Source organism: Plasmodium coatneyi, chromosome 11 (assembly GCF_001680005.1).
Source record: "Plasmodium coatneyi strain Hackeri chromosome 11, complete sequence".
In the NCBI taxonomy this organism is placed as follows: Eukaryota; Apicomplexa; class Aconoidasida; order Haemosporida; family Plasmodiidae; genus Plasmodium; species Plasmodium coatneyi.
This window is the reverse complement of record NC_033566.1, coordinates 433413-537807: the sequence shown is the minus strand read 5'-3', so window position 1 is coordinate 537807 and position 104395 is coordinate 433413. Positions and strand designations below refer to the sequence as shown.

Genomic DNA, 104395 nt, shown 5'->3' with positions numbered 1-104395 from the left:
TTTCCTTTCTTTCATTCATTCATTCTTTCTTTTTTTCCTTTTATCTTTCTTTCTTTTCTCTCTTTTCTTTCTTTCTTTTTTTTTTTTTAATTTTTTTCTCTGCGTGCTCTCATGAATTGAACTCTTTTTTTGTGAATCTTTGGATTTTCAATTTTACTGCTTTCAGCTTTCACCTTTAAGGGGGTGTGCGTACTTTCTATACTTACAGGGTGTTGAGAGGGAGCTACGACCGTTTTTATTGTGTATATGATCATTTTGGCTTTGGTGTTCAAGGAGTGTGTGAAATGGAAGAAAAGGCCATGGATAAGGAGTTATATTTAGACAATTTACTACAGAATATTTGAAAACGCAAAGCGGTGTTATACTTCACACGTTATAATACAATCACACTTAAGGAAAGATAGGCATCCTCAGGAGGAAAACGCATACTTGAATATCCCTGTTCTTCTTAAATTGATTAAATCTTTTTTTGTAAACGTGTTACCAAGAGGTTTATTTTTACTTTTTCATTTTTTTTAGAGCATATCTATTTAATGTAATATTCATACTATTACATGAATGTACAGAGCTCCAATGCATGATTAAATAAAAAAGATATTAGTAAATTTTCGTTTAATTGTTGATCCTTGAGAAATTTATTAGATTACGTGTTTCCTTTTTTTTGGTAAGTTCATATGCATACATACTATTAAATTTTCCATAGGAACTATGTTTTGTGATATACAACAATTGAACATAATATTCGTTTAATTCATCACCACCACCCTTCTTTTTTTTCAAGTGGACTCTTTTTCTTCTTTTGAATATTTGTCATATTCATGTGAATGTTGAAGTGTCCAAAAAAAATAATCCTCCGCAACGAACATATCAAAAATAAATGTTGCCATTCGGAAAATAATAATTTTTAATCCATATAGTAAGAAGTTATGAAAAAGTAGCATAAAGGAAAAAAAAAATAATACACAATAAAATGATCAACATTACTATATATTTTAATAGTTAAAAAAAAAAAAAAAAAAAAACACACATATTCCGTAATAAGGGAAGTGAACTACTAGAAGAATGAGGAAGACACATCGGTAGAAAAACCCAGTAAAAAAAAAAAAAAGGGAACACTAACAAAAAAAAAAAGTACACATAGAGGATGTCCAAAGGGTAAGGGAGAGTTTAAAAAGGGGTGTTTCATCAAGTGACGAGTGGAGCAAGAACAATAGGATGCAAGATGGAAAAGATCCTGAACTGAGGAAGATTACTTTCTCGGGCCACTTTCCCCCCTTAGCCATTTGTGGCTGTCTTGGTTCATATGGTCATTTTTCCTTATTGCTTGCTCCTTTTCTTGGCTTCTTTGCCTCTTTTTTTTTTTTTTTTTTTTTCATGTAGATACTTCTAGGAGATCACTTTAAATTAAATGCTTCCCCCTTTAAACAAAATAAGCGCCATATTTTTAAGTTAAAAAAAAAAAAAAGGAATGAAAAAAGTAATGAACAGCTCAGGCTCCCCGTGTGTCCTTTACGTCAACTGTTCGCAATTTCCAAGTCATTTTAAAAGATAAAAATGAGGGAGCACTCTTCCAGTGGATTGATTTTCCTATTTGAAAAACGTACGTGTAGTGCCTTTTGCTTTTGCGCTGCTAACCTGATTGTCGTATTTTTATTTACTAATTTTTTTCACGCAATTTTCTGTTAACCATTTGGGTGCTAAAAAAAAAAAAAAAAAAAAGTACCTACTTTGTAATTCAAAATTTAAAAGTTCTTTTTTTCTTTTTTTTCTCCTTTCTATGTCCTTTTTGGATTCATACTTGTTAAATTCATCGTTCTGTTTATTGCATAACGGCGCCAGGATGGACGAACGATGAATTGTTCCCATTTACACGCACCTCATCTGCCTTCTCCTATAGCGTATGCTGCTATGTGGTCTGTACGTGCAAATCGCCCCTTTGGGTTTTTTCCGTGGTGTAGTGGCAAACATGGCCCTTCACGTAACACATTGTTAATTCTTGTATGTGCCGTTCTTTTTTTTGCCTCGAGGGCACATGTGCACACGAGGGTTATACATGTGTATGCGCATATATGTGTATCTTTCCACTTGTTCCTTTGTTCTTACTAGTACATATAAATACATACATAAATTTTTTTTTTTCTCCTTTGTTTTGTCCCCACTTTTTTTTCACTTTCACATTTTTGTCAAGTTAAATTTGTTTGATATCTTCCGCATGTTACGCACAACCGGAAATAACCCCCAATTTGTTAACAACCTTCCGATGTGTGGCTTGTCATGTGCACCTCAGTTGGTGTCTTCGGAACAAACCCATCGAACGCCCACCGTGAAAGCGTGGCCCTCTTTAAACATATCGCACAAATGGCGCAGAAAAAAAAAAAAAAAAAAAAAAAAACAGAAAAAAATTCCCCTAAGTTCATTCACGCTTGTGTGTGTATACACGTGCATGACTACTACATTTGTGTTTGTGCATACATGCTTCGTTCTGCCGTTGCTTCATCATGCAGCCTCTCTTTACCCTTAAACAATCTCCGTCACACACAGTCATAAGTAATGCACCCTTCTTTTTTTCAACACTGTTTATATGTTGTTATAAGCATGATGAAAGATGCGGCATGGAGGAAAAAAAAAAAAAACGTACAAACTGAGGGGCCGTACAAAGATTAAAAAAAAAAAAAAAAAAAAAAAAAAAAAACTACCAATCGAACGGAAATGGTCTAAGTGTGTACTAAAACGGAGATAAAACCTCTTAAATCGAGCGATTGACTTTTTGACGAGCGGAATATGAGCGAAAAAATGAGAACCAGTTTTTACATTACCACATTCACAACCAGGTGGAGGAAAATATTGGGACGTCTGGGGTCCAAGTCGTTTCAACAGTCGAAGAGCTGACGGAAAAATTAAAAAGTAAAAAGGAATGTATTGCCGAAATTGCAAATGATATGGCTCTACATATTTTGTCTGCTAAGCCCGTGAGTGTATCCATCTCTGATTTGCCTGAACAGGTTGTGCAGCGCGAGGTGGCTATCGTTAGGGAGTCCCTGCGGGAGGTGAAGAAACCCGAGAACATACTGAACAACATGGTTAACGGGAAATTCTTTAAAATAATTTTTTAATTTGAGGTGCGTGAACGGTGTATAAGGGGGTAGACACTTCGGTAACATTTCACAATATTTCTGTGGTGTTACACGGTTTTTTTTGTTTTTTCTCTTCTTTCTGCGGGGCCACAGCGCTCCTTTTCTGACGTACCACAAAAGGAGCCAACCAAACGAAAGTCTATTCAACATTCACTTGGTGAAAATTATTTCCCGCTATAGCCATGTAATTAATTATAAATTTCACTACTGATGAGGATAAATACGTTTCAGTCAAAATAAAAAAAATAGCACACAGTATGGCACTACGAGCAAATTGGGAACAAGCTGTGCTACTCTCTAATTTGTGGTATCTTTTTGTTCCATTGAAGTTTGCTCAATTTGCTTGGTGACAGTTATATTTTTGTAAAAACATTTAGTTCTTTTCAGATATATAAATTGTCGTGAAAAAAAAAAAAAAAAAAGTGTTGCACCACCTCCTGACAGGTTTCGCGTGTATCTATTTGGTATGTATACACATGCGTGCGGGGTGATTAAAAAAAAAAAAAAAAAAAAAAAAAATCTTGAATGGGGCACGTGAAGAGGAAGTGAACAATCAAGGGGGGGAAAAAAAACATTACCTCCATGCGTGGACACTCACCTGTATTTATGTAGACTTATGTAAAAATGACTTAGCCGAGTTGCATGCCATTTTGATGAGGCTCATTCTGCATCCCTTCCCCTAATCTGCATAAAGAAAAAAAAAAAAAAAAAATTTACAATACTGCGAAGAAAAGATAAAAGCAAAAATATAGGGACTGCACGTGCATGATAGAGGAGCGTCCAGCTTCTCTTTCCATGTCGTCTATCACAATTTTACTCATTTAAGAAAAAAAAAAACACACACACACGCACAGACCGTGTGAAACTCCTACGTGACATTTCTTTTTATTTGGCATCCGTCGATATGTCCGTGAGTTCAAACAGTGTGAAGGTTCTACGCGTCATATTGATCTTTTCCCACATTTGAGAGAGCGAAAATGAAGAGCACAAAGAGGATGAAGACGGAGGCTCTGACGCTAATGGTGAGCAGGGAAAATGGTAGCAAAGAAGAGAAAACAGCATAGAAGCAGAGTGAGAGCGATGTAACGCATCATGGCAACGAAGGAATAGCTGTTCAACGCGGTGCTCGCCCTTCTAGCCTCAGAACATGCGCGTATGCCCCTCTTTTTCCCCGCGCCTTCGCAGCATTTAGACGGAAAAAGAAAATACATAGGCACAGGCAACAACATTTACAGAAAAGTTGTTATCAACCCAACGTCAGAAGATGACTTGCAAAAATTCTGTAGAAATTATTTTAGAATATATAATTTCTCTGTGAGGACTTTTTTTTCCAAATTTATAACACTCGAATTTAATATGCATATGTGCATGCGCACTTTCGTCTGATTCTTTCCTTCCTTTTTTTTGAACAAAATGTTGCGAGATTAAATATGCTTCTATGTAGTGGTAATTTTTTTTTTTCATCCCCATTTGCAGCTATATAACTTTATCCGAAGACTGATATCGCTAGACGCGGTCATCGTATACTCGCTCTTCCTAACGGTTTATGTATTTTCCGAAATTAGCCAAGGGATAACGAAAAAGTTTATTTTTATGGATACGGCCATTTCTATGTTTCTAAACATTGCCATTTTGGTGGTGACGGAAACTCTTTACGAGCTGAAGCATCTGAAGGATATAAAGGATGCGAATTCGCAGTGCTACCTGAGGATAGTGCCGAAGATGTCTCACTTTGAAAAGGTACCCAAGGGTGTGTGTGGTCAAAGCGGTCACGCAAGGGGAGGAGGAGCAAAGCGAAGCATGAATAGATCAACTGGGAAAACTGCGAACCACGCTACAATTCTAACGACACTTCTTGTCCACGTATGATCTAACAACATGTGACACAAAATGCCCCCTATTCAGGTCACAACCAAAGACATAAAGGTGGGAGACATTATTAGAGTATTCCAAGGCGACGAATTTCCAGCAGATGCCGTCATCCTATACGTTAAAAACAATTTAAATGCTATGGTGGATTCTTTTAAAATTGATGGATTGTTTAGGAAGAGCATTAAGTACCCAGTGGATAAGTACAAAAGTACGAGCGTGTACATTCAGCTGCATTGGTTTCTGCTCCCATGTGTGATTTTACATATACATTTGTAACGGTTAGCGCCTTTTAAATTGTTAAAAAAAAATTTTTAATAGTTAAAAAGGTTTTGTAAATTACCCCTTCCCCCCAACTTAGTCGACAGGGATTATCTAAAAATGCTGTCAGAAATTAACGGGTTCATTAGATGCGAACTGCCTAACAAGAACATATTCTGTTTTCAGGGGAACTTCAAGTTGGACAAACACCCGAGGTCGTTGATGCTAAGCTATGAGAACTTCGCTCTGCAATGTAAAGAAGGAAAATTCGAAAAGGCGAATATAACCACAAATGAGCAGATAGGGAAAGGGAAAAAAAAAAATGACATTAACTGCTCATTTGTCCCATTTAAAAGGAAACTTACTGTAACAACATCAATGTAGATACTCACCGCTCTTTTTTTTCTCTCCCTCAAGCATCCATCCTGAAAGGGGCAGAATACATCGACGCAGTGGTCGTATACACCGGAGCTGACACAAAAAAAAATTTAAATATTCCCCAAAAAACAGAAGAAAGCAGAACATTCTGTATAAAAATGAACAACGTAGTGTACTACTTAATTTTCATGTATTTCTTTTTTGTCCTCCTGAGTATTATAATAAAGCTGACGTTATATCGCACACGTGAGTTTCACCAGAAGACGAATGATACCTTCTTAACCGTTTTGGAGGACTTCATTGGGCTATACATTTTGGTGCTTCCGATAATGATTTACTCGGAGAAGAGCCTTATATATATCATCCAGAGTTTGAAAATAGGTGCGTCTAAAATGGGTGAAAATAGACCTAGTAGGTGGTCCTATTGACAGGGATAAGCTTCCCCATGTACTGCGCAAAACTGTGTCACCCTGCCGATAAGAAGGCAAACCCAAATTAGAATAAAACCGTTTGTTGGCATCCCCTGTTCACAGAAAACGACCTGCGAATGAAGGAAGGCCCGAACGGTGAGAAGCCAAAGGTTTTTAATAAAAACAAGAATGATGCACTAGGGGCTGTGGACCTGCTGGCAACAGCTCGAAATGGTATTCTTGTGAAGAAGAAGGAACTGTTTGTGTCATGCGCCGTGAACAACGTTGTGTATGCCAAAGGTGACTTTGTCTATTCGGGCGGGGAGTTCCGCTTGCCCACGTTGAACATCCTGGACGGCGAAAGGTGCGCATGGGGGAGAGGGAAAGTGAAAAAAAAGGATAACATGAAAAAGAGCGCGTTTTAACAATTCTACAAAAACGTGGCCATTTCGTTCCGATTCCACACACACACATTATGTGCCCTCCTTTTCTGGCGCGATTCTTTAGAAGGAACGTGGCAGAGCTTTTAAACCTGGACGAAAGAATTTTCAAGGACCCCGAGAACGTGCTCTTGCCGTCGAGGGACTTGGGGCTTTTCCTGAAAATATTCCAGAACCGCATCGCTCCCATTTACAACCCGTTCGTGGATGACTTGTCGATGGTGTTGAGGGAGAAATATAGGAGTTACTTGAAGGAGGAAATTTTGAACAAGAGCGTGAAGCTCACGCCGTTCGTAAAGTCTAAACTAAATGGGGGCTACAACCGTAGGGCAGGAATGAGCCGTACAACGCGCAAGGAGGAAAATGTGTATATGTATAGGCATGCTTATATATGTGCATCCGTGCAGAGGAAGGTTCTTCCCCCTAGCATGGTTGTCCCTCATTCGTGGGACTCTGCTAAGAAAAAAGAGAAAACATGGAAACCCCGTTTTTTCCCCCCCTGAGATCAGAATTTTACGAGAACTTCAAGAACAACTACAACTGCAAAGAGGTCATAGAAGACGCGCAGAGAGGGGAGGACCAGGCGGACAAAATAGAAGAGTTCATTCTTGGAATATGCGGATGTAACCGAGTCATTATCTACAACGAAAAGTGTCTAGACATGGGAATGAAGGAATATAAGAGTGAAAGTTACAATGACGCATATGTGAAGTATGAGAAGGAAAACACCCATGAAATGGAAAATGAGAAAAATGATAAACATGCAGAAAAAGCTGATGAAGAAAATTTCCACACGATTGAATATGAAGATATATGCTTGTATAACATTGTGAAGAATATAGGGTATCAAGTATACTGCTATAAGAACAGATTATTTTTTTATAATTTAAAAAACGAATGCCACGAATACCATTTGATCTGTTTTCATGATTTCTTGAAGAGCAATAAATTCTCCATGTGTATTTTAAAAGACATAAAGGAGTTAGACAAAGGTATCCTCTACGTGCGTGGCTACGACTTCAACATTCTTCCCTACTTATCGCTAGCCAAAAATGACATAAATAAAATAAAAAAAATTATAAAAATGTACACCATGAATTATTTGAAGGTTATTCTGATCTGCAAGAAGGAGATTAAAAATGAGGACATTGGAAAATATCTCCTTCTGAAGAGCATCCGGAATAGCAACAACAGCAGGTTGTCCTTCAGATTCTACGATTTAATGAAAATGTTTTTATTTAACGATTTAGAAGTAGTTGGGATGATTGGATTGAAGAACGACTTGAAGGAAGGGGTGGAGGAAACTTTTCTCGACTTGGCCAAATTTGACATCCGCTCGTGGATATTTACCAATGAGTATTCCAAGGACACTTACTTGACAGCACTAGAATGTAATTTGATTGCCTCCAATTCGAACTTATTTGTAATTAACTTTTTTAATCCACAGGAGAATGAAGCGGGGGAATGCACACAAAATGTGGACAACACGGACAGTGCGAACAGCACCAACAATGTGCAGAAGGAGGAACGTGATGACAGCATGGATACCATGGCCAATGCTCTGTTCAACAATTTTACCCTCTCCCTGGATAAACTCAACTCTACGTCTTACGCCATCGCAATAAACGACGCTAGTATAAAAAATATAATGAGCAATGCGCACGCCATGGTAAGTCCCTCTGCACGTGACACAGGTGCCCCCTGTGCATCTCGTTCATGATAGTGTGGGTGACCTAAAATGGGGAAATCTCCTACACGTGTTCATTCACGAGGAATGTTCTATACTGATTCGCCTCTCCCCCACCAATTATAACACTGCAGAAAATGTTCCTTTGCATAGCCATGCGAGCTACGGTCGTTTTGTTTTGCAAGATGGATAATGAGACCAAGGGAAAAATTATAAAAAAAGTGCTCTCCCTAACTACCCCCAGATTGACCATCCTAGGGGTGGGGTCGAATCTAAATGACGCCTATCTACTGAAGAACACCACAATCAGTGTGTGTCTAAATTTGAACGAGCGGGTCAATGTGCTCTATAGCATATCGGATTACGTTCTGCAGGAGTTTAGGTACATTATCGACCTGCTTATTCTGGGACGGCTGAACAAAATTTCGCTCAGGTAATAACGGAAAGTGTTCTCTTCACTAACAAAAAGGAGGGGACTGTGAGGGGTTTATCTAAGGGCGCATTTTAGTGGGTTAAAGTGATGGTGCTACCATTGTTTTTCGTTTCACACCCCTTCGTGATACTGCATACCTCCCTTCCCCCCTGCAGCCGGTCCTTCCTCTGGATAATATACCTAAAAATCACCATCGTCTCGCTGTACTTTTTCCACAACTTCGATAATTTCTTCTCCGGGTCGTCCACCTCGTCCATCTTGTATACCCAGACGACTTTTGCCGTTTTTCATTATTTGCTCATTATAGCATTTTCAGCGTACGAAATAGATTTGCCCTACAAGTTTATCAGGAGCGTCCCCTACATCTATCAGTTTGTAGGGTTGCACCGTGCATGTAGCGTGCACGCAGAGAACATGCTGCGCGTATGCGACGTTGTTTTGCTGTGTGATAAATATGAACTACTCCATATGCACACCAAAACAGTGCCAATTAATGACACCCTCCGTCGCCCCCCTCCTGTTTAACAGGCCAGAAGGAAGTACATCCTAAACAACACGATAATAATTTTAACCATCCTGGAAGCCATGCTGATTTCGCTGATCTCGTACTACATCATGAAGGTGCACGTGTTCCCCCTGATATCACATCGAACATTCACCTTCCACATATTCATCCTGAATTTTTTTATAACGTCAGAGAAGATTTTGCTGCTCTCCAGAACATGGCACTTGTACTTCTTCATCCTGGCAGTTCTTATCATCTGCTTCCTATTTATATACGTAAATGTGTACACCTTATTTGACTGTTTGAAAATAGGGAAGTGTGAATTGAGTCTGTTCCACACGGAGGACTGCTACTTTTGGCTGTCTCTTCTTCCCATTTTGTATATAAACTTTTTCATAGACAAGGCGGCCAAGTTTATCATCAACAGGTGCGTTCGTTTACACACGGTTGGAAACATTCGCTATGAATGAGTTAGCTTCCCTGTGGGTTCATCCATGGGAGTGTTCGCCCCTTTCTTTTTTCGATCCGTCATATTCCTTCCGATGTATCTACCCACTTTTGCAGAATTTACCCTGACATAGCAGACTACTTCCGGGAGAACGTACTGAAGAGAGACCAGAAAAAGTCCACAAAGGAGAACACAACAGAGGATAACATAAGTGGTAATGTAAAGGACAGGGCGCATGGTCCACTCAACCCGGAAGGGAATGCAAATTTGAAAAAATTCATCCCGACGCCGAAGCAATATAGCATAAGAGATAACAACACGTACTACAGCAGAACGAAGAAGACCAAATTCATCTACGAGACGTTTAGAAAAGTTATAGGCATAAACATAAAGTACCGAAATCAGCAGTTAAACTTGGAATATAACACATACGAAAAGAGAAACAAGCTAAAATTGAGGACGATAGGAATTGTCTTATTTGCCATTTTTTTTATAATATTTTTTGTACAAGCGGTTGTTTCGAAATGTACGAAGAGTGTAAGATTTTCGCTAACCGCTTTGACGTATTTTTTAATCCTGTACTACTTCTTCGTGACGATTTGGATGGTTTATATAAGGCTACGGAACAGGTCCAACTCGACGCTCTTCTTTTTTATTGGAAAATTGGTACTCATATTTGGATTCATCTTGGAGCTGTATGAGAATGTAAGTAACGACATCATCAATATGTTGGTAGTGTACTCCTTTACCGTTTCGTACATTTTTTTTCTTTCGTTCAAAATATTAGAAGGGATAATAATATGCACCCTCGTGTTGGTATTAACCTGTTGGGTGTACTACGAGAAGAACAGAGCGTTAGGTTCTATGTGTGCGAAATTTTGCGAAAATCCGTATCTGAGTTTACACCACTTGGAGGAGGTTAATATTTCATGTCTGTGCAAACAACAAATAGTGACCTTCATCATTTGCATACTAAGCTTCACCTTCATTTGCCTTTCCATGAAATATTACGAAATTTACTACCTAAAAAAGAAGTTTCTATTTAGATATAAACAGAAGGTTAATTTAACCAAGCAGATTGAAATATTGCATACAATGCTACCTAGCTTTTTGGTAGAATACCTACTCATAAGCGACCCCAAGGCCGATGGGATAATGGTTGGCAAGAATATATCTGGAGAGGATAGAGGAATAATATCCGTAATTTTCTGCGACATTGATGATTTTCAAAGTATGGTTTCGACATTGCAGCCACATGCCCTTGTAGAAACGTTAGACAATTTATACCTATATTTTGACAAGTGCATAAAGTATTTTAACTGCATTAAGATTGAGACGGTGTTTGAATCTTACCTGGCTGCCTCAGGATTGAGTGAAAAGCAGAATGACTGCGTGCACAAAATTAAGTATGACACGAGGTGCGCCATCAAGCTTGCCATCGCGCAGCTCAGCGCTAAATATTACATTTCGTATAAGGTGCTGGATGGGGGGAAGAATAACGTGGGAAGTGACCACATCCAGCATAGCAGTAGTTATACGCTGCCAGTGCAAAGCGGGGAAGATACCCAATATGATAGGTATACTCAGAAAAATATTAGCTTACGTATTGGCATACACACGGGAAAAGCTATCAGTGGCGTCATCGGGTCGGTCAAACCGCAGTATTCACTCTTTGGAGACACAGTCAACACGGCGTCTAGAATGAAGTCCACTGCACTTACAGATCATATTCACGTGTCCTACGATACGTATAAATATCTAGAGGATGACACGTCCCTGGTGTGGAAGGAGCGCAAGATGTTTATTAAGGGAAAGGGGGAAATGAGAACCTACTTGTTGGTCGACATTTTGGACCATGTGAAGAAAATCGAGGAGAATTCGGACGTGGGATTTTCAAGCTCCACGCTGTTTGGGAAGGCGGACGAGGGGATGGAAGAGGAACACATAGATAGTGGCGTCGTGGAAGATGCCTATGTGGGGAAACGGCGGGCGATGCAAACCTCCCACAGGGAAGATGATCTCCCCATGCAGGATGCAACGGAAAAGTTGCACCCGAAAAAAAAGAAGCAGAAGGAACGGCGGATTAGAGGAAATGCACACCAAATTGATGCCCGAAGTACACTAATTGAAGAGATACTGGATGTGTACGAAAGGGGAAGCGATTCTTCTAGGAAAGACAACTGGTACTATTACAACAAAGCAGACAACGCAAGTGACAGTATGAAAAGTAATGACTTCCCTACGTATTCAAGAGCGTTTAACTATAGGAAATCCAAGTATCTTAGTTTGGATAAGCTAAAATTAGCAGACAGCGTGCGAAGAAACAATTTAAACGACTTCGAATCGCCAGTAGGTTTAAGAAAGGAAATTGCTGGGGGGACAAAAGAGTCGGATGAATTTTTTACATCCCCTTATGTAGAAGAGGAGCACCAGATGGAGGGTATCAAAAAGGTGAGAAGGAGTGAAGCCGTTGTGAAAAAACATTCCTCCGAGTTTATGCACCAATTTGATACACCAGATGGGGTTATAAAGAACTACATAAAGGAGAGGAGGAACTACCAGCGTAAATTTTACGCGCCCCATTTTTATCTTGGAGACATACTTAAACAATCTAATGAGTTAAAAAAGGGGGAGAAGAAGAAAAAGGCAAAGAGGGAAGAACAAGCAGGTAAACGGAAGGGAACACACGAAGAGGGTGTGTCCTACAATTTTGTCAATGGAAGCTTCTCATCCAACTGGGAATACTCCACAGAATCGGAGTTCTACTTGTATGATGAGAAATTAAGGCAGAGCAAAGGGTACATAAATTTTGACGATCTGTTTACCAAAATATACAGGAAAAAGAGGAACATCCTCCAAGGGGATATTCAGCACATTCCCAGGCAGGGATTCCTCTTCCCAAAAAATAATGCAATAAAAGGGGGAAAAAGAAAAAAAAAAAAATTGCGAGGAAAGGGGGAACTCTCATACGATGTTGCACAAAATGGCGGATCAAAAAGTGGGACGCGCAGACAATTTTTTCGTCACTGGAAGCACCAAGCAGAAAGGAAGGACGAAGACACGGCTACCAAAATTTGCAATGACACTTTTTGTGAAGACGCGCGGAATGGTTTCCCTCATTCGAGCGACAGCAGGGGGGAGGAGGAGGATCAGGGAAGGGGTTTTACTCATGATGCCCCCCTGCCTAGACGAGCCAGCAGCTGTTTGCTAACAAAGCGGGATGATCACTTTCCTGATGCAAAAAAATGGAAGAGCGTAAGAAATGTCAAAAGGGAAAACTTGGAACGAACGGCCCGAATGAGCGGTGGCGAACAGGTCGAACAGGAGAAAGACAGAACGGGCTGCGAAAAGAAGCACAGGAGAAGTGTTGCGTCCAGTGGTGGGGACGTTACGCAAAATAGACAGGCCCATAAAAGAAGGAGGCATAGATTCTTACGGGAGGAGGTTCTTCTGGGCGCCGCCATGGGGAGCAACATACCCTCACTCGAAAAGGAAGAACGCACAAAAAGGAAAAAAAAAAAAAAAAAATCGAGAAAAAATGCAACGCGGGTGAAGCAGCGTCAGGATCAAGAGAACCGCCCAACGAAGTTCGATGAAAACGATTTGCTGAAAAAGAAAGAGGTAAATTTTGACAGGGTGGAGCAGGCAGGCCGTGTAGAATCTTCCGCTGTTGAGATCGGATCTCGGGTAAGAGACGACAATGCGCATAGGGAGGCCCCCCCAGGAAGGTCACACGATTCCACTGTGGAGCGTGGAAAAGTTGAAAAATCAAAACTGCAGAAGAAAAAAATGGTGCAAAAAAAAATAAGCTTTTACAGCTTGAAGGATGAGAGGAGTTTGAGCTCGGGGGGCCTCGGGGGTGAGAGCTCCTGCGCTTTGAAGTCGAACGAGACGAACAGCGGTCCGAACGGGGGACCACCACACAGTTCCGCAAAGAAGGAGTACTTTTTCACCTATAGCCCCGCGGTTAAGAAGAAGAAGGGTGTGTTAACAAAGGTGAATCATGCGTTTAGAAAGTACTTCAAAAGCATGGACATGAGTGAGCGAGGGAGTCCGTCTGGGCATGCGCGCACAGGGGAGTTGACTAGAGGAGACCAGTCATTACCCAGTGGGGGTCCACATAGGAGTGAAGAACGGATGAAGACAAGCATAACTACAAGCAACAAGAATGTCAACTTCGCCCACAAGTTTGACAACTATAATAAAAATAAGCTTCTAAAAAAATTGACATCTACCCTTGAAGTGGGGAAAAAAAAAGTGAGCATTTTTAACAGGTTTTATTACAAATTTAATGATGAAGAGTTGGAAGAAGAATACACACGAGGGTACTACCGAGAAATAATTAACATTGACTTGACTAAAAAACTAATAATAATATTTATCATATCGGAAATGATCATAAGTTTATGTAACGTGATAGAATTATCCTACTATGATCACAAGCTGAAAGTAAACGATTTTATTGTAATAATTTGGCTAATAAGATGTATTTACCTATTTATAATAACATTCATATGGTTGTTACTGAAAATTAAGTTGAAGGAATATAAGAAGAATTCTAGCAAGATGATGTGGACGGTTTTTATTTTAAACATTTTCCTCTCCTCATGGTGTATTATCATTATGGACCTGTCGTGTATCCATTATAGTAACCTTGTTGGAAATTTGAGCACGAGATCTTTATTCTTTATGAAAGACGCAACTGAACTGATCATTTGCATGCAGTTGATATTTATTAAGAATATGTTATTTAAACATAAGTTTTTTTTTTTTGTGTTTTTTTTCGTTTTTCTGATTTATTCTTTTTCGAAATTGTTTGAAATACATTTGTGTGAAATAAGAATATGCTCCAGCATCCTCCTAATTCTTTTCATCAACATTTTATATTTTTGGTACACTGAATATTTAGACAGGACCCAATTTTTAGTTAAGAGGAAAAGGAACCGGATGGAGAAAACGTCACATGACTTTTTAACTAGGATATTGCCGAGACAAGTTTTGGAAGAATACCAAAATGATAATTTACAGTTAACCTACAGTCATGAAAAAATCGCTTTTCTATTTGCCGACATTGTAGGGTTCACGAGGTGGAGCAAAACTGTTCCTCCGAAGGATGTGTTAAAATTATTACAAAAATTAATATCCAAGATAGACAAGGATACTATAAAATTGGGACTGTACAAACTTTTCACCATTGGGGATGCCTACGTTGCCACTAGCCAACCCAACTCTTCCATCACAGATGAGCGTGAAGCTGTCGATGGGATATTGAACATTTTTAAGCTAGCTAAACTGATTCTACATAATATTAACACTATTAAAATTCAGTTTAACAAGCACGATTTTAACATGAGGATCGGTTTGCACTACGGATCCTGCGTGGGGGGCATCATCGGGTCGGTCAGAATTAGGTACGACATGTGGGGCCTGGATGTTCTCATAGCTAACAAGATAGAATCGAATGGAATTCCTGGCGAAATTATCTGCTCCGAGCAGTTCAAGAGCTTCTTCCTGGAGCATGAGCCGCAAGCGTAAGTTGCGATTGACCAAGAGGGGGGCACATCCAGCATCACCACTGCGGGATTACCCCAAATTGTTTTATCACGCCAGTTTGCGTAAGGCATTTAAAGAACCTTTTTTTTGCGAACTGATGGGGACTTCCCACGCGGAAACATCCCCCCAACACACACACATATACTCTTCCTTCCAAATTTCAGGAAACTCAACTTTTGGTACTACAAAACAATCTACATAAGCGACAAAGATGTGAAGCTGTACGTCATAGAGGACAAGAACTATGAGGAGGACTATGACCCTAAGACGACCGACTATGAGACGTTGTTAAAACTGCGCGAGAAAAAGGCAAAAGGTGGGCCACCCAACTGCATGGATAAATGAACACGTGGTGATTAGTGCATTGGAGAGGGAAGGTGGAAAATTAACTGCATTTTTTGGGGGGGGGCAACCCGGGACATAACAGTACTACATATACGCACATCTGGGGAAGCATTTCTTTTTTTTCATTATGTTCCCGTTTAAGTCTGCTTTCCCACGTTTGATTATTTGGTAAAGAACTTTCATCTCCTTTTTTTTCGTTCCGTTCATTTGTTTAAGCTGATGGGGGCAATGTTCCACTTTTGCACTGCTGCAATGGGAGTAGGCCCCAATTAGTCGAATCGCTTATTAAGCGTTAGACAGTTTACTTATTTTTTTCTTTTCTTTTTTGGTGCACATCACAAAATGGATCCTCAAAATGTAAGTCCGGCTTTGGAAAAAAGGGTTAGGGTAATCCTTTCTCTTTTTTATACACCCATGAAATAGGCAGAAAATAGCAAAGCAACGCTAATATAATTTGCTTATCTACGCTTGGGGGTGAGGGGATTAAAGGATCCCAAGGGTACAAAGCAATAAGGCAAAAAAGGTGGATGATAAGAATTCACACCGGAAAAATGACTGTCCACAAATTGGGGTATGAGAGATGCTCCACTATTCTGATTTCTTCCTTCCCGTTGCCTGTACGTGCAGTGCGTGAGCGCGTGGATACACACGGAAAACACATATACATTTTTGTATGCATTTAAACATCTTCTACATTAGGGGATAATTAATAATATTCAAAATTTCTTCATAAGTACAACTAGTTATATACAAAAATAACAAAAAAAAAAAAAAAAGGCAAAAGCGGAAAAATAGAAAACGTTAACATTACACTGTAAAAAATTTAATTATATTTTAAAAAGCACAAAGAATAATTTTAAAATATTCCGGGAAAAATGAAATAATTCGGTAAGCAGCAAACGGAAAAACACGGCTTCGCGGTGTTCCCATTAATCCGCATAAAAGCTTAGGAAGCGCCACTCACATGCAAAAGTGCTCGTCCGCATATATGTACAGGTAAAGGAACACATTACACACACTAGGGAAAAGCACAGTCCCTATTGAAAAAGTGAATCAAATGAAAAGGTGAAAAATGAAAATGAAAAAATACAACTTTCGCGAGCGCCGAAAATGGTCCATATTTTTGGTCCCCACTTTTAGCATGACAAGTGGGGCATCTTTTCATTTTCCACATTTTAATAACAAAAAAAAAAAAGCATACTACTATATGTTCGAGCATACACACAAACATAAGCACACACCTTGGCATGTGCAGACGCACAGGTGCACAAGGCACACATATTTTATTCGTACAGAGTTCATGTTTCTCATTCTTGTTGGCTAATTTTTGTGTACGAATGGGGAACTGCAATAAATCTATGCAGACCCGTATGACTAAGCGCATTCTTCGGGGGACTTGCACAGTTTGGTACATATCTCAACGGAGTCCAAAATTGGGGACACCTCCATATCATCACAGTTACGTAATTTTTACACCGTGGTAAAAAGTTAACAGGTTCACAAAAAAATTTGTTTCCGTGATTTATCTGTTGGTTTGAATTTATGCTGTGCGGGTTTTTCCTTCTTATCAAAGGGGTAAATGTGACCACGTCGATGTTGCTATGTCAATGCTGCTGGAGCTCTTCTCGGCATGACCTCACAGCGTCCGAAGCATTAAACTGTATACATATGTATAACGCCTGGTGGGTACACGTTACGCTCCATTTATCCCCGTTGGACTAGTGTTATGGACTATCCAAAATTTCTTCCTCGGCTCTCTTCACGTGGGTGGTTCATTCGTCTGCACAGTCGATGGAAACACCGCATTACGTTAATCATTTCTTTTTTTCTTTCGTTGTTTTTCTTTTTTCTTTAAAATTATCATTTTTTTTGTTAATTTTTTTTGAGTGTCTTCCACCGTTTACACATTTATCGGTTTTATTCATCATGTGAATGCTGCTAAAGCTGCAATACCTTTGGCTGAAACCGTTCTTACCGTTACCCATATCTTTTAACTGCTTGGCCCTTTCGCGTTTGTTTTTGTAATTGGTTAGGGAGAGATTAAAATTGCTGCACATGCTGTCGTACTTCCTTAAATTTTCTGATGTGTTGGTTCTTTTATTTCTTTTGTTTTTTCTTTTGCTTCTGCTTTGGGTGTCTGGAGTTATGTGCGTGTTGTGGTTACTCGGGCTGTTCTGCTCCTGAAGCAGAATGAGCAGTTCGCTATTCAGTTGGCCGCTCAGATTGCTTACAGGCTCGAAGTTGTTCAGCGTGGTTATCTCGTTCGTTACTAAATTGTTCTCATCAAAGAGGGATTTATTAGCTTCAAATTCGAGGCAAAAGTTTCCTTCACTATTGTCCACGTTGCCGATGTCATTCAGGACAGTGAGGTTCTTATCTTCGCATAAGGTTGGGTCCGTTTCAATCACACTTGAATTATCATGAGACCATTTGTGTTCCACGCCGACGGGGGTGTTGCTATCATGTTTGCCATGTGGCGGTGCATCCTCATCATTTTCACCATTTGTGGTGTACCCCTTTGCACCTGTTTGGATACCCTTATCATCTACATCCTCCACGTTGCTCCTTGCCCCGCCATCATCGTCAACAGGATTGTTCACCTCCTCCTCACAAGAGTCTGTAGAAAGTCCATTTTTGGCCAACTCTAACATGTGCAAATGGTTCTTTTCCACATGGTCCACATGGTCCACATGGTCCACATGCTCGACGTGATGCAGGTGATATATGGATTCGGCAAAAGTGGAGATATCTGTAATGGGATTCATACCAAATGCGTCAAAACTACTGTTGAGGAAAAATAAATCTTTGGATAACATATTGGGCTTATTATAATAACTCAAAAGAGGGTCACTGGTAATTTCATTAAAACTGGGATTCAGTTCGGAAATACTTTCCTTCTGCATGGCATCAAAATTCTGCACATTAGAGGATAAGTTTTCATTGACATGAATTTTGTTAATATCATTTAGTACATCCAAAACCATGTCATTAAATAACATATGCGAATTGGGTACACCGTTTTTCTTTTCCAAGCTTTTCATATTTCTTATAAAGAAATCATTTACGCAGTTGCTGTTTTCAAAATTTTCCATTTCAATCAGGAAGTCGTCTTTTTCTTTTATTTTCTTGTCCCTGTTGTATGGCGTCAAATTAAAATTTTCCTCTTCATCACTGTCTGAGATGCATATGACTTCCTGTTGGCCTGCAGCGATTTTGCAAAACAGGGGGAAAAAAAAAAAAAAAAAAGTGTAACAATAGCTATTGCAGCGTAGCTGTAAAAATTTACATATAACAAAACACGCATGTACATTTAAGGGGAAAGATAGAAGAGGTCTGGCGAAAGGGCACACATGCACATACATATTCACGGATAGGCAACACCTTGCAACGGGGCCTCATACACAATCATTCAAATATACTATTATTGTGCAAAAAAAAAAAAAAAAAAAAAAAATTTATACACGTAAGTGGGGCGAAGAAAAGTGGGCAAAGCTTTCGACTGCTTCATTTTCCTGGCGTCTTTTTTTTTCTTTTTTTCAATGTGCAGAATGGGGTGAAAATTTGTATTTATAACGGACGAAATTCGCAGCTGGTTGGGTTAATTATTATTTTTTCCTTTTTTGTTGCAAGCCTTTTTCGCGCTGGAACATTCGTTTGGCCTTTGTCCTTCTTCCACTCGTCAACGCTTTCCACATCACGCCCGTGTGAATATGCACTTTTCGCCGCGCCTTTTTCTGGTTCCCCTCGACTTGTTCATTTCCTCCACCTTACAACACACAGGCACGTGTGTAAGCAGCACCCACGGACGTAAGCACATATGCGTGTGTATATGTATGCAGGTAAAGTACACTGTAGCACATTAAATGTACATGTATACACGTATGCACACGGGCAGACTCTTACAAATGCAGCCAAGCCTTCACCCACATGCAGGTACACATGCAAACGATCTTCCTCATTTTTCATGAAAATCTCATATAACATTTTGTCTCTTTATTGATAATGCTCTAATAAATTTTAAAACTCTAAAAAGAAATTGCATTAAAAGAGATGCATTTTGTGGTCAACATGGGGGGTGGGGAGAGAAAAAAAGAAAAAATAAAAAAAATAAAAAAAAAGAATGAGCATTGCAAATAGCGATAAAAGTTTTTTCCTCATATATTTGTATGCATAAGTGCGTTTAATTAATCTACGTTTGCAAAACTGATACGACAACTATGTATACTCTAACGATACGGACTATTATTTTTTTTTTCTTTTTTAAGGGGTAATACCTTGTACAAAATTGCGATTCTTCTGCAGGTTAACATTTTGCGGAGCATTGTTAGCGTCGTTATCCTCAGGATCTGAATCGACTATGATGATTTCGTTTTTGCTGAATGTGTTGTTATCCTTAGCCGGTTGATATTCTTTAATGTTCTCTGCAGAAAGAGGGGGACGAAGGTGAAAACATTTATGGAAGGTGTGCGGGGTTCACGATTTTGCTACTCATGAATTTCTCCAAGTCGAGTTAACCATAGACATGCTAAACAAATGGATGGATTAAGCACGGTCCCCCCTTCCGGTGGGATTGCTACTTACCCATGCTGGTCTCCGTCTTGATATCCACCCTGCTCTTCTGCAGAGTAGCCGCGTCTACGTCGTCAATCTGCTTGACGACCTTCCCCTCGACGTTGTTTTGGTTAAAAATGATTTCTCCACTTTTGCTCAACTCGACTTCTTTAATATCTTTTGGCACCTGCGTCAATATATACGTAATAAACATGTCTACAATTAAATCCTTGGGCCGCAGGAATAAAGAACAAATGGGACACTTCCACCTATTGTTAAAAGCTTTGGTTTTTTTCGTCACATCAATGAAGGACTTCAAATCGAAACATTGTATGTGGCAACACTTGATGCCTCTACAAGGTATCTCAATTCTGTCTAAGGCGAAAGGACAGTTGAGGCTAATTCTTCTATTGACTTCCATGCACATAACTTCATCATCGTCATGCTTGGTGGATAAAATGGTGATTATTCTTTCTTTGGAGTCTTTAAAGTTTAACTCACTTTTGGATATAACATGTTGTATAATGTTTTGCTCCGTTTCTATTTTGCACAATAAAAAAGCTACAACAAATAATTTCGGCGTTTCGTAATTTGTCATATTGATATCAATGTTGTTAAGTCCTGTCTTTAACGTGTGCGTAATTTTTAAAGGACTATCCCTCCTTTTGTGTTCCCATGAGGGTTCAAATACCTTTTCGATAATATTTCCATTTACTTTTAAAACGAATGTTTTGGGCCATTCTTGTTTTATGGAAATATTCGTACTTAAATTTTTTTTATCCAAATGGATGCAGAAAATGATCACTTCTTTATTTTCATTTTTCCAACTTTTTATGTCGGACGCATTGATTACTAGCTTTTCCGAGTTAACTGTGAGGCTTTTAAGCCAGAGGACTTTTTTCATAGGGTAGAAGGGGTCCATATCTTTCAATCGACATGCTACACACAGGATTTTGTAACTCTCCGTGTCTTTATTACTGGCTGGGGATTGCACATAGCAACTTACGTGCTGTAATTTGTTGCACTCTATGCATTTTACTATCCCGTTTTTGCTGCTTATGTTTTTGGACATGCCTCCGCATGCGCACGAGGAGAAGTCACTGTCCTCTTGGTATATTTTGACCGCTACCAGGGGGTGGGAAATTAAAAAAGGAAGGGAATAAGGTTACATCCTTTGTGAAAGTATATTTATGTAGCGCGTATGTTTAACCCGAACGGTTGGTGCAAAGAAAAAAAAGCAATTGGTGCACCATTGCGCGAGAATCTCCGTATCGCGTTACAGGAATGTGCACGAAAGATATGTTCACCCGTTTGCTGTGGATAGACTTACCCTTTCCCTTGCGCACTACGGGGGAGGTGCCGCTCTTCTTTTCTGCGAGAATTTCATTGTTCGCAAAATTGAGGTTGTGACTATTGTTACAGAAGGAACTGCTATTTCCACTGTTACTCCCTAGGAAAAAATTATTACTACTGCTCAGGTATTTATTACTACCGCTATTACTGCTATGCGTACTGTTGTGTACGCTGCTATGCGCGTTATTGATATTACTGTTGTTGAAAGCGTTGTTTATTCTCTTCCCGTTAATTATCTCAAATATGGACGGCTTGATTGCTAAGATAAACTGGTAAATTTGTTCCTCCCTCTCCACGTCGGTGATGTATTCCAAAATTCGTTCCACGATGGCGACTTTTTTTCCATGTTGTGGAAGCAGGAACTTTCTACATAGCTGATTGAGGTCATACACTCTTAGTTTATTTAAGCTGCAAAAGGGGGGGGGTTAATCATGGAGGTGGAGAGGCTGTTATGCTGCTTCGCCGTACAACGTTACTATGCCGCGTTATCGTGCACTGTTACTGTGCCACGTTATCCAAGGCGTCCTTACCAATCAGCCATGTTCGTTTTGTAAACATTGTAAGACATGGTTCCGGTGGGTTTTGTTTCTAAGGGAGTTTCCTAGACCGCATATGACGCGCATGTGCATGTGAATATACCTATATACATGTGCGTATATATGTACTCTTCCTACTACCCCCTCTGAGGCCCTTATATATGTAGGCATATGTCCATATGTAGGCGCACACATGCAAGGTGATATGAGCCGTGGCTATCTTTCTTACACAAAAAAAAAAAATTAATTAAAGAAGTAAAAATAATCAAAGAGGCGGATGTAGGTATGACATATGTAGAAGGGGGGGAGAAGGAAATCTACACACATGCACACTGAGGTATTCGGTTTATCCTTGTGGAAAGTACACAATGGTGAGTATAAGTACTGCTATAAAAGTGATAGTAAAAATGCAGGTACTTTACATACACATGTGAATGAAACATTTTTCTTTCTTTTCTCGTATGTAAAAACGCTGCTTAAAAAAAAATTTATGATTAAAAAAAAAAAAAAAAAAAAAAAAAAAAATACATACATTCATACATACATACATGTATTCATACAATAATTGGTAGGAATATGTATGCTATAAAAAAAAAGACAAAATTTTTATTTTTAAAAGTTTTAAAAGGAAAGTGAATGGAAACAATATAAACATCTCATGAGTGAGATAAAATTGGGATAACTGTTAATAACTTAAAAAGGACTTTTCATTTTTCCTTTCACGTGGGAAAATTGTTTAAAAATGGGGGAAACCTGGCAGTGGCAGACGCAAAAAAAAAAAAAAAAAGAAAAAAAAAAGTGGAAGCGGAAACATAAGGATGTTTATTCATTTGCTTACAAATATGTTCGTAGGATCATATTTATATGTACACCCTGGTGCGAACATCTTACACGTGTATCTTCGTGTGAACATAATAGTATGTACACGCTCATATGTACATTCTGGTACATGCGCATTTTCGCGTACTTCCTTATGCGTACTGCTCAGGGTTATATGTATACACTGCGCATAATAGCATTTGCTTAAGTTTCCACGTGGGGAATTATAAAACTCTAGCGCGAAGGGACATAAACAAATTCGAAAAGAACTTTCGGTATTGCATGTAAAAATGGAAAAAAAGAAAAAGAAAAGGAAAACGAAAAAGGGAAACGATAAAGGAAACGAAAAATGGAAACGATAAAGGAAACGAAAAAAGAAAAAGAAAAGGGGAACGAAAAAGAAAACGAAAAGGAAAGCGAAAATCAGTTCACACTGATGGATGGCAAAAGAACATGGAGAAGGCATCATCAGTAATGCTAGGAAAAGTTCTCGGGGAAACAAAGAACGAACATAATATGTTCAATATGTACGTGTTTATAATATATGTATATGTAAATGCGCATTGTATACGAGTGTGAGCGTTTGTGCACGTATTTATACAAGTAAGCGTTATTTTATCATGTTCAAAAAATATGACAAGCCTCGATTTTGCTAGCCTCACCTTTGTTCTTTCATCCCCAGTAAATATATGTATATATGTTCGCTTTCAGAATTACTCTTTAAAAAAAAAAATAAGAGCAAAATAATTACACAATTTCTTTAAACATACGCAAATATGCTTAAAAAGAACATTTTTGCCTATGAATAATGTACATAATCACGTTCAAGATGATATGTTTTTTTTTCTTTTTCTTTCATTTGGGGGGGCTGTGGTGCAGGGAGCTGGCTTGCTCTTATTTTCTAAACCATTCGAGATTGCGAATCGATTCAAAAAAAATTGGCATTTTGAAAATATAGTTAGAACAAAAATGCTGAATTGAGCGAAAAAAAAAAAAAAAAAATTGCTAAATTGTGCAAGATATGCTTGTATATGTAACGATTGCTTATAACTTTATAGCGTTAATTTTTGAGAAAAGTCCCCATCATTTTTTGGTCATTCAAAAAAGGAAAAAAAATTCAAAATATAGCAGTTTTTTTTTTTTTTATTTCAACCGTACAACGTATTTTATACCATGCATAGTGTACACTTACATGTAGCTGCTTCAGTTTAGTACACTGTAACGAACAACTTCCAATATGAAAAGAAAAAACGCAACAAATGAAACGCTTTCAAGGGATAAACAAAAACGTATAATGTGCCAATGCGTACACCTGAGGCATCGGGTGAGGAATAAGTTGGACTACATACATGGCGGACATTTCACACAGTGCCAGATATTTTATTTTTGCGAAAAAATGGCACAAAAATTATGAGCACAAAGTGAAGCAAAAATGTGAGATCAAATAAAACTTGGGTTTCACGAAAAATGGTCAATCTGCTTTGAGAATTTTTATTATCACTTTCGCATAATTATGTAAACTTTGTCTAATTGTTTTTTTTTTTATTATTTTCAAACGGAGGGAAAGGAACCTTTAACCATATGTGCATATCCATTCTTGAGCATTATCAAAACGTTACTGCTGCACGATTGTATGGCCGCGCATATCGTTTTTTTTTTTTTCTGCCATTTTGGCATGACGGCGTTGCTGTTTCTATATGTGCCTTTACGCGCATATGAGAAAGGAACGGTAATAAAGTAGACTGCACTGTTTTTTTTTTCGTATTTCACCAAATCGGGCTTTATTTCTGTGCTTTCTGCATAACTCAGGGGAAATATATTTTTTTCCCTCTTTAACAGAAATGTACAATTGTGTGTACTGGTGAGAGGGTTACGCATTGTCACTGCAAGTGCGCCTGATATGTTCAGTTAAAACGTGGCATTATCACAACTTTCCGTTCAAACGTGATAGGCCATATGTAAGCAGTTATAAGCACTTCTATCATATTAGTATGCAGCATCGCGTTGGCCGCTCGGGGTTGTATCTCTATGTGGAGGTCATAATGCACATGTGGTCACTTGCATACATTGCTGTTGATTCTCTTGTATATGCTTGCGTACACAACCCCCCACGTATGTCTATGCAGAAGCTGACGAGGAAAAAAAAAAATGAACAAATTGTTATGTTCAGCCGTTATTACTATTTTCTTTTGCGCTAGGCTTATATTTTTGAAACATAAAAGGAGGGGGGGCGTGTACCCACATAAAACCGTATGTTTCCTAAAAGGCATGTTATGAAGTGTGAACTTCGAACCATTTTGCGAAATTGAAGAGGACATATAGGGAGAAAAAAATAAATGTTCATCATTTGTGCTTAAAAGGCGGAGGAACTTACTTAAATCAGGAATACCAGGGCAGAGTGGGATTTAAAAAAAAAATTCCCTACATGTACATATGAGTTTTTTTTTTTTTTTTAAGTATTGAAGTAGTACATATGAGCGCTTTGAATTTTTGCCTTCACCATAAGGCTGATAAAAAATTACAAAGTGTTGAATGATCACGCAATATGAGAAGTGGTTACCAAATGGACAAATTTTGTTCATGCTTAAAATACATGAAAGGAAAGCGTAAAAAAAGTGTATTCTTTAAGTAGCAAGGGAAATTTTTCTTACACACGGAAATTTAGTCTAATGGATAATTTGCGGTGAAGGCGCGGAATTGTAGGCCTTCGGAGGTGTACTATAAGTGTTTTCACCGTCTTCTTTTGGTTGAACTGAGGCGTAAGATTATTTTTGTGAGTACCAGTTGGCCGTTCCTCCGTTTGTTCACAGGTACCATTTGGTGCGAAGTTCGCTCCTTACTACTAGTTAGAAGTGCCATGAAGCTGGTGTAACTTCTGTCCGCGTTCACCAGGCACGCCACTCTTCAACCCTTCAATTGGAATTGCCTTTTCGCGCAAGTTCCTTAAATTTACGGTATGGTATATATGGAGGAAGCATTTTTAAGAGTAACAGGTACTTGCACAGAGCTGATATAAAAAAGGGGCGGCATAAAAAGAAAATTTCTTTTTTTTTTTTTTTAAATGTGTAAATATGCACATAGTGGGGATGAAGAGGGGCTTACACATTTACGTGACTGCATATGGTTAACATAGTTGAAGAGATCATGAAGAGATTTCTGTGTAATACGATATACTGATCACACGAACAAAGGTTTGCGCGTCCCGATTTGCTATCACCTCCGAGAGCGTTCGATGGTATGTCTACGCATTCCGCGACTTGTTGCCTGTTCACCCCGCGTACGTCCAAATGTGTATAACCCGTGCGCTCGTTTTTTGAAACCACATGTTTTTTTAAGCTTTTGCGCGTGATTGGGTTTGTGCGTTTGTTGGTTCTCTTGTTCATTTGTTGATTTGCAAATGCAGGCACACCGCTACGCGCCGTCGCCAGTACATGGCATGGTACGCCCTCAAAAGCGCACACTTTTGTTTCCACTTGGTTCATCGAAAATACGCAAGGAGATGGTTACTCCACGAAGCTGATGCAAGGAGAATGCACAAATTGAAAAATATATTGATCCCACAATTGCGAACATGTGGCATGTGATATGTGACATGTACATGCAATAAAAAAAAAAAAAAAAAAATGACAAATGTGTGCCAAACGGAAGAGAAATTGTGGGCCACACGAAATGGGAAAAAATTACGCGAACTGCAACCAAACGAAGTGAGCACAGTGCGCCTTGTGAAAAAAGAACGAAGTGACCAATCTGATGAATGACCAATCTGACCGAGTGACCAATCTGACCAAGTGACCAACCTGACGAATGGCCAAACCGAACAGTTGACCAGCTTTACCAAATTGAGCGAACTGACCGAGCACAATTTGCCGCGTGAAGCGAAAAACAGAAAGGCAAAATTGGTGTACGGCAAACACAGAAAAAGGGGACCCCCCTGGCGACGCCTGACAATTTAAAAAAAAAATCGCTTAGCAGTAGGTAAATATATACGTACGCATGTACATATATAAATATATATCAGTATATGTGCGTATGCCCCTCTGCTGCGTGTATGCTGCTGCTATAGGAAGGAACTCACACGGGATAGAGAACCGCGTGCGTGTATGTCGTTACAGGCGTTTGAGACCCCCCAATTAGCTATTTAAGCGAATAAAAAAAAAAAAAAAAAAAAAAAAAAAAATAGTGGCTTCATTGCGCACGTAGGAGGGATCCTTTTACGTAGGTTTGTGCATACCTTGGTGAAGGCCCCCTCCTTTTTTGCACGTCAGCTGAGTGGATATATAAAATATCGCATGGATCATTTTATGTAGAAACTCAAGGTGAAAGAAGGAAACAAATTTGTTCGCGCAAACAATTTGTTTAACATAATAAATTTCCTCCCCCCCTCCCCCTAAAAAAAAAAAAAAAAAGCAGGTTAATTGTTTTTTTTTTTTTTTTTTATAAACACCCACCATTGTTTAATAAATGAAATTAATGAAAGTATTGGGGTATTTAAATGTCATCACAAATTGCTTTAATGGCTTATTATGCAAAGCGGAAAAAAGGAAATATAATGTGTTTACGAACAGCTTCATTTACTCTATAAGCACGACGAACTTGTATTCATTTACGGCCATGATGAGTAAGTCCCCGGAGTGGGCACAGGAAAAGTGCCCGGAACATAAGAGTTACAACATTATTGAGAAGAGGTTTAGTGACAAGTTCAAAATGACATACACGGTGTATGAGCACAAGAAGGCGAAAACGCAAGTCATAGCATTGGGATCGAACGACCCGTTGGATGTAGAACAGACGTTTGCCTTCTACGTGAAAACGTTAACCCATTCGGGGAAGGGAATTCCCCACATTTTGGAGCACACCGTTTTGTCTGGTTCGAAAAACTTCAATTATAAGGATTCCATGGGTCTGCTGGAAAAAGGGACGCTAAATACGCACCTGAATGCATACACATTTAATGACCGAACTGTGTATATGGCTGGATCGATGAACAATCGAGATTTTTTCAATATCATGGCTGTTTACATGGATAGCGTGTTCCAACCGAATGTACTGGAAAATAAATTTATTTTCCAAACGGAAGGATGGACATACGAAGTGGAGAAGCTGAAGGAGGAAGAGAAAAATGCAGATGTTCCAAAAATTAAGGATTACAAAGTTTCGTACAATGGTATTGTTTATAGCGAGATGAAAGGATCGTTTAGTAGCCCCCTACAACATTTATACTACGTTATAATGAAAAATACCTTTCCAGATAATGTGCACTCCAATATCAGTGGTGGAGACCCGAAGGAGATCCCTACCTTGACCTACGAAGAGTTTAAAGAATTCTACTACAAGAATTATAACCCTAAGAAGATTAAGGTCATCTTTTTCAGCAAGAATAACCCCACCGAGTTGTTAAATTTTGTCGACGATTATCTAAATCAGTTAGATTATACCAAGTATAGAGACGACGCTGTGGAAAATGTAAAATATCAGGAGTACAGAAAAGGGCCCTTCTACGTGAGGAAGAAATTTGCTGACCATTCTGAGGAGAAGGAAAATTTGGTTTCCGTTTCGTGGTTGTTAAATCCGAAGAAAAACGACCTTCTAGATGTAGATCTCAGTTTGGAATCCCCGCAAGATTATTTCGCCCTGCTGATCATAAACAATTTACTTACTCATACAACTGAGAGTGTTCTGTACAAGGCGTTAATCGATTGTGGTTTGGGAAACACCGTCATAGATACCGGCCTGGACGACAGCCTCGTGCAGTTCATTTTTAGCATCGGCCTCAAAGGAATAAAAGAAAAGAATGAAAAGAATATAAGTCTGGACAAAGTACATTACGAGGTGGAAAAGGTCGTTTTGAATGCGTTGCAAAAAGTGGTAGATGAAGGGTTTAACAAATCTGCCGTTGAAGCTTCGATAAATAACATAGAGTTTGTGTTGAAGGAGGCAAACTTGAAAACGTCCAAAAGTATAGACTACATTTTTGAGATGGCGTCTCGGCTAAATTATAATAGGGACCCACTTCTCATTTTCGAATTTGAAAAGCACTTGAATGTGGTTAAGGATAAGATAAAGAATGAGCCAAAATATTTGGAAAAATTTATCGAGAAGCATTTCATTAATAATTACCACAGAACAGTTATTCTCATGGAGGGTGATGAGAATTATGGAAAGGAGCAGGAAGATTTAGAAAAAGAATCCTTAAAGAAAAAAATTGAAAGCTTAACCGAAAAAGAAAGGGATGATATTATCGTCGATTTTGAAAATTTAACAAAGTACAAAAATACAGTAGAATCTCCTGAACATTTGGATAATTTCCCCATAATAAGCATCTCCGATTTGAATAAAGAAACATTGGAAATTCCTGCGAATGCTTACTTTACCACCATCTCTGAGGAAAACAATATGGGTAAGTATAACCAAGTTAAGGCGAACCAAGATGTGTTGAAGAAAAACATGGACCACTTGATTAACAAGTATGTTTTGAAAGGTTCCCAAGGGGAGGCAATCACTAACGGTGATATAAAAAAGGGTGATCAGTCCAACGGGGAAATACCTATGCTGATTTACGAAATGCCAACGAGTGGAATTCTCTACCTGCAGTTCATCTTTAGTCTTGACCACCTAACGTTGGAGGAGTTAAGCTACCTGAACTTGTTCAAAATGCTCATTCTGGAGAATAAGACAACCAAGAGATCATCCGAAGAGTTTGTCATTTTGAGGGAAAAAAATATAGGAAATATTATGGCAAATGTTGCCTTGTATTCCCTCAGCGATCATCTAAAAGTTACCAGCAAGTATAATGCCCATGGGTTGTTCAACTTTGAAATGCATGTGCTAAGTCATAAGTGCAATGAAGCGCTGGAGATAGCTTTAGAAGCAATTAAAGATTCTGACTTTTCTAACAAGAAAAAGATAATAGAAATTTTGAAGCGAAAAATCAATGGAATGAAAACTGTATTTAGCTCGAAAGGATATTCCTTGTTGTTAAAATATGTCAAGTCCCAAATGAACGCCAAGTACTACGCACATGATTTGGTCTTTGGGTATGGAAACTACCTTAAACTGCAAGAACAGTTGAAGTTGGCTGAAACGGATTTTCCCAAATTTGAGCAAATTTTAAATAGGATAAGAGATAAAATATTCACGAAGAAGAACTTACTTGTCAGCGTAACGTCAGACTCCGCCGCGTTGGATGAACTTTTCGTCAAATCGAAAGATTCATTTAAGAATCTACTACATTACCTGGAAGAGAATGACGCCAAGAACAGTGCATTGGAAACCATCGGATGGAATGAAGAAATAAAACAAAGCAAAGTTATAGAAAAGGAACAAAAGAAAAAAGAATTCTTTGTCATCCCAACATATGTGAATGCTGTTTCTATGGCTGGAATGTTGTTTAATGAAAAGGAATTTTTAGACCCCTCCTTTATCGTTATCGTAGCTGCCCTGAAAAATTCCTACCTATGGGAAACAGTTAGAGGTTTAAATGGTGCCTACGGAGTTTTTGCAGATATTGAGTATGACGGTGCGGTTGTATTCTTATCGGCTAGGGATCCCAATTTGGAAAAAACTCTTCAAACGTTTAAAGAATCTGCACAGGGGTTAAGAAAAATGGCAGATACCATGACGAAAAATGATCTACGCAGATACATTATCAACGCTATTGGAAATATTGACAAACCGAGAAGGGGAGTTGAACTTAGCAAATTGTCTCTTCTTAGAATTATCTCAAATGAGACGAAACAGGATCGAATTGATTTTAGAAAAAGAATCATGGAAACGAGTAAGGAAGACTTTTACAAATTTGCCGATTTGCTAGAGAAGAAAATTAACGAATTTGAAAAAAATATTGTCATCATTACGAGCAAGGAAAAGGCCAATGGATACTCCACCAACGTCGACCAGGAGTTCAAGCAAATTCACATCGAGTAAGTTGTTTCTGCGGAGCGAATTGGTCAGAACAACAGGGGAGTGACAACCCATGGTGGTAACCCGTGGTGGTTATCCCCGTGTAACTTGTATTTACCTACATTTTTTAGCGTCTGCACTGCGCCGACTTAGGCACTTCCTCCATGTCTTCCTCCATTTCGGCCCCTTTCCCTGGCGAACAGGGGTGCGTCACCTTCACTACCTTATGTAGTATAAACTTTTAAAAAAACATGCTTTCGATTAAACCAAACATTCGTTCCACAACTGGACAGTAAAAGGGAACCATTCGAAAAGTCATATTCTTAGGGGGTCTCCAATTTGGCGTTCCCCAAACTCCATCCCACGCCATTTCGAAGTAGATGTGTGTGACGGGGTTTTAAAACGAATTATTCTTTTGGGGAAGTATAACCGTTCGTTTTTGTTACAGTGTTCTGTCAGGGATGCGTGTATTCCTTCTACAAATTCGCCACGTGTTCACAACCCCACTTTGAGTATGTTTAAATTTCAGTGGAATGCACGCACGGATTAGGTTCTTTCATAAGAAACGTCAGAGAGGGAATAACATGGCGAGGCGCCCCTGCTTTATGAACCCCCCCCTCTGTTCCAGTGTTGCTGGAGCGTTACCCCAATTGTAGGTGCTATACAAACCCTACGCAGCACAGCACACTTGTGCATATTACGGAACATGCCCATTTCAGCAGCCTCGTGCACGAGAAAAAGTGCCCGTACAACTGCTTGAAAGAACATCCTAATAAATGTCAATTCGCATGGGCTCTGTGTGGGGAGAAAAAAAATGGGAAAAAGTATCACATTCAGAGACTTAACACGTCAACAAAGGAAAGCTTCTTTTCTGAAGTTTTCATTTTAAAAGAAAAGAACTTCTTGTGGGGTGCAGCACATTGCATACAAAACGTACAACACATAGACAGTTTCTGCGCAAAAATTGGAGTCCAATCAATCATTGCGGGTACACATCGTTTGGGTGAAAGTAAACTACCAGCTCTATTACTGTTGTTGGAGTTTTAAAAAGGGTGCCATTCCCCTCCCCCAGAATTATATCACAGAATAATGCGCAAAATGCATGCATTTTGAAAAAAATAAGGCCGGGATGGGGGATCGTGCTCCTACAAATTAAAAGCCTTTCCGATTGACGTAAGGGAAACTTTTCTTTGGCATGGTTTGCAAAGAATTTCCAACGGGTTTAGCTTACGGTGGGAATGTAAACAGTTACACGGCAGATTTTTGTGTGGGAAATTTTACGGAAGTTAAATAAAAGAAGAAATGTTGGCAGGCACATAAATAGCTTCCCAAATAACGTCTCAGTAACGTCGCACAAACGTCGCTACAACGGCGTATAAAACTTCACGAAATTTTTTTTTGAGAAATACTTATATAAATTGTCAAGTTTAAAAGTCATCATAAAAAAAAAAAAGTCTGCAAAAATGCAGTAGGGGGGTACAACAAAACACACATAGTTCCTTTGATAAGGAACGTTTGCTTTAATTATATGGTGAGGGTGTGTACATCATAGGGAATATGTGTAACCCTCGCTGCGTGTGCACATATAAAGGTGTGTGTTTGTGTGTGTATGCGTGCAGAAAATGCATACCTACTGTGTAGGTGAAGGTGAATGTTTCCCTGTGCTAAACGGACGCATGCTGGATACTCGCATGGCGTAGCACTGGTTGGCATTAATTCGCACGACTGTGGAGTGATTATTTTTAATGCAATGGCATTCTACGTATGAGTGCGTATACGTGGATACACAAATACATACCATGAATGCAGGGGCGCGTGCATGCGTAAAATCGGTTCGTTGAAACGAACACGCAAAAAATTTTACGTCTTTAAAATATACGCCCACAAATGTGTGCCCAGTAAAGGCGGACCAAACAAACGCATAAATACAAATCAGCTCCACAACCCCTCCTCTCTTAAGGAGACTTAAAAAGATTAAGTCTTTCCCATGTTGTTGTAATTTTTGTTATACGACCTCTGCATGTATGGCGCCTGCTCATTATTCTTGAAAAAGTTGTAGGGGAAGTGACCATACTGCGAGTTTAAAAAGGATGGGTGCATTTCATTGGCTGGAACTCGGGTGTTGAATCTACTGTTCGGGATTGTGCCCTGGATGGGATACATATCTCCGTTTCCGAAGTTGGGTGAGTCATTTCCATGGCACCCCATGGGTGGGGGAGGTGGAGGTGGTGACCCGTAGGACTGCAAGGGGGGTAAACATTTATTACGTGTATAGAAGTATGTACGTATTTGTAAAGCACACGAGTGGGTCATATAAATGTAAACATCCCGCACGCCGAAAAGAATGAAAAAAAAAGAAAGAAGACACGCCTCTCTTTGCGTATGCATTTTTAAATTACATTGTTTCCCATTCGATCGATATTTAGGTACTGTGGGGCCAAATACCTGCAATGTTTGGGGAAAAAGTAAAATATAATATATATGTGTTGCAAAATGGGGATTGAACTAAGGAGCCTACAATGTTTATGTATGTTCGCCCGGTAGCGATTCCATTTTTTTTTTTTTTTTTTTGCCGAAATGGTAACCCCATTTTGTGGCAACGAAATACTTACTGTTCCTCCCCTTTTTTTATGGAGACTTTCAAATATTTGTTTCCCGCGTTGAACCCATTCATACCGGCCACGGCATTGATGGCACTCTGCTGATTCTCGAAATTTATGAAGCCGTACCCTCTGCTCTTTCCATTCGTTTCTCTTTTTATGGTTGCACCGATGATATTTCCGTAGTGCGAAAAGTGCTGCAAAGGGGGTGGGGTGATAAACACAACAGTGATGTGGCAAGCAGTAAAAAGGAACGAACATTAAAGGGGTGCACATTGCGTAGGAGAAGCTACACATGAGCATTATTTTAGAGACACATCGGCTGACGCATGAATAATTTGTCATGTCGCGCAAGAAGTATATTCACTTTTCTAATACGTTTTCTCCTTTTTTTTTTTTTTTTTTTTTTTCGTTTTTTTGTTAATTCTCTATTTAGCCATTCGCGCAAGTCTTACCCTTTTCAATTCCTTATCACTCCAGTCATTTGGTAAATAAAAAACGAAAATGGTGCAGCCCGGTTTTATCTTCTTCTTGTTGTTTTCGTTGGAGCTGGACTTTAACAGGACCTAAAGGAGGGGGGGTCAAGGAAGATGAGAAGTTTATTTCGTCCTTTTTCTGCGTTGCTGCGTTACTGCTTGGCTGCTTTGCCGCCTCTTCCCTTTTACAGGGTGTGCTCTCCCCGAGTTGGGAAAATTCCTCACCTTGAGTCGTTTCCCTGTGTAGACTTCAACCTTGTTCATATTTGATATGGCCATCGTGGCGCTGTGGGGGTCCGTGTAAACAACAAAGCCGTATCCTTTACTCGTTTTGTCATTCTTCTTGGCTACCGTGGCGCTTTCCAAATTTCCGAAAATTTTAAATTTCTTCAAAATGGGAAAAAAAATAAATAAATAAATAAATGAGTATTAACACAGTTATACGTGTGTACAATGCCACACAGCCATAAGCGCATGGACGTTTGTGCTGTTCAAGGGCCATTCTTTATGACAACAATTTCTCCCCCTTACATCAAATAAATCTTCATCAGTCCAATGGGGAGGCAGGTAAAAAACGAAGAGTGTCGTTTTTTTATTTTCACTACTTGGCTGAAAAGGAGCAAAAAAAAAAAAAAAAACACACAATTTAAATGACTGTTCTTTTGGAGGAATTTATTTGCACGCTTTTTAGGGGGGATGTTCTCCTGTCCATGCGTACATATGTATGTCCATTTTTTTTTTCCCTTACTTGAGTTTTCTGTGGGGTTTCAACGTTCGTAGAATTCATGTCCATGCACTCTTCCACCACTTTTCTGTTAGTGACTTTCAGAACCTTTCCGCTTACTTCCTTCCCATTCATGACTTCTATAGCCTTTTGACACGCCTCTTCGTCGTGAAATTGGATGTAGGCGTACATGTTTATGTCCTTGTCTATTATGACATTGTTTATAGTTCCGAAAATCATAAAGTTCTAAGGGGAAGGTTTGGGGAAAACGCACATGTACTAATAATCCTGCGCGTACGGTGACACATATAACAGTGTACCTAATGAGTCCACAACTTATGAGCGCGGCAGCCCACTTGGTTTATTCCATTTCTGCCTCTTACGTTTTGTATGTCATTTTCGGTCCATTCATTCGGAAAATTATAGACAAATATGCTGTTAGATGGAAAGTTGTTATTCCAGTTCATTTGGTTTTCCTGCAGGAGGTGAAGGTAAAGGGGAAAAAGGCAATACAAATGTGAGCAGCTATAAGGGTCTAACGATTTTGTGTGGACATCTCCTCGGTTGGGTAGACCGTCTATGCACATATTTAGCTATGCAACATGTGCTGCATTTTTTTCGTTTGATTTATGCCACAATTGGATAGGACGCAGCACGAAGTGCGCGCTCCGCCGTTGCAGCCGTCGCTATGATTGTCGTTCCTACCATTGTCGTGGTTCTCTCTCAGCTCTTAACAAATCTAACATGTAATATACTATAATTTATTTTTAAAAGTACAAAAAATTGAAGAATAAGAAGGTACCACCAAAAAAAAAAAAAAACTTTCGAAGCTTTAAATTATCAGTAAATATATATTGGGGGACACCCTTGAAGGAGAGATTATTTACGGGCAGGCAACATACATAACGGTTAATGTTTTTTTTTTTAACTAAACTCGTTTTGCGCTACTACACTTTTTTTCTGTGTACTTCAAGGCTATGTAAATTAATACATACATATATGTAGATGCATACTATGCGCGGTCAATGTTCGGCGAACAAACATTATTGTGTTGGTAATACGTGTATAACATACGCACATACATACATATGTATAGGTTAATATAAACCTTCCTTTTTCTTCTTTGGTAATGCGTTCATTAGCGCTAATCACGTTGCCATTTATTGTGGGGCTTTTTTTTTTTTGAAGCTACACTGGAATTCCTTTTGCAGTTCCTTTGCAACTCTTTTGTTTCCTTTTCTTTTAATTATGCGGTACGCAGCTTTGTAAACACAGCTTGACTTAAACGGAGGCAGGAGAAAACGTTCCCGCGGCGGCTACAGCATGGAAGATCGGTAAATCGGAGAACAAGCAAATTTAAAAAAACGACAAATGGGAAAAGTGACAAATAGGGAGGAATGAATTATTTATCTATTAAAAATATGTTATTAGTTGTACATCATTAATTCGTGCGTCATCAGTTCGTATGTCACATAAATCGTATTCAACAAATGTTGTATTCCATAAAGTTGTACGTGGTAAAATCATATATTCGAAATACGGGGCAAGCATTAATCAGTAGATTAAAAAAAAAAAAAAAAAAAAAAAATTGAGCAAAATGTATGTTAACGATACAAGTGCTGGAGTGCACAAATGGGAAGGTCGTATCATATGTGTTGTTATAACAGGATAAAGTTGAGTGCATCCATTAAATTTTTTTTCTTCTTTGAATTTGCACATATTTTTGCAACAATCTTATAAAACCTACTGCACCGTTTTTTTACCCCGGGTGCAACAAACTGTTTATCCGTTCTATATTTTTATGACGCTATTATTTCTCCTATATGTGGCAAGTTTGTTCTTCGGAAAAGGGGAAATAATACTTATTCATTATTTTGCGATTTCACAATTTCTATCTTTTAAACGGTAGGTCGTATTATTTATGCATGTGCACCAAAGTGCCAGCATGAACCCCTCCCACGTTGGAAAAATGCAAAAGGGAAGGGCGAACACACTCCGAACGGAAGTGATAATGTGCTAAGCACGAAGAAATATATAGGGGGAACATAAGGATTTCCTGTCGTTACGTGTTCATTGTTAGGGTTAACGCAAGGGTGTTAGCTTCCACGCGATAGGTGGGAATAGATATTCACAAATGTACCACTGCGTGTTGGTACACGTACGTGGTTAGTTTCAGCAGTATGGCGTATGCGCGATGACAAACACTTGAAAAGGTGGAAGGAAAAAATAAAAAAGAACATCACATCAAACAAGGAGAAATTGGGGGAGGGGGCACCGCAAAGCGAACACTTCGGATGTGGTGTTCTATGGACTATATATGTGTGCACCTTTTGGCGTGTACATATGCAAACCCCATGGCATGGGTAAATTCATAACATGTGAAGGAAGCATTGTGCACATGCTGCTGCAAAGGGGCTGTATAAAAATGCTTCTTGGGAACCTCTTGCACGTGCTTAGGTCATCCCCCACAAAGTAACAAAAAAAAAAAAAAAAAATTCACCTCAATGTGATCAGAGTGACAGATTAATTAGTAAGGGATATACATCTGTTGATGTGCCCCAATTTGAGGTACTCCATTAGGGATAGGCAAACTGGTTAAGCTTGTTCCAGGTGCCAACACACTGGGAGAGGAAAGCAAATTTAAGTCCAGGAAAATACTGTAAAAAGGTGAAGCTTACGAGGTTTTTCCCCGTGGAAGCTGTCGCCACAGAATGGTGCCAAAAGGTTATCACTGCTGCTCTCATCGACCAATAGAAAAGTGCTTCGCATTGTAGTTGTGAATGCAGGTTGACTGCGGTCCGTTAACACACCATTCGTACCAAATTTTGTGGCTATCCGTCAAGCGCCAGATACTTACAGACAACGTCTGGCCTTGTTCTAAAAATAAAATTTTATTTATGGGGATATATAAAGGGTACCAGCTGTGTAAATTCTTCGTATGTGTATTAGGTTCGATGGACAAGTAGACATCCTCATAAAGCTGGCTTTTAAAATAGCATAAAAATCCATGCAAGTAAGAGTTCATATTAATGGTAAAGTTTAAACGTTTGTAACGATTATTGTGTGAGTTATCCTTTTGGATTTTTTCGTTGGGGACTTGGAAAGTGAAACATTCAGCCGGTTCACCATCCGAAATTTTGCAGTAGGAGTACATATTTACAATGTAGAATATTTCATTATATCCTGTGAAATTATTTTGTCCTATTTTGTGGTAAATTTGTGCGCAAGAAATGGGCTCCATGTAGGATACACAATTTTGCGGAATGCTCACCCCATCGTCTTGGAGATACTTTTGTATTCCATCTAAGCATTCTGGAAATAATTCGTTATCTCCAAAGGAGCCTAACAATTCACTTACAATTAAATCTGCCTTTTTCTCTATTTGGAGGTACCTCATGTCGCTATGTATTACGTTAACTTGTTTCCACTTCGGGTTGGTAGTTGCCCTATTTTGCAACACCAAAATGGCACTATCATTTTTTTCTATTGCGTAAATTTGATACATGCTGATTTTATTCTTTTCTAAGGCTTGCAGGGTACAGTCCACTAGTGGTCCTCTTCCTGCGCCCACCACAAAGATGATGATATCTCTGTCTCTTCCCTTCACATTGTTATTTCCCCCTTTTTGTAATTCCACGGACAGGTACTTGCTAATGGCTAGTTCATACTGCTCATACTTGGTTCTGTCCTTTTCGAAAATTTCATACGTTTGGGAGGGTAAATTATCCTTCAATGGTTGCAAAGGTATCTGCAAATAGTCCCAGTAAGCACTATCAAACAGCGTTTCGTTATCGAAATTTTCGATGGACATGAAAAGCCTTTTTAAGTAATAAATGCAGCACTTGAGGAAGTGCACATCGGATTGGAGGGTACCACTACTGTGCACTTCCTCCTTCTTCACACCATTCAGCAAGGGGTACTCATTTTTGCCTCTTCCTGTTAATACTATTTCGATATTTTTTCTAAAAAAGTACACTAACAGGTCTTTTAACTTTTTGGGTAGATAAGGATAACCTGTCTTCGAATCAATGGCAAATACATTCAGCGGTATGAGGATTAATTTCACTGGTTCCGATTTCCACACATCTAAATTCATACCTTTAATGTCGACATTTTGAGGGTTTACTAATTCTATACCTACGCTCAAATTGGAAAAATTGTCGTTGCAGTAGGGGGTAAAATTTGCCCACAAATTCCAGCCATTCAAGGTTTGGTAGGAGGATGCCCCCCCACCACCACGGGGGCTATCCTCAAGTGCCTCCCTTTCCACCCTTATTGCTAGCGGCACTTTGACAATGATAGACACCCCATTGTAGTTGTGAATATTGGCATTGATGCATCTAGCGTAATTATCGCACTTCCTGTAAGACGGAGGGTTCACAATTAGGTGGGATATGGATATGTAACTGGCCCACTGCATTTCTTTGTTCAGCGCGTCGAGAGAGTATGCACTTAGATGCTCGCTCTCATTATCTGGGTCGATCCATTCAGAAGTGACCCCGTAGATGTTTTGCTTCCAAATGTCGTTATCCTCAAATTTGTGACCAAAAAGGGGGTCTACCTTATATGTGTTCAGGCTTCCGCATGGTGAAGCAGCGTAGTTAGAATGGCTAAGCAATTTTCCATGTGCCTGGTTTCCTCTGAACAGTTTTGTTACGAGGAAATCTGGACTCAACTCGTCTATCTCGTGGCAGTCCCCACCGCTGTAGTCGTACTCTATCCCAATTTTTAAAACCCCGTACTTGTTCTTCAGCGGCATTTTGTTCACCCGGCCACTCCGTAAAGTCCTTAAGTAAATTCCGTCCCCTTCAGCAGCGGTTGGGTCATACACGCGGTAGATTTATTGTTCGAACTTCTCTACGTGTATCATACTACTGTTTGGGGAAAAGGAAAACGCTCGCATGCGGTCCCTTTCCACATGTACATTTTATCGAAAAACAACTACAACCTAATTCATTTATTTTTAACTGCATAGATATGTGCCCTCGTGGAAATTTATTCTTTCGCAAATTGGGAATATGATAACCGCGTTGAGAAAGGGGTGGTTATGTCAACACGATATGTGAAGTGGGGTCCGCCTTGAATGCCCCATTCCGGATCCGATTAGCATTAAACGGACATTTAAAGCAACAATGGGGGGAACAAAAAGTCGCGCAATTGCTCTGAAAAAGGACACAAAACATATATAGATATGGATATTTTTTTTTTTTTTTTTTTTTTTACTTAACCCTCCGAATGCCTTGACGACGCATGATTGGAGTGCCCACAATTTGGGGGTCAATCGGACGTTGTTATGTTCTGACCCAGTTGCAGGTGAGTATAAGTATCTACTTAAATTGGCCACGTAGTAAATATGTTAAACCTACTTTCAGGGGGCATACTTGGTGTTCTTTAGGCATCCTTACCCGGGTTCCCAATAAAGTAATCCCGCACCACCAAATAGCCTCCACAAAGAGGTAAGAAGTGTTTATGGAAATTTAGGGCCTCCCCCCTGAGTAGTCACAAATGTTGGTCCACCTCATTTGTCATACTTCGAATTAATACCAGATGTAATGGAATTTTTTTTTCTTCTTTTAAGAAAATGACAAATTGTATGGGTAGCATTACATTGTATGTAAGACTACCAAATGTAAATTGGGGAGAATAATCCTTTTTCTGTGGGCACACATGATGGATTGAGTTCAGTTGACAGAAAACCGAAGGGTTAGAAATGTGAAGTCCAAATTTGGACTCCTACAAAAAGCACACAATAGGGGGTCACGTGAGATTATTATGTATCGCCTCTAACGCGATAGCTTTTTTTTTTTTTTTTTTTTCCTGTTTGTGGGTTCGCGGTGTGGCATAAATTTTAGAATGGCTCTGTCACCTTGTTGTGCGTCATTTGGCGAGATTATGACGTAAAATGTTGCGTTCCTTAGTTTAACTGCCGTGGTGTTTGCCCTGGGAATATTCGCGCTTTTCCAGGGACACCTCGAGATGGACACCTTGCAACCCCTCCCTCCGCTGCACATACGTCAGCAAATTCAGAAGGCCCATTTTACTTGTGTCTCTTTACCTATTTTTCCCCTCCTCGCTACTGAACATCATTTCCAAATATAGGAAAGAACTGTTTTTTACTTTCTGGGAAAATTGGCACCTTTGTTTAATTCGTGAAGGGGGTGATTTTTTCATGGAGTACGTTGTCTACGCTCATTAAGCGTGCGAGCTGTGTTTAAGATGCATTAAGAGCGCCCCCTGGAGTGGTTCGACTGGTACGAAACAGCGTGACACATACGCATATAAAAGTGAGAAATCTACTTTGACTTTTCGTAGGAACTACATACGCACCAATGATAAACGCGATTGTACTTTCCCTTCATGAGGGCACAATGTACCCACTTAACGTACTGGCGACACATTCCGCGGTTAATCTGTTGCACAGCCGTTTTAATTTTAATTTTAATTTTTTTTCCTTCCCCCCCTGGCGAGTGTGAATGAACCGTTTGGTTCACCACGCATAGCCCCACAGTGTAAGAGTAATTTTCGGACAACGCAAAAGGGGAAGTGGTTAAAGGCGGACGAAAAAAAAACGCAGAAAAAAGGAAAATGAAGGCAAAAAAAAAAAATGCAAAAAAAAGGAAAATAAAAGGAAAAATAAAGTCTAAGTATGTCAAAAATGTCAAAACAATTTACGTAAACAAATGGAACGAATAAAACTGTGACAATTAAAGCAATGTCACACGTGCAGCATAAAAATGCGGCCAACAGACTGCTGCGGAAAAACCGAATGCATTTTTGCGCTCCGCATGTGAACGTACAATATACAGTAAATAATATGTTACATAATATGTAGTATAAAATATGTAGTATATAATATGTAACATGTAAAATGTGATGTATATTATTTGTAAATGTCGAGGGAATTATGCGGTCCATGGTCAATCCTTGCGCGTTCAGGTGACCTTCAAATGGATACTGCGCTAGTTGCCTATACTTGTATTTATCCACTTTGCGGTAGTGCAGTTTCCTGGCCTGCCGCCTCCGCCAACCTAGTTGAGCGAGATTTGTGTTACTTGTTAGCATGTACAATGATGTTACAAAAGTGAGTGGTGGCGCTACGTCTGGAAAGCGCGCACATACTTATGCGCATAAATATATTCCTCATATACAATGCATGTAATCGGCACGGGCGTATTGCAATTGGCAATGGTGCGAATGACGCAGTGCTGATATTATATTTTTTTTTTTTTTTTTGCATATTCGTAAAAATTAAATGCGCATACTAATATATGATACATTAAGGAGATCACGCGAAAACGCTTTAATGAGGGCGAGAAAGGAATTGCCATAGGGGAAGAGAAAAAAAAAAAGAAAAAAAAGGAAAAGCAGCATATACATAAAACACTACAGTACAATAACTATCGTACCAGATAGGGAAAAGAATAATTACCTAATTAAGAAGAAATGACAGCACGCAGGTATGCACTTGCGAAAGTATAACGTCCTCAGAAAAGAGAGAGAAAAAAAAAACATATATTTGCAAAGTGTACTACTGCGTGCATGTTTATGCATACAGGAAGATCGCTCGAGGCGTACAACTGGGGAGAATGCACTCCGTTTGTGCTGATTAATGCAACTACGTAGCGAACCAAGTGCACATGCCATTCTGACTCTTGCGCTGGTTAGAAGCATACACGTGCATGTGGCAACCCTTGTGGGCTCTTTCCGTTTGTAAATATCCCCATTTTGCGCATGAAGACCCGCACTGCTTTTGTCTTTCCCCCCTTTTACTGATGCTCTGTCCGCGCGAAACTTGAAAGAGCGCATTTGTTTGTAAAGCAAACGGAATTGTAAAGGACGATAATTACTTGACTTTTTTCCCCCCCATTTACACCACCCTTTGAAGACAAAATGCAGCCGTATGATTATAGCAGAGGGGGAAACAACTACAACAGCAACAATAACAACAACAACAGCGGTGGTGGCAATGCAGGGAATTATAGTAACAACCCGGGCAACGTAAACAAGCCCATGAATAGCCCCTTCTTTTACAATAATACAAGCGGTAGTAACCCAGACATGGTAAACAGGGGTAGTGGAAATATGAAGGGAAATGAAGGGGCCTACCCCCCAAATTACTACCACCCACAGCAAGCAATGCAACCGGGAATGTACGGAATGAATAAGGGCAATGTGGGTGGCCCTCCTTTAAGTAATAATATATACGGAGATGGAAGCAACCCCAATTCGTATTTAACAAATCAAGGTCAGTACAGAGGGGTAGCAAGTCAATTCGTCCCAGTAATGAATAATAACAACGCATTAAAACCAGGAGGAAATGTCCTAGGGTATGACAACACAGGAGGTGGACATGTAAATAGTGTGCAACCCACAATGAACGATTCATATCAGGAATTTTTACAATTTAATGCCTTTTCCCATTTTGTTAAAAGTTCGGTAAGTTACATGCCAGCTAATACGACCTTAAAACAGAAGGCGTATGTACCGCTAGGGTTTGTAATACAGCCTTTAGCACCCATTCCGGAGGGGTACCCAGAGTTAGCGTCCGTCAATTTTGGGAACTCAACAATTGTAAGATGTAAAAAATGTAGGACGTATATTAACCCCTTTGTGAGATTCGAAGGAGGAGGGAAGAAATGGAACTGCAACATGTGTTACCATGTGAATGATACTCCTCAGTTTTATTTCACTCCTTTGGATGAGAAAGGAAAAAGGAAGGACCTTTTCCAGAGGCCAGAGTTATGCACCGGCAGTGTGGAATTCATCGCGCCAAGTGATTACATGATAAGACCTCCACAGCCGCCCGTTTATTTGTTCCTCATCGATGTGACAGTAACGTCCGTCAATTCGGGTCTGCTCGATGTGGTATGCAGCACAATTAAGAAGTTGCTACCGAAAAACAACACCTCAGGTGGTAATGATAATAGTGGGGGCGATATGAATGGCAAGAAACCTTTCGACACGAGAACACTAATAGGAATTATGACGTTCGATTCGACGGTCCATTTTTACAACCTGAACTCGAATTTGAAGCAAACGCAAATGATGGTGGTGCCAGATATACAGGACATCTTCATCCCCTTACCGGAAGATATTTTGGTAAATGTGCATGAGTGTCAAAATGTGATAGATACCTTGTTAGACAATTTACCAACTATGTGGAGGAATAACAAAATGACCGACTGTTGTGCAGGCAATGCGTTAAAAGCAGCAATTATGGTGTTAAAAAAGGTCGGGGGAAAACTTGTATTTGTGCTATCCTCTGCACCAAATATTGGGGACTTAACAGTTAGTGTTAGCAGGGAGACGAAGGAAAAGAGCAGTAGTTACAAAAACCTTTACGGATCGGGTAGTTCTAGCAATAACGCGGTGGATGCAAAAGTGAAGGAAATAGAAATGTTAACTCCTTTTAATAATTTGTATACAGAGTTAGCACAGAGCATTACTCAATACCAGATAGCCGTTGATTTGTTTGCCTGTCCTTTGTACAGCCTGGACTTAGCAACCATCTACCCGTTAGTGAAGAATTCTGGAGGGTCGTTTTATTACTACCCCCAGTTTAACGTGCATCAGTATAGCGACAAACTGAGGGAGGAACTGTTATTCGCGTTGACCACGGAAACTGCATGGGAATCGGTAATGCGAATAAGGATAAGTAGAGGATGGAAAATTACCAACTGGTATGGAAACTTCCAGTTTAGGGGGGTGGACTTATTAGCTCTACCCAATTGTCACTCCAGTCAGAATTTCAGTATCATAGTCGATTTGGAAGAAAACGTAGTACAAGATTCTGTCGTGTATGTGCAATCTGCCTTGTTATACACAAATTCGAACGGCGAAAGGAGAATAAGGTTACATACCTATGCCCTGCCGGTCACGCAAAATATTAAGACGATTACGGATTCTATTAACCCCCAAGTTGTTGTGTCTTTACTCGCTCATCAAGCTATTGACATTTGTAAAAAAGGAAAAATTGCAGATGGAAGGAACTTAATACAGACTCTTTGTTCACAAGTTTTATCTTCCCAATTGCTCCTTTCCGAAACGGCTAGGTTGTTATCCATTTACGTTTTAGGCATGCTGAAGTCCGTTGCGTTTAGGGACAGTGGGGATGTGCCACCCGATCTGAGAATCTATCACTGGTCTAGGGTGCAAAATATCCCCGTCGATTGTGTGGAGGCCTATTTTTACCCCAGAATGTTCGCTTTGCACAATTTGGAAAAGCACCACGGGAATTATGATGACAATAATGCCATGATGTTTCCCGACACCATGAGTTTGACTTGCGAGAATATGACTCAGGACGGTTGCTACATTGTTGAGGATGGGGAGAATATCATTATGTGGATTGGCCGGTAAGTTAGGTGTTTGTGCGGACCATTACATGTGGCTCTGTCTGCGTATTTTTACCCACACCATCATACCACCATCACCACGTTTATGGTGCTTTGCTGTGTGTACTCTCTAACATCTCATTTTGCTCCCGCTCTTCCCCCCCCTCGCAGAAGCATTAACCCGCAGTGGGTCTACGAAGTCTTCGGAGTCCAGTCACTGGAGCAGTTAAATTCGGAATACGCAGAAAATCATTTAGGTAATTGGGGAGGTCACACTTTTGATGCGCCTGCACAATTTGTTGATGTCATTTATTTAATTCGCTCAATTTTTTCCATTTTTTCCATTTTACTCCCTATAGGAACCAGCGGAAGCCCCAGTGGTGTACAAATCCTGAACATAATTAACGCCTTGAGGAAGATAAGAACTCCTTCCTACATGAGGCTGTTAGTTGTAAAGCAAGGAGACCCCCTGGAATATAAGTAAGCATCATGAGGGAGGACAGCGCCTGCACGTAGATTGTATCCACATATAGATGACGTAACTGTCCATTTGGCATTTCTCTGTTAACTCTTGAAGATGCCTGCTCATAACATTTTTGTTGTATGTTTTGTTTTCACCCCCCCCTTGCGCAGATTTTTCGCGTGTCTAATTGAGGACAGATCCCAACACATGATGATGTCTTTAAAGGAATTCTTAGCAAAAATTTGTAAGTAGCCTAAAGAAGTGGCAATTCTTTCGAATAAAAAATTATGAGCACATGCATGTAGGAAGTGCATGTGGGTTCGTTTTCCGCAAGCCACGCTAGTTATATCCCCCGTGTGCGAAAGTGGCTTCATCGTTTGTTGTGCGTTTGTATGGGCGTGCCCAATTGGTGGAGTGCTATGTAGTTTATTATTTTTTTTTTCCTCATACATATCGTTTTCCACCTCCATCCGTGTGTGTTCCTTCCTTGTGACCCCATCCCATATCATTATGTACACACCCCGTATAGCACATTCATTTTATTCTTTTTCTTTTTTTCTTCCTTTTGCAGGCCCGAAATACCCGCAGTTTGTTCCTTCTTTGAATAATCCCCACGCAGCAACCCTGGGTCGTTAATTTTTTTTTTTTTTGCCCCATTTCTTCCCTTTTCACATGTGTTTCCTTTTTTTTTTTTTTTTTTTTTTTACATTTTTGGGGAATTTATTTTAAATATGATTGTGGAGGTTGTGTGATATATATGTATTTTTAGCGTTTAATACAACCCCTGGCCTCCCCATTGCACACGCATTAAGCGTGGTTCTGCTGGTGGTTACATCACCCCGCCCCTTAAGTGGAAGATGAGTAAATGGGAATTACGTGCACACTGTATACATGTATCTATGTGTATAGGCACCGTTACGCGCGTGCAGAAGAACGCGCAAGTCTGTATGTGTATAGAACGAGTTGAACGGAATTGCATATGCCAGTTGTTTATTTCCATTGAGCATATATATGGGATTTCTTTTCTCATTTTAATTCGTCCTATTAATACAGACATATTAGTTCTATGTTGCTCATTTCAAGGAGTTTTTTTTTATATGCACACTTTTACGCGTTTTTTGCATCCGCTTTTGTACGATATAATTTATGCTTCATTAATTTTACGTCATTTTGCGTTTTTTTTACTTTCTCCTTTTTTTAACTTTGGAACGATGTAATTTAAGGAAATATAGTTGAAAATTGCACCAACGCGTTTGCTTTTAAGATTTTGCAAAGGAGCAAGTGGGAGGTGCTCAGTTCGATGTGAGCGACTGCGCGGTTTGAAATTTTTCCTACTGTGCAACGCTGAAACCGCATTGGGGAAACTTTTAGGACAGAAAAAAAAGGGGGACATGCAGGAAGCTCCCTTCCTACATTGCGTGAATGCGACTTCTCCCTTTCTGTTGTTCGTCTCAGTCCGTTTTTTTTTTTTTTTTCGAGGGGGAAAAGAGCATGACAGCATACGTCGATCACGTAACTGTGACGTAACTGCCATTTGGCTGTCACTTTTTCGCAGTCGCATTGTCAGCCATGCTCCTGAATAACTTCACAACGGAGAAAGCATTCATGGGGAGATATGTGCGTGCTATTTGCGAACACCTGGCATAATCAACCTTATACGCATTTGGAATACCATTCGGTGAAACAGGCGTACCATTTTTCACTTTCAGCAGGGAAAGGAAAAAAAAGAAAGAAGGAATAAAAGAAAAAAAAAAAAAAAAAAAAAATTAATATTAGAAGAAAAGAAGAAAAAAGAAAAAAAAGGGTTTAGGATTCTGGGGTTATGGTTCCGGGTTTCGGGGTATACGAACAACAATGTGGCCTGGTGCTTAGTTATTCAGGGGGGATGATGTGCAGCCGAAGGCTGCACCTAAGGCAAGAAAAGGAAAAAAGGAAAAAAAAAGAAGGTTAAAAAAGAAAAGAGAAAATTTAAAATAAAGGGAAGATTAAAAGAGAAAAAAAAAGGAGTTTTAAAAAAAATAAAATAAAATAGAGGTCAATGAATCAGTGAGGGTGACTGTAGGATTTCGCATTTTGGGTGTATGTAGAATTTCACGTTTAGGTTGTGTGTGTAGGATTTCGCAATTTAAGGTGTAGGATGTCGCAATTTACGGGTGTTTCTTTAGGATTTTGCACTTTAGTATGTTTGTGTGGGATTTCTCATTTTAGGGAGTGTGTGTAGGATTTCGCAATTTAAGGTGTAGGATGTCGCAATTTACGGGTGTTTCTTTAGGATTTTGCACTTTAGTATGTTTGTGTGGGATTTCTCATTTTAGGGAGTGTGTGTAGGATTTCGTATTTTAGGATATGTGTGTAGGATTTCGTATTTTAGGATATGTGTGTAGGATTTCGCATTTTAGGGTGTATGTAGGATTTCGCATTTTGGGTGTATGTAGAATTTCAGGTTTAGGTTGTGTGTGTAGGATTTCAGGGTTTAGGCTTTAGGGTTCAAGGTTTAGGGTTTAGGGTTCAAGGTTTAGGGTTTAGGGTTCAAGGTTTAGGGTTTAGGGTTCAGGATTTAGGGTTTAGGGTTCAGGATTTAGGGTTTAGGGTTCAGGATTTAGGGTTTAGGGTTCAGGATTTAGGGTTTAGGGTTTAGGTTTTAGGGTTTAGTGTTTAGTGTTCAGGGTTTAGGGTTCAGGGTTTAGGGTTTAGGATTCAGGGTTTAGGGTTTAGGATTCAGGGTTTAGGGTTTAGGATTCAGGGTTTAGGGTTTAGGATTCAGGGTTTAGGGTTTAGGGTTCAGGGTTCAGGGTTTAGGGTTTCAGGGGTATGTTTGTTTAGGATTTCGAACTTTAGGAGTGTGTGTAGCGTTTCGTATTTCAGGGGTCCATGTGTAGCATTTAGCATTTTAGGGGTGTGTGTGTAGGATTTCGCATTTTAGGGTGTGTGTATGTAGGTTTTCGCATTTTAGGGGTGTTTGTGTAGGATTTCCCATTTTAGGGGTGTGTTGGTTTAGAATTTCGCATTTTAGGGTGATATGTAGGATTTTGCATTTTAGGGTGTTTGTGTAGTATTTCGTATTTAGGTTGTGTATGTTTTCACCCTTAAAGTTAAGGTTTCAGGGTATAAGAACAACAATGTGGCCTGGTGTTTAGGGTTCGGGGTTTAGGCGTGTAAAGACAACAGTGTGGCCTGCTATTTAGCTGTTTCAGGGTGTACGAACAACACTATGGCCTGGAATTTAGCTGTTCTAGTGTGTAGGGTGAATAGTGTAGTCTGGTGTTTAGATTTTTTTGGGTATATGAACAAAAATGTATCCTGGTATTTAGCTGTTTTAGGGTGTGGGAACTACAGTATGGCCTGGTATTTGTCTGTTTCAGGGCATAAGAACAAGAGTGTGGCATGGGTTTTAGCTGTTTTGGTGTGTAAGGCCAGCAATGTGGCCTCGTATTTAGCTGTTTTAGGTATAAGAAGAACTGCAGAGGTAAGGAAAAAGGGGACAGAAATCATGAAATATAGCTTATCATCGTATATGATGTATCGATGAATGAATACCCTTCCGCCTACGGAAGGAACAATAAATAAATTACCACCGTGCACAGTTTATATATACTGTGTAAGGGAAAGAAGCGAAAATGACATTTTTCCTCTTAATTCTTTCACCTTTTTTTTTTCATTTCTCTCTTTCCCTTTTTTTTTTCACCCCCATCAACAACCCCCCTTTGAACAGTCCCCTCCCTCACCTCTAATATAAAAAAAAAAAGAAGAAGAGAAGTTTAGGAATTGAACACATGTGAGGTGTAAAGTGTAGTATGAAATGAAATTAGAGAGGGAGGGAGCTCACATAAAATAATATGCACATCTTCTACATGTGTATGACTCCCTTACAGTGTATTCCCATCGAATTTTAAAGGGAAGGAACAGAAAAAAGGGGGGAAGAGAATAAAATGGAATTGTTATTACTAAACAGTTTTGAATGAAAAGCGGAAAGATGTACCACCATAAGAATTACTATTATGAAGGTGCATCCATTTCTGTTCATATATATAATTTAGTACAGTTCCCTTGCATTCCCTTCCTTCTACGTGTGTCATATGTATAGTTAATTTTTATCCAATAAAATTGAACTATTCCAATAAGTATAAGTAAATATGTACACATTCCTGAAGGGAGAAGGGTACACCGGGGAAGAGGAACACAAGGATTCTGGAAGGAACTTGATTATTCTGCTTCTTCCTCAATTTTTTCTTCTTCCTCCTTTCTTTTTTTAATAGAATGTATTTGTTTTTACTTTTAGCCCTAATTATATATGTATGTGATAATTTAATATATGTGCATATAAGGTATTGTAACTCCTTAAGGGAAATGCAACAATGTACGTTAAAGACGTTAGAATTTAATATAAATAATCATTTAAAGGGGAAGAGTGAATAAATTCTTACACTTTAACCTTTAAATGAATATAATGAATAGTTTTTAACATAGATGTGTGCTATATATAGAGAACCTAATGTAGCATGATCCTACTTTGTGGAAGAATATACCATTAGGAAAATGTCAGGAGGAAAAGTAAGTGGAAGAAAACACACAAGAAAGGAATAGTATCCACTCTGCTTACAGTTAATAACAGACGCGCAATGTGTACATCAATTTTTAAGGTCGCCCCTCTAAGGAAAACAAATAGAGGGGGACTCACATGGGAACACATATATTTACATATTCCACTTCCCTCTGTTCCATTTTGTTCTTGTAGGATCCATGTTTAACACAATTGCCCTCACAGAAAATATACGATGAATTAGATAAGGGACAGACGTGCCCCACAGGAGCACAGGGGCAATGTTCCAATGAGCAAACCATAGAACAGGTGAAGGGACCATTAGAAGTGTACACAAGTGCTGAAAGTTATGCCGAAGACATTGCAAACGCCTGGTATTACGCGTGTAAGAAGGAGGGGGGCAAACCACCGGACGATAAACCCTGTTATTTTTTTTACTATTGGCTAGGCAGTAAAATAACAGGAATATTAAATAGCGAATACAACTTTGGGAGAACCATGGCTGCAATTTACAAGAAATTGGGGCAAGAAGGAGGCCAATGTAATAATATCTGTAAGGACTTATACGATGATATTAGCCAAAGTGTTTTCATTCTGAGGAAGGAAATATTCGACTATTATTATAATTATAATGTTCTACAGGGGAAAAAAGAAAGTAATGAATTTTTATGCAGTAATGAATGTGCGACGTATTTAGAGGGAGTTAACAAAGCATATTCAAATATAAGCAGCAGTTGTGGGGGAGATGGTAAGAGTGATCCATATTGTAACGAATTTACGCAGGGATATAAGAACTATTTTAAAGACAGGGAACTAATATTACCATGTAACAGAACGACTGGAGCAGAACCTGCAGTAGAATCAGAGGACGAAGGTACCATTTCAGGAGACGAGGAAGAAGAGGACCTCCCAGAGGACTTCCTAGAGGACAACGAGGTAAGAGCAGAAAAGAGGAGGTACTTTCCTCTGAAGAAGGAAAGGAAGGGGTCTAAGGAAGGAAAGGAAGGAGGTTTCCTTCCTTCCCTTTCTTCCTACCAACCTTTCTTTCATCCTTAGACCCCTTCCTTTCCCTTCTCCTCCTTAGACCCTTTCCTTCCATCGCTAACAATCATCCTGTGTTCAAAATAGAATAATTTAATACACAAATATATGTGTAAATATCATATTTTTATCCATCACGTAATGAAGTATTGTGTAAGTGCATGTAAATACATGGGAAAATACATGAAAAATACATATATATACTCCGCTAATTTCATTTTTAGGAGGAAGGTTTGAAGGATTTACCTTCAAGGAAAAAGTATAAAGAATTGGATAAGAAGGCCAACAGCGATAATAATGGGAATTGCAGTAGTAAGGTGAAGGAAGAATTAGGAAAGAATAATATTAATGGCAATGTTAAAAATAGAATTATGGGGGCATTTTGCCATATATATACAATGGAAAGCGGTAGACGTAAAAGAGAAGGGTGGTGGGATTATTTTTATTACTGGGTGGGTAGAATGTTATCCAAAAATAGGGATGACACATATTTCCAGGCAGCTATGAAAGGATGTAAAGGCGGAATGGACGATAGTCAGAGTAAACATGACTGTGACTTCCTTCGCGCTCCAGAGGAAAGAAAAGTCTTTGAAGCCTCAAAAATTACGTTCGATTATTATAAGGACAAGGATACCATAATGGACGAGGTGAGGCCTCAGGGGGGACAGTGCCCCAAAGAGTATAACACATATTTGGAGAAAGTGCAGCTTGCTTATAAAATTATGCGTGCTAAATGTAGAGGGGGGAATAGTTATGAATGGTGTAAACATTTTAAGGATCAGTATCCGGAATATACAAAGAAGAAAACTTTGAAGTTAAAGTGTAAACTGGAACCTAGGGTTAAGCATAAACGCAGGGAGGAGCCTTCATCTCTAGCAAAACAACCTTCTTTAATTAGTTCAGATCCTCCGGGAAGTAGCACCATCCCTGCCATATCTGGTACATTGGGCACCACAATAGGAGCTGCATTGGTCTCCTTCTTTTTATATAAGGTACAACTATAATTACCATTACAGTTATAATTACCATTACAATTGTCACAATTATAATTAAAAGTAGTATATATATATATTATATTATCGATGAATATTATTTTACATACATGGTAGAGTTAAAATATAGGGTGTAGCATGCGTATATGCCATACGCACTCCACCATTTCCTTTTTCTTCCTTTCCATATGCAGTATACCTCCCTATTCCGCGGAATAGGTAACACTTCCAGTAGAAGCAACAGAAAGAAGAGATCCACCACACATAACTCCGATGTCTTCACAGAAGACGATTCTTCTACAGAATTTTCATCAGAATTAAATTCCACACTTGCTTCCACATACGAATCAACAGAATATTCCACAGAATATGACAACACACAATCTACCAGAACAGGACGGGCAGCAAATAATAATAATAGAAAAAACGGGCAACATAGGAATAATATAAGGTATCAACGTATGTAGTGACACATAGAACAAATATTCCCCCCTCCCCCCCTTCGGAAGGAAGTGAAGGAACAATAACTATAAATGATCACCGCACACACAGTTCACACACAGAATTCATAGAGTGTGTACAGGAATGGAAGGATATATATTTTTCCTTTTCTATTTTGCCCTATTTTGCTTTATTTTTTTTGTTGTTTTTCTTCCTTCCTTCTCATTCTTCTCTTTTCTTTTCTTCCTCCGTTTTTCTCCCTTTCTTCCTTAGACCTTCCTTCGTTTCCTCCATAGACCCTTCTTTCCTTATTCCTTCTTTCCTTCTTTTCCTTCTTTTGTTTTTTCTTTCTTTTCTTCCTTCCTTTCTTCTTTCCTCTTATTTTTTTCTTTTTTTTTTTTTTTTTCGTTTTGTGTGTTAAGTTGTTTACATGTTCATTGTGTAATTAATATAAGTGGAAGGGAAAAATTTTTTTTTCACTTTATTTTGATTTGATTGGAATAAATTTTTTTTATTGAAGAATTAAAAAAAATGCTTATTCTTTTTGTTACGAAAATTTTTTGACTTCATAAATTTTTTTTTTTTGTTTTTTTAAAATACATGAATATTTTTTTAAAAAAGGTCAGCACCTTTTTCCGCATCCGCGCCCCTTTTTGGGAGCATTGCTTTCCTTATGTGCTTATTCAAACATACAAATGGAAGGAAGAAAAAAAAAGAAATATCAAGAAAAGAAGGAAGGAAAAAAAGGAACGAAGGACTGTCTAAGGAATGGAAGGAAGAACATTTCTCTTCTATCCCCTTCCTTTTTCCCATCCAGATGTCACACAACGACCGTGTTACATGTTTTGATAACCTACATTTGGACGACCCGGCGGCGTCCTAATTGTTCCTGCTCCTGTTCTTCCTCTTCCTCTGTTAGACGGTCTTGTGTTGTATGGAGCAGTAGAGGGTATTGTGCTGGAATCAAGTATGGAACTCGTGTCCGAACTTCCTGTGAAGTCCACTGTGGAAGAATCTTCAATTAATATGCCGTCTGTTAATGTATCAATGTCACGCCCGACAGATCTTCTTCCTCTGTTACTTCTGTTGCTCCTTCCTACTCCATTTACAGAAAAATGGTTACCAAACCAAGAAGACCATGGTTTATACTAAAGGGAAGGAAGGTTGTTAGGAGTGGTAGGTGGGTTGTTAGGTGGTTGGTGGTAGGTTGTTAGATGGTTGGTGGTAGGTTGTTATGGGTGGTATAAGGAAGGTTGTTACGGTGGTAGGTGGGTTGTTGGATGGTAAGTGTGTTCTTAGGTGGAAGGAAGGTTGTTAGGGGTGGTTGGTGGAAGGAAGGGGATCCAAGGAGGATGAACGAAGGAGGTGGTCTAAGGAGGAGGAAGAAAGGATGTGTCTAAGGAGGAGGAGGAAGGGAAGGTTGTCTAAGGAGCAGGAAGAAAAGGGGTTTATGAAACGGGGGACGAGGAGGAAGAAAGGGTCTAAGAAAAAAATGAATAAGGAAAGAAGGAATAAGAAGGAAAGAAGGAATAAGAAGGAAAGAAGGAATAAGAAGGAAAGAAGGAATAAGAAGGAAAGAAGGAATAAGAAGGAAAGAAGGAATGAAAGGAAAGACAAGCAAAGAAGGAAAGAACGAAAGGGTCTACGGAGAAGGAGGTATAAGGAGGAAAGTAAAGGAAGGTGGTCTAAGGAAGGCAAGGAAGGAAGGGTCTAAGGAGGGAGGGTCTAAGGGAGGAGAGCGAATGGTCTAAGGAGTGTATATTTGTTATAGTGTTAATAATTTAGTTCATTTATTTTATTGCTACCTTTACTTACTTTGTATAATAGGAAAGGGGTACCTATGGTTGCTAAGGTGCCAAGGATAGAAGAAAGGGCCGTTGTTGTGGTGGCCTTGGGGAGGTAGTCCTTTAATTCGTCTTTCGCAACGGAACATTCCATATTTTCGCCTTTTGAATCTTGCAGTTGGGAGTCTGTTTTACAGTACAATTCTAACAATTCCATCATACTACAATATGCCCCGTATTTTGCTTTGAATTGTTTACAATATTCATCATCCGGATCCCTGTGGCTATCTGTTCTTGCGCAATCTTCTTTTACAGTCTTACATGCTGCAGTAATTCCCTTTTGATAATCTGACCACTGGTCTTTACAGTCGATCTTATCTTTCATTAAATACTGTTCTACAGTATCATAATTATGATAATGGTCGAATATTAATTTTCTATTATTGAAAGTTTCTTCGTTGGGATTGTCACATGGAAATTTACACCCTTGTCCTAACTTACTGTTTTCACGTATTTGACGACAAATAACACTTATGGCAGCTGGGAAATTATCAATTCCCCATGTACTACTAGATATTTTATCTCCTAACCAGTAGTATAGAAAATGGCGTGCTGTACATTCGAGTGATTTTTTCTCTCCATTTTTTCTGTATTCTCTGTATATATAGCCTAAAGCTTTTCTACTATCAGCCAGATGCCTTCTAAGATTCCCATTGCCCAATCCATACTTTTTTATTTCATTGTCGCAACCATTTGTATCTGAACAGTCTAATTCGTTGCTCCCTCCCCCGTTTTTGAATTTACCATAGTACTCGGTCCATGAAGGGAATGTCTCCTTATTTGACGGCTGCAAATATATAGATGTCAAAAGGAAGGGAGAGGAAGGGAGAGGAAGGGAGAGTGTGGGATATATGTCTGTAAGTGTATGTATGTGTAAGTGTGTACATTTTTGTATATATGTATTTTCCTCCTTTTTTGGGGATTTTTTCTATTTTATTATATTATATATACAGGGGAATATATATATATGCTTTCCCCTTTTATGTGCTCTTTTGTAGTGTAAAAAAAAAGAGGAAAGGAAGTTAGGGAAGGAAAAGGAGGAAGAAAGGAGAAAGAAGCTCCTCCTACCTTCCTTACATTTACTGCTGCCATGGTTCATATGTATGTGCTTCTATATGTGTATATAATAATTCTATATTGAACGTTGCTATATATAATCGGAAAAGAGATGGGAAGTATAAAGATTGTGCCTGTTCGATAGGGATTATGATTATGAATTTGAAATATGAATATGCTTATGAATATGATTATGCTTATGAATATGATTATGCTTATGAATATGATTATGAATGTGAATATGGATGAATATAATACGAATGTGAATATGGATGAGTAGATGTGAATGTTGATTAATACGATATTTTTGCAATTTTTGCACTTTTTATTCTGTGTGTGCAAAACCATACTATACACATATTACACTTCTAATTTTTTCGAATAATAATAATAGTAGTAGTGCTAGTAGTGATAGCACATTACATACATTCACATGTGTACGTATATGTATCAGAATCATTAAATATATATATATATATATATACGTATATATATGACATATGTATATGTATGTATGTATATATATATATATATATGTAAAATGCACATACACATATAAGCAACTATATATGTTGGAATAACAAAATAAGGGCAAAGAAAAGAAGAAAAAAAGAAAAAAGAAGAATATCGTAAATTTACTATGTAGAAGTATAACATGCATTAAAATGTAAGGGAACGAGGAGTGAAGGTTAGTTCAAAGAGTGCATAATGTGCATATATTCATTCATACAAATGAGTTGTTTATGGTGTATTTGTCAAAAGAGAGAGAGGGAAAAAAGTTCAAAGAAATTATTATTACTGATTGTTCTTAAAAAAAAAAAAAGAAGTCCATCGTACACGTTGGAACACATTAACATGTGCAAAAAATATATAATGTGCACCCCAAAAAAGGGGGTAGCTCAAACAAATAGTATATAGTATAGTACACATTCCCCATATGAATGAGTTATTTTTATCATACTTATAGGAAAAAGGAAAAGAGAAGAAGAAAATTACTAATACTAAACACTTGTAAAGGAGAAAGGAGAGTATATTAAGGAATATGCTGCTACAAGAGGAATGTGTGCGTACACACCAACAGAAACCGAATTTTCACTCTCTCTCTTTTGAACAGAAAAAATATGTGAGCAGAAAAGATGTGAGCATATATATTTGTACTGCACTCCTCTTATTTATTCTGTAAATGTGCACCCTTCCCTGAGCACCTAGACGAATGTGCACTTATTCCGGAAAAGGAAGAAAGGGTATAGGGAAGAGTGTGCTCCTTTTTTTTTGTTTGAATTATGCAATACGTGCATGTATTAACAATTTTTCAATGAACTCCTCTTTAAACATAACAATAAAGCATAAAAGTATGTAGTACATGTATGATAAATGTTTCGTCAAATAGAAAAAAGGTGTGCTTATATACACATAATAGGAGAGAAGTGTACATAATAATGGAAAGCTCCAAATGAACACATGCACACAATGCACAAAGTGTACACAAAGAAATATAATACATAGATACACAGATTGAACATATGGAGGAGCATTTTGGAATTCCTTCCTCCTTCCCGTCCTTGCTTTCCATTCATTATTATTTCTCTATTTTCTGTTCCTTCATTCATATTTCTGTTTTATTTATATATACAGAAAATTGATATATGTGCATTTAATATATGATCGGTCCTTAAAATATAAGCAGTGTGTATTATAAAGAGAGTAGATATTTGATATATGCTTATAATAAGGGGGAAGAGTAAAATTTGTATATTTGCTCCCTAAATGTATTAACAGTTTACAGAAACAAAATATATACAGAGACATAGATGAACAATGCCAGGAGGGGTAAGAAAGAATATTGGGAAGGGGGGCAAATATTGTGGGGGATTCTTCCATTTTATATGCAACATAGATAATTGCACAATGTGCGCGTATAATATTTCAGATACAACGATGTGATGTAATTTGATGGGGTGTAATGCAGAATAATAATAATAATGAGGAGGAGGAAGAGTGTGTGAGAGGAAATATAATAAATGAAAGTATATATATGTCCATATATATAAATATATATATGTAGATATGTATATATATGTATATGTACATTCCACTATCCACCAACTGCAGTTGCTGGTTCCATTTCCGGGGAGTGTACTTTCAAGAACCGAATTCTATGATAAATTCACCAGGGTTCCTAGGGACGTATGTAATTCTGATGTTCCCTGGCCTAATGATTGGGAAAATAAATTGAAGAGTGAATTAAGTGATTACATCGGACTCCGTGAATCCTGGGACATGATTGTAAGAGCCTACTGTTACGCATATAAAAGAAAGAAAGAAAATGAGTCCAATGGCGATGTGCAATTTAAGGATGCACCCTGTTATTTCTTTTATTATTGGATAGAGAAACTAGTCCCTAAGGAAACACACACCTCTGAATTGCCGGATTTCTTGGGGAAATTTTACAAAACGCTAGATAGTACTGCGGGTGAAAATTGGTGTAAGGTTACATACGAAGATCCTGACATAAACACATTCGCTCTGAGGAAAGGAGTACATGATTTTACCTATGATTATGATAAAATACAGAACAATGTAAAACAAAATGGGTCTACACGTGGTTCCGAATATATCGGGTACCTGAATGGAATTGATTCAGCATGTAGAATTGTGAGTGCAGGTTGCCCCAAGGAAGGCAACAGTGATCCATATTGTGCGGATTTCAATAAGGAATATAGAGTGTACTGTGAACAGAAAGTACAGGAACTTAGAGCACAACTGAATAATCCAAACCAGGCCGGATCCTCGGGCAGCTTCTCGGATGCCGACGTGGTAAGTAGAGTGAGTGCAAACCAATGGTATAGTGTTAGTTTTCTTAGTGATGAATGTGGGGAAAATACTGCAAATTATGTTCTCTTTCGCATGAATGAATCAATGTGTACATGTAATATTTTTATTCATGATCGTACCATGACAATGTGGGAATATACTTAATTTTACAATTATATTCATAGGACTGCAGTTTGGATAAATTGCCCTCCAGAAGAATATACGGAAAATTCGAGGAAGAAGAAGGGGAGGATGTCGTGGATGGTGAAATTGTGTGTAAGGTGGACACGGTGGAAACAAATTTAACGCCTGTATTAAGCAACTATGGAGAAATGAAGAAATATACTAAAAAAATTGCAAAAGCTTGGTGTAAGGCAATTAGTGGGGCAACAGAGGCGAAAGGGGAAAAGAAAGTGGATAATGTTGTATATTATTCTTTATATTATTGGCTGGGAGGTAAAGTATGGGAAAGTGGAAGGAATGATAAGCCGCTCCCAGATGTTATGAGTGAAATTTACCTTGCACTTGAGACGGCGTCTCATGGTATTACTCGTGTGCCTACCTGCACCGAGAATATTGACCAAAACCTATTCAACAAAATGAAAAAAGTATTCGAATATTACTATGACTATGGAACTATAAAGGACTGCATACAGAAATCTCAGACGTCCGAATCCAACTGTATTCAAGAGTATTCCAGTTATCTACAGGAAGCTGTTACTGCATATAACGGAATGGAGCAGTACTGTGATGGGAAGGATAATGTTCTCAGGAGGATATGTTGTAAATATTTTAATGAAATTTCCAATAGCAGTGGTGGAACCAATATCCCAAAGCCATCAGAATTAAAATCTGAATTAGACCGTATACAGGAAACTGCAATGCTTGAGGCAGAAGCGGCATCCTCGACCACTACCCCTACCGCTCCTATAATCTCTTCTATACTTGGATTATTAGGAATCCCAACACTGGGATTCTACCTATATAAAGTAATTACCACTTTACACACACAATTTAAAATATAAATAATAACAGCAGTTTATTAATATTTTTCCTCCCCACCTCTTTTCTTTTTTTTTTAAAACAATGAATATAAGAAGTTGTTTCATATATATGTAATTCATATTCCTGAACCCTCCCTTTTTCTTCTTTTTCTTTCTTCACTTCTCTTTCTTTTCTTTCTTTCAGTACAATCTTCTACCTCCTGGGATAAAAAACTTCTTTGGAGGAGGAAGGAGCAGCAACAACTTCGGCAACAGAAAGATAAGATCCGTCAGACGCAACTTCGATACGCTTACGGAATACACAACAGAGAACGCTTCAACAATAGGTCCAACGGAGTATTCAACTGAGCATTCAACAGTAGAATCAATAGATAACTCTACCATCTATAATGGTCCATCCAGAAAAGAAAGAACAAATAATACAACCGACCGTCGGAAGAATATAAGTTACCAGAATATGTAACATTAAATACAGTGTGTCCCCCTTGGGGGAGAGGAATATAAATAATCATAGGGTTCATAAAGTGTGATGGTAGGATGGCATTTCCTCCTTTCCTTTTTTTTTTTTTCTTTTCTCTCAACGATTGTGTTAAACTCTGCACCCCATGGTCTTTGTGCTTTGTGTCGCCTTGCGTTCTGTTGTGTGCCAAGCTATGCCATTTCTTCCTTTTTTGTTTTTCTTCTTCTTTTTTTTTTTTTTTTTTTGTCTTATTAGTAAACAGTAGAACGATATATATAACGCATAATAGTCCGTATGAAAAAGAAGCAAAAAAATTAAAAATAAAAGTAAAAAGAAGAGAATGTGGAAAAAAGAAAAAGAATGAAGACACAGGAAAAGAAAAAGCTAAAATGTATTAAAAGTAAGCCCGTTATAAAATGAAGCATTCCGGATGGGTTCATCACAGTTGGAAGGAAAATAAATTCCTTTTAATTTCTTCAACACGCTGCATTAATAACCTTGTTGGTGTCCCCTTCCATATATATTTATTTTTTTTTCTTGCGAGCATGTAATTCGCGCATCCTATCCATCATCAGTGACGTTCCGCTAAAAAAAGGAGGTAGTTCAAAAAAAAAGAAAAATGCAAAATGCAAAAAGTGCACGCTTAAAAAAAAGCGGTACAACATAGCAAATTTTTTTTTTCCCATTTTATATTTTGCTTCATGTGTATAAAAAATTTCCCGCCCATGCGTGATTTTTTTTCTTTTTTTTTGTGAATTCATGTTCAAAATAAAAATATACTCAACTTTTCTTTGTGTGATGTGAAAAATGACGAATAGTCATAACAGTGAATGTTAGCGGAGCTCATTCCTCCTTATGATGAAAAATTGCAATCATTTTTTTTTTTTTTTCCCATTAATGAAAAGAGGGGGATGCTATAAGAGGCATTTTCCCTGTCGAAGTGAGTGCAGAAGTCCATACGTTTGGTGAAAGCAAATTGGGGAAAGTAACCAACGCGCTACATGTTTTTACGGGTTTGTGCGGCGGTTTATGACGAGGCTTTTACACAAGGGGACGTGCCCCATAAGCAGACACATAATCGCACAATGGTATATCGATGAAAATACAATTTTGTGTCAAAAAGAGAAAAAAAGAAAATGAGGATATCTCCCTGAGGAGTAGCGGCAGCTATTTAAATTAACTGTCATACGTTCAATAATAGCTCCCCAAATTTGTGGACTAACCAAACAGCGAGGGAACCTCCCCGTGGAGCTCCATCAACCCCTCATTCGGCATTAACAGGTTGAAGATGAAGTCGAATAGCCAATGCCCACCCCAAAACAACGACAACTACCGAAACAACACACCAGATAATGACAAAGGTGTAAGCAATGAAAGTACCCCTCGCTATGCTCTAACCAGTAATAATGCAAACATGCTCCCTAGGAGTATGGATGAAAGTCGTCACAACCCATCGAATGGCGCACCGATGAGTCAGAGCAGCAGAGGGGGAACTACAAATAATGTTATGAAAATTTTGTCGAAATCCTCCCCCCTTAATTATTCCTTAAATAATCACACGTTTTATAACCAGCACAATATGCTCCATAGTAACAATAGCATGAGCAAAAGTACGTATGGAAGTGCGAACAGCCAGTCAATGGTGAATAATGTGAAGATGGTAAGTGCTATGCGGAAGGCAGATGACAATTTATCTCACAACATGAATGACACCCTGAACAAACCTTTCCGCCCCATGAATTATAGCAATTTACCCAGTAATATCAGAGGACGAGCGGGTGAAAACGTGGGGAACTTATCCCAAATGCCTTATCGCAATGTTATGCAAAATAATAATAATGAGGCAGTTGTAAAAAATGGACTCATGTCACCCGAATTGAGCAATACTGCTAATGGGGACACCCCCCGCAGTATCAACAATGTTAATAATTTAAGTAGAATAAACGCGGCGGATTTTATTTCCCGCGTGAATGCGCCTGGCCAGATGAATAGCATAAAGGGGAGGAACAGTGGCGTGATGAACGCTGCTGCTTCTAGCAGTGGTAAGGCATTTTCAAATTTGAGCTCTATGCATGGCAGTATGAACATGGCCCCATTCAGCGCTGCCCAAGGTTATCCTCTAGTTAGCGGTAACAACGGTGGTAGGAACAATATGCACATTGTGAGCGGCATGGGCGAGATGACCTCCTTAGCCAATCTGAACAGAGCCAATTACAACATGGGCAATTTAAAAAGTTCCATGGGGTATATAAACAGAGGTAGCGCAAGTGGCGGCAAAATTATGAGCTCAAATGTGAGCTCAAATTTAAGCTCCAATTTGAGCGGTTACCCAGGAGCGTTGAGCAGCCACAATAAGGATAACATGGAAATTATGCAAGCCAGTGGAAACAGCCCCAGCAACGCAAAAACCATTGAGGCCCCCCAAAAGAGGAGCTACAGAAAGAGCAATAGCAAAGTTAACCCAAACGAGCGAAATGAAGCAGAAGTTAAAGACAACAACGGTGTCGTTAGTAACGTACCAGTCATGCATAATCACCTTATAAGTGACATGCGTTCCAGTCCAGCCTTGAAGGACCAGTACGGGTCCCTCGTACAAAATGGAAAAAATAATCCAAGTCGGGAACCGTACAGTGTACACAACCAGGGTAGCAATTTTTACGGTAACGCAAATGCAGGGGGAACGGCTCAGGGAATACACAACGTGAACGGCGGCATGCAGCGTGGCCCTCCCGGATACTACCCCAGCAGCAAGGCACAGATGAGCCCCAATGTCGGCGCCAATGAGCAGAATGCGAATCTCCTAAGCGGCAAGAATTTCTTGCAAGCCGTAGGAAGTATCCCAGGAGTACAAAACAAGAATGATTGGACCTCCCAGTATAACGCCAATAACGTCCAAGGGGATAAAGCAGAAAATGGAAGAACTAACAACGTCCAAGGTGACCCGAATGAGGACACAAATTCCTTGATGAATAATAATGCTATATCACCGGAGAAAACGAAAAAGAGAAAGAGAAAGGAGAAAGGGATGGAACAGGACACCCCCCCCAAGGTTACTAAGAGGAAAAGTAAAAATGCGCAAAATAACCCTGAGCAGACTATGATAACGAACAACGATGCGAATTGTTTACAGGACGTGGCGAGTAGCCTCTTGGATAATCCCATACCAAATTGTGCGAACGGTGCAGAAATGATTAACGATCCATCGAATAACAAAATGTCGAAGAGAAAGCCAAAAACTGACGAACCAAAAAGAGGGAGAAAAAAAAAGATGGAATCAACAAATGCAGGAAGTAGTTACCCATCGGGGGAACAAAACAACGGGGCGAGTCAAACAGGTGAATATCTCACAGAAGATCGAAACGGATTCTACATCAGTTCTAGTGTGGCACAAGAAAATATGAAAAGCGGTGTGATGAACACGTATGGAAATGCTAACTATTTGAATAACCCCACTAGCGCGTCTCCTCAGAGTAACTATTATAACAGTTTTAATAAAGACAAACTAGCGGAAGTACCTAACGTACGTAGCAACTGGGGTGAAAGGGAAAACATAAGAATGATGAACGGCAACCAGGTAGACGGCGCAGTTAACCCGTACATTGTAAAAGGCGTTAGTTACAACCCTAACGTATCAAATGGTAACACCAGCATGAACGAGTTCATGAATGAACAGTTTAGGGAGAATAATAATGCGCAGATCCTACGCGATGCACACTTGGGTAATAGTGCCCAGGGAGTTACACACAGTTACATGGGAGTCGAAGCGAACAAACAGATGAATGAGAATTTAACCCACATGGTAGCGCAAAAGGGAAACAACGAAATGTATAAGAAGGAGCAATTATTACGGAAGGATCAAGTGAGTGTTGACGCCAAATTTGTTTGGCTGTTTTTAAATAAAGAATTCAGTGAAAATAAAAATAAGTATGCTCGCTTTTTGCCTCTCTTTAATAGTTACTACCCGAGTAAGCTGAACGAGTTGATTCGCCAATTAGAGGAGTACTCCTTGCTAAGCTATGCACATGTTATGAATGGTGCGCTCGCGCTGCAGAGGATCTACTTGGGAGGCCTTACCCCCAGCGTGGTGGCAACTGGAGACCATGCCACCAGCAACATGAACGCCTCGAATGCTGCTAATACCGCTAATGCAGCTAATGCAGCTAATGCGGCAGCTTGCCCAAGCAGTGGCTACAGCGACGGTCACATCGACAATAAGCTACTGAACAATATAAATAGCAATTTTAATGAGCTCATAAAAAACTTTAGCATTGAAAGTGGACCCGCTCCGAACGCCCCTGTTGGAGGGGGAGAAAATACGGGGAAGGGAAGGAGAGGCAGAAAGAGTGATAACACTGCTGGGAAGACCAAGAAGGAGGGCGCCCCGAGGGGCAGACGCCCGAAGAAGGGTACTACCACGGAGAATATCAGCGGCGCGCAAATTGACAGTAGCGTCAATGTGGAGGGAAGAGTGGTCTGTGAAAACGACAACGATAAGGTGGCCAATGCGCCGACTGAACCAGGAACAAGCAACAAAAACGCCTCCACTAATGATGGCACACCCCAACTGTTGATAAACGAACAAGGACAAATGGTACCTGTAGACAGTGCACAAGCGGGGCAAGCAACGAACAGCTACATCCTCAATCTGAATGGATCGATGATTAGTGAAAAGGCCAATGATGTGATGAACCTCATAAACAGTAAAAATGAATACGGCTCTATTTATAAAGGAAGCGAAAATTCAATTGGGAAAGGAGTGACCAACTTATGTGACACAATGAGCTATCACCAGGGGAATTTTCCAAAGGATGAAAATGATCTGAACAAAGTTGGTAACACGTTAATAAATGATGTGAACAGTTCAGGTAAAAATGGAAAAGTGAGAAAGTATAGGAAAAAAAAGGATAACAACAATTTGGCGTCAGAAAATAAAGGGGACATAGCAACATCTGCCTTGGACAGCACCTGCATGGAAAGTGAAAAAAAAAAGAGAAAAAAAAAGAATGACCCCCCGAGTATTAGTGAACATACCATAAGTGCCCCAAATGGGGTTAGCATTTCTTCCCAGAATGGTCACGTGAATACGTTAAGCGACCTTCCTGTTGAGGTGAAAGGAAGGGAAAACATGATTGAGACGTATCCAAATGGTGTGGAAGCTGCATGTGCAGGTGATAATGAAGACCCTTCGGCGACGTATCTGCTAAATTGCGTCGTCGATGATTACAATAAGGAGATGAGCAAGAGGAAGAGAAAGGGGAGCAGTAAGGAGCCGAATGAATCAAAGAGAAAGGCTACAACGAAGGACGTGGTGAAGAAGGAGAAGACAGATGGTAGGGGTAAAAACAGGACGAAAAAAATACAGGAGGTGCAAAAAGAGGAAGAAGGGCAGATTGAGGAGTACCTAAATAGGGAAATGTACGCCTTAGAATATGAACGTTTTGCCAATGCGAACAACCAGAATAGGAGCGAGAATTTCAATCTCCCCACGCGAAGAAGAAAACAATTAAGGAAACGTTTCCTTCAACAAGAAAATAGGCTCTACCACCATATGAGGGGTGCCCACCTTGTGAACAAAAACTTAAGTAAACATATAAGATTAAGTATGATCAATGCTATTAAGAAGAAATATAAACGTTTCAACTTTTGCGTAAATAAAGTCTTCAGAAAAAGAAACATAAACGATATTATCGCCTTAAACGAAAATTTAAATAATAACAGAGACCTTTTGGTCTTATTCAAAAGGGGGGATGTACGTAACTTAAAAAAGTTGAACTTCTCCTTCTTCATGAATAAATTGGAGATGCAAAAAATAGACATGATTATAATGAAGAGGATACAAATGTGCGCACAGAATATGAAGAACAGTTTAGGATTTACGTGCGTTATAAATAACGTGGAAAAAATTGTAGAGTTGTTGAAGAAAGCATTTAAAGATCGGCTACAGTTGATGTGGCCGATGATCGAATTTTCCAGCAAGTATAGGCTGGACCAGTACTTCCATCTGTTGACAAAAAATAGGATGAATTCGCAGTCCAGGTTTAAGCACACTCGGCTGTTCGTGCATCAGGTGTGTTCTTTATCATCTTTTCTACAGGGTATTCTACGTTGATCTGTGAATATTTGTGTATTCCATTCTGGTGCACACCCTTTTTTGTGCCAAGCTCATCATTTTTTTTTCTCTTCCTCTTCATTCAGAACATAGCCCCCCTGATAGCCTACTTCAACCAGAGGACCATTGACGACAAAATTGTAAGTGCGCGAAATGATCCGTAGATATGTGCAGGACTCTGTATTAGTGTGTAGAGATGACCTACCATGTAATTTATTTTTACTTTTATTTCCCCGCAGGTGGAATACTTGAGGAGCCAAATAAGGCCGAAAAAGAGGAGGAGGAAAAATAAGAACAAGGATCCCTTCTCGGAGGATAAATCATTCGACGTAATTTTTGGAGTGACCATCGCAGCATTTACCCTTGGCGTTTTGTACCTTTACAGAGGGGCGCAAACAGGGTGCATCCCCCCATATGATATAGCTGCATTTGTATAGCGAGTGGTCATTTAATTGCCCCAACAATGCCACTTACAATATTCGCCCTTCTTTTTTCCCCTATTTTAGTTACTCAAAACGATGAACACCATCACGTCGAATAATTTCACGACGGAGAGCCTGCTCAACTTGGAGACGGCGCGAACCAAGGCTAGCGAGTTTGCCTTTGTAAGTTGAACTGGGCCCCGCGTGCCGGTGCTGTGGTGGGAAACGAACTGGGTTAATTTTGTGCCACCCCCTTCTAACACGTACCACGGGGAAGTGGATGTCCATTTGGGAGGCGCCCGAGGGACTTGCACACACATGCACGTACGCACGTATGAACGAACGTATACACGTGGTGATGTTTCCCTGTTGACGCCACTTTTTCTCATACCCCCCTCTCGTGCCCACTTCTTAGGTCGGTTATAACCAAAAGAGGCTCCTGACACAGGTCACCCCCTATGACTACAAGAACATTCTCAATTCTGAGTTCTGTAACAAACTGTTTACCATGAAATGGAGGTAAGGGAGATATACATGTGTGTGTGTCTTCTGTGAGAGGTGCCTTCTCTGTCGCTCCTCCAAAGGAAGTTATTTATTCGCTATGTTCATGCACATTGTTAGAAGTGGCCTCCACGTATTTGCGATTATTAACAAGCGCACACATGAAGGGGGGTTTTCACTTTTATGTACTGCATGTGAGCTGCCGCTTATGTGAAAATGCCCACACACCCACATGCTCTGTTCCTTTCTCTTTTTTTTTTTCCTCAAGGGAACAACAAGCATTGTTTATCAACCACCTGCATTTCGACATGGTCCCTGATAATGAAGAGACAAAGAATCACTTCGAAAAAGTGTACATGAGGTATATGGGCTACAATGAAAAGAAGTTAGCAGATAAAATGGAAGATAAGGCAAAGCCAAGGAAACCCAAGTCTAAAAATGATATTGTAGAGGGAGTTAAGGCTGAGGGCAAACCAAAAACCACAAGGAAAAGAAAGACGAACAAGAATAATGAAGATGCTGAGAAGGAACCGAAAATTGTTAAACCGAGGAGGAAATATGAACGGGTGAAACCTAGGAAGAGTAAAAATCAGAGTGGGAATGCAGAGGCCGACCAGGGGGTACAGGGTGCTGAAGTAGCGCAGAATGTGGGAGACGATCATAATGCCTCAACTGGCGTCAACCCCCCGAATGACTTCACGGTCAAGGAAGGCACATCCAATAGGAAGGGACGCAAACCAAGAGAACAAAAAGCGAAAAGTAAAAGCAAAAATGCACAAAATAATGACCTGACCCTTTTGAAGGGCGATCCCAATGCGGTCATTCAGGCAAGCATAGACTTCATGGATCCCAACATGTTTACCTAAAATGGGTGCACTGTCCAGGAAGAGCAGATCAAATTGATTCTCACACATATGTGGGATAATGTTTTCGTTTTTTTTTTCTTTTTTTTTGTGAGGAAAACTGTAATTTGATGTATTTCGCCGTCAGCACGTGCGGTTAGGACGTGCTAGGTGGGCATTTGTTTTGATTAACCTTTGTTTTACTTTTTACAACCGTTTGGGTATATTTCACGGAGGTGCTGCAAGGGAAACGTTTGCACATGCCTCCTAAGAAGGCCAGTGTGAGTTGGCGCGTAGGCATGTCCATTTATGTCCACATAGGTACTAATGCGTCAACCGTTTGGACTCCCCTAATTTTTTTTTGTGGTCTTTTTTTTTTTTTTTCTTGCACAAACTTGGCTCGATGGTTCACGTCATTGAGCGCATTTTTCAACCTCAAATTGGTAGGCAAATGTCGTATCCTTTTGGGAGCCTTTTTTCGCACTCTCACATTTTGGCTGATAAACCCGTAAAATAACTCCAAGGAAGGTGATTCATTTGGGAGGTCAATTAAATGGAGAACCTCCTTCCTGCGAACGTTGCTCACGCAAATGTATATACACATGTGGTATCTTCAGATAAGTGCATTGCGTGCCAGACGCGAGTTTTTTTTTCTTTTGCAAACTACTTTTACTCGTGGCCGATTGTCCCCTTGGTAAATTTCCCACTATGGTAAAATTTTCCGTTCCTCCCATTTTTTAAGTTCATCTCACCGGATTCTCTTCTGTTGCGCGATGTTGTTAAAAGGTTGTTTCTCCAAAGGGTTGCTTCAATTGTTAAGGAGCGTCAAAACTTTCCTTTATTGTGCCTACATCGAATTTTATTTTTCTATTTTTTTTTTTTTTTTCTTTTTCTTTTCTCAATTGCTTCCCTTTTCTGTCTAATTTGCGAAGGACACCATGATGCTGAATTATTTGTTCTACAGCTCCACCCCCAAGTATGAAAACAAAATTGAAAGGAAAAAAAAAGATGACATGAGTTCTCTGCAAAGTTGTATTGAAAATGCCTCGATTACGCTCATCCTAGTTGGGTCTATAGTGGTGGCCATAAGTGTCTTGATGGTAAGGCTGGCGTAAAATGGGTGGGTCACCACCACAAATGCCTCCCCATGGACCTCTGTCCAAGGGGCATTCCCCCGATATGCTCACATGCCCCATTTGGAAAAACCGCTTCAACCGTTACCCCTTTCCTTAGAGCACATTCTTCGCAGACAACTTAAGGAGTTCAAGTGTGTACAAATTATTTTGTCTTACATCTGGTTCGTTTCTGTTTCGTGTAGTTTAAGCGGGTGCGGTGATTCAACGTCTTACCCATCTCAATGTGTTACCCTTGTGAACACGCACACAAGCTTGGCTATTCTGCACGTTTTCACCATTTCCGCCTTAACGGATCGCAGGACTTTGGCTCGTTATTATAATAGCGCAAGTGTTAACCTTTTTATTTTCCTCAACCATTTTTCAAAGTAATTTGATTCTGTGCGGGGTGTCTGTTATGTATGTCTCTGCAGTTGGCATCTTGGGAGGAAGTTCCCTCGTCATTATTTGCTATTTTTTTTTTTTTTTTCTTTTTTTTGTAGATTCCACGCATTTGTTCTTAAATGACCAAAAAGGGAGTGCAGGTGAACCAATTTGTGCATTCGATCTTCTTTCAGCTTTGGCACCGCATGGTAAAAGAAACAAGTTAGTGTTTGTGTTTTTTTTTTTTTTAGCGCATAAGTGGAATCCCCTTAGCACTGGCCTATTTTTAAGTAACAGACAAGAACGCCATCACAGCGTCTCCGTTCCAGCCTGTGCAGCTGGGCGAGTCTACATGTGCACCATACGCATGTATATTTATTTTCTTATTCCATCGTTTGTATGTTCCCCTCGCGAAATAATACTCATGCCCGTTCCCGACCTGAAGCCAACGTCCTAACCTTCAGCTGCGTGTCCGTCCTGTCCTTTTGCGGTTAAGCTGTGCAGACAAATGAGCGTATAATTCATGAGAGAGAGGAATATACACGTGCCAAACCATCTCTATATTCGCATAGAGACAAACGCGTGCACATCCATTATATGAATCTGCTTCTCACGTGTGTAGGAATATTCTCTTACGTAGTCAGCACGTTTAGTGGGACTAATGGGCGCATGTTGGCTTCCACCATTTTCAGCTTTTCCCTGAATTTGTACGTTAGGGGGGGAAGGAACATAAGATGGCAAATCTGTCCATCCCGTCACTCCTAACATTTTCGTGCAGCCCTCCTTTTTACGTGCTCCATTTTTTTTTTTGCAGAGTGTTCCTGGCCTTCCAGTTTCTATATATACTGTTCCGGATCCACAAAATTAAGGGCATAAAGTTTAGCAAATATCTGCCCTTTTTTTTGCCCGGATTTTCTTGCGTAATGAATAGGAGGAAATACGTGCAGGCCGGCACGGCTAGGCGCATGTGGGGTTCTCTACTTATGGAAGTGCCCTTTTAATGCTTATCCAAATGCATACCCAGAAAAAAAGGCCCCCACTTGCGCTGCAGTTTTACCTACCATTTAACCACCGCTGTACCCGTGCACCGCCACACCCTCCCCCCAACTTTGCAGATGCTAGAATCCATCGCAATGAATGTGAAGCATAAAATGAAACAGAGTCTGCTGGATAAAAAGTCTAAAAGGGGAATGCACAAAAAAAAACTTGAGGACCACGTGATGCACCAGGATGGTAATTTTGCTTGGGGCAACTGTGCAAAGAATGCGCAATATCGCTAAAAAAATGCAGCGCCTTGTTTGTTCTACTTTGTTCTAGTTTTTTTTTTTTTTTTTTTTTTTCACTTTGCGCAGAAAATATATTCTTGATTAACTAAAATGGAGAGGAAACAAAAGACGCCTCATAGGATCCAACGTGTGTAGACCTACTCCCCCACACGTTTCCCTTTACAAGGACCCGTTTCGTGACAACTGAGGGGGAAACACGTGTAAGTATGCACGAACACGCTGAATGTAGTGGCGATCACCACCATCGTTATTACAATTACTGTTCTGGATAAATTGAACTTTTTTTTTAAGGACAAATAAACCTTTTACAATGCTACGTGGGAATCCCTCACCGTGGCATCAGTAACCACTTTGTATTTAAATGTGGGATCATAACCTCGATCAGTCCATTCAGTTGTTTAACATGATGGCCCTCAGCTCCTCCTCGAATTCTTCTATGTCGCATGTTATTTCTAGGCTTTTGAAAATTCCATTGATTTTTTGAACGAGTGATTCTTTGGATGCTGCGTAGAGCATTTTCTCCTTCGCCTTGGCAGAATCGGGGGACCAAAAAATGAAGTAAATTCTGTTCCGCAATACGCCCTCAGGGGTGTGGATAGGCATATCTGTAAGGGGAAGATAAAAAAGGTATAACAGGGAAGTAACGTTACCAGATGGTTCCCCTAATTAGTAATGTAGTGTAAGCTTAGCGCGTGGATGTGCTCTTGACGGAGCTTCCATCTGCTACCTTATGCAGACTCACCCGCGATAATGTATCTACATTCCGTCGCTTTCAAATTATTTCTAATGTCCATTATAATATCCTCAAAGGACGTCAAGTCCGAATCCTGCTGCAACGCATCTACAATGATTTCTTCATAATTTTCAATTCGAAAAAGGATGTACTTGTGTAGGTGCTTCACTTTCAACTTGTTAAATTCGTAGATACACTCGTCCGACACCCTGACGCCTGAAACCATTTTCCCTCTCCTTAGGTTGCTCGTTCTTTTGTGTTGTTCCCTATTTTAGGATTCTTTCCCTACCTCGCTGTCTTATTTGCGCATGCAGGTGCGATATACCTGTTGGACCGTTTTGGTATGCCTCCCCAGGTTTATCATGTGACTGAGTGATTTAAATTTTCCTTCTATCGAGCAGACGCAGCAATGTGTGTCACCACGTGTGCGACGCGGTGTGGAAGTTTTATGATCATAGCTAACATTGCTATTTTTCCCCTTTTTCTTTTTTCTCTTGAAAAGGTGAAACACAATTGGGAGATGCGAGGCACGAATGTAGACAGTTTTTTTTTTTTTTTTTTTTTTTTTTTTTTTTTTTTTTTCCTTTCCCCAGTGCTGGTACACTCTGTAGCAGGAAATTTTGCTTTTACCAAAAAGACGTTATTGCACATGCGCGCGGGTTCAAAAATGGGACACGTGAAAGAAAATTTAAAAAAAAAAAAAAGAAAAGATAAACGTGTATTTGTGGACATATACTTGGTACATGCCTATATAAATTCCCAGTTCAGATAACATGGGGATGCACGAAATGGTGGTATGCCAAAAATGGGAAGACGTGGAAGATTGGGAGAGTCCCCCTGGAAAGGCCAATTATTGGGATGCTCCGGTCAAATTGCTCACAGGGTGAAGTCTATGCATAGTTCATTATTTAGCTGGCAACCTTCCTGCAACTTCATTTTCTCTTCGAACTTTTCGGAAAAATTGCCTAAACGGGGAAGGGGTCATTTTGTCTCGCTATTACGTGGTGTTGGTACTAAAAAGGGCTCCCCTTTTTTATACACAAAATTTGGGGGGAGATAAATTCCTTCCATTAAAAATGTGCACATTCTCCCAGACTGATCATGAATCCAAGTATTGCATCATGTAATAAACATTAGAGGCACCAATACACATGGTGTGTCACACGCAGAATGCACTTTCCAATCAGCGTCCACACGGTGGGCACGTGCACTGGTAACTTACTCGGCCAGATATAAGAGCATGTCGTGTTTGAAGGAATGACACCCATTATCTGCGTGGTCACGAAGGAAGGGGAAGCATGTAACTTAATGCGCGCACAATAATGGGTGGAAATGAATGCCCAGATTAAGTCGTCCTTGTGGGGGTGAAGACAGTGTTCCATTTTTTTTCAAATGCTCACCTTCCAGCATTCTCCTATTAGTTCGGAGCAGAAATAGCCGGCGTCATCTGTGGCGATAGGGATATGGTTGAAAGAAAAAGAAATGTATAAACATAAGCATAAGCACAAACATAAATCCATCTAAATGTACAAAATGGTCGGTGGTGAAGGGTTAGACCAATTCGTACAGATAGGAAAAAAATATATACGTTTGGACGACGTCGCTATATGCACAAATAGGACGTACCACTTTTGGGGGCCAGAAAATTAATTATCTTGAGGTTATATTTTTTCCCTATGGTGTTTTTTAGAAAGTGTAGCAACTTTTTAAGATTCTGTTCAGAGTTGTCCCAGGTTAGGCGTCTCAGAGCAATCCTACGAAAATAGAAATTCGTAAGTTAGTGCATGTGTGTTTGTATGTGCATGCATGGGTACAGGTAAATGTACGCATCTTATATTTTTCCCTTTAGAAGTAACCGCTTTGTGCACATTCGTTAATAAGGATGAATAAACCAACCTGGTGTAGGCCTCGTTCCACCGGTTCTGTCTAAAAAGCTCCCATGGCGTTAGGATGATTCCCTGGGAAGGACGCACAGATTGAGTGAAGCCGCAAGGGCAGTATGTTTTGCCTAAATCGTGGTTGTATATCGGGTACCCTCTCACGCTGGTGTAGTTACATAAGTAGATCTACCAAATACATGTGAACGTTGTTACCATGTTGGATAAGGCCTCCAGGAGAAATATCCCATTTTTGTCATTCCTGAGAATCATGCCTATGTGATCATACTCGCCCCTCGTTATGATTCTCTGCAGCTTCGCAGAAACCACTTTTGACCTGTTGGAAAAAAAAAGGAAGGAAGGATGGAAGAAAGAATTTCATACACACCAGCTGAGTCTATGGTTTAATTAGAATTTTTCCTCCTTCCCCCCAGATGATCACCTGAATAGGACTATGTCGCCCGTGTCCGCAATCGACTCGAATACATCAACCGATATTCTGTCGATTTTCCAAAAGTTACTTTCCGAAAAAATAAAATTCGGCTGACTTATAATTTTATTGCTCGTAATGGAGCTGTTTAGCAAATTGTACCACTCGTGTATTTCCGCGTCTTCACCCTGCGGGGAGAATGGCGTTACCAACGTTGCAGATGAGAAAAGGGGCGGATATATATGTACATCTCCACAAAGTGGGGTCCCTTTTTTTGTACTTAAGCCTACCCTTAAATAAAATCTGAGGCCTGTGTTCCTGGGGGTTAGAATTAGGAGCGACTCCTTCTTGCTGTCGTTCTTGTACATCCTCGATTCGATGCAGTCTGTTGGCACAAAAAAAAAAGAAAAAAAGAAAAGTGAGGTGTAAAATCGGTTAGATCGATATTCAAACGTATATTTATGTGAGCCTGACATTGTTTTTTCAGGAGGATCATCCCCTCGCACGCACTCCTTCTCTAGCGTTACACAGAATGCAGTCTTCGCCACTTCGTTTCCGCTTTATCCCATGTTCGTACTGTATAGTTTTGGAAAAAAAAAAATAAACAGGAATATGGTTAAGGCAGCATGTGTGCGGGAGTTTTTCCTCATTTGTGGTGAACGGTGCAACCACATATTGATCCTTTTTGTGAGTAACTTTTCTACTATCTCCTCTGCATGCAGTCTTTCCTTTATTCATTTCTTCACATTTTACGCCCTTATTTAAGGCACAAAGTGAGCGATACGTGGATACGTTTAGGAGCGCGCACGGAGAAAATACTTCTCTTTTACGTTAATGTCCATGTGGATGAGCTCCAGATCGAGGACGCCTGACGGTCTCAAGCTTTCTTTGCTTTTGAAGTAATATAACTTTTTGTTTTTCAGAAGAAACCACCTTTTGGAGTATCCGCACCAGGAACTTGAACACCTTTTTTCTAGGTAGCCCTCTTTGTGGTACTGCGGGGGGGAGGGTAAAGTGGGCGGTCATAGGTGGGTTGTCACTTATGCGCAATGTACGCAAGTAGGAATACCCATCGGTACGTTGGTGTGTGCCCGCTTCCCTTACCGGTGAGAAATTGTGGCAGGTCGAGCAGAAGACAAAGTCATCGGAAAACTCAAGATATTCCTGCGTTTGGGAGAAATTTTTAATTTTATCTGAAACTCAGGAAAAGTCATAACAGATAGGAAAAGAAAATACCCCTCCATGAATAATTAGGGAACACGCACAACTAAATCACCTGCTTATTTTCATCATTTTGCATGACGTGGTTGCATCCATCTTTCGTTGTTGTTTCCATGAATTGCTCAGTGTTCCAAGTGGTGGGCAAAAATGCGGCGGAGGGAGGGGCGTAATATTCATGAGAAATCAGCCAACTTGGGAATTCCTAATTCGCAATTTGTCATTACAAAAATGATAACGTGATAGGGTGAAACCCTCCTTTACATTTCTGTATTTTTACAAAAAGACAGAAAATTGGGGAAAAAAAAAAATAAATAAAAAAGACGTTATTCTTCGGTCCCCCTTCGCGTCCGCTTAAAGAGCCACGCACTGATTCACTCGAAATTGTTGACGCAAATTTTCCGTTTTTAAAAATGTGGGCACTTCCAACTGAGTCAATTTAGAAAAGGTATACAACTCGGGTGAACTCCATGTTGTGCACGATCACGGTTTATCAAATTGTTGTGTAGTAGTTAGGGGGAATTTTTCGAGGGGAAAAAAAATTCTCCGCCGCTGGGAAAAATTAAGCGCAGGAACGTCTGCAATTAGGGGGAAAATAAAATTGCGCCCATTCCATTGCACGTTGTACGTTGTAAAGTCAGCGAAGATACGTATGCGTATATGTGTACACATAACAACGCGGAGTGGTCAGTACCCTGTGTTGGCAATTCCCCCCACTCCCCCATGTGTGTGCAAACGCTTTGCGTGAATTGTGCGCGCTGCAAGTTAACCGAAAAATGTTGCAAAATGTTATGAACTGTCGTTAAATGTGTTTTAAAAAGGAAGAGGAAACACGATAAGACGAAAAAGGTGACAAAAAAAAAAAAAAAAAAAAAAAAAAGACTGGAAAAAAAAGGAGAAAGAAAAAAAGAGGATTACAAAAGATATTTTTTTAATTATCCTCCTCATTATATTTTTCCAGCCAGTTCATTTGAATATTTTCCAGAGCGCCTTCATTACACCTGCCGCTTAACTTCTTTTTGTTTTTCTTCACAACGGTTTCCATTATCATGTTTTCTAACTCCTCAAATCGCAACGTTAATGGGTCTACATTTTTGTATTCTTCCAAAAGTAAGTCCGCTATGTCGTCTGCATCCTCCCAATCTAGCGTTACGTCATTCTTGTCATAAGTGAAGTGCCTCTTGCAAATAAACTTTAACGAGTTACGGGAAAAGGTAACTGAGCTGACACTAGCGTTAGTCAGGGTTGGACACTTAGACCAATAGAGGTTTACGAGACTGTTGTATTTTGTTACGGCCAGGCAGGAAAGCTTTTTCATACCGGCAGATGCCATTTTTGCTTTCGACATGGGTAATCACGTGCAAATACGTTCGGTTTGTATGAAGGAGGCAATTTTGTAAAGGTGCTTATTAGGCAGGGAAAACACAACCCAACTGTCGTAAAAGCAGTGCAAATTGAAATAACGGGATACCAAAAATTAATTCGAGGGCGTGCTGCTACGTCATGTCATTGACGATGTGTGCATTTTTTTTTATTTTCCTTTACCCTTGCAATGGGTTTTTCGAGTTTTCCCAGTTCGCAACTTCCTCTGCGTGCCCCTTTTAACTTTAACTTCCGTTCGCCGTTTGTCCAGTTTGTCTCTCTAATTACATTTCCGCAGATCGGACCATGATGTGGTTCACAAAGTGTATGCCCACTTGGAGGTTGCCCTCGCACGGTTAGCCACACATTTACGCCAGGTGCACGAGTAGCCTATATACGCCCTTGCTGGACCGCACACAATGAATATATTTCTCCTCAGTGTTCACAATTTTGCGAAGCTACACAGAGGGGAAGGGTTAAAAGGGCGCATGGACAAGGTATTCTATTTTGCCCTCAATTTTTTTTCATTTCGGGTGGACTTTCTCCCAAATGAAGATTAATTCTTCCAACGGGATGGGCAAACACGAGGGGAGATAAGCATACTCTGTGTGATTGTTCAGAGGGGAAAAAACGCAGGAAAATATTAGCTGTGCTGTTTGCTAATACTTCGTTTGTTGCTGCGTGCATGGGAGTGTACACACGCATTACGTGCGTATGCATTGTAATGCCGCTCTACATTTATGTTGCCTCGAAATGTTGGAGATGCTAAATTAATTGTTTGTAAAGTACGTGTTACCGTTTCGTCCCCGCATGAAATAAAATGAGGGAAAAAATAGCCTAGTCGTTGTGTGGCTGCGTCATTAAAATGACGCTTCCTCCCACGTTTGCCTTTAAAATGAAACGCACTTATATGAGGAGGCGCCCCGAACATTATATAATTTGTTGCTTTATTTATTTTTTTTTTATTATTTTCCGGATCACATACGCATAAGGAGAAAGCGCAAAATATGTACTGAAGAAATTTTGGGAAAAGGTGTAAGGAAAAAAAAAATAATTGCAGGTGTATATTTCGAAAAATTTGAACAGTAAGATTCATTTTAAAAAAGTAGCATTTCGTTATGCGATGCGTACCTTAGGAATATAAAACGAATAAGTTAAGAAAATTGGTGAACAGATGTTAGCAAATAATTAGGTAGATGGGTAAGCGCGCATGTGCTAACTTTATTGTACATATGAACAAATGCTTTGCGCAAATTTGCGTACATTTTTAGTAACACAAGGAGTAACCTCCAACTCGTGTGAAAGATTACCTCGCTTTTGCGATCGCATAAAGATGTTTTCCTTTTTTGCTTTTTTTTAATTGGACCACTCCTCATCGCGCTTAAGAAGAAATTAAAAATACTGGGGAAGGCCATTTTTTTTGTGTAAAAATATTGTTCCTACGTTGTAACTTTGTATAAGCGGCCGGCCACCTACAAGCACTTAGCCATTTCTCCTGCTTTTTTTAAAATGTTCAAGTTAAATTACAAGTTATGTAACGGCTTAAGAAATGTATATCACTTCACAGGTACACAGAAATCTAGTCTTATAAGACCTCAGTTCGTGGGAATCATTCCCTTCAGAAGTAAAGAATTCGCGACGGGGAAAAAAAATGCAGCCAGTAGCAAAGCGAACGAAAGTAAGGGCCATGGACACGACCATGAAGGGCACACCAAGGGATTGTACCACCATGTGGAACACCATCATGGAAATCCTCGAGACCATCTAGATCAAGACGGAGTAAGGAAACCAGAATATGATTTTGACAGCTTCCACTGGGACGATTACTGGTTACACACACCAAAGCAAAATATAGTAATTGTGAATGGGCAAAAAATGATTAAAGGAGAAGAAACGAAGCCGATGGAGTACTTATTTAATGTAAGCCAAAAGAACATTCCTTTTTGGTCCAGAACAAGGTTAAATGTGTGGGGAAATTACAATATGGTTTTAAAAGTTGAATTTTTGTTTTTCTGGATCCCAACGCTTATCATTTTTAGCATCGCCATTCCGTGTTTCACCATGTTGTACATGTTGGATGAGATCGTTCACACAACCATGACTGTGAAGGTTATAGGGCGACAGTGGTAAGAACAGAGAGCACATGAAACACGAAATGTGTAAAAAGGGGGAGTGTCTTACGTGAGCAAGCACTCTATCGTGCGATATTTTGTGCTAAGACCATGTGTTGTTATTACTGCGCATGTGATTTATTCACGCTGATAAGGTGCGTGATGATGAATCGGATTGTGTTGTTTTGTTTTGTTCCGTTTTGTTCTGTTCTTTTTACTTTGCCTGTGTGTGCATGCCCACCGTTTATTTCCCCTCTTCGTACGATCGGTGACCATTTCGAGCGATGTGCTTCCCCGCCATCAGACACGGACGAACACACATGTGTGCATACCAAACGAAGCATGTCGCATTTGTTTTCATCCGTGTGTGGGAGGGCATATGAGCGTACGCGTAAACGTACGTACACACCCATAGCTGCACGTGTGAATTCCCATGCACATTTATTCCCTCAAATGGTCCATTTCTACAACATTTCCTTTCATTTTTTTTCTTTTAAGGTATTGGATATATGAAGTGGAATCACCCCCGGAAATCGACGATGATGAATAAGTCAACACCATTTTTTTACTTTTTTTTTTTTTTTTTTTTATAAATTGCAAAATAGTTGTCATTACGCGTATAGAAATGGATTAAGTGTAAAAGTTTACATTTTACGTTCCACTGAACTAGTTTAAATGATTTAAATTTTTGACAGTGGTTGTACTTTGCCCACGCGTGTGGACTGTACACATACGTACACGCGGCAAATTGCATGTTTTTTACATTTTCTATTTGCCAGTTTATACGTTACGTATAGTGTAGTACGCACGTTCTTTATATGTTAAATGTACACTACATTTTACCCCATTACGTTGTGTTCATTTTTTTTTTTTTTGTCTGAACAGCCATTTTTCGTTACAGTACCATTTCCAGTTGCACAACAGTAGTGTAGAATTTCCCCAGGGGAACTTCATTTTTTACTAAAAAAATGGAAACAAAATATGTAAAAAAGTTAATTTTTCAGTGGGTAGCCGTTTCTACCAATTTTGCTTGTCCATTGGGGCGTTTTAACACTTGGACGTTTTCACTTTTTGATAATTTCGTTCTGCGCGAAACAAATTGACTCGTCCATTCCTAACGCTAAATGTAGCAATAAACTGAATCGTTTACATAAAAAAAGGAGTCGTGGCAGGGATTTTTTTTTTTTTTTTTTTTTTTATTGTCTTATGTGTGTAAAAATTGTGCTTTGGCTAGTATAATTCTGAAAAAAAAAAAAAAAAAAATTGAAAGATGTTTTTTTCAAAAATTGCATGTACATATTCAGGTAAAATTGGATAACAAATATGCACAACTAAATATGGGCGCGCTAATTACAGCCATTTTTATGAGGATAATTTGAAAAAAAAAAAAAAAAAAAAAAAAAAGACCTTTTGTTCATACGTCATTGGGATGTAAATGCACACCAAAAAAAAAAAAAATAAAATAAAAAACAAAATAAATAAATAAATAAATAAATAAATAAATAAACAAACAAACAAAACAGTTTAGCAATTATTTTACTTTAATCTGACATTTTTTTTTTTTTTTTTTTGCATTTCTTTGTGAATTGTTCTTCCCAACTGTGTTTTTTTACCCTATTCGTTTGTTTACCCTGTTCGTTTGTTTGCCTTTTCCGTTTGTTTTTCCTTTTTCTGTTTTCGCCTTGATGCGTATGCATGTATTTATTCTTTATTTTTCGTATAGCGTTTATCTTGTTTCCCGGTAAACTATCCTGTTTTAACCGGTGTTATATTTTCTCCTTACATTCACATGGGTGTGTACACACATGTACACATGTTTATGTTTGTATACAGGCGTGTATGTGAGAACATACGTAGGTACACTAAGCAAGGTATAGAAGGCTAACTTGCTAGTAACCGCATTTACGCACAAGTTTTACGCACGAATTTGTTTTTTTTTCGTTTTTTCCCCTGTATGTCCCTTCAGTCATGCTAAAACATAAGGATTAATCTGTTGCATGGGCAATAGTATTTTTAATTCCAGCGCGTTGCTCTTATTTTAAGGATGGTTCCTATTAATTGCAACTACTTCTCTTTACGTTGAAATTTAAACGCAAAACTGTAATAAACATCAGCACTTTTTTCGTCGCCATTTAAGTAACCTTCCGAGAGCACAGCTCCAAGACAAACCTGAGCTGCTGAAATATATGCACAACCATCGTAGAATCATTTAAACACACACATTCGCACATTCGCGCATTCGATTGTGTCCAGCCCCAGTATAGATACACACAAATAAACAATTTCTATTAACACGTTATATTATCGGAAATGGCGAGAACACAAGGTAAGAGGAAGAAAAAGCAAGTTGCTTTTTTTTTTTAAAGAAAACTACACTTGGATATGCATCCCCCCCTCGATGAGGGGAATTCCCTTCTGTACATTATCGTAAAATGTGTGTTCCATTTTTGTTCTTCCTGCCGTCTTTTATGCACACCCATTTGTGCAAAATTTATCAGTACAGTTTTCTCGTAATAAATATGATTGTGAAAAGATGTACACACATTGGATTGATAAACTCCTTCATTGTACATGTTAATTCTTTTCCTTTTTTTAGTGAGAAGGGGGAGTGACCCCGGGGTGAGTACCGCCGTAAATTCCATAGTGCAGCACCAGAACTTTAAACGTATGTTAATGTTTGGTTTGAGATCGCTATCCGACTTTTGTAACCCCACCTCAAAAACGTACAAAGAAAATGCATTTGACGCGTTGGATAGAGGTGCCGTGGAGTCTATAAAGAACGCAGTAATTAATTACAAGGACGATGATGATATTCTGTTTTGCTCAAGTAGAGTACTCTTTGCTATGTCGGATTATTGTTGCTCAGAGAAAGACACAGACGCATTACAAAAGTTAATTACAGATGGTGGTGTGAACGCCGTAGTAGAAATTATCAAAACGGTACCCTCAGATCAGGATACATTAAAAAATTGTATGCTCTTTATTCAGAACATGAATGATTCAAATGTTCAAATAGAGGGGGGAGATCTGGGTGTTGCTTTACTAAATGTATTTACGTCCAACTCATATAATGTGAAATTGGGGAATGCAATCGTGTCAGCATTGTCTGTTGCGGCTAAGTCAGCCTCGGGTGCAAAGATCTTAAATGCAGAGGGAGCACACCATAAATTAATAGACCACTGTCTATCATTGCAAGCGGTAAATGATGATACGGCTGAAATTGTGGAGGGCGCATTTGACGCTATTAAAAATTTGTCCTCAAACGGTTATGTAGTTCCTACTATAATTGAAAAATCCGTTGTCATTTTGGACAAATTTAAGTCGTACCCAAGAATTGTTTCCAAAGGAAGTGATGCTATGAAATGTGCTGTCGGTCCAGAACAACTAACCAACTGTTTGAACATTTTAAAAACATCAGCGCAGGGATCAAAGGAGCAGGACTCAGCATTGGAGTTACTGAGTTCTCTTTCGTATATCTCTTCCATAACAGATAAGGTAGTAGAATCTGGAGGAATTCCAGTACTTGTAGAATTAATCAATAGTGGATTACAACAGTATGAAAGTAATCCTGAGAAAATATCTAGATTAGTAGCTGGGGCGTCTAGAATGTTGGGAAGGATTTCAAATAATCCCCCTCATGCTGTTATAGTGTATGAGTATGGAGGCATTGCAACGCTTTGCACCGCGTTGTCCTACTTTCCCAATGACGCCGATTGCGCAAGTGCCGTGTGTAATGCGCTAATTCCATTCGTGTCTCGATCTAACTATGTGAGTGAAATAAATAACTACTCATTGTTCGCGTCTTTGTTTCCAATATTGTACGCGTCTTTGGAGTCCATTGAGTTGGCCAAAGCGAGTATGTCGTGCATAGCCTCCGCTTCGATGATTAACGAGTTTCACGAACAAATGGTAAACAATCAGGCAATTGAAATTTTGTCCACTTGTATCCAGTACCATTTGAACGAGACGAAGTACCTCTTAAATTGTTTTACGGCGTATTTTAGATTATCTGAATATATAACTACAGTGGAACCTATTCATCAGTACGGAGGGGTGACAGGAATTGCCAATGCGTTATCCGCTGTGAGTAATGATAGTACCATATCGGAAATTGGTCTAAAATTGATAAACAAAATGCTGACCGCTTCGGACGCCTTGAACTATTTGAGTAATCAGCAGGTAGTAGATGCGGTGTTGACGGTTATGCTGGAAAATGAAACGAAAGAAGTGATCATTCAGGAGGGAACCAAAATTATGGAGAAGTTAGCCACTGAAAGCGACTGTCAAAGGCATATATCCAATTTGGAGTCGATAATAAATTTGGCTCAATCTAACCCGGAAGCTGCGTATAAAACGTTGGCCGCAATTTCGGGATTGTCTCGAATTCAGTCGTTGAAAAGTATACTAGAATCCAAGGGAGCTGACAGTTCTATATATAACGGCATGAAGGTATGGATTGAATCCCCCCGGTTTAATGAACAACCCAAGTTAATCAAAGCAGCGTTGAAGACGATCAAGATATTGAGGCTGAATGCGGCAAATACAATTCACGAGGTGATCGCGTCTATTGTTGATGTGATGTGTATTTCTCAAGTGAAGAGACTTGCGGAGATTGAAGAACCAGACGACAACATTTTGATTACGGCCTCGGAGTGTATAAACTATTTAACCGAAATTAATAAGATAAATAGTAAAGAAATTGTGGAGGCCAGTTTAGATAGTATATTCAAATTGATGAAGAAGTATTCAGAGTCTCGTTTAACTCAGACAAATCTACTTGGAGCGATAAATAACATACTCCTCAGTAGCAATGTAATTGGGGCGGATGTGTTGGTTAACAAGGGTTATGTGAAGCAGATTGTTAACTATATCCATAAGGTGCCCATGTACGTGGATGTACAGATAATTGGATTTAGCGTGTTGGGAAATATATTAAAAATTAGCCCTGAATCGATCGACGCGATAAAGAAGGCCAACACGTTGGTTCCACTTCAGAATTCTCTGCGGACTCATGCGAAGAATACTAAGCTGAAGACGACGTGTGCCCCTTTGCTGGCCATGTTAATGCCGTTAGACTCGCTGACGAAGGAAATTGAGGATCTTCTAAAACTGTGCAATGAGGCCATGAGCGAAAATGACCTCATCAAATTGCACGAGTATTTGATTTCCCTGAACGAGTTACTACTAACCGCGGAAGCGAGTAAGATATCTTCTCGTTGTAATGTCGGGGAGCACCTTAACAATATGGTTCAGTGGTTGAAGAAAAATCCGACTATTCATAAATCGACGGTAAATAAGGACTACAGTATTGTAGGACAAAGTTTGTATGACGCAACGATATCGGAAATTGCACATGCCTGCACTAATATTTCGCAGACAAGAATTGGATTAGTGCATCTGACGAAGAACGATATGACTTCCGCGCTGATAGAAGCGTACAACCTTTTGCAGTTACCAGGAAATGATTACACGGAGGAGGCCGTTTCGAATATATTAGAGTCTCTGAGTTTACTGCTCAAGCATGATATTACCAATGCAGATATAGGATTTAACAAAGGCTTGGTTAAGAAGTTGTGTGCGGGCATTAACTATTTCTCCGAATCGGACACCGTGATTAAGAGCACGTTTGGATGTTTGGCTTGCATGTGCACGAGTGAAAAGCGCGTCAGCCAGTTGATTAAGCACCCGGAATATGACAAGCTCATAGCGCTGATCGTAGACCTGATAGGCAACTCGGAGAAATTGAAGAACTCGAGGGGAAATGCTATAAAGGCCTTGTACGAGCTGCTGAAAACGGAGGATGAACAGATAATAACAAATATAGCTAGCATGACCCCAATTGTGGACAACCTGTTTAAGATCATGGGAGAGTACCAAGCAGATTTGCCCATCGTTCAGGACAGCGCGAAATGTCTAGCCATCATAGCAGATCATATAAATATTCAAGAGAAGATGAAGATAGATCAATATACAGCGATAAAGATTTTGCTAGAAACTTTGGGCAAAAATAAGAATGACGAATTAACGGCTGAGGGTATACTCACGGTTCTGATCAAGCTATGCGATAGTAATGACAAGATGAAGCTGAGAGAATTGGGTGCAGTGGATGTCATTTCGGACGTTACGATGATACACAGTGAGAATGAGAATATCTCCAGGTTGGGAGGAGTTTTATTTTCCTACATGGGAGCAGATGAACAGGTAAAGAAATTGATGAAAATGATCTTGAATGTTAAATCTAGTGACAACGATTCAGTGCAGAAGATAGACAACCTGAGTAGCAAGTTGGAGATGTTTTTGAGGGCCCCTCTGGAGAACCCCTTAGAAGCGTTAGAATATACGGAGGCAACACTGCAGCAGCTGAATGGATATTTGACTTCCCAGTTGGACAATGCGTCTCTGCAGGCGAATATCGCATTGGTGACAAAAAGGTTAGTAGATCGTGTGAAGTATGATCATGAGGATCAGCTGGGCGCTTGGGCGGTTGCCTCATCGGGGGTGTTAAATCAGTACACGGACATGATTGCGAACAAGGTTGGATTGGCTAATAGTAAATTTGTGTCTCCTGTGTATAGTGTATTGGCAGGATGTGTATTAAATCCGTACACGAAGCAGCTGGTGTTGGATAAGTTGGCCCCCATACTGGACAACACGTATGAAATTTTGGAGGAGTATAAGAACAAACCGTATGCCGTGCAGGGCATATTTGAACTGCTCGAACAGGTGGCGAAGGATGAAGAGGGTGCGAAACTGTTGTACATGAAATGGAATGGTTCCATGGGAAACTTAGTAGATCAGACGCTGGCCATCATGAATTTAAACAGAGCGAACGATTGTGTATTCATACCGGGTATCAAATTATTGGGTGCTATCGCCGAAACGTCTAGCGCTTCTGGGTATGTAAACGACATGGACAATGCGCGTATTATAGAGTCTTGTGGGATGTTGCTAAACTTGGGTTCTAGCAAAGACAGGACAGTGGAATTTATCAATTTTGTAGACACCATGGTTGCGGCGAGTTTGTTAGACGAGAAGGCAGCCTCGGAAACGTTTAAGAAAATTAGTTCTCTACTATCGGAGGAGAATCTGTCCAATTATACGGATCAAGATCGCGTAGAAATTATCAAGGCGTATGCAAACTTGTTGAGGGACTCTGCATCTACTGGGTTATTTACGCATATTAGGCAGACGGACAAGACGGACGCCTTGAATAACTTGGCTAGGCTGATGGAGTATGAGTCATCTGAAGAAGTGAACGTAGCCATTTTGGAAGCACTGAGTGAGATAGCCACGTGTGACTCGTCCACCTCGCTGAAGATAGTAACCTCTGCTTTACCATCCATTGTCCAGAGCAATCATGAGAATTTAATAAATGACAACGCGACGGCGGAGAGCTTTATCCAAACGTTGGAAAAATTGGTCGTGAAGGAAGGTATAGGGCGACAAATCGCGAACAATGATGAAATGTACAAACTGTTGGAGGAATTGGAGGTGAGTCTAGATGGGAAGAAGAAGGAATTGGGAGAAGAATACGTGGATAACGTAAAAATGAGAATATCGAACGTACGTACTGCTATAAATGATGATATGCCGAAGGAAAAAACGTGCAAAGATATATACGACATGTTGACGGAGTTGAAGCTGAAGTCGATGGATATTAACGTTCTGCATGAGGCGTCGTTGGAGGATGATATGAATTATGTCCTGGAGAGATTGAAGGTGTACAATAAGGACAACCTTTTACCGACAACCGAAGCTGGAACGGACAACTCGTACGGCTACATGGCAATAGAAATATTCTGTGAGAATAGCGATAATGTGAAAGAGCTGGTGAAGAAAGGCTTCCATACGAGTGCCTTCCATTCGTTGATCAAGCAGGCAAATGAGAACGTAAAGCATTATTCGTGTCGTGCTTTATGCGCTCTTACAAAGAATCCAATAGGCTTGGAGCATGTAATTAAGGAGATAAAGGATTATCCAAATCTGATTAGCAAATCGGTTGGCGATCTTTGTATGGAGAAAACCCTCGACAAGGAGGATAAGGAAGACTTCCTCATCAATCGTGTTTTGCTAATAGATAGGACAGCGCATAACAGAAATGTGTACGATCGAACGAATGCGGTTAACCATTTGATAGAAATATGGAACCAGTACGATCATGGGGATTACTCCGTTTCGTTGCTTCGCCATGTATTCCGAGCTATGAGGAAAATCGTGTCCGATGCACATGTGGAAATGTTACTAAAAGCAGATGTGTTGGTACGGCTGACGGGCATTATTGACAATCCCGAAACGGACAAGATTATATACCCAGATGTGCTCTTCCTGATAGGAAGTTTATCCGTGGTGAAGGAGATAAAAACGCAGATCGGAGAAATCAAGGGAATAGAGGCTTGTGTGAATTTGTTGCTGAGATCGTTGAATGTGGAGAAAATGGAGCCGACCATTACCAACTGCTGTTTGGCACTGGCGAATATGTGCATAGACCATAAAGCGAATTCGAAAATATTTTGTGCACTGAAGGGTCCAGAGTTGAATGTAAGAATATTGAGAGAGTATCGCTCCAATTTTGACGTAACGAATGGTGCCTCCGTTTTGCTGTGCAATATTTTGTTCCGAAATGAGGATATGAAGAGGACGTACGGGACGAATGGCGCTCCGGCTGAGTTGGTTCAATGTTTAAGAAGCTATGATGGAAGTGACAACAAGAACGCAGTGAGGTGTATCGAAAGTTTATTCAAGGCTATATCTAACTTATCCCTATATACGGCGAATGTGAGATATTTCCTGGACGCACAGATTGAGATATCGTACCAATCCTGGTTGAACAAGCTGAATGAGTCTTTCCCAGATGCTGAGTTGGAAACGGGTTTGCGTACCTTATCCAATTTGGTTATGGAAAATGAAGAGAGGAACATGAAGAATTTTGGCGTCACATTAATTCCCGTGTTAAATGTTTTGAAGCAGAATAGGGAAAACACCAAGGTCATATTTTTTCTATTAGACATTTTGTGCTCCCTCTGTAGGCACCCTGAGAATGCCAAAATGTTTTCCGAAAATGACGGTATTGCCACTACCATAAATGTAATCCAACTGTACGATTATGATATTAGTCTGTTAACCTTGGCCATTCACCTGTTGAGCAATCAGTGCAAGATTGAGTCTAGTTTACCCCTGTTGGTGAAGTCTGACACGTTTGGTATTTTAATTAGTTGTATTGAAGCCGAGACTGAAGAATTTGAGATAACCGAATTGGTGGTATCCTCGCTGAGGTGTATAAGACGTTTAATCCAGTCGGAGGAATTGGCCTACGAATTTTGCAACTGTGGTGGTGTGCCTTCCATAGCGAATTTGATATGCAATTCCGTGAAGAAGTCTATCGTTATGCTGGAAGCGTTACGTGTGTTGCTTTGCATTCTTTACTACACGCAAAATGTGGAAGGTGTTACGAATGAATACCCAGAGGAGGAAGAAGAATTGTATAACGCTAAGTTGGGTGGTTGGTATAACATTAGTATGGATAAAGAAATGATCGATACGATTATCCAATCTGTGTTAACCTGTGCAAATGACAACAATCATCAGAAGCAGCTCCGCTTGCAGAAGGTTTCCCTAGGACTGTTGGCCTACTTTGCATACCATAGGTTGGGAATAATATCCATGACTGCATCAGGATTTGATAATTTAACGAGGGAAAATTTAAATAACTTTGGTGGGGACGCTGTAATCATGCAGTTGTTATCCATATGTATTGACAACATTGCGATGTATTCAGCTGAGGTGTATGACATGACTGTGTCTAGGGATATTATAAAAGCGTTCAAGGCGTCCGTCGGGAAGATGAGTAACAAGAAGGAAGACAAGGCAATCGTGCAGAAGGTTGAACTGACCTTAGAAGCGATGAACTCTGCGGAGGATCCTCTCGATGCATTTAAGGATACGTTATTAATATTCGATTTTAGTTTATCCGAATTTGATAAAGATCCATACGTCAACGGGGTTCATGATCTCTCGGCAAACATAAAGGACTCATTACGTAAAGGAGGGGTGAACAAAATATATCACAACAGCGATATTAGGAAGCCATTTAAGTGGAAGGCCAGTCAGGATCTCGCTACCTTAGAATGGACCGTTGGGGAAGACACGGAACACATATTTAAAATTTCTGTGGTGCGTATTAAGAACATATCTAAGGGGTTAACGCACCCGTTGCTGAAGGGGGCTAACAAGAGGGAGCCCCGAAAAGTCAATGCGAAGGTAACGTTATGCATTTATGGTCCCCCCACGGAGGACTTCCCCGAGGGGTTGGAGTTGCCCATTAAGACCAAGACGCAGAAGGAGCGGGACGCCTTCGTGGACCTCCTCGTCCTGTGGCGTGACGCAGCCAGCTACAACTATTAAGCGCATCCCCCGACTAGTACTACTTTAACTACAATTGCTCCATTTTTTGTTGTCCGCCTCGGTGGCGCGATTATCCCTCCCTGCGGAGACTGTTACGCGTTTCATTTATTTGTTTCTTTACCTATTTATTTGTCTATTTGTTTGTTTATTTTTGAGTCCCCTTCCTGCCTGGCTAACGGGGGTGACGGAATGGTTCACACCCCCCACGGTAGCAATGGGACGACTCCGCCGAAGAACAAAAAAAAAGAAAAACGACGTATAAAAAAATATGTGGGAACCTTTTTAAAAAGAAGTAACTAAACGGACAACTCCCCGTGCGATGCACCCTTTTTAACAAATCAGATATGCATGAATGTGTGGACCATTTGAAAAGTGATGACGTGCTCCAATTCTTTCTCTCAATGATGGATTGTCCTGGCCCATTTTGCCCGTCTTGCCCAATATCATTTTAACAATTCGAATGAGACAGTTTTTGCAGCTAGGTGGTTGCAGGAGAAATAAGCTCGCATCGCAGTGTAAGCCAGCTGGAGTGTAACAGATGACTTACAATTGGAGCGTTCCCTCTTTTTCAAAATTGCCCTTACGGCATGCGAGCGCTGAATTTATGCAGAAGTAATCTGGCCACCCATTTGTGAAAGGTTAAAAAAAAAAAAAAAAAAAAAAAAAAAGGAATCATACTTGGTTTGGGCTTAAAATCGTGTAATTGGGAATGGAGTTGACATTTCTTATTCCGCTGTGCGCAAGTGTTGAGGTTATTAAAAGAGGTGATTTTGCAGTACATATAAGTTTTATGTGTGGCCAAAGGTGCATGTGCGAGAGTATACGCACAGTGTATGCGTGATGTAGTAACTACCTATTCAATGCATCTAGTGTTGAAAAAGGGGGAGAGGTGCAGCAGTGGACATAATGAAGAACGCCGCGTAAATGCCACGTGAAGGGATAGCAGGACGAATCGGAGGGGCGGTTAATCCTTGTTATCCATTTCGTCGTCCATTTTAGGCGCCAAGAAGAATTTAACAAAGCCAACTTTCAGAGTGTCTGCATCCGGGGAGGTGTCCTTAATTTCGTACTTAAATTCGATGGGTCTGTTGTCACTTAAGCCGAGGGTAACTACATCACACAGGATGGTTGACTTAGAAAACAAATTTAAGTATTTAATAGCAAAGGACTGTTTAATTTTTTTTCTAGATTTTATGGTAACACCGACGTCATCTTCACTTGTTGATTCCCTTGGTTTTAACGCAACTTCTGCGTCACCGACTAAACCTTTTGTCGTAAATTTGATAATATTAGAGTCTATTTCGATAAATACCGTGTCGGAGAATTCAGATAGATTCCTAAAAATGTTGGTCAATTCTTTGCTACTCAATTCTACTTCTGCATCGAATCCTTCCTCACAGTCTGGGATGTTAAGAGAGTCCAATTCGATGGACATTAATTTGAGGGAAAAGTTGGTAACTTTGTCTTCTTTATTATTTTCGAAAACGAAGTTCAAATTATCTTCATCATCTTTGCTGGATATTACTACAGATTCATTGGCGCCACATAATTTGAAGACTTTATTTAGTGAAGCGATATTTACCCCCAACACTCTTTCACGATCACATCTGTAGTGAGAGAAACCCGAGTCAAGTAAGTGCAAACTGACTAACGATACATGGTTCCCATCCAGTGCTTGTAACTTTAACCCGCTTTCGTCTGCGTCCACATTTGCGTCATTTACCAAATCTTTGATGCACTCAAATAGCTTCTTCAAAATGGATGCATTGTTTAGCTTGGCCTCTAACATTTTGTCGACCTGCTGCAGGAGGGGGGGTAGGCATGTAAATACACATTAGTGTGAACACGTGTGTGTGGCCAACCGGAGGGTGTCCTGAACTATTTTCCGTTAATGAGCATGCCTGGGTATGCACATCTTAGTGGATGGGACAGCTCTCCTCACGCAGGTTCATACACATACGTGTGGCGCCGTGCGCTTCGTATGTATCGTACCTGTTATGAAATATGTAGGGGCAAAAAGCACGGATGGATGTCCGTTATGCAGTGGCTTCTACTCGAGCCCTGTTATATGAGCGCTTCGATTCCCCCGTCAATTTTCCTTTTTTTTTTCCGGCAGTCGGGTGTGTACTTCCTTTCCGCACTCAAGGAAAACCGGGTTCCTTATTAACTCCTTAGGGCACACCTCAATTTGCTTCCTTCCCAATATATGTTCACAAGTACATACGTACAAATGAGCATACGAAGATATGAACATATGTATATGTATTTATGTGCGAATGCTAATTCCCCTTTAAATGTTACGTGCGCTCTTATAAAGATGCCGAATTACACTTGTATACCCTATGTCACAAAAAAAAAAGAACATATGTATGCTAAGAGGCATATAAAATGACAACGCGGGGCTTCTTACGAAGTGGAAAGTGTAAAGAGATTAGGCAAAAGAGAAAAAAAAAATTAGCGAAAAATGAACTCCGTGAGTGTTTATATTTATAGCTATGCGTGGTGCATTTTTGTGTGACTGGCGATATTCTTATCTCCTTTTTTTTTTTTTTTTTTTTCGAGGGAGAAAATTGTCATATGGATTGCTTCCTTTTTCACTATGGCACGCGCGCGATACACGTGGAAGAAGTAGCAGTTTGCACACTTCCTCGGATGCATCAAACATACATGTAGGCAGGGAAGAGGAAACTATTTCTATTTTGTTCGTGAGGAGGAAAATATTTTGCATCTTTTGCTGGTTCGTTTTAAAAGTGTAAAACAGGGCGAGCCCAGGGGAAAAAAGTGAAATTACGTGGTGAGGGAAAAGGAGAGAAAAAAAAAATTAAATAACTAATTTTGGGAGAGAAACGTTTTATGGTCTTCACGAAATGTGCTTCCCTCCGTTTCGGTTTGCTATTTTATTTTTATGTGTAAGCGTCCCGCAAAAATGAGCTTCCTCTTGCGTGTACTGAAAACCACAAATTGACTACGCGGAAAATAGTTCGTTCTTGAGAGAAAAGCCCTCACAAGGAGGCATACCACGTAGGACATACTGCGTCCGCCTTTCTGGCTTTCTCTACCACAGGTTTTTATTTAGCCAAGCGGGCAGACCTTACTCCGCAATTAAAACGGTTTGCAAGCCAGCATAAACGATCTGCACACGCTCTCTTATCAGCTTTGTTATGCACATTTTGTGTGCTTTTTCCCTGTGCGCGCCCTTTGGGGGGGCCACGAACAGGGGAAAAATGAAGCAAATGGTATGGTGCTTCCCTTTTGTCTTACGCACCATATAGCTAACGTTTAACGAGTAGTTTTTTTTTTTTTTTTTTCTTTCGCCGTTCATATGAAGCGCCATCTCAAGTGGCTGACAAAATAAGTTCCTATTTTGCACTTCACATTTGTGCCTATTGTTATGTGTTTGGCTAAGGGGAAGAAATATGGCTACAGAGAGACCAGCCCTTTGGAGGAGAGCCATGTCGCAAGAGGGAAGCCGACTTGGCAAAGACAAAAACTTACACTCAAAACGAAGAGTATATATGAACAAAACGAATTTTTGCTTCGCTCCATGAGTGTGCACAACCTCTCCCATGGGCAATACAATTCTTTATTTAATTTTTTTTTTTTTTTTTTTTTTCTTCCCCACTAAAGCCTTTTCCAATTTTTCAACCGCTTTATCACCCTACTCCCATCAGCCAATCGTGGAAGTGAATTACATCTCATTAAGAAGGGGGAGCCTACCAAAAATGGGTAGCGAGCAAATCTATGTGAGCGCTTCGCAAGGTTAAATTCCGTAATATAGAGGTTCGTTAATTATATTCGCGTGTTCTAGTGATCATGTACCCCCCTTTGCATTCTTTTTTTTTCCTTTTTATTTTCTCCTTTCCTTCATTTGTATGTATGAGCAAATGCATGAAGGGAACATATTCCAAACAAGGCGCGGAAAAAGGTGGTGACCTTTTGGAAAAAATATTCAAGAATTCTAAAAGACGAAAAAAATTATGAACATAAAATCTTGTAACAAAATGAATGAATAAGCATTTTTTTTAATTCTTCAATAAGGAAAAAATTTTACCAAACAAATCAAAATGAAGTAAACAAATTATTGGAATCATATTAATTATACATGAGCGTAAACTCTTTCATGCAACACCAAAAAAAAAGAAACAAAAGAAAAGGAACAAAGGGAAGGAAGAATGCCATTGTAACCTTTGTACTATATATGAGCTCGGCGTTATTTATGCTTCCCTTCAGGATGGGGGTAAGGGGTGGACATTACATTCCAATGTGTTACATTCAGTGCTGCATGGAATGGTAATGTAAGTTATTTCTTTGGCTACGTTGTTCCGCCCTATTAGTATTTCTTCGTCCTGTGTGTGCGGGTGGTCGTGATGGTGGTGTTCGTCGAAGTCCATTATATACAGTAGATGCATCTGTAGACAAGTCCCTTATTGTAGAAGTGTCCGCTCCTGAATCGAATGCTGTTGAGTCCGCTATTGTTGAGGTTTCCGCAGAAGAAGCTTCTGTTAGATTGTCAAAGTCGCGTCGAGTGGATCTTCTTTTTTTTGTTCCTTTAATTTTGTTACCAAACCAAGAAGGTAGCAGTTTGTACTTAAAAAAAAAAGGAAGGAATGGGGAAAGGAATATGTATTACATATATACCTATATACATATATATATACGTACATATATATATGCATATGGCGTATGTATATAAGTATATATACATATTTCAAGTACATAGTAGTAATAATTATTACTTTATATAAAAAGAATGCAGCAATTGTTGGTAATCCTATTGCGGCGACCAATGCAGAAGGAACTGCAATGGCGTCTGCCCCAGATGGGGAGGTGGATGCACTAGTGGGCTGTAGTGAACTCGCTTCGGATTCAGGATTATTTTCTTGTTTGCATTCCTTTGTACTTCCCAAAATACATCCTACATTTAATTCATTATCACTCCCATAAATTTCAAACCACTGCTTAAATTGAGCACACCATTTATCCCCATTATTTCCCGTACACTTCGAACGTACAGTACTATAAGCACACTTTACTTTCTCCAGATATTCTTCATACTTCGGAGGGCACGGTTTCTCCTTTTCCAATTCCCCTGCTATAGTACTTCTATCCATTTGATAATCAAATAGTATTTTCATATGGGTGAAAATTTCCAAGTTGATGTTAGGGTATATATTATTGCAATCACCCTTAATTCCTAATTTTTCCAATTCTCCGTAGGTATCCTTCATGACATTCGGAAAATTTTCACGCCCCAGCAGCGCGCTCCATAATATATTCCCTGTCCAATAATATAAATAATTACAGCGTTCACCAGGAGGCAGCTTGTCCTGTCCTATTTTTGGTGCATAGCACCATCCTTGTACTATCTGTTCGGCATATTGTTTAGTTTGGGGATATGCTCCTAATGCACTTTCCAATGCTGTATAACCAGTATTACACTCCTCCTCAGGTTCACCGATCTGGCAATATATTGTCGCTGCAGGTAGTTTATCTTTGCATATGACCTGTGGATCAAATTAAAGGAAAATGCATACTACCCATATTTCCATTTCACGGTAGGTACAATGTCACATGAATAGTATGTGTATGTGTACATGCATCCACTTTTGAACAAAAAAACAGGTGCTAATATATGGTTGCCCCTTCCCTTTTCCCCTTCCCTTTTCCCCTTCCCTTTTCCTCTTCCCTTTTCCCCTTCCCTTTTCCCCTTCCCTTTTCCCCTTCCCTTCCCCCCCTTACTTCTTCCCTTGCTTCCTTAGACACATTCCTTAGACCCCCTCATTCCTCCTCCTTACACATCCCTTAACCCTAAAACCGGAACCCTACCTTCACTTGCTCCCCCTCCTTCTTACCCCCTTCCTTTTTTGCCGCCCTTCCGGTTTCACCCTTTCCTTCTCCCCCTAACAATCTCCTTCAGAATCTTTCCACCCCCCTAAAATGAAAAATTCCTTCACGTCCTTCCTCCTTAGATCTCCTTTCCTTCTAAAACCAAAAATTCTTTCTTCCTTCCTTTCTCCTCTCCTTTCCCTAAAATGAAAAATTCCTGTTCCTTCCTTTCTCACCCTAAAGTGAAAATTTTAAGATTAGGCTATTTTGCACTTAGAAAAAAATATTCTACATTCACTCTTTCCCTTCCTCCTCCTTAGACCCTTCCTTAGAACCCTTCCTTCCTTAGACCACTTCTTTCCTTCCTTTCCTTCCTTAGACCCCCTTCCCTTCTTTATACCTTCCTTCCTTACACCTTTCTTCTTCTTTTTTTCTTCCTTAAAACTTCCTTCTTTACAACTTACTTCCTTCTTAGTTCTCCTTTCCTTCCTCCTCCTTCGCCCCCTTCCTTTCTTAGATTCTTCCTTCATTATATCGTCCTTCCCCTTCCTTCCTTAGACCCTCCTTTCCTCTTTCCCTTATTCCTTCCATCCTTCTTTCTTTAACTCATCGTTTTCTTAACTTCTCCTTCCTTCTTAAATTTTCCCTTACTCCTCTCCCTTTCCTTCCCTCTTCTCTTTTTTTTTTTTTATACCGGAAGTTGAGGTAACGCTGGTGGTGCCTGCGGAGTACATGTTAATGGTTGTGGTTTGGCATATTCCCCTTCCACATCTTCGTGCCCCTCACTTTGGTTGTCGTTAAATTTGTTACAATATGAGTCAGCAGTATCATCTGTACAAGTTGTACTTATTTGTCCATATGCTGCTTCAGCATCCTGGTAGGACTGTAGGTACTCCTTATTGGTGCAATACTCATTCCACCTTTGCCTCTTCCTTATATCACTATAGTTATAATGGTAGTCGAATAGTGTTTTAGCATTTTCGAAACGGTCCTCGCTAATTTCATGGTACAAATTAGTACACGTACAACTATATCCGCCCCCCTCCAGGTTCCCATAAATTGTACGCACAATCTCCGGAAATCGGTGATCCCCGCTGCTTAATTTTTCCTTCACCTTACTACCTATCCAATACCATAAGAAATGGCAAAGATTATAGTATGGTTCGTGGTCCTCCTCCTCATTCTCTTTACATGCGGAGCACCAGTTTCCCGCAATTTTACCAGCCAATTTGCCATCTTCAATTCCGTATTGTCGTAATGCTCCCTCCACTATTTCCTGCACTCCACTATGGTCCCATTTTTTATCAGTTACCAGACAGGACCCTGGCTCCCCTCTGAGGGTAGCATATATTTGTTCTGAGGGCAACTGATTTGTACCTCCCCCCTAAAAGCGTAATTAACGGAAGGTGCAAATAATATATAGATATGCCCATATGCTCTTACATTCTACATTTATATTATGTTACGTATAAATTGTTGTATGCGTACACATACATGCCCTCATGAATTCTAAACATGTATAGGGAATAAAAATTTCTTTCCTCTTCTTTTTCTTTTTCCCCCTCATTCTCATTTTACTCTTGCTACCATCTTGAGCGTATCTTCCTTTTTATATTATATATTTATGTTAACAAATTGTTCATTGGTTTATTCATATAAAGGATAAGGACGGAAATGTTATTCATCCCCCTTTTCCTTCGATAGGCTGGCATGGAACTTCCCTCCCCTTCTTTCCATAGACTAAAGAAAAAAAAAAAAGAAAAAAATGCTCCCTATCAACCATTCATTACTGTTTCATTCTTATTTCAGAAGGGAGCTAAAGTTGTTATTAAAAATTATTAACGTATATATTGTACATCCGATATACACAGTGCTTTTTCCTTTTTTGTATGTGTACATTCATCCATATCAAAGGAATAGTTTGTACATATAAAATAAGCGGATACATATACAATGTAGAACAGTGCATTATTTATACATGAATAAAAAAACACACTTATTCTTATATTATTATCCTTTATAGTACACTCCTTTTCCTTCATAAATATTCCATAATAGAAGTTCGATTCTTTTTCTCCTCCCCTTTCTCGTTCACAACATTATAAATAACTTATACAGTATCAAAACATCATATCATTTCAGATAATTCCTCCTCCTTCACCCTTTATATAGATTATATTTTTATATATATAAATGAATTCTCCCTTTCCCTTTTTCTTCTGATGAATACAGTATAAATAGATTTTTCTCATATAAAAAGTGTACAGCCTTTACGTTTTCAGGTTCTAGGGTTCAAGGTTTCAGGCCTCACGGTCCAGGGTTTAGGGTTCAGGGTTTAGAGTTTAGGGTTTTAAGTTTTGGGCTCAGGTTTAAGCTTTAGGTTTTTAACTTTTGAGTTCAGGGTTTAGAGGTTAGGGTTTTAAGTTTTGGATTCATGGTTAACGGTTTAGTGTTCAGTGTTATATGGTTTAGGTTTTAGGATTTATGGTTCAGGATTTAGGGCTTAGGGTTTAGGTTTTAGGGTTTAGGATTTAGGTTTCAATTATCAGGCATGAGGATTGGGGGTTTCAGTTTTTAGGATGGAGGATTTAGGGCTTAGGATTTAGGCTTCAGGGTTCCGTGTTCAAGGTTTAACCTTTATGGTTTAGAGTTTTTGTATGGATGTTTAAGTTTTAGGTTTTAGGTTTAAGGGTTTAAGGTTCAGGGCTTATCGTTGAGCGTATAGGTCTTAGGGCTTACGCTTCATGGTATAGGGTTTAGGTCCGTGGTATGGGGTTTAAGGTTCATGATATAGGATTTACGGTTCATGGTATGGGTTTCACGGATCATCGTAGAGGGCTTAATGTTTATGGTATACGGCTTATGATTTGGGGTTTAGAGTTCTGCGGTTCAGGATTTAGGGTTTATGTTATAGGGTTAAGTCCTTAGGGTTGCATGTTCAGAGTTTAGGATTTATTGTTTACAGTTTGTCTTTTACTGTTTAAGTTTTAGGTTTTAGGGTTTAGGTTTCAGTTTTGAGAGTTTAGGCTTGATGGGTTAGGTTTTAGGGTTTAGATTTCAGTTTTGAGTGTTTAGGCTTGATGGGTTAGGTTTTAGGGTTTGGGGGAATACGGTTTATGCTTCATGTTTTAGGGTTCAGGGTTTAAGGTTCAGGTTTTAGGATTCGGGGTTTAGGGTTTAGGGTTCAGGTTTTAGGGTTCAGGATTTAGGATTTAGGGTTTAGATTTCAGGGTTCAGGGTTTAGGATTTAAGGTTTAGATTTCAGGGTTCAGGGTTTATGCTTGAGAGTTTCAGGGTTTATGCTTTATGCTTTATCATTTAGATTTCAAGGTATAGGGTTTAGGATTCAAGATTTATGTTTCATATTTTGGGGGTTTGGCATTCAGGGTTTAGTATTTAGGGTTCAGGGTTTAGGATTTAGGGTTTCTGTTGTTTAGGATTTAGGGTTTCTTTTGTTTAGGATTTAGGGTTCAGTGTTTAGGGTTTAAGTTTGAGGTTTTAGAATTTAGGGTTAAGGGTTCAGGCTTTAGGGTTCAGGTTTTAGGATTCAGATTTTAGGGTTCAGATTTTAGGGTTCAGATTTTAGGGTTCAGGGTTCAGTTTTCAGTTTTTAGGGTTATGGGTTTAGCGTTCAGGGGTTTAAGGTTCTTCTAGATTATAGGAGCAACAGTATCATGTGCTACTTAATTTTTTAGGTAAGGAAGCAGGTATTGAAGAAGGAAATAAAGGAAGAAAAGGGAAGGAAAGAAAAGAGGATGAAGAAAAAGAGGAAGAAGAAAAAAAAAAAAAGCGCATTCTAAGCAACTGTGCTAAAACACAATGGGGGTAGACTGAGAAAAAGAAAAAAATATGCCTATCATTTGTGTTGTCTCAGGCTGAAATGTTCCTATGCTTGTGATGTTACTTAACAAAACAAGGGAGGATGTATGTAGCACCCTGGCGCATAGCCTCATTGTTGCAAGTACAAGCGCCACGGACACTCTAAAATTTTGGCATTCCTCCCCTTCCATTTAGTGTTTCGTACAAACAAGAAGGAAAAAAAAAAAAAAATGAATCAATGTGTGAAGCGCGTATGTAATATACTTTTTTACATACGTAAAACTTGTGTGCATCTTTCGGGTGTACGAACCTGTTGAAAGATTCACCTCCGCCCACCAGAAAAAAATGTCATTTTCTTTCAAATGTAGGAAGTACACACGTTATATGCAACATTATGAGCCTCCCCACATGGGCATGTATTAATGTGTACGTGTATTTTATGCAGGCAATACATGCAGAGTGGTGAAAAGAACATTATATACACCTTTTCTATGATTAAATAATAGTCCCCTGGGCTTTTCACTTTAATGCTGCGCGTGAAAAATTAGGTGAAGTGTGTACTCTCCCAATAAAATCGGTTAGCTTGACTTGCACTCTCAAGGACTTTTTTTTTTTTTATGCTATAATTTTTGTGCTACCTGGTTTGTATAATCCTTGCTTTGTATCGCGCAAGAAAAAAAAAAAAAAAAAAAAAAATGATAAAATGATAAATTTCGTTACCCCGAAGAATATACACGATCGCCGTTTTTGTTCAATCTTGTTCATTTCTTTGCTCTCCATGGGACGAGGCGGATATTCCAAACGATTGAAATGGGAATTGTTCTGTTTCGACGTGTAGACCAACCATGAGCATTGCAAAATTTGTTTTTCCGTTTTATTCAGTGGAATGCTCTGCAGAGCGTTTAAGCGACGAATAAATGGTAAAGCTGCACACATGGGACGTGGTGATCAGTGTGATACTTAAAGCGGGTTTATATCTTTGCTGCTTTAGCCTGTTTCGAAGCGTTTGCCTGTTTGGCGCAATTTGTAGGGTGTACAGCCAATCAATCGGCTGAGCGTAACTCTATTCGCAGCCCAGTCCACATGTGCCTGTGCTACGGAGAAGTGTGTACCATGGGCGTTACATGCGTAGTACACGCGCGCGTGCTCCTTATGAACATATGCGCAAAGGCTTCCACCCCGCGGGGGGGCACGTTTTTCATTTATTTTTCTGCGTTAAAGTTGCTCTTGGCGCAAAAGGTAAAAAAAAAAAAAAATAATAAAATAAAATAAAATAAACCGCAGCGAAGCATACCAAGTGACGAATGCCAACCTTGAGGCACACTTCGATCACACATCAACCTCTGCCCCTTCCGCACCCCCGCCGCAAAACGACCAGCGAATTTATTCCATAACTCACCACAAATAAAATACCCACCGATATAGTAATTATGAGGACCATTTCCTAATGTTGCACTGAATTACACATTATTGCAGAGGTAAGAAAAAAAAAAAAAAAAAAAAAGTCAAAGCGATGATTAAAGTGAACGCATGGTATATTAACACCCAAGTGTTCACCATCCTTTTGCGCAAAAGTGATAAAAAATAATAACACAGGAGAAACATTTGGAAAGATACTCACCTCTTACCCATTTCAGTTGCAAGTGATAGTAACACCTTTGAACATTTTACGGTTAAGCAAAACTGGGCCAGGAAGGCAAGGAAAAAATATATATATATCCAACTGAATGCACAACGCAGGTGTACGAAAATACCGCCACCCTTAACGATGGCATTGTCAAGGAGTAAAGTAAGATTTCTATTCCCCAATGCTACGCTGCAGTCGTATTACCCCACGTCTGAAATGTTTAAAGCGCCGAAGGTTGGGAGCGCGCCAAGAATATATAACGGTTTGGATCCCAGAAAAGTACATAACTACCCATGGACAAATATATTTAAAACGAGGACAATCAAAGAAACAGGATATCAGTATGGAAATTGGGCAGGACCATCTATTCATTCCATGACCCTTGATGAATTAGCCACCTTTTTTAGTAACAAGGATTGCTTAAAGCAATTTAGCTACTGGCAGTTACTTAAGGCTACTTATGGACAGTTCCAATTTCTGTTCCTCTTTGTGGGATCACTAGTTGCTACGATCACGCCCATATTTTTGTTCACCATGTATATACAGAAGTTTGAGCCATTAGAAGTTACCATGGACCCAGATGAGTATTACAAGAATTTCCACTGGCACTATTACGGTGGAGAAATAGACCACCACGCTTTTTCACAGTACCTGGAAGCTAGAAGGGCAGTCAGGTATAGAAATGCCGACATCAACCCGGTCGAATGGATCCCCCCAGAGTACAGGGCAGAAGAGGAATGACGTATGGACAAAGTGATCACTTCGACAAACTGCGAATAAGCGTAAAATTTGGACCACTTTTTTTTTTCCGTCTTCCAAGGGTTTTTTCTTTAATAAGTTATCCAACAGGGTAGGTAATATCACCCGAGCTGGGTAGCACACCATTTCATATGCCAAGTGCATGCTTTACTAATCACACCGTGTAGAGAGGCAGTTATACGGGTACACACGTACCCATAAAACGTGACTGCATTTGGAATTTTTGCTCAACTTGTTCCTCCTACAAACAGGTTTTTTGTGTCGTATGCCCATTTAAAAAGCGTATAGCATTTCACCAGTGAAGGTTCAAACTCTTCATGCTATATGTTGATAAAACTAATTAGGGGTGGCTCTTCCCTGCCCTACCCTCTAACCATATTATGTAGTCTTAAATTATCTAATTTTTTTTTACCATGCATGCGGAGAAACTTCGTTACTACAAACAGTTATCGGTGGATTAGGAGACGAGAATCGTGTCATTCGGGGGAGGGCACATATGACAGACAAGGATTTATGCACACACGTACGCGCATAAGCATGTATGTACATGTATATATACGTACCCTTGCGAAGGCTGCGTCTGCGGGAGGTGTCCGGTCAGTGGACCAGACCGACCCCAGCTGAACAACATGGAGTAGCCTCCCGTGTGACCCCAAATTTTGCACTTCAAAAATGAGAAGAAAAAAGATGAGTGTATTGCAAAATGTATCTAATGAGTAACTCTTTCCGTCTTGGCTCGTAAAAGCGTTTATGTTGTTCGGAGAAGTGAGTGCTTCTACTGAACATCCAGGTGCACATGTTTTACAATGTTGCAAGAGGCCACAGGGGTGGTGGAGGAGGGGGAATGAAAAAATAACACAAAATGGGGCTCGTCAAAGGGAAGGTCTTCCAAGGGTAATTCGTCCAAATGAACTATCCATCTGGGACAGTTCGAATTAGGTTATGGTGGAAACGCTAGAACATCCGCTCAAGGCGTGTGAACAAATGGAGCTGAAACAGCGAGCTACAGGGCAAGCGTGCTGCTTAACAATAGTAACAACAATGCTCTCCACAACATCTTGGCCTCCTCTCATTTCCTGCGTACACCTCAATTTTATGACTGGATGCTGTCCATAATGTCCTTGTATTTATCGAAGTTTTCTCCTTTTATTTCGAATAGTTCATTCACATTTTTCCTGCCGCAAACTGTTGGTAAAGATGGAAAGGAAGGACGAAATGATGTTGGCGAAAAGGGGAAAGCAAACAGGTGAAAATAGAAGACAAGAAGAAAAACGTTAACGCAGTGAAACTTACGTTCGCACCACTTATTTATGTTGTCCCTCAGTACGCCCAATATACCAATCGTTTTGGAGCATTCGTCGTCGTTTCTAAGTGGAGAAAAGGGGAATAACAGGTGGCATAATTTAAACATGTTCCTACTACAAAAAAGTTTTAGTAGCGAACAGGGTTGTAGGCAAATATGTGCGGGTCTATATCTGCATCTTTGTTGCAGAAAGTCCCTCGCAGGGAAATGAGCAGAGACGCATTTATAGGCATAAAAAGGGGATATCATTTTTCGAAGATTTTTTTTTTTTTTTTTTTTTTATTGGGAAGCGCTCATTTTATGTATTACTCCAGGAGATGCATATTTTGAATTGCATCTCTAAATGCCTGAGCAGCCATCTCAATGGAAATGTTTATGTCGGTGTGCATGTCTTTGTGGAGAACTAGAAATGGGTTGAGAAAAAAGTCGAATGATAAATTATATTAGCGCAGTGCTTACTTATGCTCATGTATTCTCCTTCACACATGTAAGTGCACTTTATATGAATGCTTGCGGAGGGCCTAACCTGTTAAACTAACGAGCAGTTCTAAGATCCGCGGACTAGAGGGAGGTATACTCATTCGGTTCGCATAACCTAGGGCGTAAGAATACGACTGCATGCTTCTTTCTTGAGTCTTCTTCTTTTCTTCACCTTCAAATGTATCCGAGCAGTATCTCGTAATATCTCCAAGTAGATGCCAATAGAACATTAATATTTTCTGCAAGTAGGGATGTTGAAATGGGGGTAGCTCCATGTGTAACATGAAAAGGAAAAAGCTATGTTTATCTTTTTTTTTTTTTATTTCCAGACAGCTCTATTTCTCCTCATTTGTATTGTCAAAAGTTGTTGATGGGGAGCCTACCTCGTTAGTCGTCATGGGAATGCATTTTGTTTTTATAATGTCATATGTAGTATTTTCTATGGATCTTATATCTTCATTTAACTTGTACTTTAGTAGCTCAGCGCAATTTTTTTCTTGTTCACTGGATTTTTCATTTGCTATGATATTTTCGAGTACGTTCTTTTCCTTTCTCCTAACGTTTAGGGCATTTTTGAAGGTGGATCCCTTAAAGGAAAAAAAAAAAAAAAAAATAATACATCACATTGCAGTGCATTATGTCAAAGAGTATGTGACTTTTCATTCATGAACATCGCTCTGGATAAGCTGCACTTTGGCTTATATGATTCTATTCGCGTTTTTGCGTTTATGTGGGCACTTGTGGAAAGCGAAACAAGAATTGTGCAAATGGCAGCAGCTAACTGCACACGGAGCGTTTTCACTAGTGGGGCTTATTTATGTGATACGTTTTTTTTTTATGCCCCTCTATATTATAACATGAGGTTGGGAACACAACACAACTCTGCAGAAAGAGCGATTTATGATTTATCACCTTCAAATTTCTTAAATGTGCAAACAGGTATAGAAAGTGTAGACACAAGATGCATACACGCTATTAAGCTCGTACTAACCATTAACACCGACTCGGAGTAATTTAAATTGTAATTTTCCACATTCACAGCGCTTATCATGGAAACCATTTCTACATTTGGCATAGGGGGGGAGGGGAGTAAAAAAAAAGAAAAAGCATTATCTAATTTGCCACACTTGTTACATATGAACAAATGGGTGTACTGGTCACTTTGCTATTTTAAAAAAGAGCAATTCTACAGCTTAACCATCGTAGTATCCAATATGGTTTAATATTTTTAGGTAGTATATGAATTCTTCTTTATTGTTTAGCGAAACGTCATTATCAAGAGGCGGCTTCATTTTGTCTGTTGCAGAAATGTTTGGCGGTCGGTGGAAGGCCTCCACTGTTGTTCTATTTTGTTCCGTTATGCTTTGTTTTAATATTGGTTATCCCTGCACGCATACGGCTTGAGTTACAAATTCGCGCTCTTATACGAAGCGCGAAAGACAAGGCTTTCCTCTGAACATTTCAAATGATGAACTTTGGGGCATTAAAAAATTTAAGCGTGATGTTGGCTCGAGTGCCAAGAGTGAGGCGGAAACACTTACAAACAGGATTACTAAAAAAGATGTATGTGCATAGAGGAAGGGGCAGGGGGGTTGTTGCACTCGCGTAAATATGACGCTATTTTGGGGCGGAACGTTTGTGTGCAAGGTTATGTGCACATATGTGTACATATATGTGTATGCATATATATGTATTTACTGGTATTATTATTGCCTCCCTTGCAGAAAACAGTTAAAGTGTCCCTTTTTGTGGACATTTAAGAAGAAGCGGCCGCATTTTTTTTTTTTTTTATTGCGTTTATATGTTTACCTCATATAAGAAAATATCAATGTCAACAGCCTTGAAAAAATTACAACTTTATTCCGGACAGGTGAAATGCTACAAAAGAGGCGTTGTGTGGAAATCTTGTTCAGAATTTTTTTTTTTTTAACATTTTTGTATGAACGGCAAGGTAAAAATATGTTTTTGCCACGTTAAAATGGCTTTTTAGGCGGCGTTTTTTTTTTTTTTTTTTTTTTCCTTTCATGTGTAGCTAGTTTTGTTGCGTTACATGACGCTATGCTAAGCTATGTTTTGTTCTGTTATGTTACTTTTTTTTTCTCCCTAAGGGCTTTTAAACAAATAGCTGCGAATGGCTGCAAGTGAAAAAAAGCTAAGCCTGCAACTAAATTACCAAATGGGCGTACGTAGAAGTGAAGGAAAGGACGTTGTTTCGAATTTTTGGAAACTTATGCACATCAGTTCTGTTTTTCCCGTCTTTTTAATCACAATGATGTACTTCTTTTCATTTCTGTAACATGTAAGTAGAAATGTGGGGAAATTTAATTTAAAACTGATCCATTTTTTTCTTCTTTTTTTTACGCGCTTAGGTGTTCGCAAAATT

General features: G+C 39.5%; 18 protein-coding genes across 18 annotated transcripts; 10 read left to right on the top strand and 8 right to left on the bottom strand.

Moving 5' to 3' along the window:
* Positions 1 to 4111: 4111 nt before the first annotated feature.
* PCOAH_00032880 (Guanylyl cyclase) lies at positions 4112 to 15463 on the top strand (the record flags this gene model as incomplete). Its single annotated transcript, XM_020060083.1, has 14 exons — positions 4112 to 4156; positions 4320 to 4448; positions 4611 to 4874; positions 5040 to 5214; positions 5365 to 5517; positions 5682 to 6053; positions 6176 to 6416; positions 6560 to 6834; positions 7002 to 8161; positions 8314 to 8612; positions 8768 to 8987; positions 9141 to 9544; positions 9682 to 15096; positions 15283 to 15463. 14 exons carry the CDS (start codon positions 4112 to 4114, stop codon positions 15461 to 15463), a joined length of 9333 nt encoding a protein of 3110 aa, XP_019915795.1.
* Positions 15464 to 17277: 1814 nt separating this feature from the next.
* PCOAH_00032870 (Uncharacterized protein) lies at positions 17278 to 21935 on the bottom strand (the record flags this gene model as incomplete). The annotated part of the gene is made up of 5 exons (XM_020060082.1): positions 17278 to 18665; positions 19738 to 19884; positions 20045 to 21139; positions 21345 to 21775; positions 21898 to 21935. 5 exons carry the CDS (start codon positions 21933 to 21935, stop codon positions 17278 to 17280), a joined length of 3099 nt encoding a protein of 1032 aa, XP_019915949.1.
* A 5248-nt stretch (positions 21936 to 27183) lies between these two features.
* PCOAH_00032860 (Falcilysin) lies at positions 27184 to 30645 on the top strand (the record flags this gene model as incomplete). Its single annotated transcript, XM_020060081.1, has 1 exon — positions 27184 to 30645. One exon carries the CDS (start codon positions 27184 to 27186, stop codon positions 30643 to 30645), a length of 3462 nt encoding a protein of 1153 aa, XP_019915569.1.
* Positions 30646 to 32595: 1950 nt separating this feature from the next.
* Positions 32596 to 34897, bottom strand: PCOAH_00032850 (Polyadenylate binding protein; the record flags this gene model as incomplete). Its single annotated transcript, XM_020060080.1, has 8 exons — positions 32596 to 32862; positions 33021 to 33066; positions 33234 to 33418; positions 33677 to 33787; positions 33923 to 34084; positions 34229 to 34306; positions 34446 to 34667; positions 34805 to 34897. Coding segments are annotated over 8 exons (1164 nt in total), but the record flags the coding sequence as incomplete, so codon positions are not given.
* Positions 34898 to 37161: 2264 nt separating this feature from the next.
* On the bottom strand, positions 37162 to 39180 carry PCOAH_00032840 (Protein arginine N-methyltransferase; the record flags this gene model as incomplete). Its single annotated transcript, XM_020060079.1, has 1 exon — positions 37162 to 39180. The coding sequence occupies one exon, from the start codon at positions 39178 to 39180 to the stop codon at positions 37162 to 37164; it is 2019 nt and encodes a 672-aa protein (XP_019915899.1).
* A 3131-nt stretch (positions 39181 to 42311) lies between these two features.
* Positions 42312 to 45854, top strand: PCOAH_00032830 (Vesicle transport protein; the record flags this gene model as incomplete). The annotated part of the gene is made up of 5 exons (XM_020060078.1): positions 42312 to 44776; positions 44927 to 45012; positions 45115 to 45235; positions 45389 to 45462; positions 45790 to 45854. The coding sequence occupies 5 exons, from the start codon at positions 42312 to 42314 to the stop codon at positions 45852 to 45854; spliced, it is 2811 nt and encodes a 936-aa protein (XP_019916045.1).
* Positions 45855 to 49754: 3900 nt separating this feature from the next.
* On the top strand, positions 49755 to 52258 carry PCOAH_00032820 (KIR protein; the record flags this gene model as incomplete). The annotated part of the gene is made up of 4 exons (XM_020060077.1): positions 49755 to 49769; positions 49954 to 50694; positions 51024 to 51791; positions 51986 to 52258. 4 exons carry the CDS (start codon positions 49755 to 49757, stop codon positions 52256 to 52258), a joined length of 1797 nt encoding a protein of 598 aa, XP_019915662.1.
* Positions 52259 to 57412: 5154 nt separating this feature from the next.
* On the top strand, positions 57413 to 59413 carry PCOAH_00032810 (KIR protein; the record flags this gene model as incomplete). Its single annotated transcript, XM_020060076.1, has 3 exons — positions 57413 to 57982; positions 58132 to 58935; positions 59135 to 59413. The coding sequence occupies 3 exons, from the start codon at positions 57413 to 57415 to the stop codon at positions 59411 to 59413; spliced, it is 1653 nt and encodes a 550-aa protein (XP_019915808.1).
* Positions 59414 to 60698: 1285 nt separating this feature from the next.
* PCOAH_00032800 (Malaria antigen) lies at positions 60699 to 67308 on the top strand (the record flags this gene model as incomplete). Its single annotated transcript, XM_020060075.1, has 6 exons — positions 60699 to 65477; positions 65606 to 65659; positions 65759 to 65848; positions 66026 to 66124; positions 66357 to 66460; positions 66711 to 67308. The coding sequence occupies 6 exons, from the start codon at positions 60699 to 60701 to the stop codon at positions 67306 to 67308; spliced, it is 5724 nt and encodes a 1907-aa protein (XP_019915961.1).
* A 902-nt stretch (positions 67309 to 68210) lies between these two features.
* PCOAH_00032790 (Uncharacterized protein) lies at positions 68211 to 70250 on the top strand (the record flags this gene model as incomplete). Its single annotated transcript, XM_020060074.1, has 9 exons — positions 68211 to 68384; positions 68518 to 68581; positions 68720 to 68785; positions 68900 to 68941; positions 69226 to 69270; positions 69403 to 69487; positions 69595 to 69700; positions 69896 to 70013; positions 70133 to 70250. 9 exons carry the CDS (start codon positions 68223 to 68225, stop codon positions 70153 to 70155), a joined length of 711 nt encoding a protein of 236 aa, XP_019915663.1.
* A 206-nt stretch (positions 70251 to 70456) lies between these two features.
* Positions 70457 to 71025, bottom strand: PCOAH_00032780 (Actin-depolymerizing factor; the record flags this gene model as incomplete). The annotated part of the gene is made up of 2 exons (XM_020060073.1): positions 70457 to 70671; positions 70809 to 71025. 2 exons carry the CDS (start codon positions 71023 to 71025, stop codon positions 70457 to 70459), a joined length of 432 nt encoding a protein of 143 aa, XP_019916046.1.
* A 650-nt stretch (positions 71026 to 71675) lies between these two features.
* Positions 71676 to 74442, bottom strand: PCOAH_00032770 (Uncharacterized protein; the record flags this gene model as incomplete). The annotated part of the gene is made up of 12 exons (XM_020060072.1): positions 71676 to 71764; positions 72022 to 72070; positions 72200 to 72246; positions 72426 to 72553; positions 72696 to 72757; positions 72893 to 73013; positions 73119 to 73294; positions 73397 to 73491; positions 73634 to 73682; positions 73937 to 74101; positions 74211 to 74270; positions 74383 to 74442. 12 exons carry the CDS (start codon positions 74440 to 74442, stop codon positions 71676 to 71678), a joined length of 1101 nt encoding a protein of 366 aa, XP_019915962.1.
* Positions 74443 to 75255: 813 nt separating this feature from the next.
* PCOAH_00032760 (Uncharacterized protein) lies at positions 75256 to 75657 on the bottom strand (the record flags this gene model as incomplete). Its single annotated transcript, XM_020060071.1, has 1 exon — positions 75256 to 75657. One exon carries the CDS (start codon positions 75655 to 75657, stop codon positions 75256 to 75258), a length of 402 nt encoding a protein of 133 aa, XP_019915809.1.
* A 1538-nt stretch (positions 75658 to 77195) lies between these two features.
* Positions 77196 to 78781, top strand: PCOAH_00032750 (Uncharacterized protein; the record flags this gene model as incomplete). The annotated part of the gene is made up of 2 exons (XM_020060070.1): positions 77196 to 77812; positions 78296 to 78781. 2 exons carry the CDS (start codon positions 77196 to 77198, stop codon positions 78345 to 78347), a joined length of 669 nt encoding a protein of 222 aa, XP_019915724.1.
* Positions 78782 to 80464: 1683 nt separating this feature from the next.
* On the top strand, positions 80465 to 88198 carry PCOAH_00032740 (Uncharacterized protein; the record flags this gene model as incomplete). The annotated part of the gene is made up of 1 exon (XM_020060069.1): positions 80465 to 88198. The coding sequence occupies one exon, from the start codon at positions 80465 to 80467 to the stop codon at positions 88196 to 88198; it is 7734 nt and encodes a 2577-aa protein (XP_019915577.1).
* A 964-nt stretch (positions 88199 to 89162) lies between these two features.
* Positions 89163 to 89987, bottom strand: PCOAH_00032730 (Proliferating cell nuclear antigen; the record flags this gene model as incomplete). The annotated part of the gene is made up of 1 exon (XM_020060068.1): positions 89163 to 89987. One exon carries the CDS (start codon positions 89985 to 89987, stop codon positions 89163 to 89165), a length of 825 nt encoding a protein of 274 aa, XP_019916024.1.
* A 9624-nt stretch (positions 89988 to 99611) lies between these two features.
* PCOAH_00032720 (Uncharacterized protein) lies at positions 99612 to 100211 on the top strand (the record flags this gene model as incomplete). The annotated part of the gene is made up of 1 exon (XM_020060067.1): positions 99612 to 100211. One exon carries the CDS (start codon positions 99612 to 99614, stop codon positions 100209 to 100211), a length of 600 nt encoding a protein of 199 aa, XP_019915874.1.
* A 1111-nt stretch (positions 100212 to 101322) lies between these two features.
* PCOAH_00032710 (14-3-3 protein) lies at positions 101323 to 103304 on the bottom strand (the record flags this gene model as incomplete). The annotated part of the gene is made up of 7 exons (XM_020060066.1): positions 101323 to 101414; positions 101523 to 101596; positions 101842 to 101935; positions 102059 to 102251; positions 102396 to 102599; positions 103004 to 103074; positions 103211 to 103304. 7 exons carry the CDS (start codon positions 103302 to 103304, stop codon positions 101323 to 101325), a joined length of 822 nt encoding a protein of 273 aa, XP_019915787.1.
* Between the last annotated feature and the right edge of the window lie 1091 nt (positions 103305 to 104395).